At 44.1% G+C, this 137,615-nt stretch overlaps 1 protein-coding gene across 2 annotated transcripts; it reads left to right on the forward strand.

Annotated features, from left to right (window-relative positions):
- Nucleotides 1-11,396: 11,396 nt before the first annotated feature.
- Nucleotides 11,397-100,131, forward strand: CAPN13 (calpain 13). 2 transcript variants are annotated; one of them, XM_028724475.2, is made up of 23 exons: nt 11,397-11,769; nt 27,151-27,405; nt 34,223-34,298; nt 36,376-36,494; nt 45,429-45,562; nt 50,950-51,124; nt 52,483-52,551; nt 57,440-57,525; nt 62,291-62,365; nt 63,047-63,195; nt 66,110-66,273; nt 74,531-74,694; nt 75,893-75,929; nt 79,414-79,470; nt 81,119-81,181; nt 82,983-83,040; nt 83,933-84,006; nt 87,567-87,635; nt 88,865-88,943; nt 91,769-91,885; nt 95,280-95,335; nt 98,976-99,029; nt 99,788-100,131. In XM_028724475.2, exons 1-22 carry the CDS (start codon nt 11,731-11,733, stop codon nt 99,000-99,002), a joined length of 2,142 nt encoding a protein of 713 aa, XP_028580308.2. In that variant the 5' UTR covers nt 11,397-11,730; the 3' UTR covers nt 99,003-99,029; nt 99,788-100,131. The 2 variants fall into 2 exon arrangements, with proteins under 2 accessions (XP_028580308.2, XP_028580310.2); XM_028724477.2 differs by lacking the exon at nt 27,151-27,405.
- The last annotated feature ends 37,484 nt before the right edge of the window (nt 100,132-137,615 follow it).

The following is a 137,615-nucleotide window of genomic DNA, read 5'->3' on the forward strand; positions in this document are numbered from 1 at the left end:
CTGGGGAGCTTGTAGCCAGGACTTGCAACAAACATGGGGAGGCAGAGATGCATGAAGGCATCAGAAGGGGGGGGAGCAGGAAAGAGCGACAGAGTCTAGTGTTGCCCGTAGCACCCCTGACCACCACTGAAGGCACCCCAGGGTGCTACAGCGCACTGATTGAAAACCACTGCCCTAGGAGTTGGCTCCTATGTACAGAATTGATTATTAGGTCCGAAATACATAATTTGTGGGGCTGAAGCAATTGAATACGCTCTTTGGCATCAATTTTAATGTCCCATTTATAAGGAACCAAGTTCCGAATACCTAGATTAGTTTTGTCTGGAACAGGCTATTGGTCCAATAAACAAAATAGAAAGGAAAACCAATAGCTATTTAGGTGGCATTTTCAATGCATCTTCTTTCATGCTTAGGACTGAACAATCTGCATATCTCAAACTGTGGGAGACCAAGAAAGGATGGCATGGAATAGACTACTTTGAGAGTCCCCTGTTCTGTTAAAGCATCCTGAATATGGTCACTCCCAGAAACAGGTTATTTTTTGGATGGATTATGGATACTCTTCTGTTTCTGCAATGGTAAAGAAAAATCCACTCAGTATAAAAGCCATTCAGGGCTGCCTGTCTCAGGTAAATTCATCGTTGTCTTCATAGCTCAGAGTTAATAAGAAGAGTCTTTGTGCTTTGCTAGCGGGCTGTAAGGAAAGCAGAAAGCTCTGCCGGAGAGGAGGAAGGTCATTCTTTGTTCCTGGAAGAATCTGATCCATCTCAGGCTGCTGTGTTTCTTCTTCAATATCTTTTCCCGTCACTCATTAAAACATGCATTGGGGAAAACACATTACAGCTTGACTCTCTGGTTAATGGCTCCAGGAGCTCAGGTTCAGTGCAATGTAACAAATGTAGTAAATTACATTCAGGAAGGGAAGCAAATAAGGTTTTAAGTGTCTTTTCGATTGCCACACGTGGAATGGGAAGCGGAGGAATCGTCTCCTCGTATCACTGGAGGGGAAGTCACTGCAGTACAAAGGTGCAAATCCTGTTTCTTCCTCTAAAAATGACAAGCTTAATATTAAAATCAGGATGCCTGTTTCTCAAGGTACACTGCAAGACATGCTCTTTTATAAAGTATGATACAAAAAGAAAATGAGACTAGCCACTTTGGAGTGAGGGTAGGAGAAGGAAGAACACTTCCTGCCCTCACTCTGACATTTTCTGGGTTGGAAGTTGCATTTACATTAAAGGATAATTGCAGCCAGCAGCAATGGGAACATAACCACCACTGTTGGGAAGTTCATCCATTTTTGTGTACCCCAAAATTGCTGTCTCCAACTTCCTGGCCAATGATGAATGTCAGGGCAGCTACTTTGGTTCAGTACCAGTTCCTAACATCTTGATTCCAGTTCAGAAGTAAAACCTGATAGAATCGAGCTATAAACCTAGAGAATAAATTCAGATGACAAGAACTTTGGAAGTATTCCTACTTATAATGCAGAGGCCATTTCCTCTCTCCCCTGACCCACTTTTCTGCTCTAGACCACTCCCTTCTGAACCTGTTTTTCAATGGATTATATTAAACATTTATCATCCTTCCTCAAACTAATAAAAATGTTACACACTGTCTCAGGGGAACCACAAAACCATTTAGCTACAGAGGCTTCCTGTTTCCTTCATATTGTTTTCGTAAGAAGATCCCTTGTTAACCCTATTTACCTGGATGATGGCACAGCATCATTTAGTCAGGCGCATTCTTCTTGGTCAATTATCAGCCCCTGCTTCCCCTTTCAAAATTTAGCTCCCTTAGCTGTTTTCTATTGTTGCTGTTGTTGTTGTTGTTGCTGCTGCTCTCTTACCCTTTATGCTAAGGTCCCAGGACAGGTTACATCGTATGGCAATTTAAAATACAGTTCAGAACAGTTTAAAAATTACAATAAAAAAATATGATCACAAAAAACAGGGTGGATACTGAAAATATGCCTCTAGGGTATCAAAGACCAGGGTGAACTGAGTAGGGGACAAACCCACTGGTCCCACTATCCATGTCCTCATGTGCAACAGACACACCTGCTTCACCCATGACCTGACCACAATGAGTAGGAATGGGTTTCTGAGTGTGTTTGGCTGAACGTGCTTAGACGTGTCCTTGTGATCAGAAACCCAGATAAGTTATGAAGCCTGGGAGGGGAAAGGTTGGGACCTGCCCATGTCCCACTACCCTTCTACACCCTCGTACCTATGGGACTGCCTCTCCTGGTATGCCCCACTGAGGACCTTAAGGTCCATAAATAGCAACACTCTAGAGGTCCCGGGCCCTAAGGAAGTCAGATTAGCCTCAACCAGGGCGAGGGCCTTTTCAACACTGGCTCCGGCCTGGTGAAACGCTCTGCCTCATGAGACCAGGGCCCTGCAGGATCTGATTTCTTTCCCCGGGGCCTGTAAGACAGAGTTGTTCCGCCTGGCCTTTGGCTTGGAACCAGCCTGATCCCCTCCCCCTCTTTACTTTTCCTTCTGTGATGGAACCCCTATTTGGGGACTCCCCTGGCTTTTCTGGCCCACATAGGACCAGTCTGGACAGTTGGCCTTGGTGAAGATTTGACGTTTTCTCCCCCCAAACAGTTTTTGATCTGGGCTTCCACTGAAATGAGGCTGCATTTTAAGAAGTATTTTAATCTTGTTTTTAAGATGTATTTTAATCAATTGTTTTTATACCTGATGTTAGCCGCCCTGAGCCTGGTCTTGGCCAGGGAGGGCAGGGTATAAATAAAATTAAGTAAGTAAATAAATAAATAAATAAATACACACATTTTGCCCTCGTGGATTCAGGCTGAAGCCCTGAATGGGGTGCTTGTTTGCTCCTATGGGGAGGGTGTGTTGTCATTTCCATTCTCCTAGATACAGAAAAGCAGGATAGTGACATGAGATCCTATTGACATAGGAATATAAGAAGCTGCCTTATATTAAGTGAAACCATTGGTCCATCCAACTCGGTATTGTCTGCACCCAGGCAGGTGTAGAACTAGATCCAGCTGACAAGCCAGATCATTATCTCTTCTACTCCTGTTGGCTGTGCCTACCTACCTGTCAACCACTTGACATCAGAATGACATCAGGCAACTCTGTTTTTGTATAGCACTGTGCATGGAATGCTGGAGTAACTGGACAAGAGTTCAAGAGTATCCTTCATATACTCATCCTTCATGAGCATAAATCACCCTATGGATGAGCTAATTGCAGGTGCAAGGTCTGCCAAAACAGTTGCTATGATAACAGCCCAGTGCCTTAACTATATATGTGATTAATGCATGCCGGCTCAATAGTGTGCATTGGTATGAGTCAGAGTCTGTTACTTGTCCAGCATTATGTCTTGAATTGCTTGAGTTTGTTTGGAGCAATGCAGGTATCTGTATATATCTTGTATGTATCTGTATCTGGAAAAGCCTACAAAATGTGTATACATACAGAAGTGTTTTACTGAGCCTTATCTTCTGCAACAGTAAACTATTAGCTGCTTCCATGTGGTGTCTAGTACTGGCAGAAACTTCCACTGTGCTTGTATCTCACCTGAGGGTCCCAACATGGAAGCCTTGGCGATCACTGGGGCTTTGATGCACAACACTATGCAAGGGCCAAGGATGAGCTGATTGCAAAGTGCTGTGCATATCTCCAATCTGCCATCAGACTCTTTGCACCCTGACAGAGTCCCTTCATCCCATCATCAAGGGAAACGTTGCTGGTATTTCAGCATGCTGTCAAACATACTTGTTCCCCAGGTGTCATCTTTTGAATTAAATGCTCTTCCTAAAAGCATTCATGCATTAAGGACCTTATGGCAGCTTCCACTAAGCGAGTAGACAGTAAACAAATCTGGGAGAATAATAGAACACATTTCTTGCAGATTTTTGATGGGTTGCTTCTGCTTTCTGATGATGCCTGACTATTTGAGCTGAACCTTCACAGATGCTAATGGAATGCAAATTGCGTGTTTGCAAAAAAGCAGAGGTTTAGCCACATACTTGATTGCAAGGTAAGGAAATTGTGCTGGCAGGTCAGTTGTGTAAATTGCATCTTTGGATGTACTTGCACTAGCCAATGATCACTTGCAAGAACTAATGGCTAGATATACTCTCACTATTTTAGCAGCTGTGGGTGGGCAGGACTGGTTGAATCCCATGTTACAGCTAGAAGATCCAGACATTCCCTTTCTGAAAAAAAGTAGTGTGGATGGTTCAGGAGTAGGCTCTTTGCCTTTTGGAAAAATAGATTTTTGAGCAATTGAGTTGAAATGGATGATGTCCAGATAGCATCTAGTATGGAATGCAAATTTGCACTCTCTGTGCTATATATACAGTAAAACCTCCGGCTACCCTAACATCAGTCATCCCACACTGCAAGCTGTCTGAATTTATAGTGTGCATTCTGCACAGCCTACATATCAGTTTTAAGACCATTTAAACTATGCTTTTGATTATCTGAATATATGATCATTAGTGTGGAACCTCCCTTCACCCAGTCTATTTGAATAATAAGACTTTAAAGTGAAATGCAGAAAATGCAGTTGCTAATTCATCTAGCAAACACAGGGTTGCCATATGTCTGGAATTTCCTGGACATAGCTGGAATAAGGCAGTTGGAGGCAGTGACAGGGCGGAAATCGCTGGGATGTCCAGGAAAATCCAGATGTATGGCAATTCATGTTGGAAATGTAGATTTTGCCTAATTTCCTTAAAAATAGTAAAAATAGCTCAAAAATTAATTATTTTTTGAGATTTTGCAAAAAAGAAAAAGAAAAAGCTGAACAACTTTAGGTAAAACTAGAAAAAAGCGCAACAAGATTTTCACCTTTTGAAATATGGCAACCCTAAGCAAACACAAACATGGATTTAGAAATTTTTATTCTAATGTTCACAATTAACTGTGTTATTCAGTATTGCGAGTAATTAATTTGAGGAAAGAGGGATTTTTTATGTGAGGGCAGGGGGAGTTTGATAATGTTGCAATCTGTATTTAAGCCATCGAAAGGGTATTTGTAGAATAAATTATCTACTGCCAGCTATCACAACACAAACCTTGGTGTTAATAATAATAATAATAATAATAATAATAATAATAATAATAATTTATACCCCGCCCATCTGGCTGAGTTTCCCCAGCCACTCTGGGCGGCTCCCAATCAGTGTTAAAAACAGTACAGCGTTAAATATTAAAAACTTCCCTGAACAGGGCTGCCTTCAGATGTCTTCTGAATGTCAAGTAATTATTTATCTCTTTGACATCTGATGGGAGGGCGTTCCACAGGGCGGGCGCCACTACCGAGAAGGCCCTCTGTCTGGTTCCCTGTAGCCTCACTTCTCGCAATGAGGGAACCACCAGAAGGCCCTCGGCACTGGATCTCAGTGTCTGGGCTGAACGATGGGGGTGGAGATGCTCCTTCAGGTATACAGGACCGAGGCCGTTTAGGGCTTTAAAGGTCAGCACCAACACTTTGAATCGTGCTCGGAAATGTACTGGGAGTCAATGCAGATCTCTCAGAACCGGTGTTATGTGGTCCCGGCGGCCACTCCCATTCACCAGTCTAGCTGTCGCATTCTGGATTAATTGCAGTTTCCGGGTCACCTTCAAAGGTAGCCCCACGTAGAGCGCGTTGCAGTAATCCAAGCGTGAGATAACTAGAGCATGCACCACTCTGGCGAGACAGTTCGCGGGCAGGTAGGGTCTTAGCCTGCGTACCAGGTGGAGCTGGTAGACAGCTGCCCTGGACACAGAGTTAACCTGCGCCTCCATGGACAGCTGTGAGTCCAAAATGACTCCCAGGCTGCGCACCTGGTCCTTCAGGGGCACAGTTACCCCATTCAAGACCGGGGAATCCCCCACACCAACCCACTGCCTGTCCCCCAAAAACAGTACTTCTGTCTTGTCAGGATTCAACCTCAATCTGTTAACCGCCATCCATCCTCCAACCGCCTCCAGGCACTCACACAGGACCTTTACCGCCTTCACTGGTTCTGATTTAAAGGAGAGGTAGAGCTGGGTGTCATCTGCATACTGATGAACACCCAGTCCAAACCCCCTGATGATCTCTCCCAGTGGCTTCATATAGATATTAAAAAGCATGGGGGAAAGGACAGAACCCTGAGGCACCCCACAAGTGAGAGCCAAGGGGTCTGAACACTCATCCCCCACCACCACTTTCTGGACACGGCCCAGGAGGAAGGAGTGGAACCACTGTATGACAGTGCCCCCAGCTCCCAATCCCTCTAGACGGTCCAGAAGGATGTTATGGTCGATGGTGTCAAAGGCCGCTGAGAGATCCAGCAGAACTAGGAAACAGCTCTCACCTTTGTCCCTAGCCCGCCGGAGATCATCAACCAGCGTGACCAAGGCAGTTTCAGTCCCATGGTGAGGCCTGAATCCCGATTGGAAGGGATCCAAATGGTCCGTTTCCTCCAGGCATGCTTGGAGTTGTTCAGCAACCACCCGCTCAATCACCTTACCCAACTTAACTCAACAGAGCTGAGTTAAGTTGCAGGCCTTTGTGTCAACAACTATAGTCTGAAAGTTTTTGTGAAAGTTGAAAGTATAAAAGACTGTTTTCTTGTCTTCTCACCCCAAAGTTTTGCTGGTGTAATATTAGTATACAGTGAGAGAAAAGTCAAACTCGGTGACATGAATGCATCCACCACCATTTAGTTGCCATTAATAGTTTGATGAGGTTGACAGTCAGCTGGGAAATGAAAACAGATGACATGACGAATCCTCAAAGGGCTCTGTTTCACACACCAGATTGTCACTGCAGTTTCAAAGGCATCCATTACTGGCTGCTCAAATGTGTTGTGCGCCTTCCTTATGCATAGTTAAACAGCTGTCACATTGCAACCTAGAGGTTGCGAAAGTTAATTGTGAGTGTAAATTATATTTTTAAAAAGTCAGTCTGCACTTGGAATAAACAAGGTAGCAGGAGTGTGCCTGCACCAACTCTCAACTCCTTTCATTTCTTTTCTATATGCTTCCAAATTCAGGGAGTTTACAGAGACTCATCAATGGTTTTTCCTGCAGGGAGTTCGACCATACTATCAGCCTGATGAAGACCAACATTCTGGGTCAGGACATTGCCAGCACTTCACGCATCAGCATTGGTGATCCCATGCTTGAGGTGGTAGAGGATTTTGTCTACCTGAGTTCCACCATAACCAGCAACCTGTCTGTCAACGCAAAGTTGGACAAGCATATTGGCAAGGCAGCTATGGGAGAATGTGATACCGATGTCCAAGGTCTACCAGGTTTGCGTCTTGAAGACACTGCTTTATGGAAGTGAGTTGTGGGCAAATTACAATCACCAGAAGAAATGCCCCAATGCCTTCCACATGCACTATATTTGGGTGATTTTGGGTATCGCATGGCAAGACAGAGTTCCAAACAAAGGTGTGGTCTGCCAAGTCCATATTTGTATGTTTGCACTGCTGTCTCAGTGATGTCTACATGAACTTGGCCAGGTCGACAGAATGGAAGATGGTAGAATCCCCAAAGATGTGCTCTACAGGGAGCTATCTTCAGGCATCAGGCCCATTGGCAGACCAACTCTGTGATACAAAGATGTCTTTCTCAATCACACATTTGCAAATCAAGCCCCTGTCTAGAAGCACTCTTGCACGTCTTTTGGTCTCTGCCTTATGCTAGCTCAGTGGCTTCCTGCTCCCTTTGCTTGCTTGTTTAGTCATTTAGTCGTGTCCGACTCTTCGTGACCCCATGGACCAGAGCACGCCAGGCACTCCTGTCTTCCACTGCTTCCTGCAGTTTGGCTAGACTCCTGCTCCCTTTAGTTCCTTCCAGGCTTCTTCTGCCATTCCATTCCTCCCTCATCCCTGGAACCAACTCTCACCCTGTTTGGAAGGCACACAAGCCTCATACATTTTCTTGAAAGTCTCTCCTGAGCATCTATATCTTCACTCCTTTTCAGCACTCAACATACAATGGCCATTAAACACATAATATGTAGTAGCCCACACCTGAGCCTCTCGTGTAAGGAGGGAAGGAAATCTGGGTTGCAGTAGTGGGCATATGAACTCGGAGATGCTGTTCAAAGATTATGAAACCCCAAAAGCTGTTTTGGTTCCAGAGCCTCCAGTTGATATTTTCTTACTAAGATCAGCATGCAGTGCACTTGGGAGAAGCCATCTTTCATTCCAAAAATTCCCTTTGAAATGATGCAACATCATGATGTAAAATTGTTCCCCTGGGGGATTTTGTTACATTATGGGCCCCCTGTCTGCTGCGAGTAGCTAAGCTGTCCGTTCAAGCAGAGTTTACTTTAACATTTTAAATAAAAAATACCCAACCTTGATTGCCTTTTATTAAAGTAAGAACTAAGGGCAGGATTCAACCAACAAGTCCCATCAGCAGAAGCCCATGCAAGGATTTCTCCTTGAGCAATGGGGCTCCCCCTACCCCACCCTCCTCGTGCCCCCTGAAATTGACTTATGTAGGTTGGGAGAGCCCCCAGAACAATATGCAGGGGAGGAGATGGGGACCGTTCTGACTTGCAAGCTGAAATGCTTGCCTGGAGGGAATGATTGACATAGTGAGTGCAACATTCAATCCCTCCCTGTGGAATACCCATGAAAGTTGTTTGAAGCCCTTCACCCTGGTCCAATAAATAAAAATTGGGGGTGGGGAGATGTTTTCGCACATGCACATACACTGCTAAATAAAGTCAGGTCAGTATCATCATGACCACCTGTTCTCTAGTTTGGTTGGGATCATATCAGAGGCAGAAGATTTCTTATTGCCTGAAGGCCCATGAGGACCAGCTTGCTTCAGCTAAGCAACTCTGGATTTGGTCAGTGTCTGGACAGGTGACCACCTGGAAGCCACATGCATACTGCCTTGGTTTCATGATGGAAGAAAGGCAGAGCATAAGTGAGAGTAAGAATGAATGAATGAATGAATGAATGAATGAATGAATGAGTGAAGCAGAGAGGGAACTGTGTGTTGGATGGCAGTGCACAGAAGCAAGCAACGAGCATATTGCAACATTTGAGGAAGGGGTGGGCTTCAGGACATATTTTGGCCCTCCAAAAGTTCCCCCTTCACTCCCAAACCCAAACTGTGAGTGGCAGCTAGTACTTTTAAATCACCAAGTAAACGGACACATCTGTATGGACCATCTATGGAGATGCTGACAATCACAAAATGGAGTCATGCTGTACTAAGTGAATCCCCTGCCAGGCTGCTGATGGGGCTTTCTAATCAACTTTGCAATGAATATTTCTTAAATCATGTTAATCCACCGTTTAAGCAGAGATATCGGTTCCAGACAATGAATCACAGCACCTGGAGGGGAATATACCTGCCATTTCCCCAGAGAGCCAGTGATTAACAGAGCGCACATGCTGTCAAGATGAGCTGGCAGCAGCTCTGGTGTTTATCACCTCAGAGCTCCTTGCTTGGAATGAAGGAGGCCTGGCTTTCACGCTCCTGGTGCAATCAGCTTTTATTTATGTTGCATTCGCGTGAAACAGCTCTTTGCAGGAGTGTGGGGGAGAAACACCTGGTTTAACCCTGGGGGCCCAAATCTGCTTTTCAGATATAGGCCCCACTAGAACCAAGCAAACGCTTAATAGACGCTACAGTGTTGAGGAAGAATCCAGCTCACCAAAGGTAATTCACATGTAATAAATTTGAGCTTGGGGAAAGGTTGGCATATTTATTGCCAGTTGACACTCCTATGCCTTTCATGGAAGGGAGGAATTAAACAGAAGCAACTACTCTAAGCAGAGCACTGCAGCAATGCGGGGAGATGCACTGCCAAAATGCTGCTTCTCTCTTAAGGCATGATGGACCTGGAAGCCTTAACAGGATGGTTTCTGGTAAACCGCATGCTGAGTCAACTTGGAAGACTAAGGAAGTTGCTTATATTAGTTCAAGTCAAGCACTTTCTACTCTGATTGGTTATTGTGAACTGCCCGGAGATCGTATGATGAAGGGTGGTAAGATAATAATAATAATAATAATAATAATAATAATAATAATAATTGGTGGATATCACCAGCTGTCCAATTCCTTCCTTCCTTCCTAATATAAGGTCATGACAGGAATTGAACTAGGGACCTTCTACGTGCAAGACATATGCATGCTGTTTATTTATTAACTTACATTTGTATTGTTAACTCACATTTCCTCCCAGGAGCTCAATGTGGTATGCATCTTATCCTCACATCATTTTTTGAGGTAGGTTAGGCTGGAAGACTGTGACTGGCCCAAGGTGCCCCAGTGAGCACTGGTCTCCTAAGTCCTAGTCTTTTTGTTTCTTTGTCAGTACTGCCAGGAGTTCATCCTACACTTGAGTAGGACCCTGGCAGAGACACATGCCTGACTAGTATGTTCTCTCCCTCCTGGTCGATCGTTCAGGAGCTTCAAAAGCTTTCTTCAGCCCGAACATCACAGCGACCGATGCCAACCGGTCTGTGCAACTTGTGCGTGACAGACCTCAGCAACTCAGCATTTTGGCTAATCTACTTTATTTATATATAAACACACACAGTCACCTCCCCCAAATATTGAAGGGTAGTCCGTTAAAGGATTCCGGGGGGGGGGGGGCGTGGCCTCGTCCGAAGCCTATGGAGACCAGGGCCGAAAGCCCCCCCCCCCGAGCGGTGACCCCTGGGGAGTACCTAGTTGATGTGCATCAGCAGGGCTCCCCCTGCTGGTGTTAACCCTTCCCGGTCTTCAAGCAAACAGGCTGAAGCCGGATAGTCATATAGGACAAATGCCGAAGCCAATATCGCTCTTACCTGTAACCAATAAAGTTGTGGCCAATTATAGCCCATTAACCTTAATCAATGGTGTCATGTGTCTTTATTTCTACTGGGGGAGGCGGGAACTTGCCACACAACATGGCTCCCTCTCTCTCTAGCATCAGACAGCAAAGAGGAAAAAACCCAAAGGACAATAGTCCCACTTAACGGAACACAGTAACACAAACATCCTGTTTCCGTCACCTCCCACTCTGTGGAGTCAAAACATATACCGTCATGTGAAAGACAACAATCCTATGACTGCAATCATAGATCAAGAATTCTAACAAGAACATGTCTATTTATGAAGTGTATTTGGCGGGATGGGGGTGTGTGTTTCTTGTGGGTTCTTTTGCCCAATAACATGATAAATCCATTGTTTAGTGTACAGAGCCATAAATATTTCTTCATTTCCTGGTAGAGCTTTGAGAGAACCATGAAAACGAATATGAAACAAAGCCTGGTGTTTGCTAACAACATCTTAAACTCACAAAATATTGTGAGTGGTGAAACATTAACCACCGCAGGATAGGAGGGGCGAGCTACCTGTGGTAAGATAACACCTGAGAGAAGCAGGAAGTTGTATACTGTTGGTCCCAGGCTTGGCTCTGACTTCATGTTCACTCTGGCAGGTGTTTACTTAAGGGGGTGCAGCATGCCTGCTGAAATACAAATCAATATAACAAAGCTGAAGTCATCTCGTTGGATTTAGCTAGCAAATATTCATTTGACAGGCTTTTTATAGGGGGGAAAAACCAGTTTGCCCTTCTGCCTCTGAAGAGATAACAGCATAAAAAATCGGAAGCACGGATACTGGAAGATCACCTTCACAGAAGCACTGGAAGTGTTTGGCTTTGAAAAAGGACAGGCCATTGGGAACTGTGCTGCCTGGAGAGACTCTGAGTACGGAAAAGGAGAAGCAGCAATGACTTGTTGGGATCTAGATGGGGCTGGCCTGCTGTAAAGAACCTTCCCATGTAATGGTAAGTTTTCAGAAGTAACTGGACATTGCTGAAGAAATTGGAAGGGATACATTCCTCTGTGTGTGCATGTAGAGGACGGAAAGTAATAGGGAATGTTGGATGGTCTGGTACTTCCATCTATCCAGCTTCCCTTTCTGTTTCAAACAGCATAAGAAGAGAAGAGGAGCCTGTTCTCACAGTGGCCAATTATCAGTTTTCCCAGGACAGGTGTTAGGCTAACTGGCCTGTAATTTCCAGGGTGCCCATTGGATCCCTTTAAAAAAAAAATATTGGTGTTGCATTTGCTACTTTCCAGTCTTCAGGTATTGAAGCTGGTGTGAGACAAGTTACCTACTTTTGAGTTATTTGTAAGCTCTTGTGCGGATGCTATCTTGACCCGGCATTTGTCGGTTTTTACTTTGTTTATTAAGCCTAGAACTTCGTCTCTCGTCACCACTATCTGCTTCAGTTCCTCAGATCTACCTCCTGCAGAGGTTAGTTCAGGCACTGAAATCTGCCCCACATCTTTCTGTTTGGAAAATGGATACAAAGAATTAATTCAGTTTCTCCACAATCTACTTATCCTTCTTTAGTATTCTTTTGATTTCGTTGTCATCCGTGGGTTCAACCATCCCCCTTGATGGACTCCTGCTACTAATATACTTACATAACTTTTTGTTGTTGGTTTTAAGGTTTTGAAGAATGTGCTTCTCAAAATCTTTTTTTCAGCATCACATTGTCTGCTTGCACTTCTTTTTTTGCCGAACTTTGGGGTTTGTTTTTTTCCCTCTTCAGTTTTTTGAAGGAAGCCTTCTTGCCTCTAATAGCTTCTTTGGCTCTGCTCATAAACAACTCTGGCATTCTCTTGGTCCTCATGGTCCCTTTTCTGATCTGTGTTATACACTCCTTTTGAGTTTCTAATGTGGTTTTAAACAATTTCTAAGAATTTCAACATCCTTCTTACCTCATTTTGAGGAAGTTTCCCCTTTTGAAACCAAATGGGTCAGTATTGAATTTTCTTGGCATTTGCTTGCAAAAATATGAACATTAGTCAATACTGCATACAAAAAAATGTACAACAATGCTGAAAGGTTTTCATGAAGATGCTTTGATTTTTTTAAAAATTGCAAATTGCTACAGAAATGTGTACAACTGTATTTAAGATTTAAAAAAATGAGAAATAGGGAGAACTGAATTTGATAGATTCCTCCTTCCCTAGTGGGTGTATGGGGATATCTGAGAAAGTCCTGTGTTTGCCACCCACAAAATGGCTGCTATGGGGACATAAGATAACACACAATGGCTATATAATATAACACACAATGTGTGACGGGGTGTGTAAAGCATCTAAAAAAGCAGGAAAAGAGACAGGACCAGTGCTTTTTTCTGGGGGTAGAAACAGGAGAAGAAACTATTTTTTTTAAAAAATAGTTTCTTCTCTAGCACAGTGAATTGTCAGTTCTGTTGCTACCCCTGATGGCGGCCTCATTTCCTGTCACGGGGTTTCCTGAGTCTCATATGGAAGCAAGCGTTTAATGTGCGAAGTAGGACTTGCAATCTAGCATGGTGATTGATCAGTTTTGTTGTTACCACCTCCAATGGCGGCTTATGTTCTTTGTACTTTTGTCCATTTCCTGTATTTATTTTTCCTGGTTTGAACTATAAAATGGTGGTTTTCTTGAATCAAAATGAGAGTACCTCTAAACATATTTTTTTTACTATAGAAAAAAAGTACTGGACAGGACCATAAAATGGTGATTTGTGCTTGCCCTATTAACCTTCTCATCAGTGAAAAAAGAAGGCAAAAAACCACTGCAGGACTCATTCCCATAGAAGCTCTTTGCACCTCTTTGTTCAGAATAGGAGGGCGGGTGGCCAGTCCTGACAACCAACAAAAAGTGGGCATTTTTTGTCAGGGTGGGGGTGGATTTCAACCTAGGATAGGCTGAGACAGAGCAAACATTCTCCTGTGCACTGTGGATTTTTGAGGGGGTATTTACCTTTACCTTTTATACTGTGCCATAGAAGATACTGGAAGTTACATGATGTCGGCTGATACTGTGTTGGACACCTCTATTATAAACAAAATAAAAAGCACTGGAGGCCCAAATGAAATAACGTTCTAAGACAATTATTGAATTTTTCAGTTAAATGCTGTGAGGAAAGGTAACTGTTTTGCATATGAAATGGAGCAAGCAACATCTAATGAATAAAAATCAGGAGAAAATCCCTTCTAAATTAATAGGATTAAAACCATGAACTGCTGAAGTGGGATGCATGGCAGCAACGCAGCCACATCTTTTGCTTGATCTTGATCTCCTGAGGCATTAATGAAGTGGTAATTGTAGGAGCAGTGGGTTATTTACAGCTTTCACCAAATAATAGATAATTAGGTGAAATAGCATAGCTTTAAGAAACAAAATAGACATTAAAACTGCAAATTAGAACTAAGATCGTTTTTAAAACAGGGTGTGACAGAACCAAAGTACAAAAATGTTGCATCAAGCTTTAATGAACATCTCTCCAGAATTATTTAGAACATATAACTTATATGAATTTCCCTACTAACTGTGCTAAACAAACACATGAACAGTTCAATCATAACCATGCTTATTGGAGATGTTCAAGTAATTATGCTTAGGAATTATAACTTAAATTGAAGCAGAACCGTTTTCTCCTTAAGTTTGTTTTTTAAGTCAATGGGCTAAGGCTGTAATCCTGTACAGTGGTACCTCGGGTTACATACGCTTCAGGTTACATACTATTCAGGTTACATATTCCGCTAACCCAGAAATAATGCTTCAGGTTAACAACTTTGCTTCAGGATGAGAACAGAAATCATGCTCTGGCAGTGCGGCAGCAGCAGGAGGCCCCATTAGCTAAAGTGCTGCTTTAGGTTAAGAACAATTTCAGGTTAAGTACGGACCTCCAGAATGAATTAAGTACTTAACCCGAGGTACCACTGTATCTTGGGGGCTTCCAACCCAGTGCCCACAAAGGCCTCCATTGGTGCCCCCAGTCAGAGTTTGAGGTTCTTTATTCTCTTTTCTTTTAAAGTAAGTCTCTAGGTGCCCTAGAAAGAAAGTTATGAGGCAAAATGTGCAGGTATCCTTCTGAGCCTGTCAGGGAACTGCCATCGGAAGGACAGGAGGTGCAAAGGCTCCCTCAGGTTGAAAGAGACGGAGCAGCTGAAGAGGGAACCAGTAGGGGGGGAGCAGGAACTTCCAGGGAAAGTGAGTCGGAGGGGTGGCTCAGAGACGTTTCCAGCGAAAACAGTGGAGAGGTCTCAGGACCTCCTATAGGGACACCCACGCCTCGCCGGAAACTGTCACGCAGAGAGTCCAGAAGACGTGTTTCCGTGAAAGAGCTTTTATGTTGGAAACGTTTCCGAAAGCAACCACTTTCGGATTCTACTAGCGATTGACGCAGCCATGCCGGAGGGGCTCCGTCACAGGCAGAGGTTTGAAAACCTGATCAAACTCTGAGGGACTTGCATTTTACGCACAAGCAGCTCATCATCCCACCACAGCAATCCGAAAGTCCCTGAAAGCCAGCTTGTGCAAGCAGCGGCATCATGAGCGACCCAGCCGGAACCGGAGGAGCAGGAGCAGCTGGAGGAGGTCCAAGCCTGGAAGAAAGGTACAGGGCATTGGAGATCCAGCTGGCCATGCAAACGGCGAGGCTTGAGGAGAGGAGGGCTCAGGATGCAGAAAAGGGAAAGGAGAAAACCACCTCGATAGCCAGAAAGGTGCCAGGATTGGTGCAGAAATTCGGGGGAGATCCCAGAAACTATCATGCCTTTAGAACTGAGATGCAATACGCTCTCAACCTGCAGTATGATGACTTCCCCGACGAGGAATCGCGAGTGGCTTTTGTAATTGGCCATCTCGAAGGGGGGGCGAAGGATTGGGTTCGACCCCTGATGGCAGTGAATAATGAGATACTAAAGGACACGAGGAAGTTTTTTCGTGCCATGGACCTGATGTTTTCCAGTGACATTGAGCAGGGGGTGGTACGAAGGCAGTTAATGGCTTGCAAACAGGGGAGCCGATCTGTCCGTGAGTACTGGACTGAGTTTACTATGCTGATTCATAAATTGGGGTGGGACCTATCGGCGGAACCCATCCAAATGCTTTTTGAAGAGGGGCTTTCTTCGGCCGTTAAAGATGAACTTTCCCGGGGGCCAAGGGCGGAGTCTATGGATCAGCTGACCAAATCCGCGCTGGCCATAGGAGCGCGCCAGGAAGCGAGAGCTTTGGAAAGGCGGGAAGGGAAAGGAGAACGTTGGAGGGAACTGCGCATTCCGGACATTCCAGAGCCACCTTTCCCGCCGGCAGAGCCGATGGAAGTTGGAACAGCGCGGGCGCGCGCAGTTTCAAATCCCAGTGAAGGGCGGAAGAAGGAGGGAAAGAGTGCCAAGAAATGTTATCTCTGCCAACAGCCAGGGCACTTTGCCAGAGTCTGCCCACAAAGAAAGGAATGGCAAGGGATGGCAGGAGCTGTGGGGGAAAGGGAGGAGGAAAACAAGGAGCAAGTAAAAGCCAACGCCTGGCTGCCACCGTCGGGGCACAGCAGCCAGGCCAAAGAGCAGTGAAAGTGCCCACGCCAGAACCACCCAGACCTGCTTTAGTGATAGAAGTGTCACTAGAGCTGCCAAATGGACACCCCCTACAGGTCAAGGCGCTTTTGGATTCAGGCAGCTCCTGTAATTTTATGAGTAAGGAGTTTGCAGCTGAGCACCAGATACAGACCATCCCTTTAAGTAATCCCTTGCAGGTGACCACGATTGATGGCAGAGAGCTGTTGGGAGGAGAAGTTAGCCAACAGACTGTCCCGATGATAATGAGGGTGGCAAGGCACACCGAACGGATAGCGTTTAATGTGGCCACCTTGGGAGGAGCTCCCATCATTTTGGGGATGAGCTGGCTGGCGCTACACGATCCGCTAGTGGGCTGGCATCAGAGGGTGGTCTCCTTTGGGTCAGCGCATTGCCTAGAACACTGCAAGCAGGGGAAGGTTCAGGGCGGAGACAGAGTCACCCTAGCCGGGATGGAAGTAATGGGCAGAGGGAAGGTGCCCCCGCAATACGCAGATCTGAGCAACGTATTCAGCGAAAGGGAAGCAGACAAACTGCCGCCGCATAGACCCTTTGACTGTCAAATCAACCTACTCCCTGGGGCCCAACTCCCAGTGGGCAAGCTGTACGCCATGTCCGACAGGGAGATGCAGGAGCTGAGGGAGTTCATTGACAAAAACCTGAAGCGAGGTTTCATCAGAGAGTCCCGAGCGGTGGGGGGCAGCCCAGTGTTTTTTGTGGACAAAAAAAACACAGATAAGCCGAGACTTGTGTGTGACTTCAGGGCCTTGAATGCAGTGTCGGAACCCCTGGCTTTCCCTATGCCCCGAATTGATGACATTTTGACCAGGGTAAGGAAGGGAAAGATTTTTACAAAGCTGGACCTGCGGGGGGCGTACAATCTGATACGCATAAGGAAGGGAGATGAATGGAAGACCACCATGTTCACCCCTTTGGGAGCCTTTGAATACCTCGTTATGCCCTTCGGTCTACAAGGAGGCTCCGCGTGCTTTCAAGCGTTTATTAACCACGTTCTGGGGCCTTTGCTCTACAAGAACTGTGTGGCCTTTTTAGACGACGTGTTGGTGTATTCGGAGGATGAGGAGCAGCATGTGAGGGACGTTCGAGAAGTGTTGGGCAGGCTGCAAGCCAACCAGCTGTGGGTGAAACTGGAGAAGTGCCAGTTTCATACCAAGGAGGTGGAATTCCTGGGGTACCGCTTGTCAGACAAGGGATTGGCCATGGATCCAGGCAAGGTCCAAGCGGTACTGGAATGGAAGACACCGAAGACCAAGAAGGATGTGCAAAGATTCTTGGGGTTTGGGAACTTTTATCGGAAGTTCATCAAGAACTTTGCCCACTTGACGGCGCCCATCACCGACTGCCTCAGCAGCAAGAAGAAATTTGTTTGGACGGCGGAGGCGGAGCGAGCATTTGAAGAACTGAAAAGGGCTTTCGCCTCGGAAGAACAACTTCTGCATGTGGATTTACGAAAACCCATGAGAGTGGAAACCGATGCGTCCGACCGGGCGGTAGGGGCGGTACTTCTTCAACCGGGGAGGAGTATGTCAGAGTGGAGACCGTGTGCCTTCTTCTCGCGGAAGCTGAATAAATCCGAGAGGAACTACACGGTGTATGACAGGGAACTACTTGCCATTCACGAAGCGTTCCGGAGGTGGAGACATTTATTAATTGGGGCACAACACAAGGTGCAAGTGTGCACCGACCACAAGAATTTAGAGTATTGGAGAACAGCTCGAGTGCTCAACCAACGACAAGTGAGATGGGCACAGGAATTCTCTAAATTCAACTTTGAAATTTGTTATGTGCCAGGTCCAGAAAACGTCAGGGCGGACGCTCTCTCACGCAAACCAGAGTATTGGGAGGGGGAGGGGGCGATTGAAGAGAGACATGTCATCCCTGAGGACCGCTGGGTGTGTGGGGCGGCGCTGGTGGGGCAACGAGAACTGGTAGAGGAAACGGAAAATGATGAATATGCCCAGGATAAGCTCAGAGGACTCAGGGGGGAGGGCGAGAGCCCCGAAGGTTTTGAGGAAAGAAATGGGGCATTGTATTACAAAGGGGCACTGTATATACCCGAAGGTGAATTGAGGGGGAGAGTACTCAAGCAGTTGCACGATAGCCCCACGGCGGGACATTTTGGGCAACACAAGACCATGTGGTTGGTTACCAGGGAATTCTGGTGGCCCAAGGTGAGGGAAGATGTAAGGGAGTATGTAAGAGGGTGTGACCAATGTCAGCGAGCCAAAGGGGAAAGACGGGCGCCGGCAGGGTTATTAGAACCATTACCCACACCAGAACGGCCTTGGGAAGCGGTATCAATAGATTTTATGACGGATCTGCCGAAGTCCAAGGGGAAAACAGCCATCATGGTAGTAGTAGACCTGTTAACAAAGATGTGCCACTTTGTAGCATGCTCACATGCAGTCACAGCGGAAGAAACAGCGAAGTTGTTTGTAGAACACATCTTTAGGTTGCACGGGGCTCCCTTGAGGGTGATCTCAGACCGCGGCAAACAATTTACTTCCAGGTTCTGGAGGAAGCTCATGAGCTTGCTGCACGTGGAAGTCAATTTTTCAACGGCCCGGCACCCTGAAACCAACGGGCAGGCGGAAAGAGCAAATGGCATTCTTCAACAATATCTGAGGTGTTATGTCAATGACAGAGAGAACGATTGGGTCGAAAAGTTGGCGCTGGCAGAATTTGCCTACAATAATGCGGAGAATGTGTCCACAGGGATGAGCCCCTTTTTGGCTAATTACGGGTGTCACCCCAGGGCATTTCCAGGGGAGGGAGGGGAGAGATGGAGCGTTCCAGCGGCTGAACATTTTGTAGAAGAGATGGAAGCGATCCATCATCAGCTCCAGCTCAACTTAGAAAGGGCCAAGGCACAATATAAGAAGCAGGCAGACAAGAACAGAAGGGAAGGTGAAACCATAAGGGTGGGGGATCAAGTGTGGCTGTCAACCCAAGGGTTGCCGTTCAAAGGGGGTTGTAAGAAATTGAGGCCCAGAAGATTGGGACCCTTTGAGGTCATTCAGCAGGTCAACCCGGTGGCTTTCAAACTCCGGTTACCCAACCACATGAAATTGCACCCAGTGTTCCACAGGTCGTTACTGTCACCATACAGGGGGGGACGTGAAGGGGAGCACGTCAGGGGACCAGCCTTGGAAGAGAGGGAACGCAGCAACCATGTAGCGGAAATCCTCGATTCCAGGTGGAAGGGAAATCAGGTAGAGTATTTGGTGGCGTGGGAAGGGGAACCGGAGTCAGAAAACACCTGGGTGACTGCAGGGGAGGTCAATGACGAGGTTTTAACAGAAACGTTCCACCAAAGATTCCCTAGGAAACCACAGCCGGTAGAAAGGTTTAGGAGGGAGTACTTCGGCACCACCGACGAGGAACAGGAAATGGAAGGATTCACGGAGTCGGAGTTGGAAGAGGGAATAGACTCCGAAGACGAGGAGTATCGAGAGACGAGGGACAGTAGCAGGTGGAGGGAAGTGTTCGAAACTTCGGACGATGAGGAAGGTTCTTTCAGGGGTTTTACTTCCTCCCAGCCCGGAGGGGAGGAGACGGGAGGGGGTGAAGGGGGCCCTGGAGGGGAGGTGGATGTCAGGGAACTGCCATCGGAAGGACAGGAGGTGCAAAGGCTCCCTCAGGTTGAAAGAGACGGAGCAGCTGAAGAGGGAACCAGTAGGGGGGGAGCAGGAACTTCCAGGGAAAGTGAGTCGGAGGGGTGGCTCAGAGACGTTTCCAGCGAAAACAGTGGAGAGGTCTCAGGACCTCCTATAGGGACACCCACGCCTCGCCGGAAACTGTCACGCAGAGAGTCCAGAAGACGTGTTTCCGTGAAAGAGCTTTTATGTTGGAAACGTTTCCGAAAGCAACCACTTTCGGATTCTACTAGCGATTGACGCAGCCATGCCGGAGGGGCTCCGTCACAGGCAGAGGTTTGAAAACCTGATCAAACTCTGAGGGACTTGCATTTTACGCACAAGCAGCTCATCATCCCACCACAGAGCCATTTTTTGTTTTACTGTTTTACTGTTGCGATGGCCATTGGCTAATGCGAATAAAGTTTTATCTATCTATCTACTGAGCCATTTCTGTGAAATGAGTCAGCCTGGCTACTTCAGCCTGTCAGTGAAGTCAGATATGTGATTGAAAAGTGAGTTCTTTGGACACCAGGCAATAGGAATCCCCCAGGTACTAAATAGGCGCTGTTTTGTTTTCTTGTTTGGTGCACTTTTCCTGCTTGTGTCTTGTTTTCTAGTAGTCCTTGGCATCTCCATAGTTTTCCCTTTTTGTCTGAGATCAGGTACTCCCCAGAAATAATTTTCTGCAAATATTACTACACACTAAGTGCAGGTGCATGACAAGGTGTTGCGGATGGGGTGGGGCAGGGGAGAGAATTCGGTTCCTTGTCAGTGGATCAATAGGAACTGTTCAAGGGAGGAATCAGAGATGTATTTTTTAAAAATAATAATAATAATCCAGAATTAAAATTTAAAAATTCCTGCCTGCTTTGGCCCTACTTAAATCCGGTGTGTCTATAAGCCACTATAATTGTGGTATTATAAGGTCTTTCTTCTTCCCTCCTCAAAAGGCAGCTTTTATTTTCCACCTCAGTGAAATTATTTTGCAAAGCATTGTATTTTCTCTCTCTCTGTCTCTGCCTTCTCATCAACTTTTCACCCTTTCTGCCTATTGAAACCAAAGCCTAGCCCACTGACAGGCTGGAGATGAACTTCTTGTATGCCACTTTTCCTGCAAGGAATGTATAAGGGCATTCATGGTTCTCTCTTCCCCATACTTCCTTCACAACAGAGTTAGGCAGAGAGACCATCACTGGTCCAAAGTCACCCATGAATTTCAACCCTTGTTTGCTAGGTCATAGTCCACTTAATACCATTTCAGCTTATTCTACAACAGGCTGTTTGTGGGAATATTATACCCCCACCCTCTGTGGACAGGGGGGGAAGCCTATTAGTTCCCTTGTTAACAGTTCTGTGTGGCACCTTTAAGACTAATCAGTTTAGGGTGCAAACTTACACATGCTTATCAGAATCATGAAGTAAGTCCCATGAAATTCATTGGGACCTACTTCTGAGTGAACATGGGTAGGATTGTACAGTTACTGTGGCATCAGTCTGCTCCTGCCCATATAATGTTATGTCAAACTAAACACAATTCTGTGTGTTTGTTAGTTGTTTGCAGTTACTGCAAGACAACTTGTTTTTCAGTCACAATTTTAATATCAACCCCTAATGGAGCTGTCTCCAAAGATTCTTTCACCGCTTTTAGCTCAGATGATTGTTCCAGAACTTAAGTGTCTGCTCCATCGTTGTCCTTCAGCCGCGTTTGATTTCTGCCCAGCAGAGTTTTTGCATCAAACTCTCCAGTTTATAATTGCGATTTCCAGATGTCTTCTGAAATTTATCTGCTGCTCTCCACAGGATTTCCCAGCCATACAGATCTGCTGACTTGCACTTTGGGTTGCAATAAACAAACAAACATTTTTACAACTGGGCATCTCTTTGCATTTATTTCAGCTATAATAGCTTTTTTTTAGATTGGCTACAGTTTTGTTAGAGTAATATAGACGAGACCAGGGTGAGCAGCTAGGAACGGGAATGGGGGAGGGGAGGACCACTTCAATATACAATTTGAAGAACCACCAGAAGAATTTTGTCAAAGTGATGGAAAGGGGATTGAGCTGTATAACTATAATTAGAGAAACAAGTTCTCAGTCTTTGTTTGCTGTACATTTCAACTGCCACGTCGAAAACGAACTGAACAGTCCATTGGATATATAGCAGATGGTTCCCTGGCACCTGCAAAAACTGTTATAGCGTAATGAAAAGGCTGGGGGGGGGGAGGGAATGGCATATGGGTGGTGATGGGTTCAGTTGTGCGTGTCTGCGCATACATATACACATAAGGTGCGCTGGTTCACACTCACGCTATTCAGTACAAAAGATGGATGTTAAAAGCAATCACCTACAAATAGGATTGTTGCCAAGTTTGCGACTTGGGCATTCTACCTTATTCCCCCGTTGTGTTTCGAGTCACAGGGAAAGGAGTATATGACAGGACTAGGGGTGAGGAAACAGATGGGAATTGCCTCCTCTGCCAATTCAGCTGCAGGTCTCAAAGTGGGATGCTCCAAGAGGCCATAGCTCCGCGGGAGAGCATCTGCTTTGTACGCAGACGGTCCCAGGTTCAATCCCTGGCATCTTTAGATAAGGGTGGGGGAGACCCCCGCCTGAAATCCTGGAAAGCCACTGCCAGTCAGTTTAGACAATATTGAGCTAGGTAGGCCAAGAGTCAACCTGGATAGCTCAGTTGGTAAGAGCGTGGTGCTGATAACAGCAAGGTTGCAAGTTTGATCTCCGCACTGGGCAGCTGCATATGCCTTCTGTTGCCAGAGGTTGTACTCGATGATCCTTACGGTCCCTTCCAACTGTACAATTCTAGGATCCTATGACTCAGTCTAAGACGGTGCCTATGAGCTTATCAAGCCTTTCTGCAGGTTGCAACCCATGAGTGACTGTGCTCATTGCATATTGAGGCAAAGGGTGTGTTTGTGTATTTACATATATATTCATTTTCTTTTTTTATATATTACCTTTTTCATTTCCCCCCTCATCTCTTGAAATAATTTTTATTTGATTTTACAAATGTAGAATTATAACATTACCAAATACATACCCCTATTTAGAGATTTCTCCAAATCTCTAGACTTCCCACCTTCCTCTCCACGGATCCTATTATCCACCTTTTCAGCTGCATATTATTTCATCATCCAAGTTTTACATCTCTCCATTTTGTTCATAGTAATTTTTACATTGCAAGTGTCATTGTAATCCTGCTAATGTTTTCATCTGCTTACAGTGGTCTCTCAAGTAAATTGTAAATTTTCCCCATTCTTTATTAATGTTTTGGTCTTCTTGGTTCCTGAGCTTTCCGGTCAGTTTTGCCATTTCGGCATAGCCCATCAGCTTAGTTTGCCATTCTTCTCTGGTAAGGACTTTGTCTTCTTTCTATCTCTGGATATCTTACCTTTTTTCCATTGTGGCACCCAAGGTTGTGTACATGTGGTTCCCCAGGCTGTCTCCTATTTAATCACTGACCAGCCCTCCTTAGTTTTAGCAAGTTGGTGGCCTCCTGTGCCCTCAGACCATGCCTGGGCACTCAGGTTTCAACTTTCGTACGATGTTATAGAATTCCCTGTGTGGTAACAGACAGCAGAAGCACTGAGCGTGTTGAAATGTGCAAAGTCGCCCTATGTTACCAATATCTCTGGGAACCGGTTGCTTTTCCTCCCAGCTTAAGCCGCTGATCTGTACATAACACAATATAATCTCTCCTGTCTGTGTTCTCCAAATTTACTTTGGCATCTTAAAACGATTAGTTCATTATATATGGGTGACACACACCCATTTGAACAATATGTTGACCTGTGCAGTGTTCAAATATTCCTTTTCTGGCAGCTTTCTTAACCAACTCCTTTATTCAGGTAATACCATACAAGATTAATTTTGCATATGTTATAGCAATTGTTCTGATCACAGACATGATTGTGTGTGTGTGTGTGTGTGTGTGTGTGTGTGTGGACTCTGACAACCAGTTCCCTGGCACATACCAAGTGCTTGTTTTAATATGCTGTTACTTCAATGGCGAAAACCCTTTCATCAGTTCCAGTATTATGAGCTCTGCTGAAATTCTGATGTAGGCCTTATTGCTCATTGGATCTCTTCAGACAATCTACCTCTATTTATTCTTCAACACAGGGCTTTTTTCCAGCTGGAGCTCAGGTGGGAGCCTGAGTGGTAAGATAAGGCACAGCAAAGGCACTGTTGTGCTAGTACCAAAATCCCACTGAGGTACCGTAAATCTCATAGTTCATCTGGTTAGCCACTGCGAGAACAGGATGCTGGACTAGACGTTGCCTTTGGTCTGATCCAGTGGGGCTCTTCTTACATTTGTTGCATTCTCGGTTTCTGTTGACCGGTGTCCACCTTAAAACAAAACACTCAATTATACATATAAAATATATAATTCAGAAAGGGGCAGTGCAGTAGACAATGGGAAAGAACCTCTGCCTGTGACCCAAGGGAAGTGGTGTCAATTCTGGGCTAGGCAGACAAATCTAAGTCAGCTTCCTATGAACCTAAGCCATAGCTGTCAACGTTTCCCTTTTTTAAAGGAAAATTCCCTTATTCAGAATAGGCTTCCTCGCAAGAAAAGGGAAAAGTTGACAGCTATGACCTAAGTGCAAGTAGCACAAGAGAACACATTGCTCTGATGTTCGAGCACGCACTTTGCGGAGCATATCTCTCCCCCAGCAGTGAATTTTAATCATGCATAACAACTGCTTTTACATTTGTCCATGTACATACCCAGACACCATTCTGATGAAGCTGACGAAGCTGTTCTGCGGAAGGGAGGAGAGCTAAGTGCCTTATTTTCTTCACTCCACTTGCTAAATTATTCCCAATGTGTTAAACAATGTAATTAAACACACACGCTCACATGATAAAAACTCTTTGCTGTTCCCCATCAGCGCAGGGGGTGAGAGGGAGAGGGAGGGAGAGAGAAGAACGAACGCGTGTGTCAGTCCCAGCCTTCAAGCTCTGCTAGTTTTAATTTGAGTTGTGGAATTAGTAATCAGTTTTGCTGGAACACTGTTGCAGGAAATAGATCCTTGCATGTGGCGGGCTTGAGCACTGTTGCAAATGAGTATTTGTTAAGGGGAAACCATTCCCTTGTCATGTTATGCTACATTACGTAAGATTTATTTCCTTTGTGCGGAGAAATGGAAGCCAAAAAGGAACGCTCGCTCTTCGTGTCAGTGGAAGGTTATTTCTGAATTTCATCTGATTCCCTCTTTAAAAAGAAACAGTCTCTCTTAATTAAACAGCATGTGTAGAAATGCTCTTGGTTTATAGGGTTTATTATTAAGTCGAGAAGCAAGGCCAGGAGCTAGGAAAAGGGAGAAATTCAGTCCAGTCCACAGAATATGCAAACCGAAAATGTAGCCTTCCTTCAAAAATGCGCACAGCTCTGAACTTTGCAAACAAAAAAGAAAAGTATATGAAAAGGTATGTATTCAGGGAATGTGTGCATAAAAATGCACATATTTTGGTGAAAACACCAGAAAAATGCATCTTTTTAGGAAAAATTGCATACAGAAATGTGAACACCAGTAGAAATGTACACTAAAACACTGACAATTCCTTTGTGAGGAGCCTTTGAAAAATCATAAACTGATGCTGAAATGCATGACTAACACACCTTTTGAGTGGGAAAAAGAGAAACTGGGAGGAATGGAAATAAGTAGCCCTCTAAAATTGGGGTGGTTAAGCAGTATGCACCTCTGTGGGCAGAGAGTTCCATAGCTGTGGCTAGAAATAAGATGGGAGGATTTAAGACTGTGAGAAAGTATCACACGTCAATGTGAAAATGTAAACATGTTTCACAGTCAGTTATATTTTTATGTTTTTATACTGTATCCTTTTGTAATTATCATTTTACAACCCAAAGGTGCAGGAGCAGGGTATTACATTGTTCCATATACAAAGCAAACATACAAGAAGGAATAAGAGAAATAAATGGTAACATCCTAATCTAAATCAAGGCATCCATATTTCCCAAGATGGCGTAGACGGTGAATATTGGGCACCTAAGTTCGAAGCGTAAGAAATAAAATCCCACCCGGTGCTCTGCATCCCTCTGAAGATGCACAATTTATTCAAATATATTTGAAACAAAATTGTTTAATTTATGGGAACCTTTTAATCAAATATTTAGAACTGTGTGCTCTGTGCTTGTCATGCATCCAAATGCCTTTCCCCTTATTGGCCAGAACATTAAAAAGGTGGAACTGGCTTGAGCCTTATGGAGCAATTGAACAGGATACATAGAGCAAGTTTCCTCTTACTGTCTCCGCAGCTGAAATATCTGCAACCATAGAAACCACCAAGCTTTCCTCTCTTCCTCCTTCTGGGCTTACATGCCAGCCATTCCTCCAATGGCACACTACCTGTTTCCCCATCAAGCTCTTCTCCGGTTGGGAAATTATTCTAGTTCAAAGGAGGAGCAGGAGAGCTCCTCTGAGCCATATGGCAGTCCACACTCACACCAAGTGGGACCACACTCTCCTTTGTCTAATTCTTTTCAATGGAAGTTAAGCTTCATGGAAGGAACCTGGAATATACAAAGGCTCCACCGCTTTGTGTTTAATCAGTCCCTTTGGTGTTGACAATCAGAATTACAGAATTGCGGTGTGACTGCAGATGGCAAGAGGTGACCAGTGTGCTTATAAAATGTGAGGAAGGAACTGGAAAGCAAATGTTCTCATAAATCTCAGGCACACTTTTAATAATAGCCTCCTGTATTGAATTTTGGGCCTTGGCTATCTCATAGATCAAAACAATGTTCTGTGAAGTTACTGAAATCAGCAGTGTCAAGAGGGCTTTGTTTGGAAACTTGGGAGATTATCAGTGGAAATAAAGAGGAACAGAGCCATGAGAGATTTTAATATGCCTTGAGACAACAAGAGTGAGGAACAGCTCAGCAGCTCAGTGAGCCTTTGTTAATTCTCTGCTCCGGGAAGGTTTAAATTTTGGGGCACAAATACATTGGTAGCACTTGTGGAATTCCAGACATCTCCACATAACTTTCAAGATAATGAGGTTTCCCTCACTGCCCTGTGGTTTGGGAGTTCCACCTTCTTGTGCTCCAGTCCTCAGACATGGTGGTTAATGATATTCCTCACCATTATCATTTCTTCATTTCAGGAAAGGAATAGGAACCCAGCTCCTGAGATGTACTCGAGGAAACCTGAGCCAGATGTGCCAAAGTCAGAGAGAGCAAGAAATGTGACTTCCACTGTGAAATTTAAGAACCAGGACTTTGTTCAGTTGAGAGACCACTGCCTGAATCATGGTGTTCTTTTTCAAGATGAGACATTCCCCATAAACCTCAGTTCCATCGGACCCTTGCCCTTTCTAAAGAAGCCATATAGACCAGTAATTGAGTGGCGGAGACCAACTGTGAGTAGCTACCAAGTGTTAGCAGACTTTGCAGCTTTCGTAAATTAGAGTGGAATAACCATCTATAGTTTCTGGAGTTCAAAGGCTTTATTCATGCAGGAACTATTTCCAGGATGAGCAGGGATGAAAAGAGAGAAATAGCAGACATCTTGTCTCAACAATAAACAGTAAACAAAATTTTGCTCAGCTTTTAGAGGTGGCATTACCTTAGACAGAGAACTACAAACAAGTGCTGGCTAGCTTGCTACACAAACAGTGCCCTCTGGTAGTTCAAAGTAATGCAGGCCTCAATTATGAACTCAAGAGAAGGAAATATATTTGCCTTTCACCAACACCAAGTTTTACAGCAGACTATCGGCTCCATGTTCCTAGTAAAGTAGTTTAACGCAACATTTAACTGCAAGCTCTGGTGTGATTAGCCCTTGCCAAGCATTCTTTTAAAAAGTGGAGTGCAAAAAGAAGATTGTGTATGTTGTTTCTACTTCCAGCCATGACAAGTTCATTTGTAAGTTAGAACAGTACCTATGTGCATACAACAGTATGCACATTAGAATGTAAGAGCCTACCGGATCAAGCCAGTGGTCAGTCTAGTCCAGGGGTCTGCAACCTTTAAGACAAAAAGAGCCACTTGGACCGAAGAAAAAACAACTGGGAGCCGCAAAACCATTGCGGCATTTAAAACAGTGGGGAGTTTCGGGGCACACAATGCGCCTCCTCCCCTTGCTAGTATCCGCCCCGGAGCCGCGGCAAAGGTGTAAAAGAGCCACATGCGGCTCCGGAACCGCGGGTTGCAGACCCCTGATCTAGTCTATCATCCTGTTCTCACAAAAGCCAGCCAGATGCCTATGGGAAGTCCATAAGCAGGCTCTGAAAGCAACAGTGATCTCTCCTGTGGTTTCCAGTAGATGATATTCAGAAGAACACTGCTTCCAGCAGAAGAAGTAGAACATAGCCATAAGGGTTAATATAGTAGCCTTACCTTCCATGAATTTGTCTAATCCTCTATGTTGGTGGCCATCATAGAGTTCTGATCATGCAGACAGATCTATATTTGTGGACATGAATATGAGGTCATATCATCATACATTGAAAGAATGCTAAAAAGGGGCTTTCATTAATTCTGAATCAGAAAGGGGCATTTCCTCCTCCTCAGGTTGTCCAGTGTTCCTCGGAGGAGAGAATAAGAAGGAGGAGAGGGAAGAGGGAAAGAGAGGAAGACCCCTTGCCACCATGTCTCTGCACTGGTCACAGAAGATGAGGAGGGAAAATAATAAATACAGTGGAACCTTGGGTTATGTAACGTTCTCCTTACGAACACTTCGAGTAATGAGCTCCGCTAACCTGGAAGTAGGTGTTCTGGGTAGCAAACTTTGCCCTGGGATGCAAGTGGAAGTCGTGCGCTGGCAGTGCAGCAGCAGTGGGAGGCCCCATTAGTGAAAGCGTGCCTCAGGTTAAGAACGGTTTCGGGTTAAGAATGGACCTCCGGAACGAATTAAGTTCGTAAACAGAGATACCACTGTACTGCTGAGCTATGGTCCTTCCTCTGTATGCATGTAAAGGCTTTATCCTCAGACAACATTGTGAGGTAGGTTACTATTGAGCTTCATGGATGAGTGGGGAATTGAGCCCTAGCCTCAAGAGTCCTAATCCACTGCTCTAACCACTACACAACAATGCTTAGACATGGAATGCCTTCTCCCTCTTCTTTATCCAAGTTGCTGACATCACTGAAATGTGTACTACTGAGGGCAGGGTGGGGGTAGATGGGGATTTTTTTTATTAAAAAGGGTGTAAGAGTCATTTCCCCTTTGTTTTATAGTGTATCTATGAGTGTGGGGGTATGCTTGTTTTTTGAAGTTTAGTAACAGTCAAGGGACTATGTCACATTTCAAAGGCTATGCATGTAAATCTATACAAATTAGCAATATCTTGAAATTAATTTTAATTGCAAGCCCCAATAAGCAATTTAATGAGCCCACTTTTGTGAGACTAACACTTTTGCCCTATGGCTATATCTTTTCTCAGCTGCCCCCCCCCCAATTTTGCCAGTCATTAATGGTTGGTTTAGCAAACTGACAGTAAAGAAAAATTGCACCTCAATCCAAGATGTCTCTGCTTGTTTTGCATCTTCTGAGTCATGCAGTATCTGGTTATTTAAGTGACAGATAACTCCCCCCCCCCCCCCCGCTGTCACCATTCCAGTTCCAATATAGCAGCTGAGGAGTGAAGCAGGCTTCAATTTTATCTCAGGCATCAACAAGAGAATTGCCAATTACGTTCAGAGTCTGGGATCTTTATAGCTGGTGGTAATGCATAAAGCAGAGAGAACACAGCTTGATTTGCAGATGCCAGGCAGTGCTGACAGCTAGAAACAACTTGTTTTGACTTGTAAAGTGAGCCAATTTGATAACGGGAGTCCCTGAAGGGGAACAGGGTTGGAGCACAAAACTGTCATCTTTGACGCCCTTCTTGAACCTGACATCCATGCCCTTTACCACTTGATGTAAATTACTGAATGCTTTGTTGATGAATTTACTGAAATCCCACTCTTTCTTTTTTAGAATGGCTTTTCTGAGGCTCTCAGAGCAATCCTAGGCAGGTGATGATGAGCAGTTCCACACCTATTTAGCTTTCATGGCACTCCTTGAGCTTCTGGTCAGTCTTCATGGCAGGGGTGTGGAACCTGTGGTCCTCCAGATGTTGTTGGACTACAGCTCCCCTGATCCCACCCTAACCATTGGCCATGCTGACTCTGGATAATGGGAACTGAAATCTGACAACATGTACAGTTCTCCAGGTTAGCCTCTTCTGCAGTATGGTTTGGGAATATAGGGCTAGGAGAGGTAGGGGTTGCCAGCTTTCTACTGGCACTGTTAAATCACAGCTTGATCTGCTGATGTTAGCAGATGATAATAGTGAAATTTATTCCATGGAAAGTTCCGCCTCTATATCTGTAGATTAAATCACAGCTAAAGATTCAGGAGCAGCTTTCATTCTGATCAACCAGAAACTCTGCCTGAAGCTCATCCAGTCCATTTGTCTCCCATTTGTGCCAGAAGAGCTCGCAAGCAAGGCGAACTCAAGCAATCTTTTGGTTATGCCTTTTAGTTAGATTCTCAAATAAAAGGAAGCAAGAGCATAGTTTGTAGGTCTCTATGGATCTGGAGTCTAAGATCTTGCACATAAGCATGCACCATATACATCGGGGGGGGGGGTGAACCTGTGGCTCCCCAGATGTTGTTGGACCTATATCCAACAAGCCAGGGATGATGCAGCAATAAACGAACGGCGACACCTTCCCTGTCCCTGATGCACCATCCTTAACAATGTAGCAGAGACCACCCAGATGTCTAAAAAAAACAAAAGAACAGGAACATGCACCATACCAGACAAAACAAAGAGATTTAACAATCATGCTCCAGTTGGTTCAGTCAAGTTTGCTGTGCTGCATATTGTAGGGAAAGGTTAACAAAATCACAAGAGATTTTCTGACAATCAAACCTAAGGGAGAAGTTTCTTCTTTCTCTGCATTATGCCTTAGGAAAGGAAAACCGGCTCCAGTGCAATGAGTCATGCCCTTTCCTAAAGGTCTTGTGCTACAGATGCGGAACTCATGCAAATGGTAACTAATGTTGCTTCTCCTTGGCACACATCAATTACTGCCGAAATCTACATCTAATTCAATCAGTTGACTAGGCAGTGACACTTCTCTTATTAAGCAGTCACAGGCAGGAAATGCTGTTTCCATTTCATTAAGCTGATTGAATACAAGCAAACAAATGGACTTTTTTTTCCAGTAATACTGAGCGAGGGAGGACCTTAGGGTTCAAATCCACAGCGACCTCCATAAAAACACATCCAGTCTACTTGCCAAAACTGACAAGAGGAAAAGCAGCTTCCTGTGGTGTTGAGAAATAGCAACTTTGGGTGCTAAAGAGCTGTGAATCACGCAGAGTAGTTATTATTAGCCCAGTCTTCAGATTCCTTGCACAATGTTCTCAAGTGTAAGCACTGAGATCCCAGGGTATGGCTTGAAGGCATAGGAGGCCACCACCTTGCTTACAGATTATGCCCAAGGCCTGGATGGGGTGATCCCCTAGGAGGTACGTCACCTTGGATTCCAAGAGGGAAGAAGGCAGCATGGAAATGTACTAACAGTAAAAGAAGAAGGATATTGACAAGCTGGAATGGGTGCAGAGGAGGGTAACCAAGATGACCAAGGTTCTGGAAACCAAGGCTGCCACATGGAAGATGGAGCACGGCTGTTTTCTGCTGCTCTGGAGGGTAGGACCCAAACCAATGGATTCAAGTTACAAGAAAGGAGATTCTGACTAACCATTAGGAAGAACCTCTTCTGATAGTAAGAGGTGTTCAGCAGTGGAAAGAACCTCAGATGGTGGTTGGCAGGTCCTTCATTGGAGGTTTTTAAGCAGAAGTTGGACAGCCGTCTGCCAGGGATTCTTAAGCTGTGATTCTTGTATTGCATGGGGTTGGACAAGATGAGTCTTTGGTTCCCTTCCTACAATTCTATTATTATTATTTTTTAATCTAAAGAACAGAATAGATTTTGCCCAAGTGGGGTTATCTGCCTTGGGCTATTTATGACACTAGTGCATAAATAGAAGAGTTTAGGCTGGTGCATATGGCTGATCTATCTGTGGCAATTTTTCCTCTCTAGGAAGGACCATAGCCCAGCGGTAAGGCATTAAAATATTTTTTTTCCTGAGGGTGAGGGGATGAGGATGAGGTTTGTTTGCTTTTTTAAAAAAGCAGATTAACATTTGCCATGGCTGCTGTACATAAAGAATTTCCTGCCTTAGAGAACAGGGCTGGATAACCCCAGAAGTCTCTTTCAATTCTAATAAACTGAGTTGTTAAGAGGCATGCAAAGCACTCCATTTTCTGATATAGTGAAATGACCTCAAAACAGAACTTGGGCTTTTCTGATTCTCAGTTGCATCCTCCTCCTCCTCCTAAATTGGACTGTACATGTCATTGGAGAATAGAATATGGCCAAAAGCAAGCCAGTCACAAAACACCTGGGCTACAGAATTTCCCTGGAATATGCAGCTCACTGACATCTCTGTAGGGTGTTTGGTCTCAAATCAGTCTTTGCAGACAATCAGACCATGCATGCATCTAAATGTCTTCGAAGCTTTAAAGCCATATTTCAACATCAGCTTGTGTATACAGTATGAAAATGAAAAGAGTGACAAGTTATCAGTCAAACCTGTGAAGGAGACAGCAAAATCAATGTGTGCAAGAAAAATGCATTAAGGAGTTGGTTCCCAAATTTCCTGATGTGTTTTGAACCTTCCTCAGAGAAAATGACACATCTAAATTAAAAGGAAAAAGAACAAGATTCTGATTAAATTCAATCTCCTACAGGTTACATCAGAGGAAGAGAACTTTGTAAAAACAACAACAATACATTCCTCTCTTGGGTTTACTGGCCACAAAGGAACTGCTGCTCTCCAGAGTTTCATTCAAAGTGGGTAGGGAAATTTGGAAGCTGGATTTTAATAAAATTTACTTGCCGCTCATTGGTCTTGACTTCTTGTTATTCTGTGCAGCCCTCTTTCTGGCTGCAATTTGCTATATCTAGCAACAGTAGTTATTCCTTTGTTTTCTAAGCTTGGGATCACTCTCCATGTTACTGTTCATGGCAAAAAATAGAGGCACAAAACGACAGGTGGACTTGCATTTTCACTTTCTCATGTGAATTCTAATATGCAAAAGCAGAATGTGAACTTAGGGTTGGGGGAGGATGAGACTTTGTCTGCATTTTAGTGATGAAACTACCTGACTTGCACTTCTCAGGCCAATGCAAAATTATCCTTTGAAATCCACACTTTTCTGCATTTTATTACACAATTATTCAACTGTGTGTACAAAAATCTGCAAGAAAGTGTGCATAAAATGCGTATAACCAGCGCTATCTTTCTAGAAAAGGAGGTGCTGGAACTCACAATGAACACCTCCCTCATTCTCTTAAAATGGCAATGGAGCCCACCTGAGAGGTGAAGGAACTGAGTTCTAGCGAGTTCTGGATGGAAAAAAAGCACAGTGTATAACATACAAAAAAGCGTCATTACGGAAAGTCATTAGTAAAAACATGTATATTCGCCAAAACTGAAGTGTATATCGTAAAAATCTCCAGTAAAACGCTATCAAATTTTCTTTAATATAATATTCAAGAAAATCTGATGCCGTTATTTTAAAAAATGCAAAATTCTGCAGAAATGTGGAGAACTGAATTTAAAACTGGAAAAATGAGAAACCAAGAGAAACTGAAATGGACAGAGTCATTCACCTCTGTGCTCACTTTCCACAGGAGCAATGGGTGAGCTCTTCCTCAATCTGTGATGGTATATTTTTATAGAAGGGAAGCGCACATGCTCCCCTTTAGCTTATTATGGTGAAAAGTGGAAGCATTTGTCCACATGTATATTGGCTTCAATCCTAAGTTAGCCACCCGGGAACAGATATTTGCATACAGAGTGAAAATGTTTAGTATTTTTCATTTGAGCAAATCAAGTTCAGACCATGCATAGGAGCTGCCACATTCCTACTGAAGGCTGCAGATCTAAATGCACCTACTCAAAACTAAGGCTGCAATTCTAATTCCATTTACATGGGAGCCAGTTCAATTGCATTCAGCTGAAGTTATAGGGGAGCAGACATACAGAAAAACATGAGTACAAGGAAGGAGGTGTCAAGTAAAGTTCATCCAACAGTATAAAGAAATGAACGTAATTAGCAGCTATTCATCAGCATTCTATTAAGTAACAGAAATGTGTGTTATTCTCTTTTAAAGGAGATCCTCTCATACCAGAGCCCTCTTTTGATTGTGGATTCTGTGAGCAGATTTGATATTCTTCAAGGGCCTATAGGTAAGATCCAAATTCTATGTTGGCACTTGGGAGTTTGCAGGCCTGCAAACCAAGAGTGCACCTGTTACTATAGCCTAACAACATCTACTTATTTTATTGCAATGCTATAGAAAGCATTGTTTTCTGCATTAATTGTTTAAGGGGCTATTTGTGTCTTGAGATAGCCTGTTTCTACCTTATCTGTGGGGAAAACCATTTCTCTTATTTTTTTTTCATGAAAATGAGACATTCTCCAACAGTTCATTGCGGGGTGGAGCTCACTATAAGCAGTGGCCGAAGCATAAGCTGTTTGTTGTCTGTGAGGCTGTTTTGTTTGTTTTGCATCCTGCGCATGATGCAGACCTTATATAGCTGTGGGGCATTGTGGGAGAAAAATGGCAGCCAACACCACCACCAAAACAATGGTAGAGACTATTCGGAGAAAATACTGTAAAGTGACCTTTTTCCAGGGACAGGGATGAGAAAAAGAAAAATATCTGAAATGGTCTCAGAGAAATAAAAAGCCTGCTGAGAAATTTCAGCTCAGCTCTAATTATAACAGGCTTGTGAAGAGCAGAGGTTGAGAGGAGAGAAGTAAGTTGGGATGAGGGAACAGATAAAGTTAATGCAGTTGCCTTAAGAGAAAACAGGTGAGCCAGTGCCCTGCAAAGTGATGCTGACTGAGTCAGTGCAGAGACCGAAAGTAAGGGGTCATTTGGTCACTGTGATGGAAGAGAAAATTATTGCAACAGATGGAGGAGAGAAACTAGTGAGCAGAAAATGGAGAAAGTCTACATGAGAGATGACCTGGATATGCAAAAGGTTTTTAGCAGCCAATTCTGAAAAGAAAAGGCAAATTTTGTAGAGGCTGCAAATGAAGGAGTGAGTGGAATGATTTAACAGCAGCCTGGATGTGGGAAGAAAATGAAAAAGAGTAGCCAAAGATGGCCCCACAGTTGTGCTCGGTGAAGGTAGGGGAGATAATAGGATTTTTCAACAGTGACAGAAAAGTGTGGCAGAGAGGGAAGGTCCGGATAAGAAGACAGAGAGTTCAGTTTGACACATTGCTGAGATGCTCAGGCGGAAATGTCAGTGAGGGAGCTAGTGATTAAAAAAGATTGTCCAGAAGGGAATGAAAAATAAACCTGTGAATCATCAGGTGGTGATCTGCAGCCTGTCTGTGCTGGTTCCCTTACTTTACATGTATGGGAGAGTGATGTCTGGCCCTTTTGTGCATAGGAAGAGGTGGGGATGTGCTTCTTTCCCCTTCACTATATGTTTAATCAGTTTTAAATCCTATTTAAACATGCAGGCTGCAGGCTGCAAACCTGGGTGGTTTGAAATCAAGCCACACAGGGAAAGACACAGGCAGGGGCGTAGGAAGGGGTGGTGGTGCAGGGGGTGCGGTCCACCCCAGGTGTCATCCTTGAGGGGGTGACCAAATGGCACACAACAGGGGATGGCATTTACCATGGGGCCTGTCCTACAGTGCGCATGAGCCACGCGTCTCTCCTGAGAGTGATGTGGTGACTCGGGGCCCTGCGCTGCCCGAAATGGCAGTATGCGGCTTGCATCCACCAGACGGACTCCACAGGCAGCTGGGTGTGGCACCCCCCCTGGGCGGATCGCCACGCTGCCCCCATGCATGGATCGCCCCACCCCCATGGGCGGCTTGCCCCACTCCCACCACTCCCAGTGCCGGACCGGTTAGCTATGCCCCTGGACACAGGAGTTTTTAGGCACTGCCAATTGGTTGATCAAACCCTTCTTTTTGGCAAGGAACCATGTCCTTACCTGCTCCATGGTGGACTTCATCTATGACAACAGGCATAGGGCAGGAGGACATGGCTTGGGGAAAACAGCCTCATGGGCTAAATTAGGATACCTTCTGGGCCTAATTAGACCTGAATAGAACTCCTGTGAATAACATTTGAGGGAAATGTTTCTCCTTTAACAAATATAGACAACCATTGCAAGTTGTACAATTTATGTTCTGAACCAAGTAATTATGAACTTTGGAAAAATCAATGCCTGCTAGGAGAGGGTGTAGTAGATTGATTGTGGAATTAATTACAACCTCCGTCTTGTCTTTTCCAAGGTGATTGTTGGGTTCTAGCAGCTCTTGGTTCTTTGACCTTACAACCACGCTTCCTGGAAAACGTGATTCCAAGAGATCAAGGATTCCAACACAATTATGCAGGGATTTTTCATTTTCGGGTATGTAAAAGAGTATGTTGGCGTTGTGTCATTTTGTATTATGTTTTCAGATGAAACTCCAGAACCTAGAGCTGCTTGTGGTTAAAAGTAGTGTTTTATTTCATGCTTGCCACAGTCAGTAATCAACATGTAGGTTTAAGAGCAAAAACATGGCATATAGAGAGAATACAGAAGATCTTAATTAAATTATGTAAAAGTTAAATGTACATAAAATAATTAATTAAAAGATCCCTCCAGGGAAATGAAACTGCTAACAATTTTAAGTCATTTGGCCCTCTTTACAGTCAACACAACTATGGACTAGATCTAGTTACTGTAAATAATAGTGTCACCCTGGATAGGGCAGAATTATTGACGTTTGATTCATCTGGATAACCTACCCTAACTATTGTATACATTTTGCCTTAATATATGGCTTTGCCATATACTGAAAAAATGTTTTTGTTTTCTTTACCACTCCCGCTCTCCATCAATTAATGAGGAAAAAGTTGTAGTAGAAAATTATCAGAGAAAGAGCAACAACAATGAAGTTCTGATAGGCTTGCTGCAGAATTTTAACTGAGCCTTCCCCACTTTCAAGATGGCTGAGCATTTTAGTGAATGCCCTTTTCTTTCATTCAACAAGACCTCTCCAGTGGTCAGCATTCAACAGCCTTCCCAGATGAACTGCGTGTAATCTTCTGGTGGGCTTTCCAGTAAGCACAGGAAAACAGGGAGTCTGCCTGCCTTGTGCCTGACAGCTATTTGCTATTCCTGCATTTCTTTAATGTGAAATCTTGTTACTTTTATTACAATCAGTGTGGAAAGGTGTTCTTTTAGGTGCAAAAGGAGTTCCTTCAAAAACAAAATCAGTGAGTGCGGCAATCTCAGGCAGTTGGTATCTGGCACCCTGTGCTAGGTAAAGCAAGACATCATGATGTAATGGTGGTCTTTTCAGATCAGGAAGACTGAGCAGCCAGGGAGGCTGCAGAGCAGTTGAGAAATGTCTGATGCAGCTGTGGGAACCTTTAGCTCTCCAGATGCTGCTGAACTACAGCTCCCATCAGCCACAGTCAGCATGACCAATAGCCAGGAATGGTGTGAATTGTAATTCAACATCCTTTGGAGGGCCAAAGTTCCTCACACCTGGTTTAATATAAATTAAAAGGCACACACATACACCATCTTTGACTACCTCACAATAAGGTGCATTCCACCTTGAACTCACCAAAATAATTATTAAATTCTAAAACACCCTGTGAATGAGGCAGAACCACAACAACTTTTTTATTTGTACCCTGCCCATCTGACTGGGTTGCCCCAGCCACTCTGGGCAGCTTCCAACATATAGTAAGTAGCTTCTCTTGGGAGGAAATAAAAACTTTTGAGAAACCAGAAGTTTCAGCACAACACGACTTTGAATTACTCTCTCCAATAAAGGTTTAAAATAGACTCTGGAATTACTTCATGAAAAGCTTGTACGCATTATTTAAGAGCATTCCAGTCTTCTTATTAAGAAGTAGAATTTATTATGGTATTTGAAAATATTTCCCACTACCCTCTTATCAGGAACTCGGTACACCTGCATCTACTTTTCTTCTGACAAGAAGATCAAACTAAACCAAACAAAGACCAACCCAAACACTCCTACCCCTGAATCAAACATCTTTGTCCATAATGTTCTTAAATTATCTCTTCAAAGTTGCTGCTAGCGCAGCACAGCTTGATAATTAGTTTTTATGCAACTTGGTAAAGAATGCACCATTTCCTCCCACAAAGAGATAAAAAAGCCTATTTTCTATTTCAGTCATAGTGCCTGCCATTTCTATATTACTTCAAAGGACTTTGAGAAATTGGAAAGCACTGATTTAACATCCCCATCCACAGAGATTAGTCATAAAGCACCTGATGTATTTTCATGCGTATGTTCGGCGGGTGGCGGTGAGGTCCAGATGGGGTTGCATTGCTCACCTGGCTTCCCAACCCTAAGTGTAGATGCAAGTTACTGAGAGGGAAAGAGGTAAGGTGCAGGGAACTCAACGTGGGGGAGACATGGCAGCAAAGTCAACGAAACGCCCCTGCTGTGCCAGCCCTCACCTGGGGATGGGCAGGGGGAGAGATCTGGCCCACCAGACCAAAGAACTCCCCCACCCCTGCCTTAGAGGCAAAGCCATTGCTTAGCTTGGTTTCATTGTTCTTGCTTTTGGTTCATTATGCCCGGCCAGGAGCTGAAAGAAGCCTAGCCTATCAAATTCTCAACCCCTCTTCCTCTAGGGTTTTGTGGAATTGTAGCAATTTTATTGGTTCACCCTTTTTTCTAGATCACATGGTGTGCTTTTGAAAAAACAACAAAGAATGGTAGTGACAAGCTTTGCAATTAACAAATTAAACAAAATTGTGTAGCTCAAGGGATCCTAACAGCTACACAGCAGGGTACACAAAACAGGAGAGCTTGAATTAATCACCAAATAAAAGGGGGATTTCTACTTTATTGTGAACTTTACTCTTGATCCTTGGAAATCTTCCAATATCCAGATAAAATGGCTGCAATCTCTTGAAAGACGCCTTCTTGTTTGCACTTTAGCCCCACTGCTTTCTGTGGTGTTTGAACAAAGGTGCATTGCAGTTTCAACCTTAAACCTTCATAGTCAATAGGCCAGCCGCCTCGTGCTACTAGCTGTTTGGCATGAGCTTTTGACTGACGAAAGGGGGGGGGGGGAAAGCCCTCCAGCATCAAAGGGCTTGGAAAGATGGTACTCCAAGTGTCTCCATGCATTTGTTCTCTGCCAATCAGCAACAATGATTAAAGGTAGAACAAATTGGATTGTTTTTCCTGGCTTGAAGCTGTGCTTTCACTTTGATGGTTCAGATAAATGCAAGTTGCATCCAAAACCTTTCTCGCTCTTGTTATGCAAAATTTAAACTTGGCTACCTTGATCACCGTTTCAAGCTAAAAAATAATTTGGGAGGTATAGAAGGTTGGAGAGACATCAAATGCTGCCTTTTGTTTCAAACTTCAGCCACGCTTTTTTGGTAGATGATTCTGGAGCATATTAAATCAAAAGAGCATACAGGCAAGAATAGAATTCTTACTATTCAATAGGGTTCCCCACTCTGCATTTAAATCAGATACCCTAGGTTGGTGATGGCAGTATGTCAGGCTTGGGCAGTGGGCACCCCTTAGATCAGGGGCCCTTGGGCAGTGGCACCAGCCATAACTATATTCTTGCAAGCCACCTCAATCACCAGTGGTGTGAGATTCCAGGAGTTCCAGGCATGTGCCCAGAATCCGGCTTCCTTTGAATGAGGAACACAACCGAGACTGTGGTGCCTTTATGATATATGGTTTATTTACACGTATATACAACCTCAGCCTAAGATGGAGGGGCTCACAGCATAAATGCCCCCAAAAGTTCTTGCTTCTCCCATAGTCACAGTCTTGAATTCAAATGGAAATCAAGCATAGCTCTCTCTCTCAGTTCCTGCCTGCAGCCTCTAGCCTAGCTCTCTCTCACACACACTGGCTATTGTATTTCTCACTACCCACCAAGTGAGGGAGGGAGCCTGCCCATTTGGCCTCTGGCATGGAGCAACTTCCTTTGTTATACTAAAGACCATACTTAGGTGGCAACTATTGCCCTTAACTCACCGAGAAGCTTGCCTGGGTGGTTCAACAATAGAATCTCCATTAGATTGTAACCCTTGCTGGCTCCAGGACCCCAGGAATTCAAAGGGAGCTTCCTTCTGCTGAGTCCAATCTTTGAAGTATCTAGCTTGATGTTTTTCAAATTGTCTAGAAGCTCTCCATGGTTTCAGATGGGTCTTATCCAGATCTCTGGGACACAGGTGGCGCTGTGGTCTAAACCACTGAGGTTTTTGGGCTTGCTGATCAGAAGGTCAGCGGTTCAAATTCCCGTGGTGGAGTGAGCTCCTGTTGCTCTGTTCCAGCTCCTGCCAACCTAGCAGTTTAAAGCACACCAGTGCAAGCAGATAAACGGCATTTCTAGGTGCTCTGGCTTCCATCGTGCTGTTCCATTGTGCCAGAGGTGGTTTAGTCATGCTGGCCACATCACCCGGAAAGCTGTCTGCGGACCAACACCTGCTCCCTCGACCTGAAAGTGAGATGAGTGTCACAACCCTATAGTTGCCTTTGACTGGACCTAACCATCCAGGGGTCCTTTACCTTTACCTATCCAGATCTACCTGGACACTGAACCCGGGACCGTTTACCTTCATGTACTACCTACATGTATTACCTACATGTACTACCTACTACCTTTATAGCGGGAAGGTAAACGGCGTTTCTGTGTGCTGCGCTGGTGCTGGCTCGCCAGAGCAGCTTCATCACGCTGGCCACGTGACCCGGAAGTGTCTCCGGACAGCGCTGGCCCCCGGCCTCTTAAGTGAGATGGGCGCACAACCCTAGAGTCGGACACGACTGGCCCGTACGGGCAGGGGTACCTTTACCTTTACCTTACTACCTACATGTACAACCACTGAGCTATGGCCACTTTCTCCAAAATTACATTTTAAAAGGGAGCAGAGGAAAAGGGAAAAGAAGATAATGCTACAAAACACTGAGTATAAGGAGTGGAAATTATTACTCAGCATCAACATTAATCACAGATGTGGATTCAAAACCAAAGCAACTCCAATGATCTACCCTGGCAAGCTTACAATCCCGTTTTTGTTTGTACTTCGGAAACAGCCCGGTACTAGAGCCATGATTTTAGGATGGCTTGGATATTGTGGCAAATATTCACAAAACTGCATTTTATTCAGATGATATCTGCTTAGGAACATGCTGTTAAGCAAAGAAGGAATGAAGCATCTGACAGGATTGTCCCAGTATTCCTCATTTCCCTTTCATGTTGAAACATGGCCATGTTCTGTTCATCCTTGTTCCTTTCCTAGGGCCCAGCCTTGGAAGTTATAGCCACAACTGTGACAAATTTATCCCAGACACATCAATTTATATCTTGATACTGCAACTATGGAGATTTTGTCCCATGCTGTTAGCAAAGGCATGACACACTACATTAACCTGCTAATGATTGCAAAAATGGATCTTTTGGTTTGTCCCCAGCGAACTCTATCTTTGCTTTCTTTCTTGAAACACTTCAGCAAATTCATTCACATGAATTTGCTAGAAGAGCACCTGTACTATCCAGCTGCTTAAGTGGCCAGCAGACTCCTTTCCAACCGTTCAACAGACAGAGGATAGCTTACTACGGCAATCTTATTTTACAGTAGATATCAGTATTTGATGGGCTTTTGTTCTCTTTTTTCTTATTAAAAAAACCTGAACAGGAATATTGTTTAACACCCCCCCCCAATAATTTCAAAAAAGCAAAGGAAATCGGAAAGCAAATTATATGTAATCAGTAGTTAATTGCAATGGAAGATCAACAGAGAACTGGGTGACAATTGACCTTATTGTGTGAAAATAGTTTGTCTCCAGCCTTCTCTGAGAACTTGTGTATTATTTGAACATCACAGCTAAGTAAATTAGATCTTTGGGTTCAGATGCACAACATCCCTATGATGTCAGGTACTGTTCTCAGGAGGAGTGCACTGAAGATGAATGGTAGGAGCCCTCCCTCCCCCTGACCCTGAATCATCCCAGGAGCAGGAGGACAGTATAGATTTAGAACAGTGGTTTGTAGAGGGGCATAGTTCAGAAGGCAGAAGTTAGGAAATACTGAGTGGGGAACAGCTAGCAGAAGAAACACTGGAAGAGAAAGAGTTAACAGATTCACAGTCTCTGGACAGCATTCCCCTCCCCCCACCCCCAAAGAGCTCAGAAAGTGTTAGAACAGAAAGTGCAGAGGGTACAAGCTCAGGATACAAGACGTAGGAGTGACATAGATTAATAGGGATGGAGGGTTGTGTAGGCCTTAATTGGGAGCACCGCCATCCTAGGGAGCCACTTTCTTTTGTCTCTCGCTGTGTTTATTAAAGAAACTAACTGGTAAGACTTTCATTTGATCTGCTTATTTACTGACATGACATGGGGGAGGAAGCTGATTTCCCGAAGCCTGACATACGAGGTGGCTTAGACTAAGAGAGGCTGCTTCCCCTTTCTCCCACAGCCTGTAGGAATTACTCCTGTTATGAGACAATTGAGGGAAAGTGGAACCTGATGGAAGAGGTCTTGCAGCAGAGCAGATGGGGCAACCTTACTCCTTTCTGTCTCTAAGGAAGCATGGTTTTGCAGAACCAGTAAAAAAGGGGATACTTCCATTTTGTTTTCTTTCTATTAGTGTTTTATTCTTCCAAACAGATGTCATAATTTTGAATCTATTTGAGTAAAGAGATCTGGCAATTTCAAATACCTTGCCTCCTACCACCTAGTTGGCAGAGGGACAGTCCCTTTCAGCTCATTTTTCCTTTTAATTTTCATTGCTTCTTACAAATCAATGAAATGCTCCACAAAAATAGTAATTTTAATTGCAATTAGAAGAGCTTATTGACAGGTGGGGAAAAAACCCAGTTTAAAGAATGAAAATGGTATGGCACTTAATGTCCTTTAATGCTTAAAGGACATTAAGTGAACACCAAATTTACCTAGTGGCAGAAACTCACAAAACTCTTCTTGTCATCTAAGAATGCCAAGCTTTGTGATTGGATTCAAGTGAAATATAAACTCTATGTGGAATATTAAAAAGGTGCTAAATAGCAAATATTTCAGACTGAGGACTCTGTTACTTAGAGCTTACCCAATAGGGTTGGAAAAAGATGTTCCAGACACTTCAGGCTGAAATGAACAATTAAAAACTCTTAAAATTAAAAACTGTGAAGGCTCTTAAAATTAAAAACTGTGAAGGCTCCTTTATAACAGATGATGCCCATAAATGGACCATGCTAAAACTAAGCTGGGGTGGTGAACAGTTCTTGACATAAGGGCTGAATTTACACTTGGGCAACCCTCCAAGGCTGTGTGTGAGCAACTGAAGTGGCTATGACACATGCACACACACGCATGGCACAGCCACCCTGCCCTCATTTGATCCAAGCAGATCTACTCAGGAATAGGTAACTATCACCCATTCATCAAACAATCAATTTCATGACCAGTGAGGGCAGTTCACATCCCCACCAGTGCGGAGAACTGCTCTTCTTTTTTCTTTTCTTCTTTCCACCACTGCCAAAATTGGTGGGATTTTGAGGGCTCTGTCATGACATAGCATCATTCCCAGGGGTATTCTTTTGGTCGGGGGAGATGTCTAACCCCATTGGCTAAATGTACCTGCCCTCCCTTCCTCCAGAGCCAGCTGCAAAGTCTACACACACACACACACGCTTGAGAAGAAACAGTGGGGTTCTTAAGGATTGGTATGTTAAGGATTGTGAGTTTTATGGGTCACTTATCTGGTCAGTCATGTGAGACTCAAGGTCATATACTCAGCGGTGGGTAATATATCTCCTGCCTCTGAGCTCAGTTTATCAGTCAGTTTTTTTCTTTCTGTTTTCCTGTTCTTTGCTTCTGTAACCAGACATGCTCTTAGGAGCTGAAGTTTTTGAACCTTCCTGGGGATCCAGTAAGACCTGTATACTTTTAAACCTCAGTAAACTGTTACTGAAGAAAGAAAGAAAAAGAAAAAAAAATAACATCACAATTTGTCAACTGCTTCTCTGTCCATAGGAGGCTGAGAAACAGACTTTCTGAGCTGGTTGTGGTTCGTGTGGAGGCTGAACTGGATCCAAAGAGGCAGCTATAACACACCATTTGAGGCAAATGGCACATGGGGCATAAAGGGCCCCATGGAAGAAGGTTGCAATTCAGTGGCAGAACGGATGCTTTGCATAGCAAATATCCCATGTTCAAGTCCTGCAATCTTCAGGCAGGGCTGAGAAAGAGCCCTGTCTGAAGAAGAGTGCGACTGTGAAAAGTCATTGCCAAGAGATGGAGAACCTGTGACTCTCCAGATGTTGGCCATGCTGACTGTGTTTGATGGGTGCTCAATAACATCTCAAGCACCAAATGTTTCCCATCCATAGACCAGGAGTAGCCAACAATGTGGCCTCCAAATATGGATTACAACTCCCGAGCCACCATTGCCAATGGTAGGTGAAGTGTAGGTGGGTTCCCACAAGGCAAGACACAGTGATAACAGCAAGAACCTTTACTGAACTAAGAGAACTGGACAGCAGGGGCAAAACAACTGCTTATATACATTTCGGAAGGCCTGGGCCACTCCCACTCCCAATGTGATTGGCTGTCTAAACTTCCAAGCTGTGAATCATGACTCAAGAGTTTAAGAGCCAATGGCAGAGGCCTAAATCCTGAAATGTTCTGTGATTGGATATCATGTATCGAATCAGAACACAGGGGCTCAGAATCCTTAGTCCAGACTCAAGCTCAGGCAAACACAGACCACTCAATACATAACACCAGGGATGATGGAGGTGCTAGTCCACAGGATCAGGAGAATACCAGGTTGACTACCTCTGAGGTAGACAATATTGAGTGGGAAGGACCAATGGTCTAGTAGAACACAGTTTACTGTGTACTTATTGGATTGGCATGTAGAGTTCTCAGTTAGAAAGCTTTCCTGTGCTGGGAAAGTGCTAGCTGTGGACACCCCATGCATGCTATAAGGGTAGCTTAACTGTACGGCACTTTCTCTTTTCTAGGATAATAAAATTAAATAATAAATTAATTTCTTATACCCTGCCCACCTGACGGGCTGCCCCAGCCACTCTGGGAGGTTTCCAACAAAAATACAAATCAAACAAACAAAATCAAACATTAAACGTATGGGGAACCATTGGCCCTCCAAATGTTGCTGAACTACAACTCCCATCAGCCTCAGCAAGCATAGTTAATGGCCAGGGATGATGAGAGTTATAGTCCAGAAACATCTGGGGGACCCACAGCTGGCCTAGAAGGAATTCATCTTCATAAAAGAAGCTTATCCTTCTTCTATTTTTGTTTTTGTTTTGTTTCCCAAGTTCTGGTGCCTTGGAGACTGGCTGGATGTGGTGATAGATGACCGACTGCCTTTTCTCAACGGAGAATACTTATCCGTTCATCCCCGGAGCAGAAATGAATTCTGGCCGCCACTGCTTGAAAAAGCCTATGCCAAGTAAATACGCATAGAACCTTTCTCTCTTTCATGCTCTGTTTAATGATTGTGACCTCCCAGCGATGGATGCTTTAGGTAAAAGGAACCTGTGCCAAGGTGCCATGCTTGAGGAGGATCACAGACAACTGTTCTGTGGTTCATATAAGTAACAAACACTCGCAAAGTATATCTGCAGTGGCAGAAGCTGTAGTCAAATGTTAGCTCCACATGTTGTTGGTGTAGTCTAGTGGTTTACATGTATATTGAGTTCAATGGGGTTTAATCTCAGGTTATGTGAGCGTAGGGCTATAGCCTTAGTTACTGGAATGGGGATGGAAAACCTTGCTTCTGGTTATATTACCACCTAATCCCTTTCTTGAAATCTATGCCTGTATTCCTTCTCCATCTCCTATCTTTGCCAACTCTGGTGCTCTCTGGAGGTTTTGGACTACAACTCCAATTAGCCCATCCCTGCAAAACAACAAAGCAGGGAGTGTGGCAGCAGCACAAAAGGTCAGGTAATGAGCTGATCTTAAAGTGCTGATTTTGAGAGACCGAAGCATTCTTTAGAAAGAGTTGACTCAGGTACCACTTTGCTGAGCAGCGTTTTCATTCCAGATCGCTATTTCATTAAGATGGCAAGAGATGCTGTTTATGAGATTTTCAGCAACAAGGTTTTCCCCTGTGTATACTGTAAATTCCTTTCTTGTCAGTCTAGGTTGAGAACATTATTTTAAAATACAATTAGCCATGGATTATATTTTCCGAATCTCTGTGTTACTCAGATAGTGTGCTTACTGTGAGTTTTAATGCCATGTACTCCTGATATCTACAGTCGCTTCTGATTTGTCTTTTTCCTTTCCTTTTCTTTTCTTTTGTTCTTTTTTTTTTGCGTTCGCAATCAAAAGCCCAAGATAAGGCAACAAGGCTTGAAAGATGCCTTCTGGTAGCCAGAATTGTTACTATCTGATGAACGCTCAATGACCTGAACAACAACAACAGCGAAAAAGGGATCTGTGATTAGTGTTCATGTTGTACATATATATCTGCCGTGCTTAATTCCAAATGTTGCTTGTATGCTTTCTCATCTCTATCAGATCTCCTTGCAACAGTGGCAAATTGTTTTCAAAGTTAGAAGATTGCAAATATGCCACCAGGGTGGTTGCTTCAGAATGCGGCATGCAATGGGGAGTTTGTGTGCAAAATTTCAGCACAGTACAAAGCCTGCCTAGGGATGACTTCAAGATTAAACTGCAGAACAAAACACGAAAGTATCCCCAAACACAGTGTATCTTAGAACCATTTTTATGATGCTTTCTTTATCTTCATGCTTCATGAAATACTCTTATATAACCATAGGACCAGGGATGCGGGTGGCGCTGTGGGTTAAAGCCTCAGCGCCTAGGACTTGCCGATCGAAAGGTTGGCGGTTCGAATCCCCGCGGCGGGGTGCGCTCCCGTTGCTCGGTCCCAGCGCCTGCCAACCTAGCAGTTCGAAAGCACCTTCGGGTGCAAGTAGATAAATAGGGACCGCTTACCAGCGGGAAGGTAAACGGCGTTCCGTGTGCTGCGCTGGCTCGCCAAATGCAGCTTGTCACGCTGGCCACGTGACCCAGAAGTGTCTGCGGACAGCGCTGGCTCCCGGCCTATAGAGTGAGATGAGCGCACAACCCTAGAGTCTGGCAAGACTGGCCCGTATGGGCAGGGGTACCTTTAAAAAAAACAAAAAACCATAGGACCAGGTACCCATTTTTCAGAATTGTTATTTTATAACAGTTAGAAATAAAGAGATCAGGTTTTTTTATAGTTATCACAGATTATCTGTGTCACTTTCCTATGTGTCCATTCATAAATCTGTCCCGTCCCAGTTTCTACATTTATCTGCTTTTTAAAAATTCTCATTTAAATGCACGTTTTAACGTACTTTCTCACAAAATATGCATCTGTAAATGTATATTCTCTTATGCATATTTTAGCTCAAAATATGCATTTTGATGCTAAAGCATCGCAAAATTCAATTAAGTGTGAGATCTGAAGGATATCTATGTTCTGATTTGTACATTTGTCTGGGCGGTATAGATCAGGCCAACTAGTATCCTAATCCACAAAGAAAGGATACTTTTGTTTAGTTTGCATTTTTAATAAGAGAACCAACCAAATTTGCAAATCTAGACAAAATCACTGATTAGAATATAATTTCCCTTTGAATTCCACTCAGTCTTGCAGTTCTTGGCTCAAAAAAGAAACAGTACAATTTCTAATGGATTTCATCTTAAACTGTTTCAATACCATTTAAATATGGATTTTCATGCATGTTTAAATGCTATAATCACAAACTAATATGGAATGAGAATGGAAGGGATTTATAAATGAGCAAATAGGAAATTGACAGGGACCAGTAACAGACTGATGTGTCAGGTCCTATCCTGACTTACACGTAGTCCAATACAGGAATAGGGAACCTCACGCCTGGAGGCCAAATGCAGCCCTCCAGGTCTCTCTCTGTTTGGCCCTCAGGACTTTCCCCAGGCCACACCCCTCATTGGTTTACTGCACTTCAGGGGGTTGGACTAGATGACCCTTGGTTCCCCTTCCAACTCTACAATTCTATGGTCCTGCTTTGCACCCTGTGTTTTTGCCAGGCCGAAATCAAGACTAGAACTCTGATAATGCAAAAACAAATGTCAAATTCAAGCACTGGCTCTAAATTCGAGATTTCCATGAGAGCCAGTTCATAGGGCCAATATTGCCTCTGTACAGAATAGTTTGAGCCATTCTTAATTACTCACATACCCATGATCCCATTGAGAATGTGATACATGTCCTGGTATGGCCACCGGTATACAGTCTGTCATGGGATTCTACTCAATATTGAATCATAGAATCATAGAATCATAGAGTTGGAAGAGACCACAAGGGCCATCGAGTCCAACCCCCTGCCAAGCAGGAAACACCATCAGAGCACTCCTGACATATGGTTGTCAAGCCTCTGCTTAAAGACCTCCAAAGTCGGAGACTCCACCACACTCCTTGGCAGCAAATTCCACTGTCGAACAGCTCTTACTGTCAGGAAGTTCTTCCTAATGTTTAGGCGGAATCTTCTTTCTTGTAGTTTGGATCCATTGCTCCGTGTCCGCTTCTCTGGAGCAGCAGAAAACAACCTTTCTCCCTCCTCTATGTGACATCCTTTTATATATTTGAACATGGCTATCATATCACCCCTTAACCTCCTCTTCTCCAGGCTAAACATGCCCAGCTCCCTTAGCCGTTCCTCATAAGGCATCGTTTCCAGGCCTTTGACCATTTTGGTTGCCCTCCTCTGGACACGTTCCAGTTTGTCAGTGTCCTTCTTGAACTGTGGTGCCCAGAACTGGACACAGTACTCCAGGTGAGGTCTGACCAGAGCAGAATACAGTGGCACTATTACTTCCCTTGATCTAGATGCTATACTCCTATTGATGCAGCCCAGAATTGCATTGGCTTTTTTAGCTGCTGATCCAGAGCAGAACTCAGATGTATAGTTAGCAGAGTAAAAACTTAAACACGTTGCAGGATTCCCAAAAAACAGAACAGAGGCGATTATATTTCATACAGCAGAGCTTTACTGCGACTGAAGGCAAATGAGCATAATGGTCAGAAATCCATTACATTCAGGATTGGCACTGTCCATAAGAAATCCAGTTGCAGCAGACTTAACTTAAACTTACAATAACTTATAATAAAACTAAACCTTAACACTAAGCATACTGTGTACAGAACACCACACCAGAAGGAAGAGAGATAGAAAGTGAAAGTGAAACCCAGGCTCTTTCTGGCCTTATTTTGATAGTCAGCATGACCTTGACAGAAGAGATAAGAAAACCAGTTCAAGCCAGCTGTACTCAGCTTCTTTGAAGGTATAACCCAAACATCATGAACCGTCTGCTTGTTTCTTTCACACACAGAAGCTTCCAGAACCCTCTTGAATTTAGTACAATAGGAAAGATCTCTACACATCAGATCAATGCTTTATGTACTAAGAAACTGACACAGAGAGAATGCTTTATGTACTAAGAAACTGACACAGCCATGGTGATCTGGTAGCTGTAATGTTTCTGCAGCTGTGGGATGTGGTGCTGTGTGAGGGAATCCCTCTCCCATTCTGCCCCTTCTTCCTTACCACCAGCTGCAGGCAACCTGCTCCCTTTGGCAGCTTCATATTCCCTTTGCCAATCAGGTTTTCTAATACGCCTGCATTAAATTGGCAATTTAGGGATAAATATTGCTTTGAACCAGAAATCTTCGTCACAAAACAGTTATCTGTCATTCCTGTTTTCCTATAAAAAAATTGAAAATGTCGAAATTGTCCTTTTCCCATTTGCAATTTTTAGATTACAACTCATTTCTTTATGGGAAATATTTTTTCCAGTCAGTTTCAAACAGCCCCACTCACTAACCTTGCTGATGTACTCATTCACATGCTACAAAAAATGGTTTTTTTGGGGGGGAGCCATCGCCGTACACTCCCTTCCCTCATGCCTTTGTGCCTTTAAATCACATGCTGTGAAATGTCCCTGTAAAAAATGTATCTTCTCCTTGCCTCATCTTCTCTATCCATCAAACCTAATCTTTCTTTTATGACCTTACAAATAAATAAAATGAAATAACCTTCTTTCCTTCCCAGCTGTCCAGGCCTGGCACCAGCACCCAGCATGATTGAAAAGAATGGGTCCCAGGGGGGTTTGTAGTACTGCCAATTTTCTTTTCATTTAAAAACTAAAAAAAAAACACCCCCAAAACTAGTGCAGTGAACCTGAGACTGCAACATCAGATCCTCCAAGTGTCCTTATCTTCCAGGGACGTTCTTGATTTAGAGAAGCTGTCCCAGTTTCTGATTTGATCCCAGAATGTCCCACTTTTCCTTAGGTCATCCCTATTTTCATTGGAGAAAAGTTGGAGGGTATGGTAAGATGTCCCTGTTTTCATTGGGGAAATGTTGGAGGGTATGGAGTTATCTGATCCCATAGCCGTCTGAAGGCAATCCTGTATAGGGAAGGTCTTTTTTTTTAATGTTTTATTACGTAATTATATATGTTGGAAGCTGCCCAGAGTGGCTGGGGCAACCCAGTGTGATGTGTGGGGTATAAATAGTAAAATTATCATTATGGAATGGGACGTCCCTATTGTCATCGGAGAAATGTTGGAGGGTATGCAACCGCTCACCTTCTTTTCCCCATCAGAATGCCTCTGAGCCCCAATACATGAGCATTCTGACCAGTCTTGACCATTTCCTCACCTCACTGTGCACCCAATGTTAAAAAACATTGGCAAGCTTAAAAGGGGGGCGTGTTGGTCTTAGAGGACACCTTTCACAGGACCTTCTTAAACCTGGTACTGGCCTAACCTCAAAGTCTTCTCTCTTCTTCCAGATTGCACGGTTCCTATCAGAAGTTGCACATGGGCTACATTTCTGAGGCTTTAGTGGACTTCACAGGCGGGGTCCAGATATCTTTGAACCTTCCTCGCCCTTCCTCTTACCTGTTTGAGGTAGTGAAGGCCGCTGCCAAGTCAGGTTGCCTTATGGGATGCGTCACTCCTCCAGTGGTAAGCTAGAAGTTCTTTTACCCCCCTCTAGGAACTGGAATATAAGAAGATGCAGCGAGAATCGGTCTCGTTCACCTGTTCCCCTCAAAATTGCATCCCTTTGCTTTGTTGGTTTATGGCCAGACTTGTAATGCTTTCCCTCAAGCAAAGTGCCATACAGCCATGCTAAGTAAACCTGGCAGCCAGGTAGTGTGTGCCACTCAATTTTCACCCCCATTTCTATGGTTCTGGAGGAGGGCCGGGGACACAGACTCACGGGCCTTCTCTGTTTAAATGCTCCGTGTCATGGGCTGCAACAGTTCTTACAAGACACGGTGCTCTTATTATTATTACAATTTATTACCCAAGGTCCCAGGGCAAGTTACAGCAATTAAAACACAATACTAAAAACAGCTTAGAACAACTTTAAATTGAAGAAAGAAGGTAGGTGCTAAAAATAAACATCTCTCAAGTGTCAAAAGAGGTGTGTCTTCAGCATTTGCCGAAAGCTATATAATGAAAGTGCCCAGCGTACCACTCTGGGAGAGGAGTTCCACAACCTAGGAGTGCCACAGAGAATGCCCTTTCCTGGGCCACCCCAGCCCACCAGCTTCTGAGGGAGGTTGAACAAGCAAGAGGGTCCCTTTCTGCCGATCTGAGCACCCAAGGGGGTCTGTAGGGAAGCAGGCGTTCTTTCAGGTAACCCCAGTAAAGTGCACCCATTAACCCCTGCCCATGCTTGGACCCTGCAAAACAAGAGCTCAGTAAACCTCTTGTTTTTTGCTGCCTTTGACAACAAAGCTGGGAGGCTGTCAAGCATCTGGCAACAAAAGACCATTGGTCTGCATTTAGCTGAGTATATGTCAGTCACAAGTTGTGCAGGCTGTTGTGTAGCAGCAGCATCTCTAAAACAGTTGTGACTGAGCTCCTTCCGTTAAAGGAGATTCCGTCAGGGGCAGTCCTACCATTTGGCAGAGTGAGGCAAATGCTTCAGGTGGCAGATGCTGGGAGGGCTGTGGTTTGGAACATTACTGTTCCTCCTGAGCGCCCCCTGAATGCTTCCTTTGATTGGAGGACAGAGCTATATGTACCACACAGCCTGCCTTGTACCCCACTAAACTAGCCTGATGCCCTCAAGTGCAGAGGAGGACATAGCGTTGAAAGAAAGAAAAGAAAAGTCAACCGTCACCCCAGTCAAGTTTTGTACATGGGAATGGGTGAGGGGCACCATCGTGTCCTTTGCCATCAGGTAGCAAAATGTATTTGGCTGGCCCTGGCCCTGGTTCTCCCCTCATCAAACAAACCACATCCATTGGATCAAATGAAAATATGTTTGCTAATGCTTTTAGAGAGGTTATAGCTGTCCTTTCTCCATTCAGAAAAATAACGTAAACGAGAAGAATGGAATTGTTCAAGGTCATGCCTACACTGTTGTGGAGACTGCAGAGGTGAGAGAGGAAACATTTATTTCTGTCTTTCTTAATTGTCTTCTTCCCACAGCCCTCTCTCCTAATTGGCAGCTGGCCCGCTGTTCTCCATCCCCATGTTCATAATTCATTGCTTTTAGGACCAGAAGGTAACATTCTGTTGATCTAATCTAGACCTCCATGCGTCACTGAGATCACATAATTTCATTCCTGCCTTCCTGAAATGTCTGAAACCCGGTGGCTTTATGTAGAAGTAAAGAAATGATAAAGTTAGCAGGGTGACACAGCCAGTTAGTCGTTTTTAAGGGAACTATCAAGAATGATGAAACACTGAGCCCATAATTAACACTCATTGGTTCAGCCAGTGATGTGGCAGAAGATAACCCACTTACCAGAAAAAGGCCTCGGGCAAGTTTTAAGAGGCCGAAACAAATTAAATGAACGGACACTTCTGTGGGCTGAATCCATGGAGTTAATTTAATTCTGAGGTATAAAGTATTGATGCAAGAGTACTACCCGATAGCATTAAACACAGTTTACCATTTCTGCAGATAATCCAATATGTTTAAAAAACACACAATTTTTAAAAAGGAAATAGAAAATCCAGGTTAAATAAGGAAGGAAAAACGGGGCAGTGTTTTAATACGGAAAGTGTAAGGTGGCATTTTGTACAAAACTTAAAGGCATGAGCAACCTCAAGTCCACAAAACACTTGCTGTGGGAAAGTGCCCTGTGAAAGAGACATTGCTCAGAATATGCTAAAGTGCAGGGTCAAGAGTTCACAGCTGGATGAAGAAGTCATTTTCTTCACCTGTGAGGTTTATCTTTCCCAAGCGTACACCCTTCCCTTGCCCCAAATTTTAATATCATCTTCTGGGGAAGGAGATCAATTTGGCAGAAAGTAATAATCCAGCAATGGCAAAAGAAAGCAAAGGATTTACTGCAGTAAGTGGGTCTGCCTTCAAGGTGAGTGCAGTGCTCATCCCCCAGAATCATCACTTACGATGCTCATATCAACAAGGACAAAAGAAATGGCCAAAGCGGACAATGACCTTGACTAATCCTCTGGCTTGCCTTCCTTCTGCGGCAGTAAGAATGCTCACTAACATGGTGTGTAGTTCTTCCGGGAACTACAACATTCTGCAAAAGAGAGAAGGGCTGTGTGATGGAATACCTATGCAGAGCTAAACTGGAGATCATTATTTTGAACAAGAGACCTTTGTGCGTTGTTAAGCATCTGCATTACTATACAGATACCTCTCTTTGCAGGGCCCTCGACTAAATGATCTGTGCCAGGCCCCTTCCTACACTTGTGGGCTTAACTGGGGGGAGGGAGTGGTGGCTGGGTCAATCTCTGCGATGGGGTGAGCTCCCATTGCTCGGTCCCTGCTCCTGCCAACCTAGCAGTTCGAAAGCACCTCAAAGTACAAGTAGATAAATAGGAACCACTCCGACGGGAAGGTAAACGACAGTTCCGTGCGCTGCTCTGGTTCACCAGAAGTGGCTTGGTCATGCTGACCACATGACCCGGAAGCTGTATGCCGGCTCCCTCGGCCAATAAAGCGAGATGAGTGCCACAACCCCAGAGTTGTCCGCGACTGGACCTAACGGTCAGGGGTCCCTTTACCTTTAATGCCCTACAGGGGAAAACTTCAAGACCATTAAACTGAAAGCTCTTGGACCTGGTTGTCCAAAGGGCACAGTGGCTGTGGGCTTTGCTTGGGCCCTGTCAGCTGCCCAAGGGGACCAAGTGATGGCATAGGACATTCCCTTGCAACTTTAGTACTCCTCACATCACCACACAAACACATACGCTGCCTACAATTGCTTATGAATGATATGTAGTTAATAGGTGCCATAATGCTCACACCCATTTGAGAAAGAACTGGGAATCAGGTGGTGTAAATGCTCCATAGAACAGGGGTTCCAACTATTTCAGGCCTGGGGCCACCACAAAATCACCATTTCACAGGAGAAAACTGGGTAATGCTTAGATTCCCTCCCAAACAAAACAGGCAAGACACTCCACCCCAGAAATTCTACTAAAACACAAGTGAAAAAGAAGGCAATGTACAACTAACACACAGCTCTCCCAACCCTCAAAAAAGCCAAAAACCTTTCTATAAAAGAATTGATAGGGTGAGGGGGCTTTGGCAGGCACTGTGGGGGGTGATATGAAGAAGCCATGATGCACCACACTGGAGACCCCAGACATAGACTACTGTTCGGAAGGAGCACAAATCACACCAGTGGCATGCAGAGTGTTAAATAAAAGAGATAATTGCGTTCATAGTGTTATGATTTAGCCTATTCTCTTTTTAATGTAAAAACCCTTAAAATGATAATGACTTTGGTTAAACTATAAACTTTGGTGATAATGCATTAACCATTAACTATAAACTAGGAGCCAAACTGGTTCAAATAATATGCCCATGATTTATCTCAACAGAGATATTAAAAAAAAAAACACCTCACGATGCTCTTGGCTTACTCTAACCGAAGGATGGGAAATCTCCAGCCACCAGGCTAAATGCAGCATTTGAAAGCTTCCCACTTAGCCCTTGAGGCCCTGTCTCCTTGTCTTGCCCCTTCCTCAACTTCCTTAGATAATTGTGCATTTGAGAGTCTGTTGGTTAGAGTCTTGCCAGCAAAATATCCAAGGCAAAATTACCTAAGGACTTGCACAAATGGTTGCATTTCCCCCCCATGTGATCTATTTTGTGTCCAGGGGTTGCACAAGTTTTGCATGAACTGCATGAACTGGACGATGCATGAAAACATCCTGCAGCCCATTCAAACCTGCAGCCAGAGCCAACAGGACTGCATAAATGGCTGCAGACTGTCTTTGTATCCTGAACATTCTCCACGCAATATCATCAGAAAACCAGGGAGCGGGGTGGGGAGAGCAGTCAGGCTGCATGTCTGATTTGGCCCTAAGGAAAAAGAAGAAGAATTGATTTCATGATTCTTGCTCCCAATAATTGAATGGTCTGAAATTTTAGCCTGTTTCTCCCCTATAAGACAACATTGGCACTGCATCATTTTATGGGGGGAAAATAGATGAGAGGTCAGTGACTTAAACCAGCTGTAAGATTTTGTGGCAACTTGAAAATGAAATGTATGGGAAAAGAGTAAAGTCTCAGTAGGAAAAGGCACATCAAGACTGAACAGACATTATTTAGTTGGCTGTTAGAGGCAGAGATACTTGTTAATATCTAGCTGAGAACAGAACCCAGAACTCAGTGATTACATTTCAAGGTGAGAACCTTCTAAGATTTATGGAAGCTTCTCGTGTTTCGAATTTATTTACAACTGGGAGCACAGAAAGCAGCATGTCTTAAAAGAAGCTACAATATAGTTTCTACATATTGATGCTGCTTCCTTCCTCCTATGTGGGCTATGTGAAGATCTTAATTTCCTGCTCGTGTCTGTAGGTTATAATTGGCTTTATTTGTGGCCTGAAAAAACATGATTAGGAAGCTGAATGCTCATACCCAAAGCCAATACAGTAGTACCTCTGGTTGCAAACGGGATCCGTTCCAGAGGCCCGTTCGCAACATGAAAAAAGCGCAACCCGCAGCGGTGCATCTGCGCATGCACAGGTTGCGATTCCCTGCTTCTGCGCATGCGTGTGGTGTCATTTTGCACGCCTGCGCATGCGTGACCGGTGAAACCCGGAAGTAACCCTTTCCGGTACTTCCAGGTCACCGCGGGACACAACCTGAAAGAACGTAACATGAAGCGGACGTAACCAGAGGTACCACTGTAAATGCTTTTGTGAACCTGACCAAACACGCTGACTCATGTTCCATGTGTGTTAAAGTAGTGCTCCCATCCAGGGCATCATCAGAACATAAGAAGAGCCGTTCTGATTCAGGCCAATGGCCATCTGGTCCAGCAGTGTGTTCTCACAGTGGCCAGCCAGGTGCCATGGGAAGACTGCAAGCGGCACCAGAGTGCAACAGCACTTGCCACACATTTGAGTTCTAGTAACTGGCATTCAGAGGCCTATTGCCTCTGGAGGCAGAACATAGCCATCATGGCAAGTAGTCATTAATAGCTTTATGCTCCATGTTAACAAGCAGGTAACTTGCAGTTAAAGATGAATGAATCTGTCAATTTTAGTTTATCTCAGTTTATCTTTAATCTTAGTGTCATTTCTCCTGATTTCTGCATCAGTTTGCAATTTAAAACAAACAAACAAACAAACAAAACAAAATTTACCATTATTTTGGTCGCATTTTACCTAATATACACATATTATTAGGAAGCCCAGCCAGGTGAGTGGGGTATAAATAATAAATTATTATTATTATTATTATTATTATTATTATTATTATTATTATTATTATTATTTGCTGTTTTCACCAATAAATTCTCTTAATATACATATTTTTGTACGCACATTTCTCCCAATATACAAACATTTAGTTGAAGTACTGCATCACAAAATTCAGAGAAGTGCAGATTTCTAAGGATAGTTGTGTTTCATTTCACATACTGTTTCCATAAGTGTGAATAAGGTAGCTTCAATCATGCTACAACAGTGTACAGGACTTATTTAGTGCTTAATAAGTGCTCCAGGACTTATTTTTATTTTGCTCCCATGTTTTACTAGGCAGTTTTTGTTTTGTGTATTGCAAAAATAATGCATTTTCCACATAATTAAAAAAACAAGCTGCATTGCCTACCATCTTGTGCATAGTAAGGCTTATTATTGAAGGCAATGGGATTTAAGCAACTTCACTGGGTGGCCGTTCACATCCTTTGTTCCTCAGATGCAGACAAAGTTAGGAACTAACGTGAGCCTCCCAAAATACAGTAGAAGAAGCTTTTACACGTCTCTTTCCCCCACAAAACACCCCCAATATACAAGTTGCCACTCTGACCTTTTCTTTCTTCTTAATAGGTTCCCTATATGGGTATGAAGGAACGTTTAATTAGACTTTGGAATCCTTATGGCCATAAGGAGTGGATTGGAGCATGGAGCGATCGGTATGGTTTCAAAAGTTTTATTTCATTAGGGGCTGCTGCCCCTGCTGCTTTTGCTCGCCAACCCCTCCCCGTTCGCCTTAAAGCGCATCCAAACTGTGCACCCTCTTTCTTTGCTGATTGCCCAGATTGTGACTCAGACAAACCTCGGAGGAACAGGCAGGACAGACTGAGGCAGCTCCTCAGTGACTCTTCTGCTCTGCTGCAGCTTCCTTCCTTGGCCAAAATGGCGGCATCCATGTGAGGTAGGCAGTAGCAGCAGAGCAAGATGGTTGCTGGATCTCACCTGAGTTGTACTCCACCTGCTCGCTTGCCATCAAAAAGGACTTCATTGCTGCTGTTGCTACCACCACAGGCAGTGGCCAAGCTATTATTTTTTAAGATGAACAAGGGAGGGGGAGAAAAGCTGCCTCTGCTGGCTGCCATCAAAGTACTATTATTGTGCCTCTACTGCCCAAACCATTTCAAAAATGTCAGCTCCCCGCTGCCAAATTCACTTTCCATTTTGGGGGACCCCCATTGGCCCTAGTGAACACCTCCACAGTTCATCTTCTGCAGTTTATGTTCTGGTCATAGGAACATAAGAAGCTGCTTTATCCTGAATTAAACCACCCGACTATCTCTCTTAGTATTGCCTACCATAGCCAAAGCTCTCAGAAATTTCAGACAGGGTTCTCTCTCAGATCTACCTGGAGATGCCAGGGAACTTGTAACCTTCTGTATGCAAAATCAATCGCTGTTCAACTGAGCCATGGCCCTTCCCAACTGGCTCTTGTTTTGGGTATGCTATTTCCTTTTTCTTCTTTCCTCACACCTAAGAACAATTCCCTAGAATTACCCTAGGTGCAGTCTATCAAAATTAAGCACTTTTATGTCTCATTGATTCCACTACAAATGATTTAAGCATGAAATGGTTGAGATCAATAAGACTTAAAAGAAATTACCAGTGGTTGGGTGGTGTTTTATGATTTTGCCCTCACCCACTACCACAGAGCTAAAAATCTGGAAAATATGCTCCTGTACAGTATTCATAATCCTTTATTTTTCATTTTTTTCTCTTTGTTGAATTTGCAAATGAAAACTGAAAAACAAGAGCAGTATACGTGCAACAGTATACTAGTTGCTTTACGATTTTATATAGCCATCTTCTTTTCCTCTGGGCTTCTAAAATAATATTTCCTGAAAAGTGTTCTTTAGTATCTACATGCTGGTGTGACTGAAGCTGAGCTAAGAAGTATAGTATAGTGTAGTGTAGTGTAGTGTAGTGTAGTGTAGTATAGTATAGTATAGTATAGTATAGTATAGTATAGTATAGTATAGTATAGTATAGTAATTTCCCAGGTTTTGCAAAGTTTAATTCTAATCTCAATACAGTTGAAATTTGGGTGGAGCAGGCTTAAACTGCATGGATCAATACAATTCTTGAGTTCTGCTTGGTTAATGCTATGCATACAACACAATTATCACTTAATTATAAAACTGCAGCTTGAGAATTAACACAGCTGGATAGCTATTGCAATGTCTGTGTATTGCTGAGAGGTAATATCAGCAGCTAAAGATGCAAAGAATTATTTCTTTATTAAAGTACATCCAGGGTCAGCCGTACCATTAGGCATAGTCAGATGGTCACCTCAGGCAGCTGGTTTCGGGTATCCTGAAAAGTCAGTACATTTTGAGTTATTTATTATTGTTGCATTTTTATTCTCGCAGAGGGAGAGAGGTGCTTGTAGGAGTTTCTGCCTCAGGCACCAAAATGATTTGGCAAGTCTTGGCTACTGTGCACCTTGACTTAGGGGCAGTGTGTGTGTGTGTGTGTGTGTGTGTGTGAGAGAGAGAGAGAGAGAGAGAGAGAGAGAGAGAGAGAGAGAGAGAGAGTGTGCATTTTCACCTGAGTGTGTGCGCACGTGGTGTGTGCTGCTTTGACTTTCGCAGCAAAATGCCAAAGTGCCATCCAGGACTATTGAAACCAACAGAAACTCTTTCATTCTCTTCATTGTATGGCATTCTAAGCACCAGAACAACAAAGTTGCATGATCAGGGCATAAGAATGAAGTGTGTAGCTTCTTACTCCTGGCAATTTGTTCAGTGCCCATTCGTGGCTGAATGTTAAGCTTTGGGGGAAGAACTAAGCATTGAAAGAAACGAGTGATGCTTCTGAAATTCACCCCATCCGAATTTCTCATTGGAATTTGTATTTCTGGTCTTCTTTCCAAAGTAGAAGTGTACTCATCCATCACTCTCTCTTTCTTTTTTTAATTTCTGAATTTTATATTGAGCTCTGTTCATACACTGCAGCTTTCAGCTACATGACTGTTTTTTGGGGCAGTGTTTTATCAATCTGTTCATGCATAGCGGAACCAGGGGTGGGAGACAAGCTAATGAATTTATTCCCCCCTTCCCCATTAGATTTTCCCTGCGCCCAGTACTGATACACATATGCACATTGATAAAATGCTGCCCCAAAGCAATCACAATATCATACATATGGTAATGTACATATTGCAGTCTTCATGTGATTGAGCATTTCTATCAAGCTTCTCTTTTTTTGTAGCATTTTATCAGTGCATCAGATTCAGATTTGTTTACTGTATTTTAGCAACCTGCCATCAAGCAGCTTCGGTGCATTCAGAACATTCAAAGTGATCTGTGCCAAGTTTTAATCCAAAATAGAATCACACATTCGAAAAGAACAGCAAATGCATGACACATAGCAAACCAATAGAAGTCTGTCAATCTAATTTGCTTGGACCTGGGAGACCAGAGTTCAAATCTTCACTCTGCTATTAAGGTCTTAGCCTGACTTACCTGCTTCTGAGAATAAAATGGAGTGGCAGGGAGAAGCATGTTGGGAATCTGAGGTAAGACCAGGGCCGTCTTTACCCGGGGGTGCAAGGGGTGCAGGGCACCCGGTCGCTGAATTCTGGGGGGCGCCAGGCGCCCGCCGCTGAAGCTTCCTAAGCTCTTAACTATCTACCTGTTATGAAATAATAAATAATTTTGATCAAGCTAGAAAAACAAAATACTGTACATATATACCTAGGTATTACCGAAATGTATACCTACTGTTTCACTAAAGCACTTTCTAATTTTGTGCGCTCATTTACCAAAGACGTGCCACGCCGGCGCCGGCGCTTGTCATTCACAACGGCGGCACCTGTCAGACTCAACAACAGCGCTTGTCATTCTCAATGGCACCGTGCACGCAAAATTAACTCTTACATCAAAATACAGTGGTACCTCGGGTTACATACACTTCAATTACATACGCTTCAGGTTACAGACTCCGCTAACCCAGAAATATTACCTCAGGTTAAGAACTTTGCTTCAGGAAGAGAACAGAAATCGGGCTCCGGTGACACGGCGGCAGCAGGAGGCCCCATTAGCTAAAGTGGTGCTTCAGGTTAAGAACAGCTTCAGACCTCCGGAATGAATTAAGTACTTAACCTGAGGTACCACTGTATTATGTTACGTATTGTATTGAGCTGCTGTGCGGAAGTGGGGTAAGTGGCACCTTTGACATGACTGATGTTTCTCCTAAGTAGGTGCCTAAACAATACTTAGAAGTTTAAGTGGGGTGGTGTGGGGGCTAAACTAAATTTGGGGGCGCTGGGCAGATCTTTGCACCCCAGCGGCACATATGCTAAAGACAGCACTGGGTGAGAGACCTGCGCAGTGGAAGTTGCCCCCAGTTCCAGTCACCACACGGAGGCAGCTTAAGGTCCAAAATGGTTTACTGCTATAGAGGATTAGGCTTCAGTGATATGGATTCAGACGTTTATAATTTACATACAGCTTGTTGGTTTTGCCAGTCACACGTTTGAAGCAACGTGTGAACCAAAACACAACGATCTTTTTGCAATGTGCACTTCTTTAAATTTTGTGCTACAGTTCTCCAATGTGCCAAAAAAATTTAAAACGTGCCTGTTAGGAAAATGTGTGCATAAAAAGGCACATGTTGGTGAAAATAGCAAAAAGGATGCATTGCATTAGGGAGAACTGAATACCAAAAAAATGTGTATATTAGGAGAAAAATGCCTTAAAAGGATGGCAAGTTCTCGTGAAATTTTCTTTTAAAAAAATAAAAATGAAAAAATGAACTGATTCAATCGCAAACTGAAAGATTGTGAACTGATCTTTAGTAAGATGTGTTTTAGACCACAGGAGCCTGCTTCTTGGAATTTTAAATCAGGACTGTAGCAATGTTTTCTCTTAAACTGAGACACCCTGTAGTTAAGACAGCTGCGGAAATGTAGTAAGCTTTAACTAGAGGGCTTGTGGGGTTTAGGTGAGCCAATATAGGACTTAGCAATGGTTAAGCTCTTTATTCTTTAGCTGTTTGTTGTTTAGAGCAATGTTTAAAAGTTAAGTTGCATATTCATATTCTATTTTGTTTTCCATGTAACCCTTATTTGTCTACGTGCTCTTGATTTCTATTATGCTCGTATGTGGGTGTGGAGAGCTCCGTTGGTTAGAATGTGCTGATAACGCCAAGGCTGCAGGTTCGATCCCTGTATGGGACAGCTGCACATTTCTGCATTGCAGGCGGTTGGACTAGATGAACCTCAGGGTCCCTTCCAATGCTATGATTCTATGATTCTGTGTTTCATAAACCGAAATGTGTTCACTGCTCTTCTGCTGATGTATTTACAATGAACCTTTCCAAAGGGATTCTAGCTTGTCAGGCCCTGCTTGGTCACCCCCATGTCACTCATTTGGGCAAATTAGGAACCTAATTTTTAATTTCATATGGTCTTGTCCTCTTTTATAGTTCCACGGAATGGGATCGAGTCCTGAAGCAATACAAGAAATATCTGTATGAAGACAAGGATAACGGCGAGTTCTGGTATTTTCACAATTTGTCTTTCTGTGATTCTCTGTGCTCTAGATTTAAGGCCCCCAAGCTATAATAATCTCCATATGTTGCCATCTGGGCTTCTTCGGGAGAAAGCGTAGGATAAAAATTGAATTAATAATAAATAATCTTCTTGCATCGAGCCACTCTTATTTTCAGGGTCCTGCTACACTTATATTAAAGATAAGAGGCTGTATTCAACTCAATAAATGTCCATGTGGAAGAATTTCAACTTGTGCAAGGGGACTTTGCCCTTCCTCCCACAGCACATGACCCATTCCATCCCCAAAAATGCTCCAGAGAGTCGGGGGAAACCTTAGAACAGATTGCAGACTGGGGAGGAGAGGAAGGAAAGTACAACTGCACATGCAGAAGTTGTTCCGCTCTTGCAAAGTTCTATTTAGCGATAGGTTGATGAATGCAACCCCAGACTACAATCTGTAAAGTTTTTTTTCTAAGAAAAGGACCGGCAATCTATAGGTTGTTCACCACAAGCAACTGCCAACTGTTTTTGCCATTCGTTTTCTAGCACCATGCAAATTCTACTTCTCCATTTCAAAAATATTTCAAGTCCTCAGGGCTGCAAAACCAGGATTGAAAATGTATGTGTAGTTGTTGTACAATGTAGAAGTATGCAAAGCCTTCCTGAAAATTCATTTTCTCTTCCGTCAGGATGTCATATGAAGATTTCCAAGAACATTTTTTATTCTTGCATGTTTGCAATAATGTGCCAACCTTCCTAGACTTTGGAGTGCAGAGGAGCAACATGTGGTCTGTGCAAACGCATGTCGACAGATGGGTTCAAGGGCTCTACCCAGAAGGTAAAAATAAGTATCCTTCCTTAATTATTTCCCTATTCTTTTTTCAAACAGTATGTTTCAAAATAGTAATTTATTATCTGGACCTGAAATGAAAAAGTAAAATTTTAAACATAGCAATGTTTTATATTTCCATATTGCAACAATATTTAATTAACGCAGGCTTGATTATAAAGACGTAGCACAATATTACATGCTCATAGTGGGTGGTAACATATGAATCTTGAATTTTACACTCTGGAGACAGACATCTGTAGATGACAATTGCCTATGACCTCTGTCCTGCTATAATCATGAGGTCCATCAAGCCTCAGCAGAACACTTGATCTGGCAATAAACCCAGTTTAATTGAGTTTTTGATCCATGTTTGTGAAATTAACTAACTGCAATTCCCAAGGTTCTGCTACAATTTTCTCTTCCACATTGGGTTCCCAAATAATGTCCAGTGTTGCAGGGCAGTTGCTGTTCAGCAACAGAACCTACAGCTTCAATCCCAGACCTCGTTTTCTTTGCCAGATCTCAAATCTGAAATATACACATCGCATAAGAATTCTGCACAGAATTAGGCAGGCCCACTGAAATCAACCTCCTATGCTATTATCTACATATTCCTATCCTTTTTCTGCTTAGTTGTCCCAGTACTTAATTCGGTGGTTATCTAATATCTCCAGCGACTTTCTGTAAGCAGTGCCAACTGTTTATTTACAGATGTCCTGGTTATATGGCCAGGGGTGTAGCAAGGGGGGGTGCAGTGGGGGTGCGCCCGCCCCTGGTGTCACCACTGAGGGAGGTGACAAAATGGTGGGCGGCACTCACCGCAGGGCCTGTAGCGCGCCTGAGCCACACATCTCTCCTGGGAGTGACGAAGTGGCTTGAGCGTCCACAGGCTCTGCGCTGCCCCAAACAGTTCACCTGTTGCCTCCCCCTCAGCTGTAGGGCGGCTGAGTGGGAGGAGGCAGGTAGACTCCTCAGAGACCCAGCGATGCCCCTGTGGGCAGCTGGCCCCACCCCCAGGCGCAAGGCACATGCGCTGCCCAAGGCTCCCACTCGGCTTGCTCCGCTGCTGTAAATGGCAAGTCTGGAGACTGATCACATTTTGAATTGTATTTGATGATAGCCCATGGATTCTCTTCAACTTTTGCTTTAGGATATTTGGAATAATATTTGGAATAATAATAATAAGTGGCTTATTTCCATGAAAGTGAATTTAGCATTGCGGCCTGGGCATGTTGTCTATGCATTGTGCGAAAGGGTTTCTATCTGAAGTCTAGATACGTTAAACTTGTTATTATTCACCATATGAAAACAAAAATTAAAATACAGCATGTGAAAACATACAAACAGCAAATGTCTTCACAATTTATATAACATAACAGCCATTTCTAAAATTGGTGTATGCATTCTGTTGTGGAATCTGAACCATTTTCTCTGTTTTTCAGAAAGACCACACTTTAATCAGTGCAGCTAATTTGCACATAATCATAACCATGGAAACTTTACACTTCTCTTCAATCAGTGTTGCTTTAGAATTTCCTCAGTTCTTTGCTAACATAATTTTATGGCTTGCTAACAAATTCCTATTTTCTCACCAAGTATATATATATATTTATGTTCATGCTTTACAACCTTTATATACTATTTTCAGTCTTCTAAGAAATACATTGGGGCTTATATTTTATCCATAACATGTTTTATTTTGTACTGTTGTGCTTCTTTAAAATTAAAAAATAAAGTTCTACTACTTGTGGTGTAAAACATAAGATGTTTTCATTTTTCTTAAGTGCAATTCCTCCTCTATCCAGAAATTTAGCATTATTTTATGCCGCCACCAGATTTGCAAGAATGCAGCAACTTGTTATTTTTATATAGTAATTGTTTAGAATTATATTCTAAGTTGTCTTTGTGCAAGTGGAAATAGATGTTCAATTGCACAATAAGACTTTGCTTCTCTCCCTGCCCCACAGAGCCCCCTACTGCTTCAAAATATGCTGTGGGGCAGTTGGGGGTCCTTCAGAGGAGATCTTGCAAGCACATGGTGGCTGCAGGGTGGGGAGGAGTAGAAGATAATGCTGCTCAAGCTTGTGGCGTAATATGCTGGGGGCCATGTTCTGGTTGCAGGCAGGGCCACCATCCTACCCATTCTTCCCCTTTGTCACCTGCATGAATTAGGCCAAGAGATGCAGATTGCCTCCAACTGATAGATAAGGATTGCAGCCTGCAACAATGCTACTGCTTCAGCAATCTCTGTTTAGCAGGGATCTCTGGCTGTATGCAGAGAATTGTATTTGGTAGAACTGAGGATCAGGGCTTCTTATAAAGTAACCACTAATTGAATGTCTAAGGGACGCGGGTGGCGCTAAACCATTGGGCCTCTTGGGCTTGCCGATCAGAAGGTCGGGAGTTCGAATCCCCACGACGGGGTGAGCTCCCATTGCTCGGTCCCTGCTCCTGTCAACCTAGCAGTTCGAAAGCACGCCAAAAGTGCAAGTAGATAAATAGGTACCACTCCAGTGGGAAGGTGTTTCCATGCGCTGCTCTGGTTTCAGTGTACCATTGTGCCAGAAGCGGCTTAGTCATGCTGGCCACATGACCCGGAAAAACTGTCTGTGGACAAACATCAGCTCCCTTGGCCAGTAAAGCGAGATGAGTGCCGCAACCCCAGAGTCGTCTGCATCTGGACTTAACTGTCAGGGGTCCTTTACCTTTTTAAATTGAATGTCTAGCTTCCTGCAACAGGGCAGGATAAGTGCCTGCTAGAGACATTGACAGGCTGAAGGACCCACAGGACCACGAGCCTATGAAGGCATGCATGCAGCAGGCAGAGGTAAAAGGAAGAGATAAAGGAGGGAGGTCTCATTTGATCTACACTACTTTGCTGAATGTGTCTGATAACAGAAATCATTGTTTTTCGCAACAGGTGCCTTTTCCAGAAATCCTCGGTATTTAATCCAGGTGCAGGAGCCGGACATGAAAAATTCCAATGTTGTGGTATCACTGACACAGAAACTTGTAAATGATACAAGGAGTCCACAACCTCCACAACCTCCAGAACCTCCAGGCATTCGTTTCGTAATACTCAAGGTAAGTCACACCAGACAAGAACTGGTGTTCTGCTCATGCTTGAGCCTGGCCATCTGTATAACTAGCCTCATGTGCTGGATTCAGCTGAAAACCAGCCCTGTTTTGTCTCATGGTGGCTGGTAAATTCCAAGCTGCAATGGCAGGGAAAGAGATGAACATTGCTGCCTCCTACCCAGTGCCCTAAACCATCCTTCCTCCCAAATGACGAGTGCCACACCATAGCTGTCAACTTTCCCCCCCTTTTTAAGGGAAATTCCCTTATTCTGAATAGGATTCCTCACAATAAAAGGGAAAAGTTGACAGCTATGCGCCACACACCCAGCTCTGCCCACATGTCTTTGCTTTTCCCCCTTGAGAATAGCTTTGCCTTTTCCCAATTATTTTCTAGTGATAGATTAAGCACTGTCTCTGAAATGTAACGAAACCTATTTTTGCATTTCCGAGTCCTTCAGAGGCTGGAACGCGAACTGTTTTGTTGGCTCTGTCTCTCCCATTCAACACCCACTGCAGAACTCCTGGATATTTTGGCAGGAGATCTAGATAAGATTAGCCTCATTTACTCTGCATTAATTAATCTAGAATAACCACCACCACCACGCCCCCGGCTTCCATCCTCAGAATAACTCGTATGGATTCAAGCCACCGCACAATGTGTAGTGACTTACTTACGTAGTTTGGATATGGTTCAAACATGCTATAGAAAAGAAATTACCTAAAGTAATCAATATAGGACTTGTTTCAGGGGGGGATGTTTAGGATGGTAGTTTTAGTGTGAAATATACCATTATTTTTATTTCTGAGATCTTAACACACCGCACACACACACACACACACACATGCGCACACACACACACACACACACACACACACACACACAAAATTATGGTGCCATTGATCTACTCCCCTTTTCCCTTAGCTACAAACATCCTATCTCTTTCAGTTCCCTTCTGCAGCCATGAGAAGCTTCATAATATACTTGAGTTTTAAAGAATTCGGAAGTAATAATGTATACCATTGCCTCGGGAGAGTTTTCTTGAAGTAGTGGTGCTCACACTACACATTTATACCACTTTAGCAGTCATGGTTTGCCCCCTAGACTCCTGGGAAATGAAGTTACTCCTCATAGAACTACAATTCCCAGCACTCCTAACGGACTACAGTTCCAAGGATTCTTTGGGGGAAGCCATGGCTGCTGAAATGGTAAAGGTAAAGGTACCCCTGCCCGTACGGGCCAGTCTTGACAGACTCTAGGGTTGTGCGCCCATCTCACTTAAGAGGCCGGGGGCCAGCGCTGTCCGGAGACACATTCCGGGTCACGTGGCCAGCGTGACAAAGCTGCATTTGGCGAGCCAGAGCCACACACGGAAACACCGTTTACCTTCCCGCCAGTAAGCGGTCCCTATTTATCTACTTGCACCCGGGGGTGCTTTCGAACTGCTAGGTTGGCAAGCACTGGGATCGAACAACGGGAGCACACCCCGCTGCGGGGATTCGAACCGCCGACCTTTTGATCGGCAAGCCCTAGGCGCTGAGGCTTTTACCCACAGCGCCACCCGCATCCCGCTGAAATGGTACAAGAGTGCTTTAAATACATAGTGTGGATGAAGCTTCAGGTTAGGTAATTTCTCTCCCTACAAATAAAGATGCTTACACAGGCTCAGGTGGGCACTTCATTCCCCTCTTAAGAATGTTAATTCAGGAATATACTGCTCTTGAGTGCAGCTGCAAGGCAGAGCAGAATCTTTCCTTAGCCATTTGGCTGGAGGTTCTGATTTCTGTTGGTTTGACAAAAGTTGAAAATTGTGAAGTTGCAAGTGAAGTTGCAAGTGGCACCTGTGGCACATTCTAGAATAAAAGACCTCAGAAAGTGACACACAAAGTGTAACATTGAACAGCCCCTAAAAGCACAACAAAACAAAATTTAAAACATTTTAAAGCATGGGTAGGCAAACTAAGGCCCAGGGGCCCGGATCCGGCCCAATCACCTTCTAAATCCGGCCTGCGGACGGTCCGAGAATCAGCGTGTTTTTACATGAGTAGAATGTGTGTTTTTATTTAAAATGCATCTCTGGGTTATTTGTGGGGCATAGGAATGCATTCATTCATTTTTTTCTTCAAAATATAGTCTGGCCCCCCACAAGGTCTGAGGGACAGTGGACCGGCCCCCTGCTGAAAAAGTTTGCTGACTCCTGTTTTAAAGCATTCAAAATTGTTATAAATACAGCATGTAGACAATCAACAGCCCGGTTTATGAATGTTTGAAGTCCTGACAACCATAGGGCTCTTGCTTCCCAGTGTCCTGGTTTTGATTAAAATGGTGCCTGAACTCAACACCTGAGTTTGCTAATAGGAGTAAAATGTGTCCACCTTTCTTGGATTGACCAAAAGGGCAACACATTGGAATTAAGTAGATTAACCTAGTCTAATCTACAAGGTACTTGACCCCACACCACAAGAACGAACAGCACAGTTGTGTGCTCAGGCATTAGGAAGAATGTGTGAAGCATAGAGGAAAGTAATAACCCAATCTTGTAGGGAATGGCCGAGCAACCAGGCCAGAATTTCCCAACCAGTCAGAAGCTCAACTGGCTGGAACTTTCCAGTAGTTGAATATGTGCATTCTCAGAGTTGCGCAGTTGCTGTTAATTAAGCAGGCCGCCATATTGACCTTGAGCTACTAGTCACTGCCAGATAACGCAGTTGCACTCAATCCATGATCTCATTCTCATTACTAAGAGCCAGAAACCAATTTTCTCTGCTACCCGGAGGCCTGCAGAAATCAAACTTTGGTCAAGGCAGAAGCAGAAGAAAGGCTTTTCTTGACACTCCCTGTTTCCAATATTTTAAAGAGCCAGTAAGCATAATCAATAGGGATGTTCTAATTTATTTTGTCTGTAATACTAGGCCTCATTGACCACTGGTGGGGCTTGCTTCCAAGTAAGCATCCCTAGACTCAGGATGTTGGGGGGGGGGGGATAGAATATGCAACCAATCCAAAAAATGCCTATAATGGTGGGTTACAAGCATGAGACATTGAACTACACATTTCCACAAAGCTGGACATTAAAAGGCAGTTAAAGGCATGTTTTCCTCACACATCTCATTGGGATTACACTAAAGTAGCCTGTTTGTAGCTTTTCTTTGAGATCATATTAGATATCAGCCTCTGACAGTGCTCTTGGGGTATCTTTTTCAGAATAATTATGTCTCTCCTGTTGTGCATCTCTAGCATCTCCTACTTTTCATTGTCGGTATTTATTTTCACTTAGAAAATGTTAATCTTGCCTTCAGGCAGTTGCACTCTCAACTGGATTTACTGAGGCCTAATCTATGCAAGTAGTTTCCAGGGGTGGTACCCCATGAGGTAATTCGGTTAGTGAAAGGACTCCTGGCTGCACCATGGAACTTCTGCTCCTCCTTCTTCTCCCTGTACTGCCCCCAGATCTGTTCTGGAAGTTCCCTTAACCCTAAGTAGCAGATTTGGGGAGGAAATGTGGGGCACACATGGAGAGGAGAGGGAGCAGCTTGCCATTCTTCGTGCTCCAGTGTGCAGTCTACCATCCAGACACAGCCCATGAGGGTTGATATGTCAAGGATCAATACAGGTTCTTTGTTTGTGAACAACTCAGTTTCATTCCTACTTATGGCCTGCTTTGAAAGTAGCCCCTTGCAGTGTCTGATAAGGTGCTTCCAAAATGTGAGGGGAACTTGGAAGTATCCTCTGCCATAAGAAGAGGGGCTTGGACAAGAAAGGTTGAAGAGAGTCTCCAGCACGCAGAAATGAGTTCAAGAACCCAAGAGGTAGCTTAAGATCTCTGCACAAAAGTCCTTGTCCATCTGTCTTGGAGGCTTTAGTTGAGAATTCCTGTATGCCGGGGGTTGGACTAGATGACCCTCAGGGTACCTTCCAACTCTACAGTTCTATAATCCTTAAGTGAGGTGTTAGCACAGCCACAGCCGCCTATAATTTTTTAGGTTTGTATATTAAACACGTCTGCTTGATGCTAGTCATGGGGAGGAAACAGCAAGAACCAGCACAGAGTAAACAGGAAATGTTATCTGATCCAAGAGAGGTATAATTAGCACTAAAATAATTAATTGAGTAATCAATTTCGTTAACTTATTCATTAAGCACAGATTAAAAATGTGGGGTTTTAATTAGATTTTAACTGGACTATCCCCGAGAAGGATATTTAGTGCTAATAGCATTCTTGTAAATGTTCCATGTCTGGGGGTCTCAGGAGCATTTTACCGTAGATTTAGTTCCCCCCCCCCCCCGCCCCCAAACCATAGTAAGAGCCCCTGCTGCCTTAGAGTTCACGCTTACCAAAGAGGCAAGTGCTATGTTATGAGAACACATGACCCGGTTGATGTGTCCAATCTGGCTAGAATCAATGTGGGTGGACAGGGGGAAACAGCAAAACAATACCCCTCCCTTCCCACAGACACATTTAAAAGGAAGCCACAATAGAGAAGGCCCGTTCTCATGTTGCTACCCTCCGGACCTCTCATGGAGGAGGCGCACAAAGAAGGACCTCAAATGATGAGCACAGAGTCTGGGACGGTTTATATGGGGAGAGACTGTCCTTCAGATGGTCCTTCACCAGCCCTTTCTGTCCACTGGGATTCTCCTCAGGCCACCTGCCCTCTTTAAGCACTTTTGTGTCCCTGTCTGATGCCTCTTGCTTGCGTGGAAGGAGAATGGAGAGGTGTGTGGCATGTCTGTGAGTAGAAACCTCTGACCTTCTTGCATGGCTGGAATATAACTTCCTGAAAGAAGGTGAGACTTGCATCCATTGCTCTGCCATCTTGTCCATCTGGCCTTGCCCTAGTTTGTGGCTTCCAGAAGATTTCCTGCAAGAGGTTGCATCCCTTGTGCCGAAAAGCTTTCTCCACCCCTGCTTGTACATAATGCATACAATGTTTTTGGTAGTACAATGACCAGTGTATGTGAGAATAAGGCTCCTTTAAGAACTGGGCTGGAAGGAGTGGTAATAATAATAATAATAATAATAATAATAATAATAATAATACCCAGCCACTCTGAGCAGCTCCCAATTGAGTGTTAAAAACAATACAGCATTAAATATTAAAAACTTCCCTAAACAGGGCTGCCTTCAGATGTCTTTTAAAAATAGGATAGCTGCTTATTTCCTTGACATCTGATGGGAGGGTGTTCCACAGGGTGGGTGCCATTACTGAGAAGGCCCTCTGTCTGGTTCCCTGTAACCTCACTCCTCTCAATGAGGAAACCGCCAGAAGGCACTCAGCACTGGATCTCAGTGTCCGGGCTGAACGATGGAGGTGGAAATGCTCCTTCAGGTGTACAGGACTGAGACCGTTTAGGGCTTTAAAGGTCAGCACCAACACTTTGAATTGTGCTTGGAAACGTACTGGGAGCCAATGCAGATCTCTCAGGACTGGTGTTATATAGTCCTGGAGGCCACTCCTAGTCTAGCTGCCGCATTCTGGATTGTTGTTGTTGTTGTTTAGTCGTTTAGTCGTGTCCGACTCTTCGTGACCCCATGGACCAGAGCACGCCAGGCACTTCTGTCCTCCACTGCCTCCCGCAGTTTGATCAAACTCATGCTGGTAGCTTCAAGAACACCATCCAACCATCTCATCCTCTGTCGTCCCCTTCTCCTTATGCCCTCAATCTTTCCCAACATCAGGGTCTTTTCCAGGGAGTCTTCTCTTCTCATGAGGTGGCCAAAGTATTGGAGCCTCAGCTTCACAATCTGTCCTTCCAGTGAGCACTCAGGGCTGATTTCCTTAAGAATGGATACGTTTGATCTTCTTGCAGTCCATGGGACTCTCATGAGTCTCCTCCAGCACCATAATTCAAAAGCATCAATTCTTCAGCGATCAGCCTTCTTTATGGTCCAGCTCTCACTTCCATACATCACTACTGGGAAAACCATAGCTTTTACTATACGGACCTTTGTTGGCAAGGTGATATCTCTACTTTTTAAGATGCTGCCTAGGTTTGTCATTGTTTTTCTCCCAAGAAGCAGGTGTCTCTTAATTTCGTGACTACTGTCACCATCTGCAGTGATCATGGAGCCCAAGAAAGTAAAATCTCTTACTGCCTCCATTTCTTCCCCTTCTATTTGCCAGGAGGTGATGGGACCAGTGGCCATGATCTTCGTTTTTTTGATGTTGAGCTTCAGACCATATTTTGCGCTCTCCTCTTTCACCCTCAATAAAAGGTTCTTTAATTCCTCCTCACTTTCTGCCATCAAGGTTGTATCATCTGCATATCTGAGGTTGTTGATATTTCTTCTGGCAATCTTAATTCCGGCTTCGGATTCATCCAGCCCAGCCTTTCGCATGATGAATTCGTCTTTGTCCATGGAGTTTTTTTGGCAGGGATACTGGAGTGGCTTGCCGGTTCCTCCTCCAGGTGGATCACGTTTGGTCAAAACTCTCCACTATGGCCTGTTCATCTTGGGTACCCTGCTCGGCATAGTTCATAGCTTCTCTGAGTTATTCAAGCCCCTTTGCCACGGCAAGGCAGTGATCCATGAAGGGGCATTCTGGATTAGTCCCTAACTAATGGCATGGTGTGGTTGCTGTAAAGATTGCCTTTCTCCACGATGTTATGGATGACAGTAACACAATGGATGACATTGGACACTGTGTCCAATGAATAATTATTTCACGTTTCATCCTAGACAAAGATCTTGATCTTTCCAATTGCCTAAAAGATCTAAGACATGGCAGGTTTGGTTAGTGGGGGAAATACAAAGGTGTGATGATGCATTTACTGTCAGCTGCTCAGTGCAGGGGACTTGGAGAAAAGATTTTCTGTTTGTAGCAATGATTCTTCAGCCTGTGTTACAAAGACATGGGACGTTTGGTTGAAAACATTGTTATAAACATCATTATAAAGACACTCTGAATGTCTCAAGGACAAAAGAAATTCTTAAATATAAATGACTCCATTAGGTCCGAAAGAACTGTCTTCATTTAGGTTTGCTGAAGTTTTAATCCATCGTGCCTCGAAGTCCAAATGCCTGCCATGCTCCCCTAAAAAAAAAAAAAATGCTCCCCCCGCTTTCTCTTTGCAAGACAGCAGTTTATATTCTCCCCCCACCCTTTCCAAAGGCATGGCTCATAAATTATTGTGCCACACTGTGAAACCACTCTAAATGGGATTTATACACTCCAGTGTATTTGTAAGAATATGTTTAGTAAGGGTTTTTATTATGCTGTCTTTATGTGTCATCACAATAATAGCTGTTGCATTTTATTTATTGCTCCAGCTTGATGAAAATATTGGAACAGCAACAAATGTGACAGGATACGACATTTTCTTATGAGAATGGATATCAGGTTCATAGTCTGTGCCAGAGCTGTAGCAAGCATATGGTCATGGAATCTGTGTTTGTGTGGGTTCCATATATGGAGGTTCACCAAAGATTTCCTGAGTTCAGCAATGGAAGAAGAATTCAGGTTGCTTGTCATGTTAATGCAAACCTGCCTAATTCACACTTCCAAAAGCAATGCACACCTAAAAACGTAGCCACCCTTTGAAATCCACGCTTGCCTGAATTTTGCAGTGCATTTCACCACCCCAATCCCCTCCCCAACAAGTACAAAAATATGCATATTAGGGGAAAGGATGCATTGTGAAATAACAAACCCAAATTAGGAAAAATGGCTTGTGGAATTGTGAATTTCAGGAGGAATGCCCACCCATCAAAATTATGGTACATTTCTGAGGACTTATAAAAACAACCAACCAAGTACACAAAGGGATACTGAAATGTGGCCAACTGAATTTAAACTGGAAAAATGAGAAACTGAGAGAAGTCAAGACTGAATCATCCATCCTTAGTTGAGTGTTTTCCTTATGGGACCATGAATTCAGTTCACCAGCACTCCTGCTGTTTACTTTTGGAGGAAGAACAACTAAGTTAGGTGCCTCTGATCTTGCAGAAGATTAGAAAGACAGAGTTGAAATGTACCTTGAAGGTCATCTAGTGTAGCTCTGTGCCAACGCAGGAAATCCTCTCTGCTTCAATATCTTTGATAAGAGGCCATCCAAACTCCATTTAAAATCCTCCCCTTTCTGAGGCAGTTTGTTCTTCTGTCTAACAGTTTGTACTATCATCAGCAAGTTGTTATCCTTTCTCCAACTCATTTCTACCCTTGATTGACCTGCATAATGTATTTTAAAAATTAGAGGATGGCATTCCGTGATAGTTACTTCAGAATTCCTGCTCATTTCTTCTCACGTTATATTGCTTCTCAGGACAGAACCACCGTTTACAACAAGGGATTCATAAAACAACGAGATGTCACTGGGATATTTCAGTTGAGACCTGGGACCTACACCATTATTCCAGAAATATCACAAGGAGGCCAAGAGTCAGAGTTCATTCTACGAATCTTTCTAAAGAACCAAAACAACTACAGGTATGTAGACAGGCATTCAGGCCTGTTCTCGTCATGAGCCAGTGTCTCTTTACCAATGTTTTCTTCTCTTCCATTCCCCAGTTTATGAGTGATCACTTTCGCCATGCATGCAGATATGTCCCCGAAACTGAGCTCATTAACAGTATCTATTGTTTAAAGGACTCTTGTCTTATTTTTTATGGGGGTGGTGAAGAGTGCTCTGAGCCATAGGAGTAGGGCAAGACCAGATCTCCCCCAGGAGTGGGAGACGATAGCTCCCCAGCTCTCTCCTCTCAGCTAGGTTGTGGATTGTGGCCTAAGAATGTGACAGTAGCTTCAAACTGAGCAGAAGACTGTCGGAAGAGAGCTGGTTGTTTTAACACTTTCCATCCCAGCCATTTGTCTGCCCCAAGCCCACCCACCCCAATTGCTTTATTTCCAAGAGAAAATATATACGCACACTGAATCTTTACACTCTTGGGGAGAAAAGCATCTGTGTGTGTGTGTGTGTGTGTGTGTGTGTGTGTGTGTGTGTGTGTGTGATTTTGAGCCACCGAAAGGCTGGGAAGAAAGACCCTCTCTTAGATCTACCCCCCTCACTGGTCCTCTGCATATCCTTTATCTGAAAAAGAATGCCCTTGATGAAATACCGTATATACTTGAGTATAAGCCGACCCGAATATAAGCCGAAGCACCTAATTTCACCACAAAAAAACTGGGAAAACTTATTGACTCGCGTATAAGTCGGTTCACCACACCAGAAACCTGGTGGTGGCGGCAGCAGTGGAGGAAGAACAAGCAGCCCCAAAGGGCTGCTTTCGGGCTGCTCGTTCCTCCGCCACCACCGCCGCTGACAGTGGCAAAGGTGGTGGAGGAGGAAGGAGCAGCCCGAAAGGACCCTCCTTCGAGTATAAGCCAAGGGGAGCTTTTTCAGCATAAAAAATGTGCTGAAAAAGTCGGTTTATACTCGAGTATATATGGTAATCATGGGTTTAATTTGTAGATCTACCTGTGTTGCATTCTGGCGTGGTAAGTTAACTGTGCACCATACAACACAATTTCCAGACTCCTCCAGCCTTCTCTTCCCATAGAAAAAAGTATCTCTGCTGCAGGCCTGCCAAGGAACCTGAATTCAGTATTCACTGCTTAACTAGCAACACAAACGTCTTGTTCTAACCTAATGCAGTTCTCTCTTTTTATTCTTCCTTTTGTTTATTAGGGCACCAAATACTGAGCTGAGTCCAGTTGTAACAGAGGTATGTAGGTTTAGAAAGTGGTGTTGCCTTTAAATGTGAAGCACTGACATACGCTGTGTGCCTTCTACTTATTGGAAGCCTGGATCCAGAACTGAATTGACTCAATCTGGCCCAATTCGGATAGTTCAGTTCAAGACAGCCCTAGATCAACCTGCATTGGGTTGGCCCATTTAGACCTCACCAGGGGAGTCAAAAGGTAGGGCAGTCAGCTGGCAGGAGTGAAGGAGAGGCAGGTAGCCTGAGGGTTCAAATCCCCACTCAGCCATGAAGCTCACGGGGTGACCTTGGGCGTGTCACCATCTCTTAGCCTAGCCTACCTCTCAGGGCTGTTGTGGGGATAAAGCGAGGAGGAGGAGAGGTATGAACACCACCTTGACCTCTAATAAATAATAATAATAATAATAATAATAATAATAATAATAATAATAATAATAATAATAGTTTATTACTTATACTCCACCCATCTGACTGGGCCTCCCCAGCCACTCTGGGTTGCTCCCAACAGAATATTAAAACACGATAAAACATCAAACATTAAAAATTTCCCTAAACACCTTCAGATGTTTTTTAAAAGTCAGATACAGTGGTACCTCAGGTTATATACACTTCAGGTTACATACGCTTCAGGTTACAGAGTCCACTAACCCAGAAATATTACCTTGGGTTAAGAACTTTGCTTCAGGATGGGAACAGAAATTGTGCAGCGGCGGTGCAACAGCAGCAGGAGGCCCCATTAGCTAAAGTGGTGCTTCAGGTTAAGAACAGTTTCAGGTTAAGAACAGACCTTCAGAACGAATTAAGTTCTTAACCCGAGATACCACTGTAGTTGTTTATTTCCTTGACATCTGATGGGAGGGTGTTCCACAGGGCAGGCACCACTACCGAGAAGGCCCTCTGCCTGGTTCCCTGTAACCTCACTTCTCGCAGTGAGGGAACCGCCAGAAGGCCATCGGAGCTGGACCTCAATGTCCAGACTGAATGATCGGGGTGGAGACACTTCTTCAGGTATACAGGGCCAAGGCCGTTTTGGGCTTTAAAGGTCAGCACCAACACTTCAAATTGTGCTCAGAAACATACTGGGAGCCAATGAAGGTCTTCAAAGGTACATGTAGAGCACATTGAGTAGTCCAAGCAGGAGATGACTAGAGTATTGTACCACTCTGGCAAGACAGTCTGCGGGCAGGTAGGGTCTCAGCCTGCGTACCAGATGGAGCTGACAGACAGCTGCCCTGGACACAGAATTGACCTGCACTTCCATGGGCAGCCGTGAGTCCAAAATGACTCCCAGGCTGTGCATCTGGTCCTGAAGGGAAGGTAGGACATAAATGTAATAATAAATAGAATTCTGTTCTTCTGTCTGCAGGGGTCTGCTTTGCCAGCATGTTCTACAAAGCAAAGCAACACCCAATAGGACTGACTACTTCCCCCCCAACCCCCACTCCACATGTTTAATTTAATTTAGGAGTTCAATTTAAACCCCTAATTAAACATGTGGTGGGGAGGGGGGGAGAAGGCACAACATCTTCTATTTCCCCTGCTCCCCCCAAATGGCATATTCCATAAGGGTTTTAAACCCTGACAAAGCATGCAGTTAAGTGGGGGGAGGGGAATGCAGCATCCCCTTCTTCCCCTACCTCCATCCTGACCTTGTGTTTAATTATGGTTTAAAAACATTAGGTAAGGGGCCCAAATTCATTTGGGTCCAGTTGGCCCTTGGGTGGATCAGGGCCTATGTGAAGCATCAGATCAGGCCCTAGGCTATGAGTGTCTAACTCAGGCATAGGCAAACTCTGGCTCTCCAGATGTTTGGGACTACAATCCCCATCATCCCTGACCACTGGTCCTGTTAGCTAGGGATGGTGGGAATTGTAGTCCCAAACATCTGGAGGGCTGGAAATTGCCTATGCCTGGTCTAACTGAAATCTTACCCATTTACTCTGCTACAACTAATGGGCCATCAGGAGTGCCATCTTGGCCCTGCGACCGTGGGTGCCCAAGGCCATGGGTGCCATGCCCTGGCAGCAGAATATGTGGGTTCCCGGCCTCTTTATGGGTGCTCAGGCACCCAGGGCCACAGGGAGTTTGTACCTATGTGGGCCACACTGTCATACCTTCCAACATGTACCAGAGGCAAATCGGGGCGTGTGTCTTTAGGGGCTGCGATCTCGCAGGAGTCAGGTGACTCATGAGACAGCACAGCCCCCCAAAACGGGATGTCCTGATTAAATCAGGACAGTTGAGGGGTATGTACTGTATACCAGGAAAACAGATTCTATGGCCCTGCAGATGTTGGTAGACAATACCTCCAATCATCTTCGACCATTTGCCATCTGGAGGGCCACAAACATCTGGAGGGCCACAGACTGAATGCCATGTATTTGAAGGTCCATCTGTGATACTCAATATCTAAGAAGAAAATATAACACTCTTAGCATTGTTGGGGTTGCTCTGAAAAACACAGTGTTTGGATCTTGCTAATTCCAAGGGACCTGCTCCAAATTTGTGTCAAGTATAACCAAATCTCCCCCCCCCCCAATCTTTGGAAGCATTTACACACACACACACACACACACACACACACACACACACGCCCGAGAGAAAAATAGGTTAAACAGCTGATTTAAGATCAACAGAAGAAAGTTCAAACTGTGATTTGGTAGCTGTTTAAACTGCTTTAAAGGGAGAATTCACACTAGAAGTGGAGCAAGACTCTTCCAAAGAGCAGAATGTAGCAAAAGGCAAGGATATGATGGCTGTGTCTGGACAATCATATCTTGGCTTAGAGAGCTGGGGTATAAGTGAGCCTTTTGGGTGTGCATGCAGCTCCTTCACCTCTTTCCTTCATGCAAACCAAGAAGTCTTCAGTTAACTGTAGTGTCCCATTTCATCCAAACCATGTAGTGTCCTGTTTCATCCAAACCATGGAACCATAGAACAATGGTTAACAGCTTTGGAACAAGCCGGAATATTCCGTGCGCTGCTCTGGTTCGCCAGAAGCGGCTTAGTCATGCTGGCCACATGACCCGGAAGCTGTATGCTGGCTCCCTCGGCCAATAAAGCGAGATGAGTGCGCAACCCCAGAGTCAGTCACGATTGGACCTAATGGTCAGGGGCCCCTTTACCTTTACCTTATGTAATAAGTCAATACATGATCCTCTGAACATGGCCTTTAAGTCCCTTTGATTTCAGTGGGAGAAACATGCTCGAATTCCTTCAGTTGAAATCACAGGGTCTCGTGTGCTTAGCTTTGGGTACATGCCTATAATTTAGCTATTGAGGGCACCTCGGGGAACCATACCACCAAAATTGTTCTCATTGCCTTACAGCTCCCTTATCTGTCTTGAAGCAAAGCAAAATGACCCTCAAAGGATGATCACTTAAACTGTTTTCAGGTTCTCGCTGTACTAATTCTTAGTTGAATGTGCTGTTCTGCAGATCTCTATGATGGCTGTTTAAGATAAAAATATTTAAATTCCTTTTACAGCACAGTCCTATGTACTCAGAAGTAGGTCCCAATAAGGAAGCTGGAACTTACCACCAGGTCAGTGGGTATAAAATTGTAATATAAAGCGTCTAAAGAGGGGAAGAAATGACAAATACACAAAAATACACAACAAATCGCACAACAAATACAGGGGAGGGTGTTGTGAACTGGGCATGTGGAAAGACAGTCACAAACATGGCTACTAAACAATCACATGTCTGGTTCACAATGTGCTGAACTCTCAGTGAGTCCACTCAACTCATGTTCTCAACATGCCAATTAACTTATGTACATTGGGTAAACTGGATGATTAATCTAATTTAGGTGAAGCAAAGGAAACTACCGTATACTGCATCAAGCAACTGGCTCCATCTGGGCATCTTTGTCTAGGGAGATGGCACCAAAATGTCCCACTCCACCAAGCCCCCAAATTGCAACGAACCACCACTGGAAGTCCTCAGCCATCCATCCCCATGGCCTGGCTTCAAAGCCCCTTATACCCCCTTTTTTCTGAGCACAATGGGGAGGAAGGGGAACCTACACAACATGGCACCCACACAACTGCTTGGCAGGATGGCTGCGGAGAACACACAGTCCTTCTAGGATGAGGGTTCAGGACAACTTGAGGAACGGGAAAGACTCTTCTGCCCAGCAGCCCAGAACCAGGGCATGCAGCAAGGGAAACCCAAAAACACATTGGCAGCAGCAGCCTCCAGGGGCTTGCTGACTTTGCCATTGTGGTGCCCTGCAGATGCTTTGGACTACAATTCCCATCAGCCTTATCCAGCATGGCCAAAGGGAGTTGTAGTCCAAAATGTCTGAAAGATACTAGATTGGTGAAGGCTGGCACAGGCTAGGAAGCAGGAGTGTTCCACTGTCGGTAGGAGCATGTACTTGAAGGGGCACAGGATAAGTATGCCCCTCCCCTGTACCACCCATAAAACACCCCAATCTGTGCTGAGTCAATATGCCAGTGAGGTGTTGAACTGGTGTTGTGTGTGTGTGTGTGTGTGTGTGTGTGTGTGTGTGTGGTAACAGCATTTGTCTCGTGCTCCACAGGCATGTCAGGGCTTCCATCAAACGCTACAGCCCCTCAGCCAGTGGAAAGCATTCTTCCCTAAGTCTCCCACCTTTGATAGTTCCCAATCTTATCCTTTTTGTCTCATTTCGTCTTTTGTTTTGCTCCATAAACCTGGCACATTCTGCCAGTGAAAGACTGCCAATTGTAGTCATCCTTGGGGCTTTCGTTTCTGAAGCCTTGCTGTTGCGCAAAACCTTCATAAAATAACACCGATTTCTCTTTCTCTGCTCCCTGCCTGATTAATACTACAGAGCAACCTTCTCTCTCCTCTGCCCACCCCAGAGCTTGCACATCCAAATTATTTGTGGTTAATCTGAATTTAGATATAGGAGGGATGTAGTTTACATTTGCCAGAATTAACATGGGGTCACGGGGGGGGGGGATTTAGTGAATTCAGATAATTAAGGAGGGATAATTGACAATCCGAGAACAGAGTTCTGTTGTATCACATTTCTTCCCGCTTTCGTACTTTTGAGGAGGTGACTGAATCTCCTTTTGTGCAAATGTTGCTAACTCTAAATTGCCTGAAACATCTGTGGGTCGTTTGAATAAAAATAAGATGCTGTCTCATGCCGACTGATTTTTGTGACTGATTTTGTACGCACACACTTCCCTTTGATCCAGGTTGTGCCCAAGTGGAATCAAGACAACTCCTATGAAAACATCTTCCTAAGATATGCTAATCAGGTACGTTGAATGGGGAAGAAAAAAAATTGTCTGCATCAACATGGCATGTAGAATTGGGAAATAAAAGTCTCCCGTCTTGCTCTTTATTCAGCTTTAGCAAATGCAGATCTCAGGTGGGTTTCTCAAAACTCTATTGATTTGCCAGCTGCTGTAACAAATAGGGCAAGGAACCCGGCTAAAACATAATAGATGGCTGAGGGCTGATTGCTTGAGGGGAGAAAGGTGTTCCTTAAACAAGCAATTAGCAGTAACCCTTGGCTACAAATATATGTGGGTATGTATATCATATTTTACTGTGATCAGAATTACTTCCAGTTTGCGCTTGCTGCGTTTGGAAAGCAGACATCAGTCAATGTTTGGGTAATTGATTCCCATTCTTTCTGAGCTGAGCTGCATGTGTTCACAGGAGATGCTCTTAATGGCTTAATAAACTGTTATAAAGGACTCCTTGACTTAGTCAAGAGAAAAAATTGCTGCCAAAAGCCTCTGTACAATAGACCTCTCACAGCTAATAGTTATATCAATGCATAAAAGGTGAAAATGACACTGCCTGCTGCGAATAATGTGCAAGGTTTGTCTCCGGGAGCAGCGAGGGCAACGAAGGAAGTTTCTCCATGGTTCGTGAGTCAAGCAACTCCAAGCTGCAGGGGCAATAGGCCAGATTCTCAGCTCTTTATATGCCATGGTGTTATGGCAGCGTTGCAAAGGCACAACTCCATGCGATCTCGTCTACGGATACCAAAAGAACAGTGCAAAGCATTATATTTTCCTACTAGCATCTTAGAACAGGGATGGAGAACCTGTAGCCTCTCATAGCTTGTATTGATCTCTCAGTGTCCCAGTATGGCCAATATTATTTACTTTGTATTATTTATTAGATTTCTATACCGTCCTTTGTTGAAAGATCTCAGGGCAGTCCACAAGATAAATAGGCAATAGGCAAATGGGAGTTGTAGTCCAATGAACATCTCAATCACCACAATCCAGAAGCTGCCTGCAGCTAGTGCAAAATGTGACAGCTCAATTGTTCTCTTTGGACTGGAATATTGCCATCATATTACAGCACTTCTGAAAAGAATTTCACTGCTATCCCATTAGTAACTGGATTAGGTTCAAGTTGCTGGTATTGGTGTACAAAGCCCTATACAGCTTGGGGTTAGGACACCTAAAAGATTGCTTCATTCCCTACATTCTGCAAGGGAGTACATCCTGCAGAGACCATCCTACACAATACTGGAATCAGGCCCTTAGTGTGCTAGCAACCCACCCATTGGATCTCCTTCCTGTTGTATATCAGACAGGCAAGTGCATTCTCTCTTCTCTTTGGGGCACTTGCCATTTCTCTTTCAACAAACCTAAAACATTGGAAATATTTGGCATCTGTCTTGGATTTGAATCCATTTCGTGTGTGTGCTGTTGTTTAAAATTGTTTTGTTTATAAATGCAACTGTTTTAAATAGGTTGTTCTGTTGTAACTTGCTTTCATGGGATGCCTCCTGGGAAGTCATTCATAAATGAAATTAATAATAAGAATACTTACCACCTCTACCCCACTCCCCAAATCTCAGAAGCTGCTGGGAATTATCTAAGAATAAAAATTAAGGCAGAATCAAGCAATTTTTGGTAGAGATCATATAAGTGCTCAGCAGCCTTGGGAATGGAGAATCACTACCAAGAAAAGGTCAGGTTGCCCAGAAAAACCTCTCAGTTCTATATCTATGAAGAAACAGTTTGTTGTTGTTTTAAAAAAATATACAACTTTTCTAGCATTTGTAAGCCCTTCTCATATGTTCTTTATTAGGCCTCCTACTTGGATGCCTCACAGCTGCAAGGAATTCTGAATGAAATAGTCCAGAAAGGTAAAGCTCATTGCTGATAGCCAACTAATTTCTTCAAGTTCTTTTTTCTTCTGTCTTGTATCCTGAACAGTTGCTAAAACACACACAAAGAGGGGCATATTTTGAATGTGCGGGAATGTGAATGTGCATATTTTGAAGTCACGGGGCAGCAACCATTAGGTCTGCCACTGTCTGCCATGAGAGTTAAGTCACAAACCTAAACAAGTAGTCACGAGGGTTGTTGTGTGAAAGTCTATCCTATCCTGTAATGTGTGAGGATGAAGAAATCTGTTTACTTCAGCCTCCTGCAGTTTTTCAGTTTTTCCAACCTTTAAGTTCAAATCATGGCATTCAGGCATTAGTTTGTGATTGGGTTAAAAACTGTGGTGTTGAATGTGTGTAGTATAGGATAACTTGCAAACATTCTCTGTTTGGAGGGAGAAGGAGGCCTTTGGAGAGGCAGTAGTCCAAACACACTTGTTCTTCAATCAACCTTTTTTATATTTATACACAGGAATAACCACAGACTCATAATTTTCTTAACAAATGATAAAACATAAATTGGTCTTAACACTAAAGACCCAACCTCCCGTCTATTCCATATTTCAATTCCATATTACTTATTGCCAATACACACTTTTATCATAATTAAACTTTTTCTTAATTCTTATATATTCCTTGCAACTATTACTGAAGTTCCTTGAATGCTGCAACAGAGTTTAAATCAACCTTAAACACTCCAAGGCCCAGTCCTTTTCCAATTGCCCCTCTGGTATATTTTGCAAAATGTGATGTGTGAAACAGCACTTTGACTCCAAATTCCTCGGGTTACAAGTGGACCATTTCATGCCTGCCTCCTCTCCTAACCTCCTTATTCTTTGTCCCTGTTGCTTTCTGATTTATCCGTTTATAGATCTAATGGCCAGTCGGGGAAGCGGAGATGGATTCAGCTTCGATTCGTGCAGGAGCCTTTTAGCTCTGATGGATGTATCTTTTCAACAAATGCAATAAACCTTCCTTACGCTGCCCTTCCCTGCTTTGAGTTATGGCTGTGCTTCCCACGGCAGGAGCCCCGCAAGTAAATATTTGCCATGAGATCTGCCCACTGCATATGCAGGGAATCTATAAGTGGCCAAACTCTTCCCTCTAAGGTCCCCTTTTTGATTAAATGTCAGGTAGGAAAGGCAAGATCAAAACAACCCTCTCCTGAAACACCTGAAATGTTGCCTACTTCTGTAAATCACTTCCTATCAGAACCTAGATACAGTCCAATCTTCCATCCAAGAAGACTTTATGTTGCGTAGAAAAGCCTAACTACCTGACTACATTTCATGCCCAGACTTGTTCCGATGTCTAGGAGAAAAGGAAGGCAAATGTGATAGAATTTATGCTCACGCCAAAGATCCCTTTTGTTCTACATTTCCAATGTTGTCTTGTTAACAGTAAAATCGCTGTGTGAACTATCTAAATAGAAGACGCAGGTAACACAGGATGAATAATAGTTCACCAGATTGTCAATACCACCACAACCATCCCCTGAAAAACCAAACAAAAAACTGTGAAGCGTGTTTCTCTTTTACATTTGCCTACTTTGAATAAGTTGCCTATTAGAACTGGTCACCATAGCTGCTTATTTCCTTTTGGGATGAGGAGTATGCAATAAAGCACATTGCTAATCTAGTGTGGGCTCTCACAGCCAAAGCACCAGTTCAAATATTGGGTAAGGCAGCCCTTTCCAGACTGTTGCACTTCTACGTATGAATCCGAAGAAGGGAACTTGCATACTTGAACATTCTCCCGTGTTAAAAAAAAGCAACAACCTGCAAATGGAAAGCAAACATGCCAGACAGAATCTAAGCCAGTCTTTTCCTGATGTGCTAGATTTCTGAGTGCAGTGAGGAGTTCATCATACTTTTGGTGTGCATTTCTTCTAATAAGCACATTTTCCCCATATTTGCCTAATATATTGCAATTTTTGTATACATTTTTCGGTTGGAGAACTGCATTGCAAAATTCAGACAGATGTGCATTCCAAAGTAAGGGCAAAATTCAATTCACATATTGTTTTGAGAAGCGCTAATTAGATACTTTTGCATTAAGATGCAAATGGGACCAAATTTCTCCTCCATCCCTAGACAATGATGGAAGTCTTTTCTGTGGAAGCTGAGAGGGGTTTTGGGGGAGAGAAATCCAAATAATCAAGGGACCGCGCCCTTTTCGTGTTTCTAAATTTGTGGTTTTCAGTTTCCCATTTCTATCTTTTGGGCTATGACAAGGCCCAAAGGGCATTATTGCAGTGTTTGAAAGATGTTCTGTTCCAAAGTAATTGCGACAAATATTTATTTCTGTAAATCGTTTTTAATATTCCACCATCATTCATGTCCAGGTCCCTTAATATTTTGAACACTTGATGCATAGAGAACTAAAGATTGCCTTTAAACAAACTTGTTTGAATCTGCCTCCCTTGATAGACCAGACTTGGAATGCTAAGGTCTGTTTATGTATTTAATTAGCAGTGGAAGATCTTACACATTTTTTAATGGCGTGTGAAATATATATGGAGATACAAGCTAAATATATGCTCCCATTATTTTTAAAATTTAGAAGGAGATTCAACCATAGGAAATGAATGTATTTACTGCCTAAGCAAAGCAGGTGTTTCATATTCAGGAAACAAAATTTATTGTAGCAACTTTTTTTTAAAAAAAATTGCTTATGCTAGATTTTGTCAGCAAAAGCAATACAGAATCCTGTGGCACCTTGAAGACTAACAAACTTAATCTGGTATAAGCTTTTGTGAAACACATTCCACCTCATCAGTTCCATGAAGTTTTATCCTGAGTTATAGGGGAGTATACATGATTTGGGGGATTGCAAAAGGTGAATCCAGAATAGTTTCTGTGCAAAATAATAGACAAAAGAATTGACGCCATCTGACTTCAGAAATGACAATATTCCAAAGCAAATCGGGGAACAAAGGCTTCTACAATATTTTTTAAGTGACTGTAAAGTGGCCATTCTGAAGCCAAGGGACCTCAAACTTCAAATGAAATCATCATGTTAATTAAAAGGTAAAGGTACCCCTGCCCGTACGGGCCAGTCTTGCCAGACTCTAGGGTTGTGCGCTCATCTCACTCTATAGGCCGGGAGCCAGCGCTGTCCGCAGACACTTCCGGGTCACGTGGCCAGCGTGACAAGCTGCATCTGGCGAGCCAGCGCAGCACACGGAACGCCGTTTACCTTCCCGCTGGTAAGCGGTCCCTATTTATCTACTTGCACCCGGGGGTGCTTTCAAACTGCTAGGTTGGCAGGAGCTGGGACCAAACAACGGGAGCTCACCCCGCCGCGGGGATTCGAACCGCTGACCATGCGATCGGCAAGTCCTAGGCACTGAGGTTTTACCCACAGCGCCACCCGCGTCCCTATCATGTTAATTACAATGAATCATATATGTGAATTGGCTTACCAATGCCAGGATACCTGTGTTATCAAAAACTGTTTTGTGAAATACCACAAAATTTAGGTACAGTGGTACCTTGGTTTAAGAACAGTTCTGTTTACAAATGAGTCGTTTTACGAATTCAGCAAAACCAGAAGTAGTGTCCCTTGGTCTAAGAACAGAATCTGAACGGTGGAAGGGCACCGGTGGCGAGAGGTCTCATTAGGGAAAGTGCGCCTTCGTTTAAGAACTGTTTTGTTTTAAGAACGGACTTCAGGAATGGATTAAGTTTGTAAACCAAGGTACCACTGTACTTTTCTGCATTTCTTTTCCCTCTAACCTCAATCTTTACACCTTGCAAAGAACAAAACATTAGGGTATATACCTATAACTCAGGATAGCACTTTATACATCGGATAAAGTGGGACTGTAGTTTCTTAGTCTTTGCGGTTTTTGAAATTTAATGGATTTTAGTCATGATGTACTTGTGACATTTCTCAGCAGCCTGCAAATGCAAATTGAGCATGTCAGACAGGTTCTAATACTGCATTTTCCTGATGTGTCCTATGTCTCTGTGCAGGGAGGATTTCTTCTTTTTTAATACAGTGGACGCTCGGGTTGCGAATGTGATCCGTGCGGGAGGCACATTCGCAACCCGCAGCGTCTGCAACCCGCAGCGCCGTGTCTCCACACACACAGGTTGCAATTTGGCGCTTCTGCACATGTGCAAAGCACGATTTAGCACTTCTGCGCATGCACAAGTGACAAAACCTGGAAGTAACCCCTTCCAGTGCTTCCGGGTTTCGGCGCGTCTGTATCCTGAAAACGCACAGCCTGAAGCGTCTGTAACCCAAGGTATGACTGTATAGGAAACCATCAAATATGCCGTACACACACCCCACCTATCATCTGATTTGGTTCGATTCCGAAAGTGCACTACAGCACCATATTTCTGCTCAAGCCAGGCAAAACGTAAAGCTTAGTGAGGCAAATCATAGATACTAATGCTTTGATTGTTTCCCCACTCTGGGCCACCAGCCAGTGCACAAGTTGATCTGTTAACATGCAGCCCAATCAAAATGTATTTAAAACTTGACCAAATCTACAGGCCAGTAATAATGGAAGACTCACGCTGCAAGAGTTTGAAAAGCTTTGGCGAAATCTCTATAAGTATAAGGTATGACTGAACTGTATGAATCCAAACTCTCAGCTGCTTCCCTGTTCTTCTTTTGGCCTTTTCCTGTTTTCTTCCTTTTCGTACTTTTTAAATAGTTAATGATCTCATTTTCCCGAGAATAGAGGTTTTCACCCTATAACAACGTGAAACCCTCACTGCACTGTGCCACGCTGTTCTAAATGGATTTATAAACAATTTTTGTAGTTCTGACCTTATCAAACTTTACATAGAACTGAGTTGCCTCTAGTACTGAGCTTCACTTATGCCCAAACCGCTTATGTACTGTTGGGTTTCTTTTATTTTTTTAAACACCCAAATCACTATGTGTAATATACAAAATTATATTATAAAACACATATTTATAAAAGAGCCAAGGTCCATGTTGTACTTTATTTGTGCGACATAGTTTTATAGTAGTATATATGAGCATTTTGTATGTATCTGTTTATGTGCTGGTTACTCTTGTGAACTTTGTATATGCATATAGAATCTGTGTATAATGCATTGTTGTTGTTTAGTCGTTTAGTCGTGTCCGACTCTTCATGACCCAATGAACCAGAGCACGCCAGGCACTTCTGTCTTCCACTGCCTCCCGCAACTTGGTCAAACTCATGCTGGTAGCTTTGAGAACACTATCCAACCATCTCGTCCTCTGTCGTCCCCTTCTCCTTGTGCCCTCCATCTTTCTCAACATCAGGGTCTTTTCCAGGGAGTCTTCTCTTCTCATGAGGTGGCCAAAGTATTGGAGCCTCAGCTTCACGATCTGTCCTTCCAGTGAGCACTCAGGGCTGATTTCCTTCAAAATGGATAGGTTTGATCTTCTTGCAGTCCATGGGACTCTCAAGAGTCTCCTCCAGCACCATAATTTAAAAGCATCAATTCTTCGGCGATCAGCCTTCTTTGTGGTCCAGCTCTCACTTCTGTACATCACTACTGGGGAAATGTATAATGCATACATGTGTAATATTATACATAAGATATTGTGTGTAATAATGAATATAACATGTGAGACTTTCTCATAGCTTTAACTGAAGAGGGGCAGGCGGAAACTCACATCTGATAAGGATTAAGAAATGAGATGGGAATGGGGGGGGCACCCTATGTGTATAAGCTCAACATCAAGATTTTCAGAAGATTTCATCACTAGCTATGATAATTCATATGGCAGTGACTGAATCGATATGCTAGCCATGTCCTAAAATATTATCTTGGGTTTAAATATTTTCCAGGACATTTTTGAAAGAGAAGATGAAAATAATTCTGGATTCCTATATATTTCCAATTTGAGAAGAGTAACAGAGCAAGAAGGTATGCTGAGAAAATCTGAATGTATTTTCAGTTAAGGCCAATTTAAGTTTTGAAATTTGATACATCTTTGTGGAAACGTTTCTGAAACAGAAATTTAGCAGGTGAAGCTTTTCTCCTGATATGGAGATTAGGAATGGAAAAGGTTTCGCCTACTAAATTGGGGGGGGGGGGGTTAGGTTGCCATGACAGGTGTAGTTCAGTTATTTATTTTTTTAAAAAAATAGCAAACAAACCCTGGTCACAAGCCCTGGAAGAGACAAGAATGGAGAAGACAAGCTAGAGAGCTTACTATCACGAATTCCAATTCTGGCGCCTTCTGCAGAATGTTGAAGATTCTTTCATGAAGTCAGAATCCATTGAGTTCGCAATGACATCTGCTGAACACTCCTGGAATTGCAACCAAGCCTCCAGCCTTAACCCTTAGCTTCCCCAGTTCCTGATGTTTTGCAGCAGAGTCCTTTGGTGGGGAGATTTATATATGCCAGGGTTACCAAACGTCCCCGTTTCCCAGGAACAGTCCCTGGATTTGCGAATAAGTCCTCGGACAAATTCTATCCCTGGAATGTCCCCAGATTTCATCTAATGTCCCCGGGAAATGCAGCAGCGGCAGTCTCAGCAGCCCAGAGCAGTTGGCTCTGGCTGGCTTCAGGAGCTGCTTAGAAGTCCCCATATGATGGTGGTGCAGGGGCTCTAAGATGCAGCTTCCAGGCTGCCTCCACCTTCCCTGACCCCAGCAACTAAGCTGGGAAGGGAGGCTTCATGCTGCCTATCGAAGCAGCCTCCCAACTCCTACTTGCATGCAAGCAGGAGGGGCCAGGGATCTCTCAGTTAGGCAACGGGAAGCCTCCCTTCCCAGCTGAGGGATCCCTGCCCCCTCCTGCTTGCACACAAGTAGGAATGGGATTGGGGCTGCTCCGATGAGAAGGGAGGCATTGCGCTGCCTGAGAGATCCCTGCCCCCTCCTGCTTGCACGCAAGTAGCAGTTGGGATGGGGCTGCTCCAAAAGGCAGTGTGAAGCCCCACTTCCCAGCTGAGGGATCCCCACCCCCCTCCTGCTTGCACACAAGTAGGAATGGGATTGGGGCTGCTCCAATAGGAAGGGAGGTATCACGCTGCCCAAGCCTCGCCGCCGCCCTCCTTCTCCGCCTTCCATGCCTGACCCAGCGCGCACCGCTTCCCCACCACCACTGAAGAACCAATAACTCAGGGGCTGCCCAGGCTCATGGAGAAAGGAGATAGAAGCCTCGGAGGAAGAGGAAACGTGGTGGTTGAGGTCAAGGTGGCGGCTGCCCCTCTGCCACCGCCATCACTGCAGCATCAACGTCCCGAACATAGTACAGTGGTACCTCGGATTAAGTGCTTAATTCATTCTGGAGGTCCGTTCTTAACCTGAAACTGTTCTTAACCTGAAGCACCACTTTAGCTAATGGGGCCTCCCGCTGCTGCCACGCCACCAGAGCACAATTTCTGTTCTCATCCTGAAGCAAAGTTCTTAACCCGAGGTACTATTTCTGGGTTAGCGGAGTCTGTAAACTGAAGCGTATGTAACCTGAAGTGTCTGTAACCCGAGGTACCACTGTAATTAATTAATTAATTAATTAATTAAAGTGCCCCCAGATTCATTGAAAAAAATCTGGTAAACTTAATATAGGCAATCCATCACACTGCACAGAGGAAGCTACGGTCCAATAACACTGCCTTAGTGATGAGCATTTAGATTTTTAGATAGCTTCTTAAGCTGCATTATGCCCTTAACATGTTAATTCTTTCCCCCCTCCCCTGGGTGGGGAGTGAAAAAGAAAGTGTGATCAAATGACAGCCGCAAACTTAAGTGAGATTGCTCAGAAGGAGAAAGGAGAGGAGAGGAGAGGAGAGGGGGAGTAAGGTGGCCTCTAGAGACTGTTATGATTCCTGGTGCGCAATTGGAGTGGGGGCAGATGCTCTCCATGCCGCTATCTGGAATTTATCACTAATGTGCCGCATAAAGGAAGGTGCGAGGAAGGTATGGTGATAATAAAGGCAATAAAGTATAACACAGGGAGGAAAATTGCATGCTGTGCAGTCCTTGAAGGCAAACAGCAAACAGTACAGGCACTGAACAGAAGAAAGGGAGGCATGTGTGTCTTTGTAAGTAGTATGAATATAAATATGGCAAAGTCAGCTTCTTTTGCCCCAAGAGCAGAATTTGGGGGAAAGCACAGCCCTCTTTAAGATGTGCTGCTTCTTCCTGCACTTTACAAGTCAGTAGATTCTAGGTTCCTTTGAAGAGGTTCCTTCAACCCTATAAATCCTGCATCTCATTACTGATATGCCGAAGTCAAATGAATTGCAAACATTTGTTTCCGGGCCCAGGATTATGTCATTCATTTCTCTCTCTTCCCCTTTGCCTTCTAAGCCGACAGGAGGGAAAATACTAAGCAGCAGTTTAGTACCCCAGGGATTCCTGTTGCCATTGTGAGCCCTCCTAAGGTCCTGTTCCTTCAGCCAGGGACCCACTTGACTGCCCCTTGCCATGAGTTTAGTGTTTGAGTTGCCTAAGGCTGCATCCTATTCCTGGTTACCTGGAAATCAATGAGGCAGAGAAGACATTTCTGCAAGTGTGCTGTAAAGCTGTGACTCTTGTTCACCCACACACTGCTCTTTCCAGATTCTGGGCTGTTTTATTAACTTTTTTCTTATATATATAAAGGAAGTAGCCCTGACTGGAATGTTTGAGGAAGTCGACAACACTCCATTCTCTGCAGTTGGTGAACATTACTGGACAATGTTTCCTTTTTAAATATATTATAATCTCTTCCTTTGCCTTCTACTGTTGCTGTTTGCAGGTCTGTTCATCAATGACACAACCCTCCAGCTGATGACCGTGCGATACGGTGACTCCTTGATGAGGATAAGCTTTCCTGATTTTGTGTGCTGCATGGTTCGTCTTAAGACTATGGCAAGTAAGTTACACACAACGGATGTTTGTAAAAACATTTCTTTAGTTGCTAATACGTTTTAAGGATTTTCACTTGATGCAGTAGTTTGGCATCCATTGTTGGAGAAGTGGCTCACTGACTGAATGTTCTGAGAATCAGAAAATGCACTTTGGCCTATAGGCTTCCACCATCTCTGACCATCAGTCATGCGGCCTGGGGCTGAGGGCAGGTGGAGTCCAACAATAGCAGAGCAATGACACAAAATATTATTGTTGTAAAATAGAGCATAATTCAAGCATTTGAATACTCCATCCAATCCAACTCCATTCCCTAAAACATGTTGTGAAGTATAAGCTCTTATTATTTGTGTGAATGTGTGTGTGTTTTGAGAAACTGTCTCATGGTTTGTTGGTTTGCCTGCCTGCCTGCCTGCAACAGACAGGCAAAGCACCTGAATGTCTGACTTCAAATCAGCTATTTCTATTATTTTATGTTATTTATTTATTTTTAAAGTAGGACTAAATCCAAGGATGGAAACAGCCAATGCAGAGACTGACCTTCACACATTTGTTTTCTGGCTTTGACCCAGCTCTAGGCATGCATAAACAATATGTTAAGTGTGACATTTGTGTAAGGATGTTGATGAGATGTGCATTTGATTGCACATCCAGTTCAAAGGGACACAGCACAAATGCTTTATGGCTGTCACTTGAATGCACATCTGAAATGTGCATCTGTCATATGTCAACAACTTCAAATAAATGAAGTATCATGTATGCCTTCTTATACACCTGGAGCTCCTTAGCTGACTTGCAATTACCAAACACAAAATTTCCTTTCCTTCCTTCAAAAGTGGACTCTTCCAATAAAGAGGCAAAATAAGAGGAGATGTTGACATGAAGACATATGAAAGCTACATGAAGACCTATATTAAAAGGTTCCCTTAGTCTGAAATGTGAGTTTGGAAGGCGCCTAGGGAAACTCACATGGACAATTTTCATATTGCTAAAGAAACAAGCCACTGTCTGGAAAGCGGCTTGTCTCTCTGGAAGGGGAACATGCAGCAGCAAAGCGAATGCTCAAGCTGTGTGAGTGATCTTTGCCGTTGACTGGATTTTACCAGATACCTCTGGAAATCCAATTAGAAAAATCTCCAAGCTTTATTGGCAGAAACATTTAAAAATAAGAAATCAAACTGCAGGACACTTTCATTTTCTCATTTTCTTTTAAAAAGTTTTATTAAAACTTTTCACATTGCGATTAAAACCCCCCGAATCTAAGCAAAAAACAGTAGAAAAGAGAAAAGAAGAAAAGCGCTAGAAGAGTACAGGGTCCTCTCTCACAGATATAGCCTAACTTTTATCCCATACTGAGAAAGATGTACCCTCTCATCTCTCACCTGGGAACATTTGCCTCTTCCCTCAGCCTCTCACCCTGGGAGATTTCCCCTTCCCTGCCAGGACACAGGACATTTCCAAGACAGAAGATGCTAAGATTTAATACAATCCCAACTTAAATTATACACATTTGATAAAAGCATCTTGCATTGTCGGTGGAGGCATAAAACATAACTTCTTTAAAAGTTATTGGAAGAGAAATCACAATTCCAAGAATAAGAACCCATGGGGGGTTGGGGTGGGGGAAATCCACCGATAATCTTTCTATTTTTATTTTACTAAAAGTTTAAAAACATATTATGCATTTCTTCAAACACTTGAAAGTGCTGCCAGTGGGATTTACTCAGGAGATGATTACTGATAAATGGAAATAAAGGGCAGCACATCGATAATATGAATTGAGGACAGATAGTTAAATAAATTAAGAGGCTCTTTAGACCATTACTCATGTTCCCTGGAAATCCAAAGTAATAACACAATCAAAAGCATCTCCCCCTTTATAAGTTGCTGTAAAATGGCGGTGGAGATTAAATCACAGTTAAGACCATAACATTAATGTACCGTTTTACTCTGAGAATACTAGGTCTCCTAAGCCTGCAGTTTAGCTAGAGGCAGGAAAGGGATGCTTACTATATTACTGCAAAGGCTGAATGTCCCTTCTTGAGTCCATCTTCCGTATCGCCTTCTAGCTCACTGTGACTAGTAGAAAGCCACAAACAAGGCCAGCTGCTCCTTTTTCTACGCTCCCCACCCCCTTTCTCACAAAGGATGTTTCAAGCAGAATTTGTTTCTGCAGTGTGCATAAGTAGACATTACTTTACACAAAACGCTAGCAAAAAGAGCATGTGGTATTCATATACAGCAGTGCTTTGTTTTGTTTTGTGGTTTTTTTGAGATACTGGGTACTTTGCACAACACGCGCATTTGTCTAACTCCTTTGACACAGTGGCCCGGTTCAGACATCAGTTTAAACGATGATTTATTGAAACGAAATCAAAATCAAGCCATGGTTTCGGATCCTAGCTTTCTCCAATAAGCCATAATTTAAACTAATGACACATCCTGGTTTGGACATAACAGCAAACTCTGCTTTTTTAAAAAACACACCAGGTGAATGTTTCCATTCTCCTCCTTGTGGATGAACTTGAGAAAAGGGGAGGGGACACACACAAGCCCAATGCTGGTATGAATCCCAGTTCTGGGTAGTGAGAGTGCTGGTGCACTCTAGGTCCTGGTTGTAGGCTTCTCATAGGCTTCTGGCTGCCACTGCAGGAGCAAAATGCTGGACTAGATTTGCTCTTCTTATGCTTTCATGGCTTGCCAAGACTCATTTGCCACTAAACTATGATTCAGCATCATGCATGAACTTGGCCAATGTCTCTGAGAAACAGCTGTCCTCTTAGGCGGTTTCTGTTCATTTCGGTGGTGCTTGAACACACCTGTGGCTCCATTAGGGTTGGAGTCCAGGCCCAACTCCAGGGCCCTACAGCCAGCTGCTCCCCCTCTCCCCACAAAAAGCAAATACCTGAAGAGACAGATGGTGGAGGCAGGCATGATGGGAGCCTCCATGGCACAGCGGGCCCACCTAAATGAGAAAGAAAGAATGTCTGAGAAAGACAGGGCTGGATTAACCATTAAGCAAAATAAGCACATGGACCATCTGGTGCAGCTGAAAAAAAGGCTCCCACAATAACAGACTCTCCAAGTGTCCCTATTTTCCAGAGACAGTCCCGGTTTTACAGAAGCCGTCCTAGTTTCTGATTTGATCCTGGAATGTCCTGCTTTTCCTTAGGACATCCCTGTTTTCATCGGAGAAATATGGAGTTATGCAACCACATAGCCAAGGAGATAAGTAATTATACAACCTTTAGAAGACATCTGAAGGCAGCCCTAGATAGGGAAGTTTTTAAAATGTTTTATTATGGTTTTATATATGCTAGAAGTCACCACTTTTTTTTTTGCTATACTTTACAAACTATTCTATTTTCTTGCAAATTGAAGCTTTGTTTTGTTCTCTCTAGAGGCATTTCGCAATTTATCTGCAGATGGAAGAGGAATCTATTTCACTGAAGATCAGGCAAGTGGTGCTTAATTCCATTTTCCTCTTTTCCGTTATTGTTCGTAGTAGCTTGTTTTTATCCTTGGAAACCAAATGCCTTTCCTTCTCAAATGAGATTGAAACAGGTTTATTAAAAAAAAAGGGGGGGGGAGAGAAAGAGAGAGCACGAAACACAAAACCTAAACTGGAATAGGTTCCAAAACCTAAACTGGAATAGGTTCCATTCATAGAAGATTTTGAATGCATATTTCATTGTGTCTGGAGGTATGGATTCACATTTCAGGATTTGCCAATTTAGAAAGAACTATTCATATCAGCCAGTCCATTAAATGAAGGCAAAAGGGGGCTTAGCAACAGATTTTTATTCTCTCTTCGGTACTTAATACTTCAGAATTGAGGTTTTTCAAATGCAGAACATGATGCTTTGATGAGGTTGCTCAAGAGTGGAATTCTCACTCCAAAGTATCACCAGTAATACCTCTAGATATCTCTGTAGTTTTATACTTTAAGGAACAAATGAGAGAGATTTAATGTATTTTTAATCTCTGTTGGAAGCCACCCAGAGTGGCTGGGTACAAATAATAAAATAATAAAAGAAGTAGAAGTAGAAAGATTTAAAATAAATAAAAAATCACCATATCTGGTGAATTCAGCATTGAGGGAGAAAATTGCATTTTCAGTGTCAATGTTACATCTTACAAGCCACCCAAGACAAAGACATGTCAATGCAATTCACTGTCAATAAACAAACAAAAGCCCCCAAATCTTTGGCTAGTGGTGGCCAGTGTGGTGGGGCAGAGTTTACCTTCCAACCTTCCAACCACTGTGACTTTCCTGGATGGGGCTAGAATGGGTCAGGGTGGAAACGAGTTGAGGTTGTGTGGATGCACCAACAGAAGCACTGGATTGGCTCTGCCAGGATATCCACACAACTCCAACCTCAGCACTGCTCTGCTCTCACAGCTGGGGAGGGGAGGCTTAAACCTCACCTTAACAATCAGAAAGAAGGTCTGGCTCATTAAACAGCAAAATAAAACTGAAAAGGTCACGTCCAACAGACTTAAATAGATGTATTAATCCATTTAGAACACCCTCTACTGACATTTTAGCTGTCTAAAGAATAGCGTTGAAGAGTCATAAATCACACACTGTTTATTTAGATCCAGATTATTCTATGGTTCTTTATATGTTGTGGAAATATTATCTTGACATAGGTTTTGTTTATAGACTTATCTGTTTTAGTTATTGCATTACAGAGTTCTTATATTCTGGATTTTTGTTTCTTCCCATCTTTTTTACTATAAGGTTCAGCTCCATTTTTATATAATAAAATTGTATTAACACATTTACGGGCAGCACAGATACTATTTTTTGTGTATGCATAGTCTGATTATTAAGCTTATTTAAGTCTGTTAATTTCATTTTGTTCATTTGTTTGTTTTACGTTAAAGCTCTCCTCCTCAGCACCCATGCCCTTTATTTATTTTGTGTTTCAAAAACTCACAATGCAATTGCTAATCACATTGCCATTACTGTAATATATATTTAGGCTCACTGACCCGGTACAGGCAACTTCTAGTCTCCCCTGTAGCAGCCGGTCCAGTCCACAAGCGCATGTGATTGCAGTGCTAGACGTGACTATTTTGAGTGTGGAGGAAAACCATCTCAAGCGTGGCAAGGAGGGGAAAATGTGCATCATTAAGGTTTCAATGACAGCCTCAGGAAAGTCACAGGCTATTGAACTAACGTTGGGCGCTGCCTCAGCAGTCTCTATGCCACCTGATTCAATCTACTTTCATTACTTAAGAAATGCACCATTTACTGAACTACAGTTGGGCTGTTACTTGGGAAAACGGGTTCCTGTGTGCAACTGCCTGTTTCACATGTAACTTTTGGTACGTGCTGTATACCTTCAGAGTTTCACGTTGCCCCTAAATGCCCTCTTAACCTTGGCAGAGATTTATTTCCTGCAATTAACCTCAAGGGTGTTAAGAAGCACTTTAAGGTACCCCTGCCCGTACGGGCCAGTCTTGACAGACTCTAGGGTTGTGCGCCCATCTCACTCTATAGGCCGGGGGCCAGCGCTGTCCGAAGACACTTCCGGGTCACGTGGCCAGCGTGACATCGCTGCTCTGGTGAGCCAGAGCCGCACACGGAACACCGTTTACCTTCCCGCTAGTAAGCGGTCCCTATTTATCTACTTGCACCTGGGAGTGCTTTCAAACTGCTAGGTTGGCAGGCGCTGGGACCGAGCAGTGGGAGTGTACCCCGCCGTGGGGATTCGAACCGCCGACCTTTCGATCGGCCAGCCCTAGGCGCTGAGGCTTTTACCCACAGCGCCACCCGCGTCCCAAGAAGCACTTTGGTTCCCCTCAATCACAAAATTGTTGTTGTTTAGTCATTTAGTTGTGTCCGACTCTTCGTGACCCCATGGAGCACGCCAGGCACTCCTGTCTTCCACTGCCTCCCGCAGTTTGGTCAAACTCAAGCTGGTAGCTTCGAGAACACTGTCCAACCATCTCATCCTCTGTCGTCCTCTTCTCCTTGTGCCCTCCATCTTTCCCAACATCAGGGTCTTTTCCAGGGAGTCTTCTCTTCTCATGAGGCGGACAAAGTATTGGAGTCTCAGCTTCACGATTTGTCCTTCCAGTGAGCACCCAGGGCTGATTTCCTTAAGAATGGATTGGTTTGATCTTCTTGCAGTCCATGGAACTAGTCATTTTTTTAAAAAACAAAACCCTTTTAATTTTCATTGAATTTTTTTAATGCAGCAAAATGAGCATCCAGAGCAACTGTGTACAGAGTCTGAGTTTCATGGCCATATAATAGCAATACTCATAAGACTGAAGCATTGAGAATGGATGCGTTTCAACGGGACTTAAACAAGAGTTTAAGCCACACCATTGGTGAAATGTAATGTAGCACTAAGAAGATGGTTTCACCAGTACATGCACATTTCTGCTTACCAGAGAAAACACTCTCCCCATTCTGGGGGTTCTCCTGATCCCACAGATGATTTGCGAGGTGTACATGGTGGAAGAGGGGAAGGGGAGAAGAGGAAACCTTAGAGATCCACAGCTTCCCCATCCCTGCTGTGTGATATTTGACAATACATGTGAATTTGTCCACAAAGTTAAAATGCAACATGTGACAGCTCATTGTCTGTTGCCGCCACCATTGACATTTCAGGAACCTTGTCCAAAAAAAGGTCCCCCGCTAGCTGCATAATGCTAGAGAGTATTGCTACTCCATTTGGTATTGCTACCTATAATTTCTTAATGCCTGTTTTTGATAGACCTGCTTGAGCAGCAATTAGTGTCTCTTAACAGAGGGAAACACAATATTGCCATTAATCAACAGAGCTTAAAGCTCTGTTGGTGCGAGATGTGGTCGTCTAGAATTATTACAGGAAATCAAGTCAGCAGTTATGAGGGGGGAAATCAGATAATGGCAGAAAAGTAAGACTGAAGAGGGAAATGGTCTCACAAATAACAGGACTGAGGGGAACAGTTTCCACCACCACTTTTGAAAAATCCATTTCTGCTTTAGAATAAAAATATGTTGACATTTTATGCAGCCCTGTTTCCTTGCTACATTTTACTGTGAATTTATAAATGCATTGATTTCCCCCTCTCTTTTGTCCTTCCCTTTCTCCTAGTGGATGACGATGACAATGTACTGCTAAGCAAGTGACAACGCTCTATAAATGCTGGTAAGCATTTAAACAAATGCTGTTATATATAAAGTTTCTCTTCCAAAACCTCTTTCTCAAAGGCTTTAATATCAAACAGTGTATTGGGGAAGGACACTTTTTGCAGAATCTGTTAAATAAGAAGTCCTAGCATGGAAAGTGCATTTCCTGATGGCCTCTGCTCACTTTCTTTGGTTGGCTGTTCGAAATGCATGCTACAAGTCGCTGAAAATATAAATCGCCACCTTCACCACATCCTCCACCAACAAGAAGCTCACTTAATATGTTCTTACCACTTTGACGGAAGCCCCAGATCAGAGGCCAAGGTTGTTGCCACCATTTCCCCTCCCCGGACAAGGTGCCATCCCAGTACACTTGGAGCGATGGCGAGGCATGTAGAATATGCACATGTAAATAAGTTGCCATTGTTGTAGACAATTAAGGTGAAGAGCATTCATAGCAAGATTCTACTCTATGATGGGAGTCAAATGGGTGGATGGAAGGAAATCTGCTGGATAGGCCATTCTCAACAGATTCCTCCAAGATCCCTGCTCAGCAGTGCTACTTGATTCAAGTTGCCATCCTGTGCACACTTACCCAGGAATAAGTGCTACTGAATGAAATGGAATACATATATTTCCAAACAAACATGCCTATGACTGTGCTACCCACCATTAATGAACCCTATCCATAATGCGGCCCGATCCTTTCATTGAGAATGAAAATCAGGAGGGACTCTGGTGATTATATATTGTTCTTTTTCTTTTTCTTTTTTCAAGCTGAAGAGGTGTGAAGAATGACAAATGAAGAATGACAAGTGAAGTGGCTGTGTCATCACTGCAGCCTCTCTATGGTGGCAGGGCAGCAGAGGGAGTAGCCACTGTTGAAACTATGGAGCACATCCAAATGTAGTGCAGTGGTTAAACTGCTAGATTTGACCAGCTGATGAGGGATGTAGTTTTCCTGCTCTTTTTTAAAATAAAGTTTTTCTATTGGTTTTATACATTTTAACTTTAACCATTTCAAACATTAAAATAAAAGGTTCTTTCAAACCTTCGGACCTCCTTCCCTCCCTCCATGGGTTCCATATTTAAAATAAAAATTTCTGCATCTTTTACCATAATCCATCTGTTATATATCTATAGTTACCATAATTAATTCCACATTACAAGTGTTCTTACATCCCTGCCAATGATTTTAACTGTTTACAGTGGTCTTTTCAATAAATTAGGAATTTACTCCAATCTTTTGAAAATACTTGATCTTCCTGGTTTCTGATCTTCCCCGTCAGTTTCGCCATCTCTGCATACTCCCATCAGTTTTGTCTGCCATTCTTCTCTTGTTGGCACTTCTCTTCACTTCCATCTCTGGTAGTTTTCCTGCTCTTTACTGGGATGGGGCAGGGTGGCTTCAAGCTCAGGGCATTGTGGGTACTCTGGCAAAGCCAATCAGGTGCTCTTTGGGATGTGCCCATGAAGCCTTGGCCTCGCTGCCACCCTGCCCCACACCCTGAAGCCGTTTTCATCCCATTAGGAGTTCTTCTACAACTGCATAGCTTCAAGAGTCAATTTTCTTGTTTTCCTCTTCTCTGCCCTCCCCATTCCCTTGTTGCTTGTGTGTCATGTCTTTAAGATTGTAAGCCTGGGGGCAGGGGTTCTCTCTCCTTTTTATATTGATCTGTAGGCTGCTCTGGGAACCCTTTCATTTAAAGGTGTGTGTGTGTGTGTGTGTGTGTGTGTGTGTGCGTCTGCACATGCATGCATACAGTAAGAGGTGGTTGATTTTTTAATACTTCATAACCTGCTGCATTGCATACCAGCTAATCGGTGCAGAATGCAGTTCCACAGGCTGCCTGTGTAATTTGCACTCAATAATCCATGGCAAGCTTACTTTGAAAGCAAATAAACAGAAAATTCTATAGCATTTCATTAAAGTTCCATTAAAGCAGCAATGCATAGACATTCGCGGAGATTCACCTGGTTCCAATATTTAACAACTCAGTCTGTGATTTTGGGGCTTTGGCTGCACACCCCTCTGCTCCCTCTTTTGCTACAGAAGGAAACAGGTGGGCTGCTATGGGTCACAAAGTGGAGACTGAAAACATGCATGACGATGTGGTACATCCCTCTGTCTCCAACCCTGTTAGATCAAGGCACTCTCACGCCTTAAACCCTATCCAGTTCCAGGGAATTGCTGGTGGGGCGAGTGCTGTTGCACTCAGGTGCTGCTTGTAGGCTTCCCATACACACCTGAGTGGCCACTAGAGGAACAGGGTGCTAGATGGGCCTTTGGCCTGATCCAACATGCTCTGCTTATGTTCTTATCCCAGCACAGTGGACATGCCTCTAATAGTGACAACACTAAAGTGCAGAAATTGAGGGTCCTTAAATGGTACCCGGAACTGATTATAAGGTAAGCTCAAGTGGCAACAGAGCTCAGAATCAGCTTCTGAGCACCACAAGCTGCTCATTTCTCCTTGTTGTGAGAAGGAAGAGGTGCTCCCAGAAGACACTGAGCAAGGCCTCTCTCCCACCCCACAAGACTTGGGACATTGCAACAGCAGCATCACAGTATAAAGCTAAGAGGAAATCCCCAACCCAAATTTAGTGGCTGGGTTTGGGCTCTGTGTGACATGTGTCCCACTTCTCACACTCCATTCTACAGCATAGTTTTGGTGTTCTCTACGGCATGACGGTGGGACGCGGGTGGCGCTGTGGTCCAAATCACAGAGCCTAGGGCTTGCCAATCAGAAGGTTGGCGGTTCAAATCCCCGTGATGGGGTGAGCGCCCGTTGTTTGGTCCCTGCTCCTGCCAACCTAGCAGTTCGAAAGCACGTAGTGCAAGTAGATAAATAGGTACCGCTCTGGCGGGAAGGTAAATGGTGTTTCCGTGCGCTGCTCTGGTTCGCCGGAAGTGGCTTAGTCATGCTGGCCACATGACCCAGAAGCTGTACGCCGGCTCCCTCGGCCAATAAAGCGAGATGAGCGCCCCAACCCCAGAGTCATCTGCAACTGGACCTAATGGTCAGGGGTCCCTTTACCTTTACCTTTACAGCATGGCAGTAGTGGAACCGCACTGGTCACACCACCCTAAAATCGCCTCTGATTCAACACCACATTACAGGCAGAGGATGCGCAGGTGGGAAGGGGCTCCTCCTTAGTTTTCCAAGGGTGTGCAAATTCTTTGGAAGTTTTCAGGGAAACTCGCTTTGTTTCTTTGTGCCCAAGTGGTGTAGAAAAATAATAAATCACCACCACTTTCTGCCAAAGAGTTCACACACAGAGAAAAAAACCTTTCCACAAATTCCACTGCTCCCTAAAGTTTCAGAGGCTCAGAACCATATCACCAAGTTCTTATCTACTTGAGCCATTCCCTGTGACCTAATAATAAATTGGGCTGTCCACACTGCAATTCAATAGAATGAAGATGTTGTAGGAGGCAGTTGTTGATACAGCGCTTTTGCCCTTTCTCATTTCTGTATTTCTGTGGTGGGCTAGCTAGAAAGTAACATAGTTAGGGGTCGTATATTCCAGTTGAGGTCAGTGGCACTGCTCACATTCATATCGCTTAATATCTGTGGTAAAGCTATTCCAGGTTCTGGCCCCTACATGTGAATTTGGATTTCTTTTCCCATTACAGACCTGAGATTGCATATTGCAATTTCTCAGTGGCAGGAGCTAATAATTCATTAGAGCCAGGCTGAGCATGGCCGCCTGTGTGCAGAATAAGACAATTGGCAGTGCACTTGATTTATACCTCCAGCTTAGCTAATTAAGCAATAATTCAAGGGGAATCCATCATTGTGACAGCTTTGTTGATCAACCATCCCCAAGCAAAGTCAAAGGTGTTCAGTAGCTTGGGGAGGAAAACCCAGGTCAATAATGAAAGCTGCTAAGATGGGAGTGTAGAACATACCAATGATTGTGTCTGTGTTTTAAAAAAACAATGGATAGAAGCTTAATGCTTTCATAAGCACGTCTTCCTATACGCATAAAAAATGTAAGGCTGTTGTCACACTGCAGTTTGTGTGGCTGCCAATAGGTGGCCCTGCCAACTGTAGTATTGCAACAGAACAACAGGTGAGTGAGCAAGCACTATCTGAAGTCCCCCCTCTTTTAAAGGGGGTTGGAGGTTGGGGTGAACTGGGGGGGGGGAGGGGAATGGGCTGGGGAGGGGAGGGGAGGTTTGGGTGAGCTATGAGAGGCTAAGTGAGTGGGATAAAGGGAAGAGGGATTGGCCAGGTGTGAGGGAAGGTGGTTGGTGAGTAGGCAGGGTTGGTGAACAGGGACGGCAGCCCCTAATGCAGGCTTCCTCAACCTTGGCCCTCCATATGTTTTTGGCCTACAACTCCCATGATCCCTAGCTAGCAGGACTAGTGGTCAGGGATGCTGGGAATTGTAGTCTCAAAACATCTGGAGAGCCGAGGTTGAGGAAGCCTGCCCTAGTGCATCCATATATGTACGGAAACACAACCTGCTTATTACATTTATATACCTTTCCTCCATAGAGCTTAATGTGGCCTGCATGGCTCTCTTCTGCTCCATTTTATCCTCAGAGAACCCTGTGAGGTAGGCTAGGCTGAGAGGCAGTGACTGGCCCAAGGTCACCCAGTGAGTTTCGTGGTGGAGCAGGGATTTGAACCCTGGTCTCCCTGCTCTTAAGTCCAACACTCTAACCACTGCACTACATTGGCTGTCTATAGCAACAGAGTGAGGATATATTTTCATGGGAGCGTCTTGCTGGAATGGGTGTAGAGAAGCAGCCATAACACTGCAGGTTTCATGTGCTGTTTGCCTTTTACATGTGGTTTGAAATCCCGTTCAATGAATGTCTGGAAGGTGAACAGTATTGCACCTAATATCCCAATCCACAACTGCATTCATTCACTACCACTTTATACACAGAAGCTGTGCATGTACAAACAATAAACGCATAAGCTCTCTTTACATGGTCAGGGATGCCAGTTTTTACAAGAGCCAAGACTACACATACAGGGCTGCACAGCTTGTAGGCTTCATGCACAGAATCATTAAGTACACAGAGGTCAGAGGCCAGGACACCAGCAAAATCTTATTTTCCTCTCCCTGTGTTCATGGCTCCACACTGTGCAAAACAGGGTTTTGTGTACTTCCAAACAGTCAGCAGCAATTATCATTGTACTGGTTTTGCAAAGCTCTGTGGACCTTTGCGAGAGTTCGTGCATCTTATATTTGCATGTGTATTTTATGACCTTGCCAAAGGGGCACCTCACTACTCTCTCTTTGCTACCTCTCTACACACATTTTTTAAAAAAATAAAAACACACAAATGGGGAAGTGAGGCAAACTTCTCTCTCTCTCTCTCTCTCTCTCTCTGTCTCTGAGTTACCCAGTGCTTGTGTGGTGTGACAGTGACATCTAGTGAATTTTGTGCCAACCACAGTTGTTGCTTGCTGATTTTCCTGTCAAAAACAGCCTTTGCTATTTTTGGAATGCCAGTATTGGATGGAACAGTGGAATGGCACTGTGGAGCTGCCCGGACTCACCCCACCCTGCCTAAAAACAGTGAAAACTAAAACTATGCTGAATGCCATATTAACCCATCAATTCTGGGACCAGGTTTCCCATTAATCTTGCAGTTTGCAGGTGTCTCCAAGGCTCTGTTTTCATAGTAGGCCTCATTGTGTTGGTGCTATGTGCCCTTTTACAGTGACATGGTCACATTCTACACAGGCAAAGGATGCCCAGCTACAACCTAGTGAATCACGATGAAGCTTACCTCCGGGAGTGTCGCGCTTCCAGAGATCCTTGCAGTGGCTCCACCATGGACAGAACCGACACCAAATTCAAATTGTGGAAGCATTTCCTGGCTTCTCTATAGTTTGGGATTTCAAGACCTGGAAGGGATAAAGTTCCCATCACAGTATTTAAATCAAGGATGTGAAAGCTGTGGTGTTGGTGTCAAACAACATAAGCAGGGCCATAGGTTTGCCAGCTCTGTCGAAGGGATGACAATAAGAGTTTGGAACAAGAGAAGGGGGGGGGGGGAGTGAAGTAACGTATAACCCAAGTAAAGGTATACCCACCCTATGCTTTCTAGTTGTGTTTTGAAGTGAATATTCCCAGCATTCTCTTTGAGGCATCCATCAAGGCCACTTTGAACTTTACTCAATTGTTTTACTCATGGTTCACGGTGAGCTTCTTCTTCTTAGTGTAACCCAATGTCCCAGCTGTGAAATGTTGGTGGGAATCTCCTGGCAGCTTAACAGATAAGATGACACTAAAGCAGTTTAAACTAATCCATCCAAATACGCTCAGTACAAGCACACATAAGAGACCAAGCCCAGTCCATAGCTTTATGTGGCAGGTGCTGATTAGGTATCACAGAATTGTAGAAGAGTCGGAAAGGACCTTGAGGGTCATCTAGTCCAACCCCCTGCAGTGCAGGAATACACAGCTGTCCCGTACGGGAATCGAACCTGCAACCTTGGCATTATCAGCACCACTCTCTAACAGACTGAGCTATGCAGAGGGAAGAGAGGGAAGCGGGAAAGGTGTTTGCACACACTTTGACAACACTGCTGTTTAATTCATCCTGGCATATGCCTAAAGAAAGCAATGTAAGCACATCCACTTTGCCCAAAGCCAGCCCCATCTGGCACCTCCTGCCTCTGAACTGTGGAGGCTGGTCATTGTAAGAACAACAGTTTAAGAATTGAGGCTCGAGTTTGATTCCCTCCCGACATTTCACTCCCTGTCCTCTTTCCCATGTGTGTCATGTTTTTCTTAGATTGTAAGCCCGCGGGGCAAGGACTCACTTGCTCAGGGGCGGCCCAAGACATTCTGGCACCTGAGGCAAATCACAAAATGGTGTGTCTCCACCCATCCACCCCTGGGAAGAAGATCTACACCAGGAAGAAAAGGGGGGGGGGAATAAATATCAACTTCTAGAACAGGGGGTGGGAGGAGACGAGCAGTGCCTCCTGTTGTCAGGTTCGGGGAATCAGATCCCTCCCATGGTGGCAGCCCAGAATCAGAGAAAGGATAAAAGTTCTTACCAAACAATTTATTCAATAATTTGCAGAGAATGACGAAGGAATGCAGCCTTTCTAATAATGGCATTGCTCCAAGTAAAGTCGCACCGCCCTACGTCTCCCTTATTCAACGTCACTCCTGCCTTGGTTAATCTGAGCTTTCTGCCTCTGAGCTCTCTGTTCTAATACCCTCAATGCCCGTCTGGTCTTGGGGGGGGGGGTCAGGAATGCTTTCCATGGACACTGAGTCTGTCAGCTGTCTCTCCTCCTCTTCCTGCTGTTCCCCTTCCAGCATTTCCCAGCTTCTACCTTCTGCAGACCCTTCTACAAACCACTGTTCTAAATCTATACTGTCCTCCTGTTCTGAGGAAGGTGCAGGAGAAGTGGGGGGGGGGACCACTCCTCTTCAGTCCAATCCCTGACATCTATTCAACCAGATGCTGCTGTGGAGGTAGCATTTTGGGGACATTGCCGGCCTCCAAGGAGTGTACTGCAGCTGCTGTTGGCCCCATGGCAGTAGGTGATGCAATCTTTTTTTTTTTTAATAAAATTTTTATTGAAATTTTCCAAATTTATATAACAACAAATCAAACACAAAAAACAACAAAGCAACAACAACAAAAAACACAAATATAATTTCAATTACCTTATTTTCTTACTAACTTATTTTCCCGACTTCCTCATACCTTCCCTTTCTGTATTCTAATTTCCAATTATTAATTCAGCAAATCCTCTCCCTTATTTTCCTTTTAAATTTTTAACCTTTCATTTCTATACTTAACCATTATCACTGTAAACCACATATTCTCCAATCCAGCGTCATTCTAACATTCATTAATTTTACAATGTTTCTTGAGATAGTCCTTAAATTTCTTCCAATCTTCTTCCGCTGTCTCTCTTCCCTGGTCTAGGTGATGCAATCTTTGGAGGCCGGATCCCGCCTCTGGAGACGGTTGCCTCACCATGCCTCATCGGTGGGGACAGACTTAGCCTTGATTTAATGGACTGTATGTCAGCCCCTCTGGGAGCCTACTTGGTTAAAAAGTGGGCTACAAGTACTCCAAATAAACATATTAAATAAATAAATTTGAGTACTACAGAATAAATAATTGCTAAACAAGCAGCTTCAGGTGCCAACTCTCTCAGGCCCTAGGTGCCCAAGCACCCACAAAAATCCCCAAGAAGGGGCAGGGTGTTAGGATATAGTTCCGTTCCACCTTAAAAGGGAACAGGCTGTTGTGTGTCACATGCCTGTTTGTATATAGCTTGTGTATTGTGGCTGTTTTCCTGGACACGGAGGCAAGCAGTCATGTTTTTCCTTCGTTCTGAAATACGTTGAATAAAGCTGTAAATATGTTCTCTCTCTGTCTGCATCTTTCGTTGTGGAGACTTACACACTCTGCTGAAAGGGTGTGCATGGGTCTTGGAACGTCTCTGAGGCTCGTGTCGCTAATTGACTGATGCTGTTCCACGGGAGACCGGTGATCGTCTGGAGACAACTGGGGGCCTGCCTGATGCCTCCGTCTCCCTGGCAGTATCCCAACACAGGGCACCTACAAATTTTGGTGCCAGGGCAATACATGATGAATGGCATCCATGGCCCCAGGCACTCACAGTGGACGGGCCAAGCTGGCACTCCTGCATCCATGCAAAGTGGAGCAAAATATCTTGAGAGCAGCTTGACTCTCCTTGCAATCAGTTTACCAGTGAGGTGTCCAGTCAGATGATGGGCAGCGGGCATACCTGGGGATTCCCTCTCTGTATAAATTGCGGTTCATCGGTCTACCGCCGAAGCTACAGCTTCTGGAGCAATCAGAAACTGGAACATCAGTGTCCTAGCTTTGGTATCCTATATCCAGAATGAGTATCCAAGTATTTCAGCAGCCTGATATATATTTTCAAAATTGTTTTGTTATTGTTATTCTTCATCAAACTACAGAAAGGGATTTTTGAAAAGGGGCATTCTAATAGTGGAGCCAATATGGCCAGGATCAAGCTCTCTCCTAAATCCTGTTGTCAAGATGCCAGCTGTAGGGAAAAGGCAAGAAAGGGGTGACGTGATAGAAATTAATAAAATTATGGAACCTGCTTCCAAGGAGGCGGCGATGGCTACCAAACTGGATGGACAGGGCCTAGCCATGATGGCTAGGCTCTGTCTCCACAGTCAGAGGCAGCAATGCTTCTGAAATCCAGTTGCTGGAAACCACAGGTGAGGAGAGAGGCTTCGGCCCAGTATCCCTGAGGGAGCATCTCCCTCCCCCCCCCCCATCGTACAGCCCTGAGGTCCAGCTCTGAGGGCCTTCTGGTGGTTCCCTCACTGAGAGAAGTAAGGTTATAGGGAACCAGGCAGAGGGCCTTCTTGGTAGTGGCACCCGCCCTGTGGAACACCCTCCCATCAGATGTCAAGGAAATAAACAACTACCTGACTTTTAGAAAACATCTGAAGGCAGCCCTGCTTTGGGAAGTTTTTAATGTTTGATGTTTTATCGTGTTTTAATATTCTGTTGGGAGCTGCCCGGAGTGGCTGGGGAGGCCTGGGCAGATGGGTGGGGTATAAGTAATAAATTATTATTATTATTATTATTATTATTATTATTATTATTATTATTATTATCAAATCCTGCTTACTGGTTTCCCCCAGGCATCCGGTTGGCCACTGTGAGAACAGGATACTGGACCAGATGGGCTGTTGGCCTCATCCAGCAGGCTCTTATGTTCTTTTCAAAAGCCCTGGAAGAGATTTCCTTTGAGATGCAGCCAGACTCAACACAGTAAACTGTATAATTCCCTTGTAAAGTAGGTATGTCCTGCAGATGGCAGCCTAGAGCTGGGGAATGATTACCAGGAACCCGTTACATTTTAGGCAAAGGACGAAAGCTAAGGCTCCCTATCCTGACCTGATCTTGCTCAATGCTTCCTTTTCCATTAAGTCATGACTATACCTTTAAAGCATGTTGAAAGCACCTTCTTTGCTTCAAAGAATTCTGGGTATTGAAAGCTGTCAAGGGTTGCTGGGAAATGTAACTGTGGGGGTAAATTTCAGGGCCCAGAATTCTTTGAGGAAAAGAATGTCATGGATACTTGACATGGATACTTGCCTGGAGGCGGTTGGAGGTTGGATGGCGGCTAACAGATTGAGGTTGAATCCTGACAAGACAGAAGTACTGTTTTTGGGGGACAGGACGCGGGCAGGTGTGGAGAATTCCCTGGTCCTGAATGGGGTAACTGTGCCCCTGAAGGACCAGGTGCGCAGCCTGGGAGTCATTCTGGACTCACAGCTGTCCATGGAGGCACAGGTCAAATCTGTGTCCAGGGCAGCTGTTTACCAGCTCCATCTGGTACGTAGGCTGAGACCCTATCTGCCTGCAGACTGTCTCACCAGAGTGGTACATGCTCTGGTTATCTCCCGCTTGGACTACTGCAATGCACTCTACGTGGGGCTACCTTTGAAGGTGACTCGGAAACTACAACTAATCCAGAATGCGGCAGCTAGACTGGTGATTGGGGGCGGCCGCCGAGACCATATAACACCGGTCTTGAAGGACCTACATTGGCTCCCAGTACGTTTCCGAGCACAATTCAAAGTGTTGGTGCTGACCTTTAAAGCCCTAAACGGCCTCGGTCCAGTATACCTGAAGGAGCGTCTCCACCCCCATCATTCTGCCCGGACGCTGAGGTCCAGCGCCGAGGGCCTTCTGGCGGTTCCCTCATTGCGAGAAGCAAAGCTACAGGGAACCAGGCAGAGGGCCTTTTCGGTAGTGGCGCCCGCCCTGTGGAACGCCCTTCCAGCAGATGTCAAAGCGATAAACAACTACCTGACATTCAGAAGACATCTTAAGGCAGCCCTGTTCAGGGAAGTTTTTAACGTGTGATATTTTACTGTATTTGTGGTTTTTATGGAAGCCGCCCAGAGTGGCTGGGGAGGCCCAGCCAGATGGGTGGGGTATAAATAATAAATTATTATTATTATTATTATTATTATTATTATTATTATTATTATTATTACTTTAAGTTGAGGTTCAAGCATTTGAATCATAGAATTGTAGAGCTGGAAGGGACCACGAGGGTCATCAAGTTCAACCCCCTTCAAATTTGCCTCAAAGTGTAGTGTATATGTAGCCTGTATCTGCAAATTCCAGCGCTGGTTGGTGCCCATTGGGAGAGAGCAAATGACAGAAAGCACCAAATGATTCAAGCTTTGCTCTCATATTCCTCCTTGCTGAGTTCTACAAAGGGCAACCCTTAGAAGCATGGGCGTAGTTGGGTGGGCATGGGACAGCTGCCCCCCCCCAATAATCAATAAAAATCAATAAAAATACTTACTGTATTTTTCGCTCCATAAGACGCACCTTTTCCCCTCTCTTCATTTGTTAAGGACAGTGATGATGGTTCTTAATGTCACTGTTGACTGTTGTTCACTTTACATGGTTGTAATATGATTCTGATATACCGGTTGTTTATTAAATAGTTTAGTATAGTGGTACCTTGGGTTACATATGCTTCAGGTTACATGCGCTTCAGGTTACAGACTCCACTAACCCAGAAATATTACCTCGGGTTAAGAACTTTGCTTCAGGGTGAGAACAGAAATCGCAAGGCGGCGGCGCGGCAGCAGCAGGAGGCCCCATTAGCTAAAGGGGTGCTTCAGGTTAAGAACAGTTTCAGGTTAAGAACGAACCTCCAGAACGAAGTAAGTACTTAACCCGAGGTACCACTGTACAACATTTGATTCAGAATATTTTTTTTCTTGTTTTCCTCCTCTAAAAACTAGGTGCATCTTATGGTCGGGTGCATCATATAGAGCGAAAAATAGGTTCTGTGCCCTCTAACAAAAGCCTGCCCGCCCCGTAACAAAAATCTAGGCTATGCCCATGCCCCCCTGGGCTGGTCATTACTGCCTTGGAGCACAGTGTTGGGTTTTTCTTTCTTTCTTTCTTTGTTCATTTCACAGTTCTGACCACCCTCCAGCTGTTCACACTAGCGCAGTTTTAATAGTGCCATATTATTTTCTGTTTGTGAGCACCCTAGGTGGTGTTGATGGGATGCAGATGTCTTCAAACTTTGGCTATGTCCTCTTTTCCAGCACGCATCCTCTTTTCTGTGCGTATGTAAAATGAGAGTCATCATAGTGATCCATAGTTAAAGGTAAAGGGATCCCTGATCATTAGGTCAAGTCGTGGCCAACTCTGGGGTGGCGACACTCATCTCACTTTATCGGCCAAGGGAGCCGGCGTACAGCTTCCAGGTCATGTGGCCAGCATGACTAAGCCGCTTCTGGCGAACCAGAGCAGCGCACGGAAACGCCGTTTACCTTCCCACCTGAGCGGTACCTATTTATTTACTTGCACTTTGATGTGCTTTCGAACTGCTAGGTTGGCAGGAGCAGGAACCAAGCAACGGGAGCTCACCCCGTTGTGGGGATTCAAACCGCCAACTTTCTGATCGGCAAGTCCTAGGCTCAGTGGTTTAACCCACAGTGCCACCTGCATCCCATTCAGATCCATAGTTAAAAGTCAGCAAATGTGTCCTCTTTTTTGCTCTTCCAAACACGGCACCCCTACTAATAAGGAAAGGCTGGAGGACTTCAGTTGGTGTGAAGTCGGTTTGAGAAACAACCTGTGGAACAGTACCATCAAGGCATAGAATACATATGCATTTTGGGCAACGTCATGTGAACACAGATTAAGAATCCGGTATTGGAAATGCAGTGAGTGCGCCATAAATGGTACTGTGAACTAACTAAGCAAGCTTTTCAATATCTAAAATAAAAAATAAGTGAACTAGGCAACAGGTTGTGTTGATTCCAGCTGTCACGTGAAATGGGGAACAACCCTAAAAACAATTCGTCATTCATTTCAGCTCCAAAACACATGCCGGTATGGTGTAGTGGTTAAGAGCGGTAGTCTCGTTATCTGGGGAACCGGGTTTGCGTCTCCGCTCCTCCACATGCAGCTGCTGGGTGACCTTGGGCCAGTCACACTTCTTTGAAGTCTCTCAGCCCCACTCACCTCACAGAGTGTTTGTTGTGGGGGAGGAAGGGAAAGGAGAATGTTAGCCGCTTTGAGACTCCTTAAAAGGGAGTGAAAGGCGGGATATCAAATCCAAACTCTTCTTCTTCTTCTTCATTTCAGAAGTTGTGTATTCAACCCACATGCAACAAACACTTATTAATGTACAGGAAGGTGATGCTTCAGGAAAGGCAAATGACAAAAGATTTCAAAGCCATCCAGCAGCATCTGAATGATTACACCGTGTTTAATGGGCATTTATAGAAGTCTATATTTAGCATCACTTTCAAAACAAGTCTGGGAATGCTTCTATGATTCTCCTCCTCGGAATGTCTCCCTGGAATTTGGAAATTAAATTACCTGGTCTTGTTTATGTAGTGCAACTTGTGCATTAAGGCAGCCTCCCCCAATCTGGGGCTCTCCAGGTTTGGAGTTTGGGATTACAACTTCCACCAGCCCTGGTCAGTGTGTAGCAGCTAGGAATTATGGGAGTTGTAGTCCAAAATCTCTAGAGAGCACTGGTTAGGAGTTGGAGAGGAATTCTCCATTATTCCATTATTTAGTACTGGGTCCTGTACAGAGCACTGCACAATACAGCATAGTTTGCTGCAGTTTTCAGTTCCTTTGGGTTCATTTACATCTCTTTTCCCTCTAAGGGCATTTCTAGACAGTTGCTTTTTCTAGTGGGGTTCAATCGCATACCAGCAAATTCAGGTTGCACATATGGAAGCTTTATGCAACAAACCTGCTTCCTGAAAAGATCAGCCTTCAATGCAACAAAGAAAGTGACAGGAAGATGCACGGCAAAGTATGGGATAGGGATAGAAGAGAAATGAGAATCAGGGTTCATGCAAAATGGAAACCATCAAATTTGCACTTTCCGGAACAATAGGTGAACCAAACAGCGATCCTTTGAAATTTGCACTTATCTGAACTTTGTGACATAGTTCTCCAACCAATGTATATTTGGGGAAGTGTGCATAAAAATGAATGCATCAGTGGAAATAGCACACAGAAATGCATCGCATATGGGGAAACAACTTGCAAAAATGTGCACATTAGTCAAAACTGCACATAAAAGTGTATTTATTCAGAGAAATTCACACAAAAATGCTGATGAATTTTCATGAGCTTTTTTTAAAAAAGAAAAAAAAATAGTAAATTGCTGCAAAATATGGAGAACTGAATTTAAGATTGGAACAATGAGAAACCAAGAGAACCAAAATAACAACAACAACAGCAGCAGCAGCAGCAGCAACAACAATTCATTATTTGTACCCTGCCCATTGGCTGGGCCTCCCCAGCCACTCTGGGCAGCCTCCAACAAAGATTAAAAATACATTAAAATGTCAAAATTGACAAATCTTTCCTAGCATGGGATAATATTTACTTGAGACAACTTATTCTAACCTCACCCCAAATTAATCAGGACGAGCATTTCTTCTGGAAATGCCCTAATTTATTCTGTGCATGTGAGCAATGATAAAACACATAAGGTGATATTCTAGTGAGTCCTGTCACTGCAAGGTTTTCTGCTTGCACAATAGGACTTTCCCCTGCTCACCTTCCCCTGCACTATTCCTGCGCCCTCCCCAAATCTGCTCTAGGGGGTTGGGAGCACCCCTAGAACAGATCTGGGAAGTGCACAAGGGGAGGAGAGAGAGAGAGAGAGAGAGAGAGAGAGAGAGAGAGAGAGAGAGAGAGAGAGAGAGAGGTTTCTGTTGTATCAGCAGAGAACTCTCTGTGCTGGCAGAATGATTGCTTTAGCACCCCATGGGATCTGATCACCCATGAAAAGGCAAAGTTGATGGAATTGTACATATGAATACATAAATAATTTTTTGTGTAGTATGTTACCAGTCCACTTGTACACACTGATGAAACATGGGGCTTATCATTTTTAGAAGGCACTTAGGGTGCAATCCTATACATATCTACTCAGAAGGAAGCAGTGTTGACTTTTTGCAAGTTCAATGGAACTTAGGTCATTTCTAGGCAACCTGTCTATTGAGCATTCACCCTGATTTGTTTACAGGGAGGTTAGACAATGTCACACCAAATGTTATCCCACACTGTCTTGTGCATTCTCCCATCACTTATCTTATCACAAGAAGTCCAGTCTTGGGAAGAAGCAATTTTGTTGCGCAGGAGCTTCCAATCAACTTTCTTTGCACAACCTGAACTTCCTGATAAACATTTGAACCCCCACCTGAAAACAGTGGCAGTCTGGAAGCACCACCTAGATCAGTGCAAAAAGAGCCACTTGGACCCGTTTCCGAAGGGGGAAAAAAACTGGGAGCCGCAAAACCATTGCGACATTTAAAACAAATATATCTCCGGAGCCGCGATCTGACAGCGGGCGGGAAGGTGACGTCGGGACGGTGCATGACTAACGCACGCACCGCCCCCATGCGACGTCACAGCCAGTACAGCGCCCGCCACAGTGGGGAGTGTCGGGGAGCACAATGCGCCTCCTCCCCTCGCTAGTATCCGCCCCGGAGCCGCGGCAAAGGTGTAAAAGAGCCACATGTGGCTCCGGAGCCGCGGGTTGCAGACCCCTGACCTAGATTATTGTAGCCTTTGGCCTTCAAGTTGGTATGCAGCTTCAACCTTTGCTATGCCAAGTCGCTGAATCTTTAAATCTCAAAGTGATAACTACCTGTACATTGAAACGTAAATGTATTGAGTCCTTTGAGGGTGATAAAAACATCTTCCTTGACTCACCTTAGATTCCTTCCTCTTCCTTTCCCCCCCTATATGCTGCTTGAATTCACACTAATCTAGACTGCTTATTTTTCCCCCTGCAGATATAATTATCTAATTATAACCTGATTAACCTGCCTAATCACAGTTGCTTTCTCCAGGGGATCATGACATTGTGAGCTTATGGAGATACACGACTACATTCAATAGTTAGTTGAATAAGACCACCTGCTTGAGTTGTATCACTTCTATTATGTAAAAGATCTGATGGGTGCATTTTGCATTGCTTAATCACTGTGTTTATTTATTATTATGTAAAATCCGCAGTTAAGTGTTAATAACAAATACATAAATATCTCTGCTGATTTGAGTCTGTTTGTGAAGATCCTAAGCAGCAGAGAAAAGTCATGAATTAGTTTGTATGTGGTATCTTGTTCAGGAAATTGTCGTGCTCAGAGTGAATGACACAGTCTTTAGGAATGTAGTTCATTTGAATTGTCTGGCGACTGCAGGCTCTCCTTTTCCCTTGAACAGACCCATTTTACAAGACGCACATGACTGGGTGGTAACAGACATTTTTGGTCATCATATATGGATGCTCCATCTAGGGATACAGGAATAACTTGATATTTACAAAGTCCATTATGAACTGATCTGCTCCCTCTTCCCCAGACGGAAGTGCAGATGAGAATCCAATTTATCCATAGTCTTTCATGCTTCCATGTTACATCCTTGGCTCAATAATCATATCCAAATAATTTATTTAATTTTACTTAACAAATTTTACAACCTCTGTGCAATTTCTGAAAACATTTAGATTCTCGATAAAAACAAATATTTTTAAAAATATTCAAAGGGTTATTAAAATCAGGAGCAGTTACATAAAACACTTGTAACTTCTACATGTCTGGATAGAACATGTAACCAGAAATGTTTTGTACAGTGAAGGCACTTGCTGGATGTCAGTAGGCAGGGAGTTCCAAAGTTTAGGTGCTACAACACTAAAGAGTTAATATCTCACAAGTGCAGGGCAAGTAATACAGCGCCTGTAACAGTCTCAGGTCCACAGATGTAAAGGATTAGTGTGCAAATGTTTGGGGTCAAGTAAACTGGTTCCCAAGCGGTTAAGGACTTTATAGCAAACATCTTGACCTTGGCTTGGTAATAAGGTTAGAAATGTGTGTTTTGTGAAAAAAAAATTTTTTAAAAAATCCCTAGTTAAATACTATTTCAAGGAGGATTTTTACGCAGAAGTGAAGCAAACAGATCAGCAGTTTCTGCAGATAAGGAAAAGAGATCTGCACAAAAATAAAAATCCAACAAAAGAAGAAATGAAGCTTGCCCTTTTTTGAAACCATTTTTTGGTGCACTTCTCTCACCCACTGAATCTTCAGAAGGAATTGAGCTCAGCTGACCACAAAGGAGAAATCATGACTTTATGAGCTGAATGGAAGATTGCACCATGTTTCCATTCCAACAACTGATTTCAAATGAAAAGGGCTGGTCAGTTGCCCTGGAATTACCCAAAGCTTTGGCTCTCTCTACCACTGGACCTGTGGCAAACTGTCTTTCTTCAGGGATCTAGGGAGGTTTTAAAGGCATTTATTTTCCAGCTGGTTTTTTGTGGTTATTCATAACTGTTATTTTTATTGGCCAGATTACTGTTGTGATTACTGTTATTGTGATTACTGTTGCTGTGTGAGAGAAAAATACTTTGTTGGCTGGGTGAGTATGTCTTATTGGTTCTTATTTTTGTGTAAAAAAAAGGTTTTACCTGTTATATTGTTGGTGTCCTCTTTTTGTGTTGTTGGTAGCTGCAAGCCATCTAGGATGGGTAAGGTCCAGAAAGGCACCCCAGATATATTTCAAAACAAAATTAACAATTTGAAGGACCAAACATGTATTGATAAAGCTTGTGTTGAAAAATGGGTCAACATACCAAATGCAAGGTATCACCTACCTGCACAAAACAACAAGCAGAAAACCAACCAAGATTTATGAACCCAGGATGCCCATCAAGCTTAGGAACAATTGGCGGGGCGACAGGTACAATTTTTTTTACAAGTAATAATATTACTTAATTATTTTATGTTGGTACTCTAGGGTTTTCATTTCTTTCTGCAGCAGAGTTCCTTTTACAGAGTTTTCCTGCATCTTTTACTTCTTTACAGCAGCAGCACCCCAGCTCTTAGTGAAATCCCCATTACAGGAATAAACACTCTTTGGTTCTGTTTTCCAGTGTATTTTATTATTTACAAAACTTTACACTGGTCAAAAACAAAGAACACAACATAATCTTTTTCACTTTTAGCCATCCAGCCAGAGACCTAATGCCGACTCATTCCCATGCTCATTTACACTGACCCAGACTTAGTTGATCACATGCCCTAATAAAGGCACCTGTTGCTGGGGAAATTTTCTGTTGCCTAGCAACTTCTTCAGGACCATTTTCAAGTTTCTTCTAGAATATTCCAACATTTTATACACTGCTTGCGTGCCAAAATGCCTTCTAAGCTGTTTACAAATATCAAATCAGTTCTAAAATATCCATGTGTAATCAAAAGACACACTAATGCAATACCATCATTCCAACATTAAAAGCACACAGGATTAAAATATACAATAAAACAAGCCTATTAAAAAGTATAACAATTAAAAGAGCAAAATAAGGCTGATCGCCAAAGAATTGATGCTTTTGACTTAATGTGCTGGAGGAGACTCTTGAGAGTCCCATGGACTGCAAGAAGATCAAACCTCTCCATTCTGAAGGAAATCAGCCCTGAGTGCTCACTGGAAGGACAGATCCTGAAGCTGAGGCGCCAATATTTTGGCCACCTCATGAGAAGAGAAGACTCCCTGGAAAAGACCCTGATGTTGGGAAAGATTGAAGGCACAAGGAGAAGGGGATGACAGAGGACGAGATTGTCGGACAGTGTTCTCGAAGCTACTAACATGAGTTTGACCAAACTGCAGGAGGCAGTGGAAGACATGAGAGCCTGGCGTCCTCTGGTCCATGGAGTCATAAAGAGTCGGACACGACTAAACGACTAAACAACAACGACAACAAAAGAGCAATTACAGCAGTCTTGGGGGAAAGTGACCAGCAACACTGCAGCTGGCAGAACTGAGGCATTCATCTGTAAGGCAGGCACTACAAAATGGTGACCCTGTGAGAATAGGACTTGCTGGCTCTGTGATCACCTATGTGTTGTATTAAACAAGCACTGGGCTATTTTGATACATCAGAGTTATGGATTGAGAAGGCCGAGTTTCATACACACCTGGTTAGCTAGAACGAAATGTTTCCCGAGGGTAAGCCGGGTCAGTGAGGTGTGTATCTTGGAACAAAGCAGAAACCAATTAGAGCAATCCAGTCCTTCTGCTGAGGGAAAAGTGACTGGTAGGAATAGATATATATATATGGCACACAGAGCAAGGGATGGAAGGAAAAAACATTGATTTTTTTGAAGGAAAGAGTTACCATTTGAAGGGAGGGAAGTAGAATGACTTCTGTATAAAAATATCCTCTCTGCTGCTATAATATTTGACTTCACCCCCAAAGGCACACTCCTCCATTGTCTCCTGAGACAGGAGGGTGCCAACAACAACCATGTTGATTGGGTAACTTCAGAAGTAATTCTCAGCAACTGGGACTTCTTTGTTTACAGAAAAGGCGAGTGTAAGAGGTGACAAAATAGAAGTTTATAAAGTTATGCATGGCTCAGAGAGAGGAGACAGGAAAAAAGTTCTCTCCCTCTCTGCTAGCATGAGAACTCATGGGCGTCCCATGAAGTTGCAAGTTGAAAGAATCAGGACGGATAAAAGAAAATACTTCTTCACGCAGCACAGTTAAAACCGTGGAACTCATTCAAATTTCTACATGTTTGATCTTTGTGGGTTCTGACATGAATTGACCTGATCCACATATCCGAGAAGAATGTATGGATCAGAACATCAAATTTCAACACCGTTCACACCTCAAATACACACGCACACATTCAAATCTATTTTTAAGATGCGTATTTTGATATAATATACATTTAGACCTGTATTTTAGGAGAACATTTAAGATACACACAGATTTTTAAAATTTTCTTTTAAATGCAGAAATAGGCTGGGACAGATTTATGAGTGAACAGATGAGAAAGTGAATCGGACCAAAGAAGGTGGGTGCTTCTGTGTTGAGGACTGGTGACTCCGACAACTAGGCAGAGGATTTCTCCACCATCTTGGAAATTCTGATTGGTCTCCTGGGTCTGAAGAAAGATTAAAAGATAGTTTACAGTACACACAGCCTTGGTGAAGCTGTGGAATACAGCAGGCAACTACAGTCTTAGAATACAGTGGTACCTCGGGTTAAGTACTTAATTCGTTCCGGAGGTCTGTTCTCAACCTGAAACTGTTCTTAACCTGAAGCACCACTTTAGCTAATGGGGCCTCCCGCTGCCACCGCGCTGCTGGAGCACGATTTCTGTTCTCATCCTGAAGCAAAGTTCTTAACCTGAGGTACTATTCCAGGGTTAGCGGGGTCTGTAACTTGAAGCATATGTAACCTGAAGTGTATGTAACCCGAGGTACCACTGTAGTACATCTTTTGGTAGGTATGACCTACAGAAGCTCCCTTCATTATGACAGGCTGGACTTGTGGGGTAGGTGAGGAAAACCTTCGCTTTTCAGGTAGCTCTGGGGAGGGTGTGAGAAACATGGAAGGGTTGTAGTTTAGTGGCAGAGCATCTGCTTTGCGTGCAGAAGGTCCCATGTTCAATCTCCAGCCGCTCCAGATAGGGCTGGGAATGGCCCTCATCTGAAACCCTGGAGAGTTACTGCCAGTCCGTGTTGACAATACTGTGCTCGATGGGCAATGGTACTTTCCTAAGCTCACTCCCCCTGGAAGCTGGAACACTGGTTTGTTGCACACTGGTCCTGCTGGCAGACTTCTCATAGGCATCTGACCGGCCACTGCTAGAACTGAAGATAGCCTGCTGGTCTGATCCAGAAGGGCTCTTTTTATTTATATTTTTGCAAAGATGTGTACCTTAAGCAAAATTGGGCATATTAGGATAAATTTGCATTAAAACGCTGATGGATTTTCATTATGACTTCTTTTTTTAAAAAAATAAAAATAAATGTAAATGGATGTAGAAATGTGTAGGACTGAACTTCAGATTGGAAAAATGAGAAGCTTGGAGAAATCAAAATGGTCAGATTGGCCCATCCCTCCCCACTACTGAAAGCGCCATACCACGACTGTAATAGCAGGCATACTGATCCAATGAGGTTATTGCCAGTACAGTGGTACCTCGGGTTACAGATGCTTCAGGTTACATACGCTTCAGGTTACAGACTCCGCTAACCCAGAAATAGTACCTCGGGTTAAGAACTTTGCTTCAGGATGAGAACAGAAATCACATGACAGTGGCGCGGCAGCAGCAGGAGGCCCCATTAGCTAAATTGGTACCTCAGGTTAAGAACCATTTCAGGTTAAGAACGGACCTCCAGAACGAATTAAGTTCTTAACCTGAGGTACCACTGTATTCAGTGGGAATCCAGTAAATCCAGCAATCTTCTCCTCCTCAGAAATGGCCACAGGATTTCAATTTCTCTCTCTCTCGTTTTCTCCCTCCCTCCCTCTGTGTGTGTTGGATTGGGATGAATAACCAGAACCACCCACCCCATTTCTCATTTGTGAATGAGACCAGGAAAGGAAAGCACTGCTCCATTCTTCCCCATCTCTTCTGCTGAAGTTTAAGAAACGGAAAAACAGCTGCTTCCCCATTCTTGAGTGAACAAGTGATTATCCTTTCAGCTCTCTAATTGCCCAATCAGTGTTACATCAAGCAATGAAATCAAGCCAATCAATGCAAAATTCAACTTTAAACATACCCTTTCGTTTGTATATTTATATATGTATGTACAAAACTGGTAAACAAACAACAGCACCAGTGCTGGAAATGGCATGCAAACATCTTAAGCGAGGAAGAAGGATACAGCCATGTGCACTCTCCACACTGTGGCTGAATCAGAAGGCAGTGCTGCCTTGCAGTCATCCAGAATGTATTTTCTGAGCCTAAGCTCTGTTAATCATACCATTACAGAAGGTGGACCTCTCTGCCTTTGAGAGACATAAGAAGAGTCCTGTCGGATCAGACCAAAGGCCCATCTGTTTCAGCAGCCTGCTTCCCACACTGGCCAATCAGATACCTAGGGGATACCCATAAGCAGAACATCAGACCAATAGGCCGCCTCTCAGTGTTGTTCCCTGGCAATTGGTAGCCAGAAAGGCATAGTGCCTCCAAATCTGAAAGCAGGAACATAGGAAATTGACTTATACTACATCTAAGCATCGGTTCATCTAGCTTAGTATTGTCTACAGTGACAAGCAGCAACTCTCCAAGATTTCAGGCAAGGTCCCCTCCTAGCCCTACCAGGAGATGCTGGGGACTGAGCTTGGAAACTTGTGAATTCAAAGCAGAGGTAGTACAACTGAGCTACAGCCCTTCCCATCCATATAGTATGAGGCAGTTCAATCCCTGGCATTTCCAGGCAGGGTTGGAAAGAACCCCTCTCTGAATGCCTGGAGAACTTCTACCAGCCACTGCAGTTGATACAGGTCCAAACTGACCAATGGTCTTACTCCACAGAGGGCAGCCTTCCATTCTCCTCCCCAGCATTGTTTTTATAACATCAGCAAGTAATGGATGTGTATTTCATGGGACTTGGATGTTTCTCAGGTTCTGTTGCCCAGCGAAACTGCAAAAAAGTAAACAATAAACCTTTTTTCTGAAAAAAAAGTAAAAATAATAATGGTAGCAATTGAGGCTGCCAGATGGTAAAGTTTAATGGCTTTAACTACACATAAACTGGAAACTGTTGGGTTTCTAAGAAAGCAGCCTCCTGTTTGCAGATCTTCCTTTGCCGGCACTGCTGACTTCAATTACACAGGTGCTGCTTATTCCTTTTTTTTCCCTAAGTGGCAACCCAGTTATGTAAGAATTCCAGGAAATTAATCAGGCAGAAACAAAGGAGGCAATTCAGAGGCAGAATAGTTCCCCACTCCACCATCCTTATACAAACAGCGGCAAAATCCAGCTCCCTCCTAAAAATATCAGAGCCGGGACTTGGTTTCTGTCTGTCCCCAGCCAATCCATTGTCACTCGCAATGGGAAAATGGTCTCACCCCTGGCATTCTGTGAATGAGTTGGAGAGGAAAGCAATTAGACAGGAAAGAATGAAACCATTCATCCCAAAATACCTGCCCTGCCTGCTGTAAACAACTGGGTTTCGTTCCCGACTTTTGCAGGCATTTATCTATTTTGAGAAGCATTGCAAAGTCAGTGATTCATGTGTGCATAATACTGCCTGTATAATTAGAGACAAAAGGGACCCTCTTGGGAAGCAGCCACTGAGATTTGGGTGCCTGTATAATAATATGACTAAATGCCATGAATTTCATAGCACTCAGGCAGCTAGGAAGCTCCACTTGATTCGATCCACAAGATGCCCAGGCCATGAAGTGTAAAATGGACCCCAGACACTTACATGTAGACTAGCCAACCTGCAATTATGGAGGCAAACAGTGTGCCAGCATCTTGCTTAATATGTCTTATTCAAAGAAATAAGTCCAGAGACCTTCCCTCTTCCCAACAACTCAAGACACTATTTTTTACACTAACATTCTCCACCCAGGTGGAGAACTTTAATAAAGCTGGCAGCTTTTGCAGGTGTGTTGCAAAACCCGCTTCCCAACCTGAGGATCTTTCTAAGTACTGTGACTTAGAAATTGTGAATCAGGAAGTCCCTGGTTTGAATCTTAGCTCTGCCATAAACTCATGACGTGGCCACTTTCTCAAGCCTCAGACCCCACTTCTCCAATATGGGGGTGATAATAATACTTGCTGTACCTTACATGGCTTTTGTTAGGAACTGTAATGAGAGAACGATAGCTCATCAGAAATTTGAAAGTGCCATACAAATTTAAGTATCGTGGTCATCCTCAACATCTCAGCCAAGGGTTGAGTCACATCACTAACTTGAACCAAGCCCTGCCTGGCATCTATGCTAACTTCCCTCCCCTGCCAAATAGGTGCTGGATGGAGTCGATGTTTGTTGGGCATGTAACTTGGAAGGGAAACATGAACACTTGTTTGCTATTTTTAGAGCAATTTGCTTTTTACTATATTGGGGAATGGAGCAGAAAGCAACCAAGCTAAGCATGCTAAACAAAGGTTTCACCGTGCACAAGCTTCTGCTTGTTGAACTCTTAGCTGTTTTGTACTCCCTTTAATATACCTTGGAAATTCTCAGAAAATGAAGTCTTGGTGATAAGCCAATCTATTGAAATGTAATGGATCAACTCATTACAAGGAAGAGAGAGGATTGATCAGTTATGTAACTTTGCGTGGCCTAGATCTGAAGCTACAAAGGAATGGGTTTATTGTTTTCAATAAGAGGGGCTTCACCCACAGATTCCCTCTGGATGGGGCTTGGCTGAGACCTTCCACAGAAGGATCAACAGAGGAAAACAACTCAAAGCTTATGAGAAAGAACCATATTCATCCTTCTTTTTTCTACCTAGTCTTCACTCCATACTTGATGCTCTTCTACTGTGTGTGTGGAAGGGAACTTTCAGGTAAGAGTGTCTTCCCGTCAGCATCACTGTATCCTCAAAGCCTCCTTCAACTTTAAGCGGAAACAATGGATGTGACTTCCTTCACTTATTTAGGGAAACCATTTTCATAACCATCATTCCTGCTGGTAAACTAGCTGATCCAGATCAGTGTAGCATCAGTGATCATGGACCACTCAATAGCCTACTGTAGGAGATTTACAAATCACCTTTTTTTGGGGTGGGGGGAATTACTCAGTTCTGTGCTGAACCTCATTCCAAAACAGGTTTAGGAGTGTTGGATGTCCCTGGAGCACAGTCGAATTGCAGGTCATGGGATTGGTTTCAGTTGTTGCAGGCCAAGAATGTGGACAGGACACTTGTGTAGCAGTGAGGATGACTCCATGTCCTCTTGATTCCTATCTATCATGGCTGGTAAAATCTGAGCAAAGGGGAATGAATGGCTGGAGGGGGCCAGGGTGTGCTCAATGTCTCACTACAGGAGCGACTTATGCCCACTGCCTTGAAAAAGGTGGGGATGCAAGCCCTCTTGAAGAGGTCCTTGGATCCAGAGGTTTATGAAAACTACTGTCCAGTCTCTAATATTCCCATCCTGGGCAAGGTGTTTCAGAGAGGGCTGGCAAAGCAGCTGCAGGTATGCCTAGAAGGAGCAGATTATCTAAATCCATTCTGGTCTGGTTTCAGGCTTGGTTTTGGCACTGAAGCATCCTTGGTTGTCCTGACTGTTGACCTCTTGTCAGGTGAGAGACAGGGGAGTGTGACCCTGTTAGTTCTCCTTAACAGTGGAACAACTCAAAAGTAAGTTGAATAGAACATAATGTGTCCCTCTTGTAGTGCAACCCTCTACTCTGAACAAGTTCCAACAAACAACAGTCACCTCTGATGTCAAGGCACAGTCAGGAGATGGGAAAGGAATTCTCAACAGCCCTGATTCTACAGACACATCAGAGACAACAAGCAAGCAAGCAAGCAGACAGGCAAACAAACAAACACTTTGCATCACCCTGCATTGGGTTGTTAAGGGGACTGGGAAATCAACAGCTGTTGCTATGGCGATGACAGTTCATCACCATTCAGTGCACAGACCTGAGAAGCACACAAGAAGGAAGTGATAGAAAAGGCAGGCAAATGGCAACAGGTTCCTCTGGGTCACAGGAGCTTGATTAGGCCAAAGGAGCAAAGGGAACCTTAGCCCCCTCGTGGCTGTTTTGGATGACAGAAGATGGGAAGGTATTCAGTCTGCTGCTCATTTGTGTTTCTGCTGGCAAATGCTTTGAATACAAGCTGGTGAGGCGGTTGTTGTTTGAGGCCTTTTTTTCTTCTTCTTTCTGGGCTTCAACCTGATCTTATTTACCTACTTGGGCATCACACATAAGGATACGAAGAAAGCTCTGCTGGACCAGGCCAAAGGTCCACCTAGTCCAGCCGAGTCGTCCTCACAGTGGCCAAGAAACCTGTGAGCACCATTAGTGAGAAGAGCAACAAACAATTAAATAGGTCACAAAGTATTACAACACATTTGTATGGAATGGTTTGCCATGCCGATTGGGTGATTAGCTCCATGCCACCACAGAACTTTCTTTTAGAGCCATCTGGTAAAGCACCAAGAGTCTCAAATCAGGGACTCTGGAAGGGAGAACCAAGTCGGCTTATTTTCTGTGCACAGTGAATGCTTGTCAGAGGAGGAGTGGGTGCTCATCAGTACCACTGCTGCCAATGAACAGAGCCAATGACTTAGCTCACCAGGCCCAGGAAATAGACACCTGGGTATAAAAGGGTGCTGACATTCTTCTGCCTGAGCTACCCTTGATGTACCACCAGCCCTGGCCCACTTGTGAAGCTATAGAAAACTGACTGATCCATGTGGTGAGCCATGTTTCACAGCACGATAAGGACCACTGCTGCATGGAGCAATGGGAAGCAGTTGGCTATGTCTACTGTTCCTGATACAAGGCAATAGGGCAGATGTCCCCAAGTCTTCTGGGTCTTCAAAACAGAGACACCCCTCCCTCACTTCTTTCTTTCTTTCTTTCTTTCTTTCTTTCTTTCTTTCTTTCTTTCTTTCTTTCTTTCTTTCTTTCTTTCTTTCTTTCTTCTTTCCTTCCTTCCTTCCTTCCTTCCTTCCTTCCTTCTTTCTTTCTTTCTTTCTTTCTTTCTTTCTTTCTTTCTTTCTTTCTTTCTTTCTTCTCTCTTTGTAGCAAGCAGCTCTTTTTTCAGTTTTACATTTTGTAAGAGTGATGCTGTTGGAATATTTCTTTAACATGACATTATCTGCAAGAAGAAACTTCACTGACTTTTATTTATTTTTGCTCATAACCCCATTTGCCATTTCAGTCTACCTAGCAGGTATTGTCTCAGAGGAGCCAGAGTGGCGGTGGGATGGGGGGGGGGGAGGAAGTGAAAACATGCTAGCCCTTGCCAGTGGATGCATGTTTAGTGTTGCACCTGTGCTTTGTGGTTTAAAAATATCCCTTAAATCTCCATTAATAACTGCTATCAAAGTCCCATCTAAACCCTGGTACAATTTTCCCTCTCTTTCCCACCATCCGAGAAGGATAGAACACTGTCATTATGTGTCCTTTAGATCTCTGTGCGGCTCTTTGTAATTTGATGGCATTTGACTCAGTCGATTGAAAGAGCAAAGCCCAGCCTGTATCACAGAGTCTGGCCTCCTCTTTTTTTCCCAGAACAGGAAGGGGAAATTGCTGGCATTACATAAAAGCTTTGCAAGCACATATTCTATCTATATTTATTTCTCTTTTGCAGTCTGTTCCCCACCACCACCACAAAAAAAAAAAAGGCTGGGCTTACAAAACAGTTGCTACTTTAGTTTCTCTACCACCTGCTTTGTATATCTGGGGGAAAGATTGCAACCACACTCATACTTCGGGTTAAAGTCGCTTCAGGTTGAACGTTTTCAGGTTGTGTCCCGCGGTGACCCGGAAGTAACGGAACGGGTTACTTCCGGGTTTCGCCGCTCATGCAGATGCTCAGAATGACATCACATGCATGCGCAGACACAGCGAATCATGTCCTGTGCACGCGCAGACGCACAGACATGGGTTGCCTTCTGCTCATGATGCAAACGGGGCTCCGGAACAGATCCCATTCGTATCCAGAGGTACCACTGCATTTGTTTCATGGAGAATATGCCTATCAGTGGATACAGGGGTGGACTTTGGTCTTTCACATTTCAGCAGTGACCTGTGAGAGGCCAAAATTCAGCACCCCCTTGCCTCCTGTTCTGCTCAAATCACTACACAATAGTTGTGATGCCCTGCAGCGCCCCCTGGGCTCGGTGCCCAGTGTGGCAAAACTGGTTGTACTGCCCTAAATCTGCATCTGATGGCTCCTAGCCATGATGGCTATACTCTACCTCCACTGTTGAAGGCAGGATGCCTCTGAATGCCAGTTGCTGGGAATCACAAGTGAGGATAGTGTTGTTGCACTCAGGTCCTGCTTTTGGACTTTCCACGGGCATCTGGTTGGCTAGTTTGAGAACAGGATGCTGGACTAGTTGGACCATAACCCGGAGACAGCAGGATAGAGAGTGGGATGGGTCTGAACACTGCCCAAATACCAAAGTTTTTAATCTTAAGCAGCAGCAGCAGAAAATTCCAGTTACATCAGCCCCGAAACTAAACACAACAGCCATGGACCACCCAAACTGGTACCACCCAGCAGGGAAGCAAAAAGAAATGTTTCTCCACTTTGGGGAAAAGAGAAAATGTTGTCAAGATGGTCATAGCCCTCTGACCTCCCAAGGTTGCATTCCAGCACACATTTACCAGGATTGAAGTCCCAGTATGCTCAATGGGTCCCAAGAGGAGATTTGTGACTGTGTCTTTGCCAAAGAAGCACATCTGGGATGGGGCTGCAAGTGCTTCAAAGGGCAGCAAAGCCAGCAACTTGTGGGAGGAGGAGCTCCATTAGAGCTCAAAAGGCTTGGAAAAATATCCATACAGATGGCAGTGGGGGGGGGGGGAGAACTCTCCCCTGGCAGATAGTTGCAAAATGTGTTATATTTATTGCTTCCAAGGAGTACAATTGACCACAACAGTACAGTCACTCTGTGAATGTGTGGACACTGTCTGATTCACTGGAAAATTATGTTAATCATTTTCATTAACGTTTGTTTTTTTCAAAACAAAGCAGAAAAAGAACAAAACAGAGTTAGTTGCAGGGTGTGCAGCAAACACCTTCTACCACCTGTTGAACAAATCTTTGCCTTGTTAGTCTACGATGCACGATGCTCAGTCTGCCAAGACAGTTATTGATTCTGCCACAAAGCCATCCTTGATTTCTAGACTGTTCTTCCAGCAATATGTGAGGGACACCATGACTTCTGACTCGACAGTTTCCTTTATTCCTAACATGGTTCCCAACTTGTTGATCTTCTCCATTTACAACTTCCTGGAATAACCTTCATGAAGAGGCAGCCACTATTTATGGAAACAAAGATGTCCATTAAATTTGTGGCCCTTTGTTCAAAACATGTCAGCAGTATGTGGGTTTGACACTTACTTTCCAAATCCACAGTTCAAGTGAAAGCATCTTGAAGAAGCAGATATTTCCTTTCCAGAACACACTTCTTCATTTTAACAGGCTCCAAGTCCAAATCCCACCACTGCGCTTCTCTAGTGGTGGTGGTCCCACAATTACTGCCACCTGCAGGGTGGACAATGTTGGGAGCCAGAACAGGCCCAAGATGACAGTAGGCACAGAGATCAAGTGGATCTGCCTGCCTGCCTCCTTCCACACAGCCACGTGGTTGCATCCTTGAGCTTTCTGAGAGTTCAAGGGCCACCACGGCTGCTAGAAAACGACTCTTTCATCTTCCTTCCAGAGTGGCCATCCTAGCAAGCGTAGGCAACCAAACGAGGTTGACATTTAACGGAATGGCAAAGATTACATTTCTGAGATTATATTTAATATGAGCAGCCCAATTAGTCAAGCAAAATCAATACATTTCTACTGAATAATAAGCCTGGCACACTCTAATGCAGGCTCCTTAGGAGGAGGGAAAAAATAGCCTTATTTTTCTACATTCATTTTCTGTTGTGACATCTCTGGCTGCCTCAAATGATGCATAATGTTATTTTCATCTCTTTCAATTGAATTTTAGTACGTTCTCTTCTTTGATCTATCAATTTCAATATTCATTCATCAAAGCATTATCAAAAGGGGACAGGAACAGATGTAGGTGGAGAAGTCGTCTGTGCCTTGCCCAGCATCACCCAAGGTTTGTACAATATTCACTGTGCAGAATCTGTTCATTTCCTCTTTGCTGAAAAATGGGAGTTCCGTGGTGACCTTTGTATGGGAAGTTTCCTCTGAAGGAGACAGTGCAGGAGTCTTTGTGCTTTTGCTGATTGACTGAGAAGAAATCACAAAGATGTAGAGGTGAACGCTTGTAGGATGTTCACACTGGTGACTTAAAATGCGGTGAGATCAGCCTCCTGCCCTGCTGTGTCCCAGGCCACATTTGCATGGTGTGGTGCGCGTCAGATATGGGGCAAGGATGCCTTCACCCTGTGCACGTTACCCTTTTGGGTTCCTCATGACTGTCACACACACACACAAACCCCCAGAATTTCTATTCACGAAGCTGTCATTTGTGCATGCAAATGTCTCAAATGCATACATGGGGGTACATGAAAAGGTTTCAAAGTGCACACACCAGTAACTTTTTTTTTTTTTTTGCTTTCTCATAGATAAAATTATTAAAACTAGTATTATTTTCATGTGAGGAGTAGTAAGTATCACTTTGGGAAACAATGCAGTGAAACACATAAGAGAAATTATGTTTTATTTACGGTACCAAAGTGTTTGGTACACAAGAATTAAAAGGCTGCAATCCTAAATATATTTCTTCTGTGGAAGTAAGCTGCTTCAGAATGCACTCCCTCAGAAGGTGGTGGACTCTCCTTCCTTATAAGTTTTTAAGCAGAGGTTGGATGGCCATCTGTCATGGATGCTTTAGTTGAGATTCCCCCATTGCAGGGGGTTGGACTTTATAAATTTCATAGAATCATAGAATCATAAAGTTGCTTCCTGTTCAAGACTAGGGTGCAACACACAATCATCTGCCCAGTGCTGCTGCAGATTGGCTCACATCCAGTTCCACTTCTCCAACTCTGGAGGGGCACTAAGTGGCTTGTTGTTGTTGTTTAATCATTTAGTCGTGTCCGACTCTTCGTGACCCCATGGACCAGAGCAAGCCAGGCACTCCTGTTTTCCACTGCCTCCCGCAGTTTGGTCAAACTCATGTTGGTAGCTTCGAGAACACTGTCCAACCATCTCGTCTTCTGTCGTCCCCTTCTCCTTGTGCTCTCCATTTTCCCAACATCAGGGCCTTTTCCAGGGAGTCTTCCATGAGGTGGCCAAAGTATTGGAGCCTCAGCTTCATGATCTGTCCTTCCAGTGAGCACTCAAGGCTGATTTCCTTCAGAATGGAGAGGTTTGATCTTCTTGCAGTCCATGGGACTCTCAAGAGTCTCCTCCAGCACCATAATTCAAAAGCATCAATTCTTTGGCGATCAGCCTTCTTTATGGTCCAGCACTCACTTCCATACATCACTACTGGGAAAACCATAGCTTTAACTATACGGACCTTTGTTGGCAAGGTCCAAGATCGTAAGTGGCTTATGATCACTGTTCCATTCATAAGAGCAGTGCTTTTTTCTGGGGGGATGCAGGGGTATGCGTACCCCTAAACATTTTGTATTGTCCCAACCGACCAACATGTCAGTTGTCTCCACAGTAGCAGAGTGGACTGGAACTCTGTCATTCTCCCCACCAGTGCCCAGGGAGGGGAGTCTAGGGAGGCTGCAGTGGAGGTGATAGCACTCCTCCTCCTCTTGCCAGGCTACAGCCAGCCGGCGAGCACTCGCCCCTTCTCACTCAAGCCGACCCCGCCATTGCCCTTCCCATTCTCTCAGCGCCGCTGCCACCTCGATTCCCTTGTCCAGGGGTTGGGAGGCAGTTGGGGGGAGGAAGGGGGCGAGGGCGAGCAGGCGAAATGAGAGTACCCCTAAACCATTTTTTAGGGGGGGAAAGGACTGCTTAAGAGTGATTTAATAGCTTTCCAGTCAATTCAGTTAATCTCATGGTTGTGGCCTTGAGCCCCCACATTGGCACAAGGTTCCTGCACTGCAGGGGTTTCGCCCAAATGACCCTTATGGTCCCTTCCAACTCTGTCGCATGATTCTATGAATCAGTCAGTCACCGGCACATGATAAGCTGGACCGAATTTAGTAGTGAGCTATTCCATCATCATAGTTGTTGTTGTTATTTCTATATTCCCCTTCACCTGAGGATCACTGTGTGGTTTACCATATAAAAACACAAAAATAAAATACTGAAAGATCATGTGGATCATCAATGACAAACATATCATTGAAGGACATATGGATATCATTGACATTGTGATGGCCACACACAACTGTACATACAAGAACAACCACAGTCTCTCTTTTTTGGAGGGCTAACTTGGGTCAGAACTTGGCACTGTATGACTTGGAGTGTAAACATCAGGTGAAATCAGCAGAGAGGCTGCATTTTTCAAATTTTCCTTATCCTAGGATAAACTCTTCCAGTTGTCGCAGGGCTTGGGTGAAAGCGGCCTCTCTCCTCCCAACTTCTTTATAATGAAATGGAACAGGAGGGGCGCTGTTGTTTGCTCAGGAAGACAGATGCCCACTAATGGAGGAGACCTTTCCCCCTTCGCCGCCTCCTGCTGGAGAATAAAACCCGTGGCTCAGCTGCCTATTCATAGGGAGGCTACTTCCTATGACTCGTCGCCTGTCAGGCGCGCTTGATGAGCAGAGTCGCTTAATCAGGAGACGGGGAGCTGCAGGCGAGCGATAAAGGGGGATCTTTTGTATCTCGGTGTACAAAAATAAAAAGCAATTTCATCAGGCAGAGCCGGGAAGAAACAGTCTTTGCAATTTCATGCTGGGAAAGAATGAAGGCAATGGGAAAGGGGTGGAGAGCGAGACGGAGAAGCAGGCTCTGTGCGACGGCTCGCTTCTCCAGGGAGAGAAATGGCGGCAAAAAAGGGACCCAGAGAACTCTGCCAAGAAAATGAAAGATCTTTCCTCCAAATAAATGAGGCTCTCTGAGAAATAACAAGCCTACAGGAGGCCTGGCACGGTGTTGTTGTTTACTCTTGGCTTTCCTTTCATCGCCATGGTGAGGTGCATCCCATTTCTACTCCGCCACATCACCCCAGACTTCATTTTGGTGCAGGATTAAACCAGGGTAAGAGGACCCTGTTTAGCCTTATTGCCTGGCTGATGCCACTGAGGATGCTGAACAAAACTAGCAGTGCCATTTTCTCCAGCACTTAGGCCACTCTCTTTTTCAAACAGTCTGGAGAAAAATATCCTGGAGAAAATAAAGGAGATGCTTGTTTTGTTTGCTTGTGCTCTGCATTCGTATACTGCCCCTCTGCCAAGGCCCACACAAGGCATTTTATTATTTTAAAATGCTAAAACCAATAAATGATATTAAAATGCAGAGTGACAGAGTGCCCTCAGGCTGATGATATACAAGGGACCTGGCCTGGGCTTCCTGGCTTCTGCCTCCCCTTAGGGCATGTCTGCCCTTCAGTAGCTCCAGGGAAACCAGAGGCTGCTGCCCTGACCATTCCCTCAAGCCATCAATGGCTCTGTCAGGAGTGGAGGCAATATGCTCCCTGGCCTTGTCTTCCATGCTGCTCAAGTGATAAGCTTGTCACACGTTCCCATTGGCTAAAAAGGATCTAGGTATGAACAACTGCTCTGTTCACAGAACTGCTGTTTCACACAACCACTTAGAGGCACTCCCATCCCCGCACTTGCTGGTCACTCTCCCCTCCTTTCCCAACTCTCTTTCCCTTCCTCCACACTTGCCAGCCATTTCCCCCTTCCCCCACTACCCTCACCTAACCTTTCCACTTTCTCTGCCACCACAACCACTTTTAAAATAATCTGGGCCACTTTCCCTCTTAGCACTGCCGCTTTTACCTCCTGGGTGACTGAGCTACTCCTATGTGGATGAAGGGCGGTAAACAAATTTAACAAATGATCATCAACAACAACCCTGTCAGAGATCAATGAAAGGACGCTTGCTGAGTCCATGGATGAAGCCTTACATCAGGGGTGGGGGTGGGTATGTGGTCCTTGCGATGCTGCTGGCTGCAATTCCCATCATCCCTTGGCTGTGCAAGCCCAACAACATCTGGAAGACACCAGCTTGCAGGGGGCTGGAAACTTGATGCTTATAGGCCACATGCCACAGAATCCCAGTAGATTGGGTGGGTGGGGGGCAAAGCAGTCCTTGCCTGCGGTCTTTCCAAAGGGTTGACTGCTGTGGGAAGCAGGATGTTGGACTAGCCCCAGCAGAGTTTTTCTTCTGTTATTAATTCATAAATGACACTTGACTGTTATTTTTATTCCATTGCACTGAGTTGTGTCTCATTGCATAAATATGCTGGGCAGCATGGACCAGGCTAGAAGGGGGTCACTTTGCTGTGTAATGCAAAAGGTTTGACATCTTTGTCAAGGTGGGCCTTCCTTCTGTAGGATGGCCACATAAAGGTAAAGGGACCCCTGACCATGAGGTCCAGTCGTGACCGACTCTGGGGTTGCGGCGCTAATCTTGCTTTATTGGCCGAGGGAGCCGGCGTACAGCTTCCAAGTCTTGTGGCCAGCATGACTAAGCTGCTTCTGGCGAACCAGAGCAGCGCACGGACACGCTGTTTACCTTCCCGCTGGAGCGGTACCTAGCCAATGCAGGTTCTATGCCAATCTGTGTCCCCTCTTGTCCTCTTTTTTTTGGGTGATGTGTATGTGGCCATCCTAAGGGTGGCGCTGTGGGTTAAACCTCAGCGCCTAGGACTTGCCGATCGCATGGTCGGCGGTTCGAATCCCCGCGGCAGGGTGTGCTCCTGCTGCTCGGTCCCAGCGCCTGCCAACCTAGCAGTTTGAAAGCACCCCCGGGTGCAAGTAGATAAATAGGGAACGCTTACTAGCGGGAAGGTAAACGGCGTTTCCATGTGCGGCTCTGGCTCGCCAGAGCAGCTTCGTCACGTTGGCCACGTGACCCGGAAGTGTCTGCGGACAGCGCTGGCTCCTGGCCTATAGAGTGAGATGGGCGCACAACCCCAGAGTCTGTCAAGACTGGCCCGTACGGGCAGGGGTACCTTTACCTTTACCTTTAGGTTGGCAGGAGCAGGGACCAAGCAACGGGAGCTCACCCTGTTGCAGGGATTCAAACCGCTGACCTTCTGATCGGCAAGTCCTAGACTCTGTGGTTTAACCCACAGCGCCACTCGCGTCCCTTAGGATGGCCACATACACGTCACCAAAAAAAAAGAGGACAAGAGGGGACACAGATTGGCATAGAACCTGCATTGGCTAGTTTATATGCAGAGATGCTAGGTTAGAAATCGTTGTGGCAATTTAAATAGAAACACAGGAAATCTTGTCCAGAAGCATACATAGGCTCCCTTGTTTCCCTGGCAAAGAGCTGTATCGTTGTGTCCCCCTGTCCCTTGACAAGGAGATGTTGGGTGCAGTGGCGTAGCGTGGGTTGTCAGCACCCGGGGCAAGGCAAGTAATTTGCGCCCCCTAACCCATGGATTTGCGCCCCCTAACCCGTGGATTTGTGCCCCCTAACCTGTGGATTTGCCCTAACCCCAGATGTTGCGCCTGGTGCGGCCGGCCCCCCTGCACCCCCCATGCTACGCCACTGGTTGGCTGTCCAGAGCAGCAGGGTGTCTGGTTACAGTGAATTCTAATCCTCCCCTCTCTAACGGCAGACAGCCAAGGTAGATGGGAAGCTCTTACCGAGTCTTCAATATTCACAGCAAGAGGCCTCAGTACGCTGCCTCTTAGGTTAATGCCGTTGCTCCAACTGAGCTCCTCCCCGCTCCCTTCCTAGCAACAGCACTTCCCTTTATGGTGGCTGCCAGGGGCTAATTGTCTCTGAGTCCTCTGCTCTTCCACTTTCAATGCACGACAGGTTCTGGGAGAAGGGGGGGGGGTCAGAAACACTCTTCGGTGATAACATCTCAGCTGGCTGCTCTGTCTGTCTCTCTCTTCTCTTCTCCCAGCACCTTCCACATCTTCTGTTTCCTTTCTCTGAGCTGTGACCTTCCTCAAACCACTGCTGTAATTCAATACTGCCTTCCTCTTCTCTGGAAGTTTCAGTCTCGTCCCCCTCAGTCCAGTCCCTGACACAGAGGAGTGGCCTGGGGATGACACGGACAGGCAGGTGGGCTCTTAGCCGCTCAGAGCCAGAGTGAAGAGGTATGATTTTTGCACACCCCCTGGGCCTAAGCTCCAGTGTTATTAAGGTTGCAAGGTTTTTAACTGGGGCAATCAGAATAAGACCCACTATTTGACTATTGATTCAAAACCCTAAAATGTATTTTATATAATTGACTTTTTATTTCTATTCTTTGTATATCGTATTGTTGTTTTATTGCTATGGCCAATGGCCGACGCAAATAGTTTCATTCATTCATTCTAATGATATGAGATAGGGACAAAAACTTTTCTCTACCCACTTCCTCTATGCCATGCATAATTTTTATAAACTTCTGTCATGTCACTCTCACTCACCTGTTCTCTAAACTAAAACACCCCAACCCACTTCAGAAAACACCATGAAGTGGAGGGGAATAACTGAAGGCCGAGAACGGCATTGAAATGCCACAGCCATATAGTGTTGGCCCTCTTCACTGTCTCTCAAAACAGGCTTCAAGCAGTGAGTCGTCAAGATGGTTTAAATTACTAGTGCCATGTTGAACTTGATATAAGCCAGTCTAAATGTCTTTGAATAACTACACACACCGAGATATATTCATAGCTAATCCCTTGGGACTGAAATGATGTTGAATTTAGTGAAGTGGCTCTTGAGTTGAGATGGCTGTAGGAATTACCAAGAGAGGGTCATGCGGATCTGCTATGCATTTTGAAGGTTCTTTTCCCCGCCTAACGGGGGGACGTTTCATAGGAGAAATCCTTCAGGGCTCTTAACTCCTAGTATGAACACATTTGAAATGTCAGTGGCTTTCGGTAGACGTTACTAGGTTGCACAATGCGTCATTCCCTCTTTTTATTTATTTGGAGGTAGCATTTTTAAAAATAAATGTTATTATAAAAATTAATTTCTGAAGTACACGGATTACTCTGATCTGTCTTCTGGTCATATACATTTTTTGCGTTTTACTATGCGGTAGCTTTCCATATGGTTTGCCAGTATCTGAGTCATTAGCCAGCACCCTATGGGGAGGAGTGAGGGCTAAAATGGAGGAAGTAGAAAGTGCCGTCTTTCCCATTAAGAAACTTATGATACTGGTCTAGTATAGAATTTGAGCACGGGGGTGCGGGGCGGCTTTTCTGGGTGTCGAAGGGGCAGAGCAAGACACCTCTTGTTTTGTAAGTGTTGAATCGGTCCATTGTATTTCTAAATGGTTGCTCAGGAAATGTTCACAAGTTTTGGTAGGATGGGCCCTTGTCAATTTAATGTTTTGCCCATAGTGCCAAAAAATGGCTAAGGCCAGGCTTGGCATGGTAGCAGGAAGCTAGGAAGCTGTCTTAGTCTGCTATACTGACTCTCAGCTGCTCCACATAATTTCAGACAGGGCTCTCTCCCAGCCCTACCTAGAGATTGAACCTAGAGCCTTCTTCATGCAAAGCAGATCCTCTACCACTGAGTTATGGCCCTTCCTCATAATTCATGGGGTAGTCAGTTTAGTTTGATGACCACAGCAGCCTTTTCCAACCTGGTACCCTCCAGATGAAGACAGGAGTGCCTGGCGTGCTCTGGTCCATGGGGTCACGAAGAGTCGGACATGACTAAATGACTAAACAACACCACCACCCCCAGATGTTTTGGACTACAACCATGATTAGCCTCCGTCAACTTATCTAGAGGACATCAGGGTTGTTCAATGGCAGTAGAGGTAGTGCTAGATTGGTTCCACCAATGTCCTGACTCCCACCCCTGCCCTACCTCACCACAGCCCCATCTAGGTAAGATTCATTATTGCGGGGGACGGGTGGGTGGCATTGTGGCTCCACCCCACCTCACGGGCTGCAAATGAGGTCCAATTTGTAATTACTTTTGGAAACCCTTAAAATATTTTCCTCAACTTTGGATAGGGGCATACAGGAGGTTACAGGCAACACAACTTTAAACTTTTATTTTTTTAAAGCAACAACAAAAAGGGAAGTCTATTACCTTTTCTTTTTGTGCAAAAATTTGATGCAATATTTGGAAACGTGAAACCCTTCCCCAAGTCACCCTGATGCTCTTTGTAATTCAGGCCATACCCTGTTGTAGTGCCCACTCCTCACCCACACAATAATCCTAATATATATCACTGTTCAAGGATACGGGTTGTTTTTTTAAAAGCCAAAGTAAGCAAGAATACATTAGCCACATATTTATTTTATTTAATGTATTCATACCCCATAAATACATTTATGGTAAACTTTTACAAGGTGTCTGAAGGGCAGTAAGTCAATAAAATTAAGAAGAACAGGCCAATAAAAATAAAAACAGTGACAAAGAGAACCATATGCATTGAATAATATACATCTTTGATGTTTGCCTGACAAACATGGCTCCTTGCATTTGCTTTATGTCTGGTCTGAGCAACTATTGAATTACCGCATATTAACATGACATTTTTATATGACATGAAAGGTAAAGAGAAAGCCCAGCCAAGGATCTGATAATAGCCACCCTTAGCATTTCTCTTGTGCTTTTTCCTAAGTGGTCAAAGCACTTCATGTGTGTTTTCAGTGATCGTTCCTTACAATAGGAGGTGAGTCAACACCATTCCCCATCACTGCTAGGGTACTGAATGTTCCTAAATTAATGATATAGCAGCTCAAAAGTGGCTTGTCAGAACCATGTGGTCTCAGACACAGCAGCCAGCTCAGATCTCCTCACATGCTGAGCTTCTCAGGTAGACTGAAAGGAAACAAAGTCTTGATCACCTAGACCCTCCCATGGCGAGTTAAGCCTGGCAGGACAGCTTACTCTATGGTCTTAACCCCTTCATACATTAATTAGACTTAAGCATGTTGGCTATATGAGGCTGGTCATTCTATCCTCACAAGAGCCCTCAGGAAGCAATATTGCCCCATGGGATCTTATGAGGGGTAGAGTGGCCAAGAGCTTAGGAGACCCAGTGGCAAAGGAAGGGGGATATTTTGCTCATATGACTATGCCCTAAGTCAGAACAAATGCTAAGAAAG

Source organism: Podarcis muralis, chromosome 3, assembly GCF_964188315.1.
Source record: "Podarcis muralis chromosome 3, rPodMur119.hap1.1, whole genome shotgun sequence".
NCBI classification, from domain to species: domain Eukaryota; kingdom Metazoa; phylum Chordata; class Lepidosauria; order Squamata; family Lacertidae; genus Podarcis; species Podarcis muralis.

Excerpts from the sequence above, each read along its gene's own strand:
- CAPN13 (XM_028724475.2), top strand. The coding sequence starts at position 11,731 with ATGGGGCTGGCCTGCTGTAAAGAACCTTCCCATGTAATG. Across the intron at positions 75,930-79,413 it reads TGAGTCCAGTTGTAACAGAG|CACAGTCCTATGTACTCAGA; the intron begins GTATGTAGGTTT and ends TTCCTTTTACAG. Across the intron at positions 95,336-98,975 it reads TCTATTTCACTGAAGATCAG|TGGATGACGATGACAATGTA; the intron begins GCAAGTGGTGCT and ends CCTTTCTCCTAG.